Source organism: Diadema antillarum, unplaced genomic scaffold (genome assembly GCF_040938485.1).
Source record: "Diadema antillarum isolate AM-2024a unplaced genomic scaffold, OU_Dant_1.0 seq00001983_RagTag, whole genome shotgun sequence".
In the NCBI taxonomy this organism is placed as follows: domain Eukaryota; kingdom Metazoa; phylum Echinodermata; class Echinoidea; order Diadematoida; family Diadematidae; genus Diadema; species Diadema antillarum.
The window spans coordinates 587-144,765 of NW_027272641.1; the positions used below are offsets into that span (position 1 = coordinate 587).

The 144,179-nt window shown below is 38.5% G+C and overlaps 2 protein-coding genes across 2 annotated transcripts; one reads left to right on the forward strand and one right to left on the reverse strand.

The window, feature by feature from the left end:
* Positions 1 to 2,255: 2,255 nt before the first annotated feature.
* On the reverse strand, positions 2,256 to 67,170 carry LOC139713479 (uncharacterized; the record flags this gene model as incomplete). Its single annotated transcript, XM_071625207.1, has 4 exons — positions 66,993 to 67,170; positions 17,869 to 18,006; positions 4,289 to 4,449; positions 2,256 to 2,370 (listed from the first exon to the last, which is right to left on the reverse strand). Coding segments are annotated over exons 1-4 (436 nt in total), but the record flags the coding sequence as incomplete, so codon positions are not given.
* Positions 67,171 to 78,356: 11,186 nt separating this feature from the next.
* On the forward strand, positions 78,357 to 91,708 carry LOC139713480 (putative RNA polymerase II subunit B1 CTD phosphatase RPAP2). Its single transcript, XM_071625208.1, has 7 exons — positions 78,357 to 78,361; positions 80,094 to 80,208; positions 81,649 to 81,813; positions 82,930 to 83,018; positions 84,540 to 85,698; positions 89,130 to 89,233; positions 91,555 to 91,708. Exons 1-7 carry the CDS (start codon positions 78,357 to 78,359, stop codon positions 91,706 to 91,708), a joined length of 1,791 nt encoding a protein of 596 aa, XP_071481309.1.
* The last annotated feature ends 52,471 nt before the right edge of the window (positions 91,709 to 144,179 follow it).

Here is a 144,179-nt window from a genome sequence, read left to right on the forward strand (position 1 = left end):
TTTTTGTTTTCCTCCAGTGGCACTGGTATGGTTTTCCATACCACATTTCGGATAAAATCATGGGGATGAAATATCATCTTATAGGAATCAAGTACAGATATCTTACTGAAGCAACACAGTTGACTGGAATGCTGCCATCTTTTCATGTAATCACTATATTTTCACCAAGTAATATTCTTTCTTTACATTTGTGCAGTTATCTTGATCTCTGACCTTGCGCATGATGTATCATTACACATACACACACACATGCACACACACACACACGACAACATTTTTCCCAAATCAATTTTTGGCAACGTAATACAAAAACTAATAACTCTTTGAGTGTGGACACACAATACTACTATTTATCACAATCCACATTACGATGCAAATTATATCAGTCTATCTTTATCATTATTTTTCATCCCTCAAGATAATATACCTCAAGCAGTACTTGTACCAATGACATGCACAAACAAAACATTTTTTTTTTTCTACCTATCCATAACCCATCACCTTTATCAGTTGTCTATTTCTATCTTTCCTACCAATTATATTACTACTGCTGTAGTATACAACTCAAGAGCTAGAAATTACATCTTTAGCATAAATAGGCCTTAGCCATTATTCTTTACTCATATAACCTGTACCGAGCTTGCGGAATACCTTTATCTTCATTACCACTGACAGTACACTGCTATATCAAACTCAAAATTTCTACCCGACCACGTTATCCCTGGAACATGACATTATGCAGCTAGAGGTCAATGACATTTGATTTTGAGGCACTTTCCTAGAATCACATCAGCATAATCATTCTATAAATTGCGCAAATCATATGAAATTGGGGCATCAGGACACAACATAACAGACAACATTTTAACTCAGGCACCCTTTTTGAGCAAAGGGCATAACAATATGGGGGGGGGGGGGCTCTTCCCCTCCCCCCCCCCCCCCCCCCGAGAGCACCTGAATATTTTTGCTACCCGTACGTTCTAGTAGTTGTGTCTTGATTTTTCCACGAAATTAAAAACATGTGAAACTCATCTTACCAAGCCAAGCACAACAAATTACTCTTGCAAAAACGTCCACTTTTACAGAATGTCTTTTGTAATAGTACCCCTCCCCCCTCAAAAAAAAAAAAAAAAAAAATGGATATCTCGAGCAGGAAGGTATTCGGGCCTCTGTTAATAATAATTTTCTTCTTGTTCCTATAATCCTTAATGAAAAATAAATCTCTAAAAGTCCCCCCTCTCTCTCTCTCTGGGTATCCCAATTCTTAAAGACTTGTTAATGTGGGGTTAACATGGAGTAAAAAGGCGGACCTGGCTCGGATATACTTCAAAATCTCCACAACGACTTGTGTAGAGTTTTATGAACTGATATTCGTGTGTCATAGCACACATAGGGTTTAAAGAATCTCTACTGGAGTCACTCGTTATCGATCTAAGCATAATGCTTCAACACATATATTTGCTGAACGGTGCTATTTGTGATTTTCAAGTGTATCCCAGTGGGGCAGCGAATGACTTTGGCTACCCATGATTCTCCACTCTCATATTCACCAATACATACAAACAGACATGTGTAACAGACAGACAGACAATACAAAAAATATGAAGTCTACGGAACATTGATGGCAAATTTATACAAAAATTGGTTGAATGACAAGAGAACACTGCGAGGCAACGTAAAGAAAGGCTGAAAGTTTGATGATACAGTAGAAGCATTCAAACACACAAGTTATCAGTTTTTGCATCGCATTGCGAAAATCAATTTTATTTACCACTGTTCACAGACAGCAAAGTTCACACACAGCAAACGAAAAAGTCACTCGCCTGCAAATGAACTGCACCGATTCTGCGGGCTGTGCAGGATTAAAAAATGACCGGCACGTGAACCCGGCACACTAGTGTGCGGACTTATTGTGGCCAGTTACGTTGTAGGATTAAACGAATTGATGATTTCTTCACGTTCCATTCACACAAGCCATGCTGGGCAAATCATTGTGCGTTTTGAAAAAAAAGAAAAGGAAATCAAGCCGGTCCGATTTTTCATATCACAATATGTATCATGAAAGTTAAACATTTTTTTTTTTTTTTGCATCCACACACACAAATGAGCAGCTTTTGCATCACGTATCACGAGAATCGATTTTCAAAAAGCGTTCATTTCATGTATGTGCGAATGGCTTTAGAAGGACTGCTTCAAGAGCAACGGAAGGGGGTGGAGTGGAGGGAAAGGAAGAGGGGAAAAGCAGGGGCGCTCACCTGATGCTCTGTCCCCACATACCGCACAGACGCTCTTGTTGATTGACGTGCCGGGCATGGAGCCTGGACTGATAGAAGATTGTGCTGGCTGGGAGAAGGGGTTGTGTAAATGGCCCTGCACGTTGAGATGTAAAATGTCTCGTGGTAACTAAAGGGATCAAACAATGAGAAGCTGCTGACAAAGCCTGCATCTGTCGCCCTCCTGTGGCAAAATCGGTTTACTTTTACTCTCACTCAATTACTTTACTTATTCTCGATAAAAGACTTTATCTATTTTTCCCTCGTTCACTTTAAAAAGACTACTGACTACTGTATATGCCATATATTTCGCAAATCTACATTTTTGCCAATCAGAACTTCCCAACGATTTCGGAAGGGGTCAAATTCGTGATCGTGGAGTCTTATACCGAACGGAGAATAATGTATGTACACGTACTTCACATTCATAGCGTGATCAGAGTCAATATTTTTGTGAATAGCACCTGACTCGCAAAATTTACGAAAAATAAAAACCTCACAAAATATTTGGCATATACAGTATTTGGGGGATTACAACAATGCCTTCAAACCTTGCTAATGCTGGGTTTCCACTTTCATGCAATCCCCCTGCCCATGTCACAACTGGCAATTGGTGTTTGATCATGGAATTTTTGTTTATGTCTATCACAATCTGCTCTACTGTGGAAATCATGGTATGAATTGTGGAGTAATTTGCGGTTATCATATCAGATCTTGGGGTAAGTCGTTATGATCGTGATGATTATAGAAAAGTTTTGGACAGTTCAAAAATCGTCTACGATCAATGCCATGGCCACAAGTGACCTCAAGGTCTAATAAGATCTGATACGATCACACATGATTTAGACCAAGATTCAGACCACGACTTCCATAGTGGCACAATTGTGATGGACATGAACGAAGATTCCACGATCAGCTACAGATGATCAATCACGGTGTGCATAGCAGATTGCACGACAGTGGGAACCAAGCATCAATGGCTGATGGAATCAAATACAAGTTTGGCCATTACACGCAACATTTGCCGTATCACTTTTAAATGCTTCCTTTATGTCTTTTTATGACCCCATGTTAAAATTTCTCTGGCCAATGGCAGTTTGCCCCTGCTTCCGAATACTTTAATGGCTGTATTCCCACACGAATGATCTCCATATCTGAAATTGAATAAGAAAATGCTGGACAAGTACTCTACAATGGCAGCATTGGTCGGCAGTACGGCTGTAAACCAAAAGTGTAATTATACAGCAAGGGAGATACAAACATAGCAAATCATAACCATTTTACAAAGTCTGGAAATCGAACAACCACTCCCCAAAAAGTCATAATCAATTATCAGCATAAACACAGACAAATATTCTAGAATGGTAATAACAACGAATGATTACTCTCAGAGCTTTAATAAAGTGATACTCTTTTGCATTCATATAAAAGAGGGTACATTACATCAACAACACATCATAACCCTTTGAGGATTTTGCCATCATAAATTCCCTTCCACACAGCAGTACTGAGCTCACACCAGGGAATGAGGCGAGTACCTTTCTGTCATTTAGCTACGAGCTGTCCTTTTTGCAAATCTTTCAAATTTTCCATGGGAGCCATCTTAAATCTATCAAGCAATTTTGCCACTGTCTTTGGCATTATTACTATTATCTAGCTTTACTAACCATTTCTGTGTCAGAGATTTGGGACAGTATACATCACTACAGGGGTCTTCTGTGCCAATCAGCACTCAAAGCACATAAAATATTAAGGCTATCCCCATTTTGTGTTTGAAATCTCCTGTCTATCAGTTGTGGTTAGACTGCTATCATACACACCTGTACAAAATGCATGCTTTTTCACTGAACTCACTAACTCAATACCGCAGGCAATTCGTTTGTGTATAATGTCAATGTTATTTTGGTGTGGTTGGCCAAGAATAATGCAGATGGATAAAACATGATGCCATTGAGATGTCATAGCTTTAGTGGATAGGATGCTGGGAAGGGGTGGGGGGGGGGGGGGTGGCTTACCTGTACATTGATGTTCAGTGGGCCGTGCATGCCCGTCATGCTGGAGACAGCAGACTGTGATAACGGCATGGAGCCGGTTTGTGAGGTGATGATGGGTTTGATGTCCTCCATGGAGCCCTGGCTGCTGAGGGTGGGTGACTGCATCGGTGGTGAGTGGAGACCTGCTTGAGGTGGAGAGGAAGGAACACGACACCAAACGACTAGTGTGGGACTGAGTAAACAGACTCAACTCGAGGAAGCATACCAAGACTCAGCATACAATGTACTGTGTCAACGTTACATAATAATGCATCTGATGTCCACATTCTTATGAATCAGATATCTGGATCTGAACTTCATTCATGAATATGACCTTCAGGTGTCCTTCCAGTTGAAGAACGGTCGTCAGCGTGAAGTTGAGCAGGAAGTTCATGCACTGATAATTCATAAGAATTTGAAAGTAATAAACTTTGACGGGATGAATGTACATCAATGCATCTGATTATAAATACTACCACTACTCAGAATTAGGCATAAGACTGGAATTTCTTCCAATATTTTTCAATGTTTTTCTCAAAAGCTGTGAAAGAGTGAGCTTCAGTGCAATTTGGTAAAAAGTCCTTGTACAATCTCATGGCACTGTTTTCACATCAACTATCATTTCCAATATTCAATACTACCAAAAAAAAAAAAAAAATTCACAAAGCCACATGTTTCCATAAACATGAACACTCATGGTATGATCAAGTCCAAGAAAGTACAATTTGTATCTGTAGGTTGCTGTTCTATCTTTTTTTCACTATGATTTTCATCAATTCATGCATTTTATATAAGGATAAATAAAACTGTCCTTTCATGAGAGACAAATTCAACTCGAGTACCAATATTTTTTTTAGAATCATCAAAAACTACTATAAATTGCCAAATTCATATGATCCTCTGATTGGTAACACATCTCATAAGATTAATGCAAACGTTTAACTCTCTAAAACAGGCACATATTTGTGATTTATGGCTTTTCTACTTTGTGCAGATATAGTGACTATAAACATCCAGTTCAGAAAAATCTTTCTCGAATACAGTGTTTGTAGGATTCATAGTAAAAATCAAAGAGTTGCCACTCTAATGACAACATAGCAATTTTGTGTAGCAAAGATACTCACGACTTGAGAGAAAGAGAGAGGGAGAGGAAGCGTGTCCCCTAGCACTCACTTTATTACAAATACTATACTGGGAATTGCGAGGTAGTTTCCCTCATTTGGAAACACATCATGGACTTTTTAAAAAACAAACACAGTCCTATTCTGATTGGTTTTTTATCCCCATCCCCCAAGGGTGGATTTCTACTAGTTTGTTCAAAAATCACATTCCCTCCCCATCTTACCCCCCCCCCAAAAAAAAAAAAATAAATAAAATGAAATAAAACAAAACAAAATACACCTGTACAATATCTCCAGAAGAGTTCCTCTGTACAATTTACAATACACTCCAAACCTCTGGACAACAAGTTGTTGCATTAGCTACTTGCTGAAGTAGTAAAACCAAATTAAAAGACTATCTAGATTCTCATCTCAAGCTTTCACTGTACAGTAAATCGAACTGAGATTATGACACTAGCTGTCCTAATTCGTCCTAGATTACACGTACGACGTAAGAAAAAGCTCGAATACAAGGAAACAACATGGGAGTTTTCTTGTACCAATTCGAAAATTAACCCTGGGCTGAACACTGAGAATCGCAAGCTGAAAATTAAGGACCCATCATCAGAGAAAAGAAATAGGATGGCAAGTCACATAAAAAACCAGTACACCTCATCATCTTCAGTTGTGATGTGATGGTGCTTAGCCCTCTGGTTGTTGTTTTTGTTTTGTTTTTGTATTTGTTCCACTCCCCCCCCCCCAAAAAAAAAAAAAACAACAACAACAACAACAACAAAACAAAACAAAAACAAAAACAAAAACAAACAAAACAAAAAAAAAACTGACATAGTTCGAATTTCACCCAAAGGTTCTCAGGAGACCCAACACAATTTATTACCATTCCCTCCGCATCTTTTTTTTCCTCACAGATATTATGATGACCATATTGATAGCAAAAGCGCTAAACCAATTTTCATGTCTCTTTACTACCTAACCAATCAATACCAATCCCCCCTCCCCCTGAAAAAAAAAGACAGAAAAAACATTTGTAAATGCACAGTTCATAGACTATTCTATGACTGCCTTCCTCTTCCAGATTCTGTTTGTTTGTTTTTTTTAAGGGGGAGGACAAAAATCTTGAAATACCGCATACTTCTGTCCTGCTTGAGATTACACCAATCTCATGCATTGCTGGATCCAGGTAGGAATGAAAGATATCACACCATATATCAGATGGGTTTTTTCCCCTTTCTTTTCTTTCTTCTTTTGGGGCAGGGTGAAACATGCATTGTGGATACCTATGCTCTATAAAGTATTAGAAATGGGAAATCTCCCTTCAAGGCCCTATTTTCATATGGGCTTAAATGCACTTGACAAGGGACCATCAGACTCATAAATAATAATGAACCTTTCATCTACGACATGCTCCTTCACACATCAAAACATACAGTTTGCATGAGGCATAATTTAGTATTCACAGCAAGTAAATGCCAGATAGTGGAAGATGATTTTGAGAAGTTTTCAGGTCTGTCTGATGCCATGTAAGACATAATTTGGGAAGGAGAAAAAGGACTTAGAGAAGATGATGAATTGGAATGACAGCCCAGAAGGGAAGGGGAAAGCAAGCCCCCCGTGGCATAGCAGCGGGGCCCTGTTTCATAAAGCTGTTCGTAAAGTTACGAACAACTTACGAGCGACTGGTGATCAGTTCTGATGTGCTATACATATCAGAATTTCCACAATTCAGCACAAGAACTGATCACCAGTTGCTCGTAAGTTGTTCGTAACTTTACGAACAGCTTTATGAAACACCACCCAGGTCTATTATACAATGTATTTTACGTAATGGAAAATGCTCCCAACGAGACTCTTACAACGAGTCACTTTTTGGTAAGGAAGTAGAATGAAGTCATAATAATTCAATAGCATTTTTCTGTTGACAAAAGTCATCTAGCAAGCTCTATCCTACACAAACATTAGCATAAACACGCATACACAAAAGCACAAAGACACATCTTAAAGCCACAAGCACTTGAATAGTAAAGTGATGTATCAGAAAAATGGAATGCAACATCACTACCAACACTATTCGCGATGCTTTGACAGTGAAAACGCCGTCCTTACACCGTGATTTAGTCGTCCTATGGTTGTGCTTTCGTCGTGAAAAAGTCGTGGTTTTATTGTGATATCGCTGTGAAATCGATGAGGTAGATAATGAGGTAGCCCCTTTGTGATGTTAATAGATCTTTGTTCGCCCTCTTTAGAAAATGTAACAATCGGAACAAAAGCACAGTTCTGGCGAGGGTGTCTTGATCGGACTCTCGAAAGCTTTTGTTATAGCGCAGCAAGCCGTCCGCAAATTTCTATAGTCGCGTGGATTAGATTACTACCATGGCTTACCGTTAGATTACTACATTGTTTGAATTCCCTCAGTTCATCGCGCTTTGCCGCCCGGGCACACGATAATCGCTTCGACTGCGAAGTGCACACAGTGAGGACGGAAAAAAAAAAAAGATATAAACTTTAGCGAAAGTGCATGATCAGACTCTAGGTATATTCTGAAAACATGCATCTAATCGATCGCTTATTTTCCGTCGCAAATTACATGGTAAAATGTGCAACAAAATCATTTGTATTTTACGTAAAAACGTTTTATAAGACCTCCGTGAACGTAATGTCAACGTAAAGCGTGAACTCAGTAAAATCGGAGAAACAGTAAACACCCTGCCTCACTCAAAACATCTGTATACTCTCCCTTAATCTGCATCGATTTCCACTCCAAATTTCACTTCGATGGAGTTTGTAATCCGTTCCTGTCGCCGTAACGAAAATGTCTAGAACATCAATGGTACTGAAAATGACTTTCCGAATATTCCGATGTATCAAAGGCAGGGCTCGACACTAACGGTGGCCCGGTGGTCCAAAATTTCAGAAATGAAGATTTTGATGGCCCGATCGGGCCACCAAAAAAGGTCGGATGTTTGCCTTTACTTTTGGAAATGAACAGCGGTAACAATCGGCTCCGTAAGATGCTAAAATTAATGTCAGATGTTTGCTTTATTTTTGGCAATGATTAACGGTAATATTCGACTCCGTATGATACAATAATGAATGTCGGATCTTTGCTCATACATTGTACTTTTGGAAATGAATAACGGTAAGATTCAGCTCCGTACGGTGCTGAAATTAACGTCAGATACTAGTATTTGATTTTGCGTTCGGAAATGAATAAAGATAACATTCGGCTCCGGAAGATGCTGAAATAAAATAATGTTGAATATTTGCTTTGACTTTCGGAAATAAATAACAATAATTTTCAACTCCGTACGATGACAAAATAAATGCCGGATATTTGCTTTTACGTTCGAAAGTCAATAACAATAACATTCAGCTCCGGAAGATGCTGAAATAAATGTCAGATGTTTGCTTTCAATTTTGGCAATGAATAACGGTAATATTCGACTCCGTATGATACAAAAATGAATGTAGGATCTTTGCTCATACTTTTGAAAATGAATAACGGTAAGATTCAGCTCCGTACGGTGCTGAAATTAATGTCAGATACTAGTATTTGATTTTGCGTTCGGAAATGAATAAGGATAACATTCGGCTCCGGAAGATGCTGAAATAAAATAATGTCGAATGGTTGCTTTGACTTTCGGTAAGGGATAATGATAACTTTCAACTCCGTACGATGATAAAATAAATGCCGGATATAATATTTGCCTTTACGTTCGAAAGTAAATAACAATAACATTCAGCTCCTGATGATGCTAAAGTAAATGTCGAATGATTACTTTCCCGTTCGGAGATGAAAAACAATAATATTCAACTCCGTACGATGATTAAAATGTCGGATGCTTGCTTTTACTTTCGAAAGTAGATAGCAATAACATTCGGCTCCGGAAGATGTTAAAATAAAAATAATGTCATGATGATTGCTTTTACGTTGGAAAGTGAATAGCAGTAATATTCTGCTCCGTACGAAGCTAAGATAACTTTCGGATGTTTGCTTTTAAATTTCGAAATGAATAACAGTAACATTTAGATGCATTCGATGGTAATATTAACGTTTCATGTTTAATTGCTTTGACGTACGGAATGAATAACAATATAGTATTCAACTCCGTACGATGATGAAATATATGCCGGATGTTTGCTTTTCCGTTCGAAATTAAATAGCAATAACATTCAGCTCCGGAAGATGCTAAAAGAAATGTCGAATGATCCCTTTGACGTTTGGAAATGAATAACAATAATATTCAACTCCGTACGATGATTAAATAGATTACAGCTCGTTATCCCGAAGGTTCGTTGAAGGCTCTTCGGTACGAAGATTCGTTATTCCCAAGGTTCCCGGCGTTGTTCCGAATTTCATTTTCTGATTGACTATTCTTCGGAATAACGAACCTTCGGAATAACGCCACAATTAATGTCCAGATTAAAGAACCCGTTTTCATTTTTGGATTAACGAACCTCTAGGTATCATCCTAGGGAGACTTTGTGTGTTTTGGATTAACGAACCTTCGGAATAGCAAACCATCGGAATAACGAACAGCACCCATAAACTAAATGTCTGATGTTTGCTTTTATGTTCGAAAGTAAATTGCAATAACATTCATAATAATCTATAAGCCTATTTGCTAAATCTTAGAACTCAGAATAACAGTAAGATGATTGAATGTTCTATTCATTTATTTTCAACATGACGCACTTCAGTAATATTTGATATTTGTTTTTCTTTGTAGTAGGACCGATGTAGTTTTTCTTAAGTTTTTCTTGATTTTTTTTTTCGGGCCACCAGAAAGTTAGTGTGGAGCCCTGATCAAGGTCATTGGCATGTTAGCCCGATCGGACGCCGTGTTTTTTTTAAAGAGTATAGAAGCGCACGAATGTGATTTTTACTACGACTGGGCTGTGTATAGTTATGCCACTTGATAAATGTTGATGTACAGCGAGAGTTATCAACATTTAAATTATGTAGGAAGCGTGATCGTTCGTATTTTGTCATGAGGGTATTTAAAATTCAGATAAACATCTCATTTCTCCCATGCCGTGTGGCGGAATCCGAATGACTGTCACAAACTACATTCGAGTAAACCTCTATCAATGTACCTTATTACCACGCCACACTACATACATTGTAGCTAACACGAGTCCATGAGAGTAATGCGTTGCCATGCATCCACGTGTGCGTCCGCACTACCAGTGAGCGGTCAGTGCAGGTGCGCAGAGCACTTGTACAAAGTGATACGTGCACCTGATACTCTGGCGTGAACCATGCAGGGCCGTATAAAGAGAGTGGCCATCTCGCTTTTTGGCTTATGTGTTTTGAAGCCTGTGATTGGTCAAAAGCTGGTCCCATGATCTACAGGCGCCATGTCGTTACTAAAGTGCGCTCATAATGCAGTGCCCACTGTTTACGACCACAGAACTCTGTGTTTACGACCCCTTTGGCTTGGTTATTTTGTTACGTCTGAGCGTACACGCTAACCCTGTTACGTGTAATACACGCGGTAACGACATGGCGTCCAAAAATTAGCAGTTGGCCAGACTCTCTTTATATACGGCACTGGCGTGAACCTTAAACTCCTTCCACATGGATGAGAAGACCGGACAAGATCGACGCGACGGGTACAAGTGTCGATCACAAATCAATTAAAAGATGACTAGTATTCACACTGATTATGCCTGCATGGATAAGAATTTCAGCACAGCCTTTTTATTCACTTCCAATATGGGGTCTGTAGGCCTATATATTTCCGAAGTATACTTTCTCTCATGAGTCGATGGAATACTAGTACAAACTTACATGTATTCGTTTTTCTTGTCAGGCACAAAGAGAAAGAGGGAGAGAGAGGGGGTGGGAAACAAACAATCAGAATACTGTTAGCGTTCGTTTAATACATGTACATTATAGTTTAATGCATTCTTAACTTGAAGCTATAATTTCTCGAATATTAATTCATTGCCTTTCCCACGGCCCTCAGAAACTAAAGTTCATGAACTTGCGGTGTGTCTTGTTTATCATGTTTGGCACGTAAGGAATGCGCGCATACTACTAGACAGGGCGTGTATTCTGCCATTTCTTTCTTCGAAGTCTGAAATGTAATAACCGTCGAGTAGGTTTATTTCATGTGCTTCACATGTTAATCATGATGCATGCATGCCTGAGAGCGTTCGTTCGTCGTGAACCTTCGAACTTGCTCTATACTCAGACAATAATTTCGGGAATTTCCAAGGCAACTGAGTAATATTTCTTTTTTAAAACCATTAATAAGAACAAATGTAACCTGCTAATTGCTTATCGATAAATCGATAAAGTTAAAACTATCGTTCTTGTGCCTCACAGTGGTGTGGAGCGTATGCCGTTGAAACGTTCTTTTTAATGATGGAATAAAAAACAAGAACGCAGTTTGGTCGACCGTTCACAAGTTTAGAATGCTGTTCGCGCCAATATTTGTGTCTTGTGTCTTTCTTACGTGCGAAAAAGTTTGCTAGCGGATTACAAATCTCCCGAGTTTTGTAACCTGCTAATTTGTATGCGTGTATAAGAAGACATTGTAGGCTTCCTGCCAACCTCTTCAGGATATTAAACATCGTTAGAAAATATTTCAAATATTCCACCAAGTGTCTATACCAGATTGTTGTATTTCAGTTCTAAAAATGCAAAAGCTCCCCCGTGTGAGAGGGGGACACCCCCTTCTCCACACATTACTAGTATAGACTTCTCTTCACTCACATAAAGTTGGTTACAGTGAAAGACGCACACGTCCATCAGAAGATGGTTGTAGCCATTCTCATTGTTCCCCGATCGATCAGTACACATTTTCTTTTTCTTGTTTTTTTTTTGTTGAAAAAGAATAAAAATATTGTAACAAAGTGTGAATTAGATCGTTGAAATTCAGATCTCGATACAAACTTTCCTCGCACCTTTAATCATCATTTATAAAGTTCTTACACAGTGACAGACGCGCACGGGACTCACGAGGTGACAGAAAAATCACGATTTTATAGCCATGCCCACTGTCCCAGAGTATTAAATTTCTTACATTTTCTTTAAAAAAAGATGTACACATGATGAATTCCATAAAAATGGTGTTGAATATCATATCTAAAAATACAAATGCACCCGCGATGGTCTGTCACAAGCTCTGTGCTCTCTATTATGCTCCAGCTCTCCCTCGATTACATGCTCTTCCCCTCCCGCACACGTAAATATGGATATAGTGCCTATACCTGTTACATGTATCTTTGGACACTGTTCCATACGAGGGTATGATTAACCCCTCCCCCCCCCAAAAAAAAAAAAAAAAAAATGCAATCGTTACATGGAGTTTCCGCCAGATGTTGCTTACGCTATATGAATAAAAAACCGCGTAGATAAGTAACAATTACCATAGGTACTCTCTTAAATTAAGCTCTTACCATAGAGGTCACATCAGTCGGGTCACTAATAAAAAGAACTGTTCATAGATAATCATATAGGGGCCAACCCCGATTTGTAAAGCCTGATGTTCTTTTTTTCTATTTTGTTTGCATTTAATCTTACAAACGTATATACAAACTGTTTCTTGACATAAAAGCCAAGGTGCTCCCTGCCCCATCGTAGGTTGTTTAACAATGACCCGGATATTCATTAACTCCTTGCGGCTGGAAGCTTTTGTGCTTGATGATGATATCAAAAGGTTGAACGGCATTGAGTCGCTGAGCTGCGCATGCATGACAAACGATGACCGAGCTGTGCCGATATAATGGGTCGGTTTGGAGATGGATCTTTTCCACCTCCCTGGTTCGATGTAGAAGGTAACATGGACATTATAGTGCACTTCGTCGTCAGAAAACGACTAACAGTTATTTACTGTTGATCACCAAATCCTCGAAGTAGTATTCAGAGTAATTTCACAGTTCAAAATTTAACTCCCTTTAATCTCGTAAGCAGTTTATTACATGCAATTCGGTAAAACGTGAGATCGTATAGTGGGTTTTGCATTGTCATGATCATGTTGTTTATATTACTCGAAAATATCAATAAATGAAATTCTTGCCTCGTATTGTTTTCATTACAACCGATTGAAAATTTGTTTTATATCGACGTAAACTGTGAATTCGTGAATACAAATGAAAATTACTTGACTGGACATGCATGGGCACTTAAAATCTGATCTATCCACAAAGAATATACGTGAAGATTATCCCGTATTAATTCTATCAAATTTTGTTAAGGACAGAATTGCATTATTGTTGATAACGGAATTCATGATGCCGTAATTACGATAATTTACCTTGCACTGAATCGTAATATTGCTGTTAATGATACGGAATGTTGCTATAATCAGAATAACGAGTGCCGCTTAGTTATTTCCGCGTGCAGTATATGTCGTATATGTTGTTTGTAACAATACTCCGTCATATTTTGAACGGGCCAAGACACAATCACTCGCCCTGCGTATTATACTGTACATAATTATGACATAGTTCACGATATCCCGCTCGATAAAATGATTGGATGAAATGAGCGGCAACTTCTTAGCACTTCTGATTCTTGAGCAGATATATAATTTTCTTTAAGAGAATATCCATATCAGCGTTTTAAGCTTCATGATTTAAACTACGGAAATTTTTCTGTCTGTAGGCTGTGTTATCAACAAGGTTCTATATCTGAAAGAGAAACTGCAAGAGACTTTCAGTTTGCCACTGCTCTGCGTGGAAGTTTCGTCCGCATTTGCACGCTGTCAGGGGCCGAATATATCACTGTCATTATCGTAACACCTCGTCTTCATCATTATCACAAGCGCCCTCGATCCATCATTATCATCATCAAAAGCATTAAAAAAAAATTTCAACGTCATAGGGCTCGACACTAACGGTGGCCCGGGGCCACCAAAAAAACACGTCGGGCCCCTAAAATTTCAGAAATTAAGATTTTGGTGGCCCGATCGGGCCACTAAAAAAAGTCGGATGTTTGCCTATACTTTTGAAAATGAACAGCGGTAACAATCAGCTCCGTAAGATGCTAAAAAAAAAATGTCAGATGTTTGCTTTTAACTTTGGAAATGAATAACGGGAATATTCGACTCCGTATATGATACTAAAACAAATGTTGGATGTTTGCTTATACTTTTTGAAATGAATAACGGTAAGATTCGGCCCCGTACGGTGCTAACATTAATGTCAGATATTTGATTTTGCGTTCGGAAATGAAAAGGATTCTTAACATTCGGCTTCGGAAGATGCTGAAATAAATGTCGAATGTTTGCGTTGCCGTTCGGAAATAAATAAGAATGATATTCAACTCCGGATACGATGATGAAATAGATGCCGGATGTTTGCTTTTATACGTTCGAAAGTAAATAGCAATAACATTCAGCTCCGGAAGAAGCTAAAGTAAATGTCGAATGATCCCTTTGACGTTCGGAAATGAATAACAATAATATTAAACTCCGTATGATGATAAAATAAATGCCGGATGCTTGCTTCTACGTTCGAAAGTAAATAGCAATAACATTCAGCTCCGGAAGATGCTAGAATAGATATCGAAAGATCCCTTTAACGTTCGGAAATGCATACCAATAATATTCAACTCCGTACAATGATTAAATTAATGTCGGGTGTTTGCTTTTACTTTCGAAAGTAAAGAGCAATAACATTCGCTCCGGAAGATGCCAAAATAAATATCAGATGATTGCTTTTAGGCCTACATTCGTTTGGAAGTGAATAGCAGTAACATTCTGCAACATACGATGCTAAAATAAATGTCAGTATTTTGCTATAGCATTTCGAAATGAATAACAATAACATTCAGTTGCGTTGCATGGGAAAATAATGTCTGATGTCTGCTTTGACGTTCAAAAATGAAAACAGTAACATTCGGCTCCGTATATACGATGCTAAACAATTGTCAGATTATTCATTTCACTTTCGGAAGTGGACAGCAATAGCATTCGGCTCCATGCGATAATGAAATAAATGTTGGATGTTGAAATGAATAACGGTAATATTCTGCTCCGTACGATGCTAAAATAAATAACACATTGTTGTTTTTACATTTGGAAATGATTAACGGTATCTATCGGCTCAGTTAGGTGCTAACATAAATAGCGGATGTTTACTTTCACGTTCGGAAATGAATAGGGCCTAAGGATAATATTCAGCTCCGTAAGATGCTAAAATGAATGTCGGTTCTTTGCTTTTACATTTGAAAATGATTAACGGCAACATTCGGCTCCGTAAGGTGCTTAAATAATAGTAAAATTGGATGATTGCTTTTAATACAATTTTGTTTGTTTTAGGCTTTCAATACCGATGTAGAAATAAGGACGATACGATAAAATTAGAAGCTGAATGAATATTAAACGACATGTCTCACGTCCCGCTCAGGCATCTTGCACTTCTTTAATTTATGGTCTTGGTAAACACGACACGTGGTACGCGCCTGCCGCGATATAACGCATTGAAGAACCTGCATGGTAACGTACATAAACACGCATGCGATTTGTCGTAATTAATGTGGTAGCGAACGCAGGGATTTACGAAGACGAACACAGGGATTTACGAAGACGAATACACATGCTTCGTTGCATGTCTTTTCATGCTATTCTAGGTGCTCGCGTCGATCGACGAAACCATACTATACTGTTACAAACGACATGAACAATGCAAGTGGAGCTTCGTTTGTTGTATCGAAATGGATAAACAAGGTGCTGGAACCAAGATTATCAGCGGATTATCAAACTTTGCAACGCTCCAGAAGCACTGAAACAGCATGATTTGATCGTTCTTCGGCCGTGAACTAGTAGTGAAAAAGTCGTGGTTTTGGAGCCCAAGAGCTGCGGACAAAAGCCGATGTAACAATCGGCGGATTATCACCATGAATAGCATGTGTCTTTTGTTCGATTTTCACGCTGCATAACAAAAGAGTCACTCTAGCCGGCGAGGGGGCGAGGCAGGATGTCGGTGATTGTTCTGCCCGAAAAGCACGACTTTTTCACGACGTAACAACTACTAATCCACGGTAATATCACATCGATTCCAGCACATTTTCACAACTCGTTCACCACCTAATCACAACGCAATCACGGCAAAACCACGGGGACAATATGTAAGTGCAAAAGCACGACTTTTGCACGACTAAATCACAACGAAACCACAAGTAAAGGACGGCGTTTTCACTGTCAAAGCATCGCGAATAGTGTTGGTAGTGCATGCTTTCATGTCATCCACAACTTTTCCAGTCCTAGTATTGGTTATAGAATGACTCAATATACAAATTGGAAGCTGTGTGTGAGGATTAGGCAAAATGTCACCTTGAATCATAAAGCTTTATTAACTCACACGGCTATTTCCTAGGATCTCCTTTGCAACCTTCTTCCACTCACACTGACGACAAACTCTCACTGTAAGAGTGACTCAAAACAAGGCAAAAGCCAAGCGATGTCGTGCTTGCATATGGCAAATTTTCAAATACAGTGTTTTTCAATGTCAGTTGAGTAACCTTTTGACCTTTGACCATGTCGGACTTCACCAATATGTGAACTTGACAGGCATTTTTAGGTGATGTACCTGTGGTGAGAATTTTGTGGTCATACCTCAACGCTGTGGAAAGTGTAACATTGAGAGCACACCACAATATGCAGTGTTTATCATGGAAAGTCCATTGACATTCTGACCTTTGACCTTGTCATATTTCACCACTATTTGAACTTGACCGGCATCCTGAGGCTATGTTCCTAAGGTGTGAGTTTGGTGGTTATAGCTGAGTGTTATGGAAAGTACACCAAATTGTTGACAGCGACGACGCCGACAACAAGAGGACGCCGACAACAAGAACAATGTCGGAAAAGTGACGCCTATGTCTCACTTCCGCTATGCAAGAGAGACAAAAATAGCGATTCTCATATGGAGAGGAATACTACTGAAGAAGTTTTCATGCAAAAATAATCAGAAAATGAAACCTTTGTGGAATCTCCCTTGAGAGCTACGGACTTTTTTAATACTTGAGGATTTTAAAAGTGACAACAAGAAATGCTGCCTCAGGCTTGAAAGCATGATACCACTATTGTGGCAAGTGATTACATCCCCCACATGACTGTAACTTATAACAAACAAAAGGTCCTCATCCACCCCCCCCCCCAAAAAAAAATGAAATAAAATGGCATGAATGCACTCAAATCAATGAACTTATACATAATTAAGTATATAAGAAAAATAAAGGAGCAAATAAAAAACAAATAAAAAAAAATAAATGAAAGAATAAACAAAATGAATAAAAAATAAAATAAAGAAGCAAATAAAGATAGGTAGATAAATAAATAGATAAATAAATGAATAAATTAACAAACAAATGAATAAATAAATAAATAAATAAATAGATTACTAAATAAATTGATTAATAACTAAATAAATAAATAACTAAATCCAGATAAACGAACGAAGTAAAATCACATGATTTGGTTTGCTTACGGTATTCTCCTATGCTTCCTGTGTGTAGTAGGCCCGGTGAAGAGAGAGTAGGTGAGCTAAGACCTTGGCTGGACAGCGAGGGAGACCCCATGGTACTTGTGGGTAGCGGCATGCCGAGGGGCATGGACTTCATCGAGTCTGGAGGACGAGCCATGGGGGGGGGGGGGGGTAAGAAGAGAAGTGGAAAACAGACAAATAAACCAGTGAACAAACAAAGAACAACTATAAAAGAGGCAATTATCATACAAATTAGAATTTCACACCTAGGGAATCGCGTCAGTCGCGCCCCAGCGAGAATTTTTCCCGTGCTGGGTGGCGAGGATTGCTTGGCATAATCGAGGGATTTGACGATCTGTGGCGTTCCTGTGCCTTGACGTGTTCATTCTGAGAAATGAGTACAATCATTCAGTTCACAGCTTGTTTGTACACAGGTTTGACTGAAAGTAATTAGGCAATGCAAGCCAATTAAAGGAATACAACCCAATCCACGCTTAAGATGACTTTGACAGACGGGGATAAAATCAAACCAAATCAAATCAAACAGAAAATAGGGAATCAAATCAAACTCTGTTTTGCATGTTTTGTAATTTAAAAATCTTAAATATTCAACGTTCAATTCCCTTGACAATATTGCTTTAATAATGTTCCTTTTAAGGAAAATTCCATTATGACATTTACTACGCTGCTTTTATGAAAACAGAAAAATCAGAGCAGAAATAAGTGATAATTTTGGGGGAAAGAGATTTACAAAAAATTAAAAGTTTAGAGGGTAAAACAAATTGTCAAAATCAGTGGGATATAGGTGTTTCGATTTTTAAAATTTCCCTAATCTTCATTTTTTTTTCAAATATCTGAGCACAAACAAATTTTAATCTGAGGAGAAAACACACAAAAATGTCTAGTTGGTACTTCTATCATGTAGCAAAAACAGGTCTGAAGTATTCTTCTTTCTCAGGAGAAAAATGAAACATTTTCTTTCATCCCTCCCCCCCCCCAAAAAAAAAAGAAAAGAAAAATGGAGAGCCGCTTGATATCCACATCACACACAGTTGCCAATTTGTTTTAATCTCTAACTATATTTCACTGTTCACAACAGTATTTTTGTGTGTGTGTGTCTCATCAGTTTCCCTAGATTTTCACTGACCTACAAGTTCTTCTCTGATTTTTCTGTTTTCACACTTGTAGAAGGCAACATCACGTTTAAGTTCACACAACTTTTCTAAACTTCAAGATTTGCTTTAGAAGTTTCGATCATTGATGATTAGCTTGTAGTGTAGCCCCTGCATACAGGCACTTGAAAGTTAGCGATCTTAAAGATTAGTCGATGATTAGAAGCACAAGATATCTACAGATTGAATACACTCTATCTAAAAGCTGCTGCAGGTCCCCCTTTGTAACGTTGTGTGGACATGATCATCGACAAATTCAAAAGTTTGTGTGACCTTTCAGTGAACCCTATTCCCCTCAGCTTCCAAGCCAACCTCCAGTGCATGTTGCACACTACTATATCGTCACACATTATCAGGTTCATCGCTGGCACTGTTTGAATGTATTTCTTCCAGTTCTGTGGTTTAATCATCGAGTGCGACTCTCACTCGAAAATTCAATTTTCGATATATTAAAGGTATTGTGTGGGCGCACGTAATAGTTTAAAACAATGCTAACCATCGAAGTTTAAAACTTTGAAGATTACAAACGTCGTGTGAATATAACTTGTATCAGGATGGACATTCCCTTTGAGGTATCATCATTACCATAGATCACTACATCACTTCGTCGATTGGATCAAAGGATATAGCGTCTTTCAAACAAAGCAATTTCATGTTGACTCATTTGCGAGCCAGAGGGAAACTTGTAAAGCACAAATAAGTGCTGATATGAACTTTCTATGCACTAGAAATATGACCCAATATATCACAAATTATGCCATATAACCACAGCTAGAATACATATATCAGAATAGGCAAATGTAGTGGGCAATATAGATATTTTGAGCATCCATTGTAAAACATATGTCAGTATACACTCATGTGTGTAGGCTCAGACTCTTTATATGACTTTTTAAAGTTTGTGTTCTGTTGATACAATGAATTTGTGGTAAAGTGCATTTTTCTTTTTATACCATGGATGTGATATTGCTTGCAACAGCAAAATCGTATTACACCAGTTATCTCTGTCCCTACTTTGAATCTTGGAGCCACCTGGACAATAGCTACAACTTTGTGGAACATTTGAAAATCTTTTACATACATTTGATTTGATTCCAACTGGTTTACTGCTTGTGAATACATTGGATAGAATTACAGTCAATCACTTCAATGAAAACTCTTATTCAACAAATGCATATGACTACAGATTATGCTAGCATATCATTGTGTAAGCTAAGTCTACAGTTCAAGTATCTTTGTGCACAATTGGTCCTGAAGAATACCACTGATATTCTTGGCACATAATCCCTCCATCCCTCCCCCCCCCCCCCATAAAAAATAATACACATCCAAACAAGGAAGGAAAACACAGTCAATGCACTTTACATATATTGATACACTTTTTAAAAAGATATCTTTACATTTGTAAGTCCTGCTGCCTGCAGCAATATCTATATATTTCTGGAAAAAAATACTTTAATCAATCCTGCATATCTATTTCAAATTTTGCACACAGATGTTATAACACATCATGGGATATGGACACCTGACACACAACGTGGAGGTCAATATACATTTGTGATAGATCTGCACAGATGTCTGCAAACTCGCGTTCTAGAGATGAATACAGTATTTCTTGAATGAATGCATTTCACTTAAAATCTCACATCACTCTGTGGTTTAGGTTTATTTTTGTTCAAAGTTGAACTCATTAAAACCAATAATATAATATCACAGTGCCATTCTAACAATCCATGTAGAAATAAAATGGTTGAAGTATTGATAGCTGGAGAGGGGATAACAAAATTATACTCCAAAAGAAGGGAAGATGTCTTCAAAGTCATCTACCCATAATACAAATGACCAGTGTTGCTGATAGACATTTACTGATAGCGTTACAGCATCTTGACCACAGCAGTATGTTATTTGGAAACATTATGGTACAAGACATGAATGTCATTCTGTGCTAGACCAAACATACGCATACCCAGCCATTCTCAGCACAAACACACAATACACACACATACCCAGAAGAATCAGGGGGGTGAGACAACCTTTTTGTGCACTCAGCTCAAGGTCGTGGACACAGTGGCTAGGGCAGCTAAAACCTGCTCTGACATGACAAAATGGTTGACCTTTCTTCACCCTCAATTGACTGTGTTGTCAACATTCGAGGGTTTACGTGTCCGTGATATTGAATAGATCATTGGAGCTCATTCTACCCTTGCAAACACACACATACATACATATTTAGACTATTGCAAGGCGTCTTACCTATTCACAAAGTAACCATAAACTTTTATGAAGTCACTGCTGTATTTTTGCAATAAGAACACCATTACAGAAGAGAAGGTAGAGTACAAAGCTTTCCACATACAAGTAACATATAGTACTCATGGTTTTGTTACTTTTTCTTGCTGGTATTATTTAAACAATCCTATGATACTTCGAAAACATAAACTTGCATGAAATATGATGTGACCAAAAGTCTGTGAAGACCTGCCCTCTCAGAATACTGGTTCATCACAAACCAGCGTTTGGTTCTCGAGCCGAGTAAGAATTAGTGCATTCACCCACTGAAAGTACAGGTTTAGCAAACGATGGAAATGCTAAAGGCACTGAAAATAGCTCTTCTTACTGCCACTGTAATTAATTTCTCTTCTTCCAAAAAAATGGGGAAAAAGCTGGTTATACCATACTAAAACAATAACACCATTTCTCATCATATCCATACCAGGCACGTTTTAACTACATCCAGCCTGCAAAACAGAAACCAAAGAAAACAATGTGTGTTACTTTCATGACTTCCTGGAAATATACTACCATCACCTTTTACTTCTTTTTTATTTCACACTTTGCATGTGGAACTGTGTGTATAAATAATGTGTAAAGTCAATGTGTCACTATCTTGTGCAGCTACTGCATCTTTGGGCAAAGCTTTTACAGAAAGGCAGTATCATTAATCTCACCAAAGATAAACCACTCTAGACTTTACAGACTGTGCACATAAAATTTAAATCACAAGTTAAAGATTTGTGTGTGTGTGTGTGTGTGTGTGTGTGTGTGTGCATGTTTTAATTATCCCTTTTGAGGTAGGTTCTCATACAAAATGACGAGAATGCACAGGAACTTATCACTACTCAACTGTCAACGGCATATATTCCGCAGGTATGATACATTGCAAATTGGGACCAGTATAAAGACAATTACAAATTCATGATCAAGAACGCGCGATGGAATAAAAAATAAGTATTATCCATCTTCAGGCAAAACATTTGTGATTTTCCACGTTGATGACAAATAAAAATACTTCTGTGTCACGAGGGACAATGTTTTTTCAAGTTGCTAATTTTGCAAATTACAAAAATATCAGTCATTTCTCAAAATTCACAGAAATATCAAAGAACGCTGTGAAATATATAATGAAGGACATGATAATAAACTTTATTAAATGTAAAATTAAAGTTCAATCCCATCCAAAACAGGCTGTTCTGCAAAGCCATATGGATTCCTAAAGGCTTGCCCAGTCAAGTGATATACTTAACTTCTCTTTAATATGCAGTATCTATTAAAAAAAAAGAAGTAATTCTAAAATGCATTTTCATGATTCTATTACGCCTACACACATCTAATCTAGATAATAGCAGATACCAGTACTACACAGATCTATGACCTGTCAACCTTCCAAAACAAGCATAACAAGCATCTGGATAATAATATATAATATATAATAATATATATCTGGATAATAGTATAAAAGAAGCTTTAAGTTTTTATACATTTTCTTTAAAGTTAAAGAATCATCTAAAAACTTCGTACGCAGCATAATAATTCATTCTTCTTTTTTACTCTTAATTTTCAAAGTTGTGTTGCTTCGTTATTCTCACTACTCTTTCTTCATCAGCGAGCCCGTGCTTCTGTGCCTCCAGTGCCCTGGTTGTGACCCACCATTTCCCTCTCCTCTCCCCTCTTCCCCCCCCCCCTTGTCCACCTCGGACTTTACTACCTCTTCACTACTATATCTTTCTATCCTCTTATAATTTTTTCCTTACAAGAGAGCCGCCATGTGTTTCTTAATGTGCGTCCGTATGTGTGCATGTATGTGTGTATTACTCTGTCTGTCTTTTTTTTTTTTTTTTTTGCTACCACTTAGGGAATTTTGTTGTTGTTGTTGTTTTTTGCAATTATATTTTTTTTTCTCTACGAGGGGACTGCATTCTACAAGCTCTGCTTTTTAGCAGTCCCCTCCATTTCCAGCAATATTGTTTATGCATTTACCACAGTGACGTAACTGTTATTTGTATCTCTGTTGATAATTTACCTGTATCTCTTTTACAATGTTATTCTGTTCATCGCATTGTGGTATTTCATGACGTCTGTGTATATGAGAATTTCTTTGTATGAGCGTTTCTTTGTATATCTTATTATTGTTTGTTGGAAGTGAAATAAATCAACTGAACTGAAACAAGCAGACACACATACAAACACACATCCATAAACCGTATGCACACGTTCCAGTTGTCAAAACACCACACAGTGGCACCTGTAGCCATAACATCAATGTTGGGGTAGTTTGGCAGTATGACCCTCACACAGCATGAACCTCTGGCCTAGTGTGACCTTCTGATTCACAGTGTGGAAAGGTATGTCAATGTCAATCCCCATACATTCCTTCCCTGCACCTCTAAATCCCCTACTTGAACCTCCTTGCCAGTCCAAAATAACTCTCACAGCGACCTCGAGATGACCTTTGACCCCTACCCTTTCTCTCCCCTCTCCACTTTTTTCTTCTTTCTCTTCTCTATTCTATCTTCCTACCTACCTTTCATTTTCCTCAGTGAGCTCAATGCCATAACCACCTGTTCTCTGTTACTCTATGCTTACAGTTTGCTAATGCAATTTCTTATCATTTGAATTTCTCTCATTCAAAAATTAATGATTTGAAATAAAATAATTTGGAATTCCTGATTTGAGCCTAATTCTACAAAGAAAATAAGAGGTAGAAACATTCTGTCCCTCAGACACATGACATAAAATGGAGGTCTCGTGTGTGAGAGTCACAAATCGTGCACATGTATAGAAGATCCTGCTTCATTCATTTATCGCAAAGAGCATGGTGAAAGCCCGCTGAAGTGGCCACCACCTACCAACACAAAAAACAGTGCGTAAATCTTCAAGCATGAAGCCAGCACTCAAACGGAAGAAATAATATTACAAAAAGGCCCCCCCCCCCCACACACACAAAACACAGTCATGTCGTATGAAGGAAAAAACAAACTGCAGATAAAAGAAGAGAACTTTACGCTATGTACAATGTGAAGATGTTGGGCCAAAGTAGGCCCTCAACTATTTATTTTTGTATTACAATAATTATGATGCTTTATTGGTGATATTTATTGGCCAAGCAACATTTACCATGACATGCTAGTGAAAGATATAAATGCATGTACACAAGTTGTACCTGAAAATAACACTAGAAGCCTTCTACTACCAGCCCTTCCAATATAATACGATAAACAGATTTGGAATACCACGGCGCATATTGCATCTCAAACTGTGTTTGGCGTGAACAAGAACAAAAACAAAATATCCACACATTTTTGTCATTTTCCATAATTTGGTTGAATCGCTGAGTTGTTTTCCTGCTGTCATAATATCACTGTACTGTGACGTGTATGACACATTGTATTAACAAAACCATTTACCAGAGATGTTGTTTTGAACGGCACTGACTAATTTCGGGAGTCTGAATGTCTAGACTACTGCATTAGGCCGAGGCAGTGGTGTGCATGATTTAAAAAGCTCCAAAAGTTATTGCAATTAACGGTGATTTCTCCACATTTGGTAAAGACATCTTACTTCTTTCCGTCAATACCGCCTGAGGGAACAGACAGAAACTGACGGAGGATCCATCCTTTTTTTTCCCTTCCTTGTTCTTCTAATGAACTCAAATTGGCACATGTAAATTTATAATGCTTTCAGAGTGCTTTCACACGTACATAGTGCTGAATTTGAAACATGATTGGAATGACTCATCACCAGAATCATGATCAGAATTACGCATTTGTGCCGTGTGAATGCAAACTGAAATCGCAGAGGGTGATCTCAATCGTAATTCCAATCATGATTCAAATGACGGTCCGGTGGCGTTTTCCAATCATGATACAACAGAATCATGGAACAAAACAGTCCCATGTACGGATTGATCTTGAAATCGTGTTTTGGGAGCGAAGCTTACAAAGACCTTTTAACCACTTCAGAGAAAAACTGGACCCCTCAAATGCTCGCACTGCAGTCAAGGCGTGCTAGATACAGCACATGAGTGATTGATATGAACTCAAAAAGAAGCCACACCTCCCCTCCTTGCTCTGAAGTTCAAAATCATATTTCTGAATTATCGCAATAATCTGACGAATAGTGCAATAATCTGACGAATAGTGCAATAATTCACACCATGATGTGAATGTGAGCTCTGTAGCAATAAATCTTGAGATTTTTTTTTTTTTGTCCTGTCATTCAATTTACACATCACGACTGTGCACAAACAAAAAGGCAAGAGTCACCATTCTGGTAAATTTTGGGCATTACGATACGCAATTTGGTCCACAAATTATTGCAATTGGAAAATAGCAAAGTAGATCTGTCAATCTGAACAGACCTAAAAAATCTTGGTGCTCAGATTGCGATTGTTATCCCGCTGTGTTGTCTGTGTGAATGCAACTAGTTTTCTCTGCTTTCTGAAGAAATTCATAATGATAAAAGTGGCAAAGAATGACAGATGACTGTATTCCACATCTATTATACAGTAAATTGAAAAAAACAAACAAACAAGCAATGCATACACCAAGTGATGTCTCCCCCATATGCATAGCAATCTGTGAGTAAAGTGTTTTTCAAAATAAGTTCATTGACCTTTTGACCTTGGCTGACGTAACCAATATTCCAACTTGACCACTCCCCAGCATCTTTCTGTCAAGTACCTGTGGTGTAGATTTGGTCACAAAGCTGTGGAAAGTTTTTGAGATTACACTGCAATACTGTGTGTACAGTGCTTATCAGATATTTAAGTTCACTGACCATTTGACCTTTGACCTTTCCAACTTCACCCATATTCGAACTTGACTTGCATCTTTCGGTTATGTACCTGTGGCATTTAGTTTGGTGGACACTGCTTTATAAAGCTGTGGAAAGCTATAGAGAGAACACCAAAATGGTGACGATGCCGACGCTGCTGGCACCAAAAAAGTGATGCCTACGTTGTGCTTGCGCTACAAAGGCGAGACAAAAAAAAAAAAATCTTTTGTGTTTCATCTGCCATATAAGGAGGAAAATTCATGAATTCACCTGTTGCTTCTTTTTTAGACATTCAACTTCTGGAATGGGCTACCTGGGGCCCGTTTCATAAAACTTGTCATCAGTGACAAGTTGTCATAGATGTGACAAGCTACTGATATCCTTGCATCTGATTGGCTGAGAGCAAATTTTTCACAGAAATGTGGCAGTTGTCACTGATGATTGACAAGTTTTGTGAAACGGGCCCCAGGTTGTCTTGATTCTCAGATTACTTGTTCCATCACACAAGTACAATGAAAATATATTCAAATGCATGAACTATCAGAGCATCTTGTTACTGAAGTAGGGCATGATAGCTATTAGCTCAACATTATTTTTGCTTTCGCAAGGTTGTACAAATCAAGTAATATGTGTTTGATAGATGCAGGCAAGGCTGACATCATATCCACTTGGCTTCTTCGATATTCGATCATTTCTAATCATACAAATGCCATGACGACATGAAACTATAGATCGATCTAGATACACATACAGCTGTACACATGTAGTATCCTTTGATATGAATGCTAACAAACCAAGATGACAAGCAATACAGGAGCCTCTTTATGAAGTACATTTCTTTAAAACACATAAAAAAACAATCACAACAAATCAAAAAAATTGTACTGTAAACAGATCTAATAAGGTCGTTTTCTTTTATGAACCAATCAGAATTTGTTGCTGTTTTTCCCTACCTTCCATGTTACGCAAATTAGGGGTCGATATGTACCAAGTAATGTTGTACAGAGTCCACTTCATGATTACGTAATATGTGTTGACTACCTGCAGATTATTCTCAAGGTGGTATCAAGTGCTAAGACAGGCCTGCCAATATTCCCACATCAGAATCTCATCAATAGGTTCCAATGAACAATACGGGAGATACACAATATCGATCTCAGCGTGCAAAAATAATCCCTGTATAACCAGGGAGACTTTGACATTCTTTGTCACGGTATCAGGAGACATATTGACAGTTTTCAGGAGATCCTTCTGCTACTCTGCGGATCCTTAGCACGCTATGCGCAAGGCATCAAGTAAAATATTTGTAGGATATCAAGATTATATTGTTGTTGTTTTTTCTTCTGTAAATTATACATCTAAATTCATAGATTGGATTTTGTCAAACTTCAAAAAAAAATCCTATCTGGGTGAAAGATATGAAATTTACAATGTGCCATCAAACTTAAAAGTAAACGTGAATTTGACAGCACATTCATTTCTTTTGGAAACACAAAACATATTAATCAAAATGCTGCTTTTAATGTCACGATATGCCCTCTGGAAGATGGGCCCTCTGATACAAGATTTCACACTTGCATGGAATCCAGATCACCAAAGGTTAAAGTAAACCAAGGTTTAAAGGGGAAGGCTAGTAACTGATCAGTGGGAATCAGTGGAAATGCTGGGAGATGATTGTTCCAATCCTTATGGGATTCATTCAAGAGTTCATTGTATATCTATTGTTGTGTGAAAATGATTTGCTTCAGAAAGGTCTCATATTCAAGTAATGTGCAGATTAATGCTCCGTCACTGACCAGGGACGCTAACCTGGAAGCATTAAACTGCACATTACTTGAATATGAGACCATTCTGAAGAAAATCATTTTCACAGAACAATAGATATACAATTAGCTCTTGAATGAATCCCATAAGGCTTGGAACACTCATCTCCCGGCATTTCCACTGATTCCCACTGATCAGTTACTAGCCTTTCCAAACAAAATCCTTCTGTGAGAGAAAACTTTATAGGGGTTAGCGATGGACTTTAGACCTCTGAATGATCGGTCTCTCAAGATATGACTGCACTTTATTCACTGCATGTTTTCAATGAACATTCATATTAAAGGCCAAGCAGAATCATCCAGACATAATCAAGATGCAAGTGCCCACAAGTACCAACCAGTTGAGCTGTGCAACTCATGGCTGATGGTAGTAGTGACTGTAAACTCTTTGTGATAAAGCCTTCCATAATAAGGTTCCTCCAATCACAGATTAATCAATCCACCCATGAACTATTGCTGCATACAGCAAGCCATTAGATGACTCTTTTAATTGGTTTTATAACTGAGACATCAGTTACAGGACAGTCTGTATTCATTCACCTTCAAACTCAAGCATTGAGTTGTGCCGAGAGTCATACCTGTACTTGCTGGGAAGAAGTTGAACAGACCTACTACAGTATACTACAATGTGTACGGTGTAACAACAGAACTTGTAGTATGAATTGTTTCTCACAACATGGAGAATCCTACCATCAATCACAAATGCCAGCTAGTGAACACATCAAACCTGATTTCATGACTGCAGGTTCTACCTGCAAGGTAGGCTGCAACAAGTTCTGACATCTCCCACTGTCATGGTTCTGAACCAATGGTAAGGCGGCTCTGACACTTGATAAAAAAACAACTCTGGATCAAGATTGGCCGCACACACTTTGAGATCACGTGTACAAACGTGTAACTTTCAGAGAAATGTACGCTGTGAGTATTGTAGCTCTCAGCCAAAAATTTCAAAAATAATTTGAACGGCATGAAACATGTTTCTCACAATGTTTATAAATTAGTTTGGAAAGTCTCAAAACAAACCATGTTCAGTGCTACAATCGTACATTATCTGCTTCCTTGGCACACATAAATTGTAGGGTTGTATAGATACTTTCCTTGTGCATATGGTTTAAAAAAAAACAACAACAACAACACCAACAAACAAGCATGGCGGGGCAATTGTGAAGACGGAGTAAGAGCAAAACAAAGAGAAAATCCAACATTCAGTGTACCGAGCGATTGCTGATCTCAGCATATGAACAGACCAGTTATCTAAATGTCCATTGTTATGGATCTGAAAAGCAAGCATGTGTGACTGTGGTGTGGTCTGAGTGTATATTTTGCACAATTATGACAACCAAAATTTGATAAATGGCCACAGAGACTACAAATTACGCTCTGGCGATAGATTGCTACGAGAGAGAAGACCCCTGAGTAGAGATGACCCTGTCTCTTTTTGTACGGCCAAAATATTAAGTTTACAAGTTTAGATTGTGTAGATGTGCAAAGTGGTATCTGAATTATCAACATTTGCTCAAGATATTTTTCATAGGAACATGGAACAGCAGAGATAAGACTGGCATGATATGAAAAATAATCTGTGACTGACAAGACAAGAGTATCACTATCATGCTGAACACAGCTACTCTACAATCCAAACCTCACATTTCAATTTGTTTTCTTGTTTTTGTTCCAATTTTGATAACAATTTAGTAAATGAAAGGACACCTAATACAGTACTCTATTTTTCTGATCTCCTGATATGATACCTTGCTGGAGAGAAGAAAAATCAACAACAGGCAGAGGGGACAAACCTACGAAATCCTCATACAAACTCCACTACTGTGTTGCCACGAGTCCAAAGTTCAGGAACCAATCAAGGCGAAGACGAAGAAAGAAACAAGAAATACCGATCGGCCCTTCCAAAGACGGGAACGGGGAGAGCATGAATTTAATTAGGGGCCGTTGTGAGACAGGCCACTCGTAATTACTACTCATTAACACCTCCTTCACACTTACACCGGCAGGGAGGAGGATCGGGCAAACTCAGTGGAGGAAAGAGAAGGGCAATGTTCGGCGACTGGGGGGGGGGGGGGGGGGGGGGGGTGGGGGGGTGGGACAGTTCCAGGGTGATCTCGGGTCATTGAGGCGGGCAGTTTCTGACGAGCTCCGGTCCACTAACCCTGCTCCCCTTCAACACACAGTTTACACTTTACAGCAAATTGATGCCGACTGGGGAGGTAACCGACTTGTCTTGCTGCGTGTAGCTATCTCAAGTTAAAAGTCTGTAATACATTTATGTACATCGTACCTATCCATAGCCTTGCACAATCTGTAGCATTTTTGTTGGGTTTTTGGCTGTGCTTTGCTTTGTTTTGAATTTTGCGTATCCATACCAGCAAAAATGTATTGTACTCTGCGTAATCAAATTATTAACATTCTGTTTGTATGGTTGTTTGCGCATTGCTATTAATCTGCATTCATATCAAAACTGAACCACAGCTGCCCCATGGCTGGGATTGTGTGAGTGTGTTGGGAGGGGGGTCTTCAATGTTGCTCTGGGCTATTTGTCATGTTATGCTCAATAATGAGGTAAAACACATTGATTCCTCATCATTCATCCATGATAACTCTCATTCATCCATGATAACTCACACACAGCGTACAAGTTACTACAACACAAAGAAGATATCATTTTGTTCTCCAACCAAACAAAATATTGAGAATAATGTGGCGCAGAGTGAACTCTACCTTGACTCTGAAGTTAATACAATATTTTGTAAACACTTGTTACAAAAACATCAAAATGTTGTGCATACCATGGTACTCATTTTCTTTTAAAGGGCTGGCAATGTAAAGGGGACTCTACTTTGCTTGTGAACTTAAAAGCTCTCTGACCCATTCTGTTAAGAGAGCAAATGCACTAAAGTAAAGACAAAGCTCTTTTTAATGCTAAAAGAAGAGGAAAGTCTGATATTGGGATGAATCATGAGCAAGGGTCAAAGGTTGCTTCATTCATTATTTACTATGATGTCACAAATTGTTTACAGGCGGCTGCACGAGAGACACGAAAGCCCTTTTTACACTTGTGTTTCTTAACCCCGTACTTTCTCTGACCCAGGACTATCGTTAGTCCCATACCAATTTTTTCAGCTTTTTACACTCGCCAATTAGTCCCGTACTAAGCTCTTGTCCGGGGCTAAGGAGAAAATTGACCTTTTTTACACTCATATTTCTTAGTCCGGTACTTTCCAAACCACATGCATATTCATGATTACGCTGTGCACTGTACACGTACACACACGCACCGGCAGCACTTGATTATCTTGTTTCTGATTGGTCAGTGGGGGTCAGACTTCGTCTCCGTCGCCTAGCCCCGGATTATTTTTTCGTTCTGTTTACACTCGTTTGCTTGGCACCGCAATTGCGGTGCTAACCCTGCTATTTTGCAGGGCCAGATAGTACGGAACTATCGGTGGGGGCTAGCCCACTTTGGCAAAAAACTAGTGTAAACAGAAAGTGGGCTATTAAGGAAAGTCCACGGCCGTCAGATGGTAAAACGGTCTAACTCGAAAATTTGACTTTTTGAGGTAAATTCACTTTCCGGGACATGTGAGGGTGCTCTTTCCAATGGTGCTATCGAGAAAATCCCATCATGTCTTGTTTTAGAGATAATTTCTGCTATCTTGGTACTTTTTTGTATTTTTCCTTCAGATTTGATGGTAAAACAGTCTATCTTTGAGTTAACCCATTGTCGGTAATATCGTTTGGAGGTAAAACGAGCTATCTTTTACATAAACCATATAACTGAGATTTTTTAAATCATCGCTGTCAGATGGTAAAATGGTCTATCTTCGAGTTAGACCAGTTTACATAGTGTTTGTGGTCTATCTAGAAGATAGACCATTTTACCATCTTATGATGCAGAGACTCCAACCCCCAGCACCTTCTGATCTGGAGATTCTCCCGCCTGAAACCCCTAGCAAACGGGAGACTCCAAGTTGATGTGCGCGAAGCGCGAAATTCTTCGCGGCCGGGGGTCCAGGCTAGGGTTCTAGATGCTCTCTCGTGCTCAACATACAATATGGCAATAAGTAAGAAATTCTTTCCAACGGGAGACACAGAGCCAGGGCGGGAGAAATCAAATCTCAAGCGTGAGAACGGGAGATTTCGCAAAAATGGGCTTTCGGCGGTAGATCTCCCGTCGAAAGCGGGAGAGTTGGAGTCTCTGATGATGTGTAGCGGGAGTGTATACATGTGCTGTGGTTAAACAGTCTATCTGCACAAAAATCTCATTTATTTTATAATTAAAACCCCAAATAAGCACAAAATTCTTCAGTTATCAGTGTTTAATATGCTTCTTCTTGTCCCATTGCTAAAAATGCATTATACCCATCTCCTAAAAAAGCTCAAACCTCTAAACTTTAAAGTCATTTTTCTCAGAACAGCAATTTTCGAGATAGACCGTTTTACCATCTGACGTTTTACCATCTGACGGTGGGGCTAAGGCCCCCCCCCCCCTTAGCCCCACCGTTGGTACGGGACTAAGCAAAATTTTGCAAGTGTAAAAAGCCCTAAAGAAATTTAAAAATTTACAACTTTGGAACTGACTGTCCAAATTTCCTTAAACTTTCACTAAGAATTTCACTATCTTGCTTGTATCTGCTGGAAGCTCACCATTTGAGCCTTACTTTGGCATGAGGATTACAGGATATCACTTCAGTCCCCATCACAAAGTTTCTTGGCAATGGTCAACCGGGCGTTGGTGAGTAACCCTGTCTCAAATTTTGTGTTGCAATACTTCTGTTTCAGGGGGGTATCCTCTTTGTAAGTTTGCCTGCTTGTGAAGGTAAATTAAAAAAAATTGAACTTCTTTACAAAAATAAAGATAAGATAAGCACAGTGATTTTCAAACCAACATTTACACGATTTATAGACTGTATTACCAAACATACTACAATTGTAGTTTTCTTCTTGTTGTTGTTGTTGTTGTTTCTCTCTTTTTTAGCAGAGTGACAAGTAGTCACATGTGCCAATATATTTATAAAGAAATGAAGTAGACTATACCTTGGCTATATTATGCCGTAGAAAGAGACATACACTTTAATTACACAGGTTAATCAGTAATCAGGTATTCAAATGTTGAAGAAAAGCCTCTAAAACACAGCTTGTCAAGTAATTTCCTTTTTGATTTTTTTAAAATCTATTTTCACAATTAAGAGTTATTTCTCTTGCATTTCTTAGCCACACAGCGCTTGCTCATGGAGAATAAAGCGTTACAGGAGTACAACGTAATTATCCCTCCTTTTCTTCTTAATCTTTCTGCTTCATGACTAATTTGACTCTAATAGCAACCACATTTGAGCACGCACACACACGCACACACACACACACGCACACACACACACTGGCCACAGAGGGACCTCTGGAGTTACCCATGCGGCATGCTGATAAATTGGGCCAGCTATCATGAATCAAAAGTGCTGCAAGACAAGTCATCTTTGCAACACATGGATTGGCTACACTCAAAATGGGGAACACATGGCTGTACCCTCTGAGAACTCCTTCGTGTTGCCATGGCGACAATTAATCATTGCCTCATACTTCTGCTTTTCATGTGGAAAAAAAAAATCTTTTCGTCGCCACGCAAATACTTCACCATATGTTGCTAATATGAGATGCACACTGAAAATCAATATCGGCTCCTTAAATATGCACAGCTATGGTGTCTGTAAGAAGACAAAGCACATGGATCGAATGCCAGAGGGATGGCGCACTCATAGATATTGCACATTGATTGATACTTTCAGTTGCAGCCAGCACAATGTGCATTAACCATACATGCGCATATGAAACAGAACATTTATGTATAGATCTACGAAAGTTCTGTAGAGCTCAGAACCTGCAGCCTGATCAGGGCTCGGCGAAGGATCAGTATCCGAGGAATTCATTTCCAACGACGCTTTATTCATCGTGCTCTAGATTCAACCACTGCATCTGGACATCCTGACGGAGGAGAAGAAGAGAGACCTGGGCTATCGCATCCTCCACTCTGCATTTCTCATCTCTCACAGCGGGAGATAATGTGTCATCATTATGCAGAGCAAGAGCACTTGTTCTCCCAGCGAAAGGGGATCCCAAGAGAAGGGCGCATCGGCACATGTGTCAGCCGTAAGACATCGCAAGCAGACAAGCGACTTTTGCGTATGAGCAAATGTACTTGGCATTCCATTCAAGAATGCTTCAAACAGCCTTAGAAAAATATTACAGCAAAGAAGTAGTGTTTCTTCTCAGCCATTGGGTGGGAGAGAAATATATTCTTTTAAAGCAAAACATACACTGTATACATCTATCAGTGCTCTTTGCGAACATTTTCCAAATGCAGAGTATCACATTGCAAAAAATCCCTATTGTACCATTCTCGCAAACTGTATAGGACAGTGCAAAACCAATATTGTATACATATACAATGTATGTATTCTCCTGTCGTAAGCTCTACTCACTCATGTTCGCAATTCATGAAATTCATAAGGTTTTTCTTTTCTGCACAAGGATGGCACATTAAAGCCAAAGTTTTATACAAAGAGATGAGGAGATTGCTAAAATTGGATGGAAACGGCATCTTTATACTGCTGTCATGGAGTAGGCATTCCTTTGCACACAAATTATATATGTACTGGAGACCAAAGAGCATCTTCAATGAATAAAGGGGGGGGGGGGGAATCCCCACACACTCATTTCATTCAAATATTTTTGTGTGCTTAAAACATAACTTTTTTTTTGTTCTATAAAATATCAAAATCCTGCAAACTGCTGACTCAGCTATACTATATCTGACAGATCCCTGTTTCATGAGCAAATTTGGATAACACACACACACACACACACCAACACACAAACACACACATACAACCGGCATGAATATCTTAACCAACTGTGGCACATTACAATTTAGTCGTGAAGCTACAATATTGAGACATTATGGCATTAACATGTTCTACTGCATTCAATTCACAGGCTATATTAATACATCAATGCACATGGGATACTCTCGTACAGTGCGTGGGAGTTCTAACTCTCTCGCAAGTTCTGAAGAATCCATTTTGTTGCTCACATTGCGTCACAGTATTAAATTTTGTCTTCTCTGCTGACATTGTATGCAACATCATACTTCTCTTGTGCAAGCGGCATCATGAAGCCTTGTACAGTGTACATGTTTTATAGACTGCTACCAAATATTTTTTCTTCTATCTCTCTCTCTCTCTCACACACTCACTTTGTCCCAGTACTGTTCAACAAGCAATACACGCATCCACGCACATCCGCACACGCATGAACACCACAATATCCACCAAATTAACATTTTCAAATGTCAACTGTTGCAGGCACATTGTACATACGTCAGTAGCCGTGTGAATGTACACATCGAAGTATCCTACAGGCATTATTGATACAAAGTGTACATGTCTTTATATCTGTGTAATGTTGCAAATTTCATAAGATACAGAACAATGGCATTTGATAGGAGACCACAGCATGCTATGGAACACTCTATAAGAAACACATCCCACTTTATTATTACATGTAACTATTTGCCATAAAGAAATCATGGAGCAAGGTTTTAGCCCTTTCAATTTCTGCATAAACAAATACAGCTGTACTTCAGTTGTACTCATGTTGTGGAATATGCAGTGTTCTTATCTCATGATGCTACATTTATTTATTTTTTTTTTAAATACCAATATTATACTTTAATTGTATACAATGTATTTCAAACATTCTAATGCATTGTTATATCTCACCATAGTATAAAGTCAAGGGGAAAAAGAATCTAAGACTTCAAGTCTACTGTCCCATCACATGATTTTTGGAATATACATATGAAGCAGGTTTGTTTTGCATTGTATTTCTCCTGTGAAGATCTCATAAAAAAATTATCTGTATGCTAATGTGCAATAGGGTTGCACAGTAGGGGACTGAAACAGCATGCGTACTGAGAAGGATATTAAACACCTTGCCCCATGTTGTTTCGTAATTCATCGTTGGACATCTCATAGATGTTATTTATTCATACACACACACACACAACACACACACACACACACACACACACACACATATTAATACTACAAGCCATCACGGCAAGTATGCTCTGGGCAGCTGAACCTCCCTGAGGGGCAATTGAAAAGCAGGATTATCTGAATGGTTGGGCACCTGTATATTAATGAGTTGACGATGTGGCATATCATATCACATGAAAGGAAAGATGCACTTCTCACATTGAATGCACTGCACTGTTAGTATCAATGCAACAATCATAGGAGTATGCATTGAGCGTATGAAAACATTTTCTATTTCATTTTTTATTGTTGCTAATCTTCTTCGGAGCTGTTTGGCTATTTGTTGGTGGTTTTATTTTGATTCGTTTTGTTTTTGATGCATTGTTTTGTTGCTGTTGTTGTTTTGTTTTGTTTTGTTTTGTTTTTGTTTTGTTTTTTTTGTTTTTTTTTTGGTTTTTTTGTTTTTTTTAGGGGGGGGGGGGAGGAGAATATTAAAAAAATGTTTACTTCTGGGACCCAAACCCAAATAACATTAGAAACCAACCCCAGTGTATATTATGAGGGCAAAGTCATTTCTGCTGTAAATGTACTGTCAAAGGATTAGCCATAAACAAAGGTGTCAAGAAAAGAAACGCTATGAACACTCTGCATCTTCTCCTACTTTGCCAGATCTGACACAGACCTTTGGTGTTTTCCCTCTCCAAAAAAGGGCCGAAGTCTGCCAAGCACCATATCGCTTCTGTCTCGGGGGAAGATGACTGTCACCGATCAGCGGAGACACAAACTTTGTGCACCGATCGCAATGGTGACTAAACCTCCAAAAGGCCCCTTTGTTTACCCATTCGAGGCAATCTGTTTTTTAGTGGGGTTTTTTTTCAGACGAGCTACCATGCATTGTTATGAACATCACTTACTTTCTCTTCACAATACATAAGTTTAAGGAAAAAAGAAAAAACAGCACAGAGATGTTTTTCAGTAGGTTTGCTTTTCGCATACAAACTTTGGAAGACTTTTAACAAAATCAAATGCTTTGACCCGCGTACGTGGCTGTAGATAGTTAAAACAAGGCAAGTGCCAAAATGTGTCTCGCCCATTCGCGTAGAAGAATTAATGTTTTTCTAACTCCCGGAAGTTCATTGACCCCGCCTATGACCTTTGACCTTGTAGTGACCATCAACTCCCCAAGGGACATTTACCAGCCAAGTTTGGTCACAAACGGACATATGGATCAAAAGTTATGAGCCATAATTGAAACACACCGTAAAAACTTAACATTGGGCCCTAAAAGTTTGTTGACCCCTGTCTGTGACCTTTGACCTTGTGATGACCTTCAACTCCCCAAGTGACATCTACCATCCAAGTTTGGTCACAAACAGACATAGGGATCAAAAGTTATGAGCCATAGTTGAAATGTGCTGTAAAAACTTAACATTGGGCCCTAAAAGTTCGTTGACTCCTGTCTGTGATTTTGACCTTGTGGTGACCTTCAACTCCCCTCGTAAGGGACATTTACCATCCACGTTTGGTAACAAACGGACATATACATCAAAAGTTATGAGCCATAATCGAAACGCGCCGTAAAAACTTAACATTGGGCCCTTCAGTTCATTGACCCCTGCCTGTGACCTTTGACCTTGAGGTGACCTTCATGTTTGGTAAAATGTGTGACTTTGTATAACCACTCTTCCCTCCAAGTTTGATTGAAATTAAAGTCCTCAGTAGAGAGTTCTTCAAGTTTTTGTAGCGTTACGGACGGACGACGGACGGACGACGGACGGACGGACAACGGACGGACAGACACCGCAGGCGATCCCTTAGTCTTCCCGCACCTCTGGTGGGCTCGACAAAAAATGGAATTGAAAATGTACCTTACTTTGCACAACTGATTTAATAAATACTTTGAAGATCTATCAATGACATCACTTCTGCTGCAGTATTGGAAAGTTAAATTGGGCTGACCTCTCCATGAATGAGAGAAGAAAACTGTTACACTATATATTTAGTGAGTCTAATTTTTCGCAAATTGGGACTTCACCACAATTTCGCGAGTGGTTAAATTTGCGATCGTGGAATACAGCACCAATCAAAGAAATGCATGCATGCACATGTGTCAGGATCAGAGTTAACATTTTTGTGGGTTTTTTAATTTGCGAATAGCCCTTGGCTCGCAAAATTTGTGAAAATAAGAACCATGCAAAATTTTCGCTGTATACAGTAGATGGAAGATACAGTAGGTCCACTGACATCTCCCAAAGGTATAGGGGATGACATGGCCCTAGTTGTGGATGTGCCCACTATGGGAGAAATCTGATGTTTGTCAGGTTGAAGACTATTATGGGATTTACTGCATTTTTAAAGCTTTTTTCCTACCTCTATTTGTTTTTTCTTTTTTCTTTTTTTACCATTCCCATGCATTCCCACAGTTTCATTTCCTCGCCCGCGATAAAACAATCACTACAAGTGTGGAAAAGTGATCACTGAGGGGAAGCACGGGAAGCTTCTAGGAAGCAGGAGAGGAGAAGTTTACAGTTACTGGTCATCCCGGCCCAAGGTCGGCCCACTCTTGCTGGGGAGCCGTTCCCGGTGAGGTACTGCATAGCTGCCAGCTAGCAGCTCTGCTGGGACTTTCGCAATGCGGCCTCTCTGTCACAAAAATCATTACGTTCAAGGGTCTTTGAATGCCACAATCTCACGATAATGTAATTAACGATGCCCTCCTGATATGCTGTGTTGAGTTTGCATTTATTTCACACGGGCAACTATAGAAGCAATCAAATAATCATGGGACCCGTAACTTTACCCATCACTGCGAGAAAACAACCGGATAGTAAAAACGATGGGGTATTTTGCCCGAGTACACAGGGTACCACTGCTGCAGCTAGCAGACTTGATGTTGAACCAGGAACCTCCAGATTAAGGGTCTAGATGTTCTTGACCACTGAGCTACAGCAGCTCCTCTGTCTAGGGCACAACATACATGTAGTCAGCACAACTGCTACCATCAATTTTCCCTAGATATAAAGAGTTGATTTAATATTTTTCTGGTTTATGTCAGAATGTCAATGACTGTTTCATCTGCAAAGAAACTACAGAAACATACATTGTAGACTACACTGTACAGTATAGGTCCTAGATCAGTGAGTAGGTATACTAGAGTCTGACACACATTGCAGTTGTTCCATAAAATTAATATTACAAAGAACATTCAACTTTCTATCCTTGTAGTTGTAGAACACAACATTTACATTTACTGAAGCAATGTACGTTTATGCGAATAACTCTCATCATAAAATCCAGTGTCTGTAAAACCTGAAGGCATATTAAAGTGAATCATAAGTCATGTCTCACAGATATTCAGGCTATCCACCGTGGGCAAATGTCAGTGTAAATTGACAAGTTCTTGCACTCCAGAAAACCATCAAATGGAGTCATGATGTTACATAAAATGCACATGGGCAAATGACCAAGCACCAGCAAATGCACAAGATTTTCTACACTTGTACTCGGCCTCTTGACACACCTGGCTCTATGGGTCGAGCAAAGGTGAGAAAGAGAGCGAGACAGACAGAGAAGGAGCGGGAAGAGAGAAAAAAGAGAAGGAGGGAGCCATTCGGAAGAAAGCGGTTGCAGAACTTGACCTTTCCCTGCACAGGTCAACTCACAGCCAGGGCACAGGAACAACTATGGCACAATAATAGTACTGTGGCAGGCTTTTGCACTTCTATGGATATCACACAGGCATGCTTGGTGCACACATTGTGGGCCCCACTATTCAGCCCCCGCTTTCCTCCCTGTTGGGTTGTCTTGGGAGTCGCACTTGCTGCCAGCTCTCAACAAAAGAGAGGGAGAGAGCCCCCGGAAAAAAAAAAAACCCCTCCATCTCCAACATCTCACCTCGAACTACATAGACTTGTGTACAAGCATGTGGCACGCTGTGCACAAATACAGACCACATGTCTCGACATTTGGAACAACAGTCCTCATACACTGGGCGTACACATACCGTGTAGGAGCTGGGCTGCTTCAGTGCTTTTTACATTTGCATGCTTTACAAAAAGGAACACAACAGTAAAATGGCAGACCACGATGTCTTGCCCATGGTCAAAGCTACGTACAACGATATTGGGTGATTTCAAGTGTGGTGCTGGGGTTATCTCCCGAACAACTGCCTTTGCAGTTTGAGCTTCCACACCTACGGTCAAATTCATGCAAGTGATACCGATCGCAGCTATCGATTTCCAACACTACTGTTATATACTCACTCCACTGCAAAGTCATGCAGGAATAGCGCGATGAAAAAAGTGACTGTATTTGGTTCAAGTCAAATATGAAAAGGATGCAGCCATGAATACTCTGTAGTAGACAGGTGACGTGGAAGAAGCCACTGTTTTCTTCACATGATCTCCAAAAAAACAACAATCTTAATTTTGCTCCTGGGCATAGATTTGTGGCCATGTGTCTACAGCACAGGGAATAATTTTCAAACTCAAATTTGATTAGTAATTTCAGCTGATGAAAAATATCTTCAATGATATCCTGCACACTTTTATGTAAGAAAACTGCTACGCAAAAGTTAGTTTGTATAGCAGTGGTGTAAAAATGCATAGCAAATTGCAATGCGATACCAGGAAAATTATTCCCTGTAGCATTATGTACTTTCCACAGGTGACTTTTGAATTTAATACCATAGACTATGCACACGTATACTTGTGAGTAGGGACACGATGATGTGCAACCATACACTTTTATGGGTCCTGTACGAATACAGATAGCATCGCTAACACCAACCCCAAACTTGAAATTGCAAATTTGATAACCACTAGGGGCTGGTGTAAGCCAATTAGGGGAAAAGCATACATAACTACCAACAAGAACAGTGAGACTCGGTTCAGTACTGTACATGATATTCAGACCAGGCCCAACCTTGGCGGCAGAAACTATGACACAATTTTTAGGTCAATCTGTTAAAACCGACTGATTTCTAGTTTGGGATAATCATAGCTGGTGCTACAGTTGAAACGCCACTAACATCATCACTGGCAACAAATTTGAAATCACCCATTGGTTCAAATGTCTAGCTCGGTAAGCCTACAGTTCACACACAAAAACAAAAGGCAATACAATCTGAGAATATATTCCATTTGCAATTTTACTTTAAAATTTGAGGAGCTTTAACATTTGCATGGATATAGAGCACTGTTTATGTCTTGCGATGGCAAACCTCTTGCAGTAATATCTAAGCTAAATTGTGGTTTTGAGAAGGAAAAAAAAATCTAGAAATAAGAGCTGCTAATACATCACATTACTGTCAAATGTGAATGTAAGAAGACATAATTATGGCAAGCATGTAAGCAAGGAAATTTACACAAGTATAAATATCTCTTCAAAATGTATATTTTACAAACAAACATCTGCCTTGATTAGCATATAATGGTAATGTATGGGAAATAAAATTACTGCAATGTAATACCACACAGCCAGTACATGTTTGTGTTAATCAATTTTGTTGAACTCTTACACTATACCAATACTAAAACTTTAAAAAGTCGCCAAAACACATTTATGCCAACAAATTTCTATTCTTTAAACACCTCTTGAACCTCTTACCATGTCATGATAGTTTATCTGACAGTCATAACACAAAATTCCATGGATATGAACATTTCAAATAGCAGATGGCATTCTCCTACAAATAATATCAGAGCATGTTAAAACGAAATGTCAGAACCTACTGCCCACAGCTTACAAGTAAATGCAGCCTTATATCACTTGTGGGTCACTGGACGTTTTAGTGGGCCTACCCATCAGCTTTGATAGGAGACAACCAAGAAAAGAAAAAAAAAAGAAAAGAAAATCAGATTGATACTTCACCTTCTATAGTAGCCACTTTTTTCAAGACTTACAATCACAACTGTGAATTACAATAGCAACCAGCACAAACTGCAATTACTAGAAATCATGGCTTAGGGCATGCTTCCTTTGATTTTCAATTTAGGGGCTTTCACACGATATCCTTAAATGCCTAATATTTTGTGAGGTTTTTATTTTCGCAATCCCGATGTGAATGTGACGTACGCGTGTACACTTCTCCATTCAGTACAGGACTCCACGATCGCAAATTTAACCACTCATGAAATCTTTGGGAATTCTCGTTTCACAGAAATTAAGACTCGGGAAATATATGCCGTATACAGTATTATCCATTTAAACACCCAATCACTGTCATCCAGGGAAAAGTTCTGGGTAACATTTACCACCCAAATTTCCTAGTGGGAAATCACTTCATTTCTAACTCAATTTGTTTGCTCATTGGTCAGCTGTCATGCCAAAGGACCCTGGGCAAATTATCATTATACGCCAAGTAAAGACGGCACGTATTTTTCAGGATCACATCCAAAAATGGACAAAAGGAAACCCCTGAGAAAATTTATGCAAAGGAATCATTTTCATCCTGCAGATGGTAAAATTGGGCTGCATGTATTATCTTTCCCATGTTTGCAACATGTTTCAATACCCACTATCAAAACGCCTTTGCAAAGGCCTTTCCGATCGCGTTACTTAACCCGTTGAGGACAAGTCCCGAGTATACTCGAGCAGGCGTCTATGGGAAATGCGTGTTGTAGCAAAACCAGTCCATCCTTAACGGGTTAAGTCGTTGCGTTTATCATCTCCATTGTACAGTAAGTTGAAGGGAGGCCCTGTCACTGCACAACTACATTGCGCAGTTTGACCCGAAGTGCGGAGATGTGTTGTTGGCATGGTCCAAGCTATAAACATGTCTCTAACAACTTTGCGTTTATCATCTCCACAGAAACATATTTCTAGCTTTCACACGTCTGCAATCGCACTTTATTCCATGTTTCGGAAAGGTATTTCTAACCCTATAATCAAAACAGCGCTGCGTCTATCATCTGCCCAAATCTCCCTGAAAGTTGTCTGGAAACCTGAATTCTATGCCACAAGTGAATTGAAAAACATACTCCTGGAAATATCGCACATCACTGGGAAAGGCAACATTTAGACAAGGAAATCTCTAAAAGACCATATCTTTCAATCTCTCATGACTGATACTGATATTTCAATAGTTTCCGTTTCCTCCACACAAAATCGTGCTCCTTTTTTCATCCACAAGTGTGACGATACTAATGATAGACAGTTTGATAAGGAAATATTGATGAATTGTGGCTGAACCATGATTTGATTTTTGGTAGCATGCAGCTTCTGATGCTATGTAAAAGAAGAGCAAACACGCAAAGCCAATGGGTTATCATCAACATCATAAGAACATCAAACTCATCCAAACACATGCTCAGGAAAAGTTGAAGGGAGGGAAAGATGAAGGAAATGGGCATTCCCAGCCTAAAACCAGTCACGGATGCCACATTGTATTCAAGAAACATTTTGATTATTATGTTCACATTTTGTATATCTAACAATACTTAACATTAATTATACTAATTCAAATTTTAACATTGGTTGTTTCTACCCCTAACTCACATTTTAGAACAATTTTGAAGCAATAACAAGTTTCATCTGCAAATGGTAAATTATGCCTTTAATAAGAGCAGGGGTCTTTATACAGGAGGCGTCCTAATTATCAAGGCAGCGGCAGCTGTATTACAAACATGATTAATTTTGTGAGTTGCATCATGACTTCAGCGGAAGGATACTTTGACCAAAACCCAACCGTTAATATTTAACAATCACAGAAAACACAAACAAATAGAGAGAGAAGAACAGATTTCCGAACAACCAGACATTTCATGTCTACTCCAACCAGTGGTTTGTGACAAGCTCGTTTCCTCTGTGAATATTTTTTTTTTCTTCCAAGTCAAAAGTTGGAATTCATTTTGTACAGCTAGCAGTTTTTACCACACAAAGCCAGGCTCAAACTTCAGACATGCACACATTTAAAGGCTGCCATGTACAACCTTTAGAAGAGCATATCTCGACACACATGAATCTATATGTGATTATATGTACTCTGTATATTTGTCTATGTATTTTGTTATTGCCGGTACATGTATGCCTCAAGGAGTTCTCTCCCTCTATTTTGTTTGTGCAAGAGTTTGTGAGAACATGCGTGGATGCTACAAAGGTGTATGATACTGTACCAAAGTACTGCTCTTGTGTATGAGGTTCTTTTGTTCTTTCTCAGATTTGAATGTTGCATGCAAAATAAATCTCACTACATACTGTAAAACCACACACATTAATGGCATAAAACTTTTGTGAATTGCCACTGGCATTCAACGCTTTGTGTAGACAAAACCTTTCCCATGCATATTTATTTTGGGGAATCCTGACTCCTCACGAAATTCCCAAAGTTTCATGCACATGAAAATGTCTGGTTTTACAATACTGCTGCTTTAACATTCTTCTGTTTTTTGTTTGTTTGTTTTTTAAAGGGGGTGGGGCATCTAGTGATCTACAGCTCCATGCCAACTGGAGGGAATCTACATGCCCAGTTCTGGGTTGGGAAAGTGCAATCACCTGAAACTAATCTAGGCAAAAAAAGACAATAAACCTGAGCCCTGGATGAAACCTGTGAGTCTGGGCTACAGGGGTCTGCAGTCCACTGCATATTTGGCCTGGATTCAGTGGGCGTTATATGGCCACTGCTTTGCACTAGGGGCCCACCTTTTTCACCTCTGAGGTATAACACATGCGCACGCGTGGATATTTCAGAAAGAAAAAGAAAAGTTAGCAATAAACACACAAAAAGAAGGTATTAGAAGATTTTACAAGGAAATTACAAGTTACATTGAATTGGGAGAAAATACATGCAATATATGTGATAAGAAATACAATATCCTTCTTGTATTTTGCTTGCATATATATATAAAGTGTATGCAGGTACATACAATTTGTGTGTGTGTGTGTGTGTGTGTGTGTGTGTGTGTGTGTGTGTGTGTGTGTGTGTGTGTGTGTGTGTGTGTGTGTACTGTTGAATGCCTGCAGTACACTGTACTGCATGATATGTTGGTCTTTGCCAAAATGGATGTGAATGACCATGTTCGAAACTACTCACTGAATCTGAGATGGTCAGTGACCATTTCACAAGAGGCAGGATTACATTTCTTTTGTTGTTATTGGCTCAATAGCAGTGGATTATTGTTGCAGTTCTTCTATAAAGATCTACTCCTCCTTCATCATCTTGTGTACTATAGAAATGTTCTAAAAGTATATCTTCTGCAATCATCTCACTACATTATACATCTTTGTATAAACTTGAGACATATTGTTTGGTTTTATCTACATTATGTATTCCTGTGAAATGATTCCAAGTGTTCGGTGGAATAACAAAGGCAATGAAACAGAGAAGTCTCGGATTACTTCACAGAATTACAAATAATGAATCTTTAGGTAATGCTGCTTTGATCCTTTGTGTAGCATAACAGTGGTGGATCCAGAGGGGGGCGCAACTGGCGCACACCCCCTCCCTTTATTTCTCATTAAAAATTTTTTTTTTTAATGAAATGAAACCCGGAAGTGGCACCAGAAATATTAGCTGCGCCCCCTCCCCCCTTTACAGAATTCCTAGATCCGCCCTTGCATATTATAAATGATATTCAAATTTTCATAACTTGTTATGAACAGTCAAGGCCCCTAGAAAGGGTTTGGTGAAAAAAAAAAATGATGACAATTTTCATTGTCTCAGGAAAGTTGAGTTTCTTTCACATTTCCCCCTCTTTCTAGCTACTGTACTCATGAAAATCTAAAACTTTCCAAAGTGGTTCTTGAACTTCTTTCCATACTTCAGTAAGTCTACTAATATGTATCAATATGATAGAGTCCTACACATCTCAACCATCAACAATTTCTGTGAGATCTTAACTGGACAATCAAAGTACACATCAATGTACTTGAACTCTGTGTGTGAAATGCAGTCATTACAATTTCTCTTGTTTTTGCTGTTCAGTTCTAATGGTAATCCTCAAATCTGAAATGCAAGGGGCAGTTCTTTTTGTTTGGATTTGGCCATAGAGGTATTGTTACATATGTGGAAATATAATAGCATTACTTGGGGACCATTCTGACAATTCACTTAACAGATCAAACATACACACACACACAAACACACACGATAAATATTGGCGAGGGCACACCACAGAAGAAATATTTGTTTCCTAATCCGTGATGGTATAGGCCTACATTAAACTATTCTTGCAATGATGTATGCTGTTACTTTTAGTCCCAAATGAATGTTTGACAGTATAAAAAATGAATACGCAGAAAAATTTGTTCCATGCTCAAAACAGTTGCAGACTACTCATGTATCATCCAGACATGCTACTGAAGTATCACAAGCTGCCAAGATACCAGCGGTTACGAACTGCAAGTTGACCCAAATCACTCAGGCATGACTGAAAGCCAAGCAGCCATACTCTTGCAACACGAAGTCCATTTGCATTTGGGCCAAGTTTATTGGTTTTTTTAAACTTGTTTCACATGTAGTAGCGATGATCATTCTTGGCAAGGCTAAATTTCAGTGGCATCAACTTCCTCATTATGTACGCAGGTTGGTGCAAGTTGCCCATATTTGGCATTAGACTACCAGGGTCATCAGAGTATGGTACTAGGATACAAAAGGGGAATAACCTTTATCGAAAAATTATGGAGGTCAGAGTTTGATGAATGCTTGGATATTGCACCTTTTGGTACGTTATCAAACATTACTCATCCCAAACTGAGTGGTAAGTTCTACTTTTTTATCATCATCGTCCGTCATAACAAGATCACCGTGAGCTTCAAAATCATGCTAGTAGGCTAACAGTCAAATGCATTGTAGATTGGCACCAAGGCTAATCAATTCAATGGTCATTTCTATTATCGCTACTACAAACCACAGGCTTTTATTTGCTTATATGTTGGCAGTTTATGGGGGGGGGGGAAATGAGTATCATTGACCACACAAAAAAAAAGTCTATTGATTTACTGATCACAAAAAAGTATCTATTGATCACAAAAAAGTATCTACTGATCACAAAGGAATAATAAAATGTACAAGGTATGTTCACATGCAGTTGCCGAACTTGAAGTTTAGGTCAAAAACTGAACTGTCGACGATTAGCTCTACTCCTGAATTCAAATCACGGGTTCACAAGTGCACCTAAACTTTAAGATATGTACAGTATGTACAACTTAGGAGTGAATCCCGCTCGATGATTCCGGAAGTGCAGAGTCTTCGCTATGACCTTTACAATGCTCATACGAAATAGCACAGCCGGAGGTTGACCCAGAAGCGTACATGAAGCGTGGTTCACGCTAACTCACAAGCTCAATGATTATTGTGTCCACGCAGAGCAAAACTATCAATAGGACCCCCCCCCCCCACGAAGAGCAAAACTATCAGTAGAATCCTCCCCCCCCCCCCCCCCCCGCCTCATGGATATAGCGTAAACCCAGAGATGTCTTGTGGTTCTAATCATCGACTAAACTTTAAGATAGCTAACTTTTGAGTGCATCCACATGGCGCTACACTACAAGCTAATCATCAAGAGTAAAGTTTTCAACCTAAACTGAAAGTTTAGAAACAGCGTGTGAACGTAACTAATGTCAGTCACGCAGGACTGAAGTTAGTAAAGGAATTACTTTCAAAAAGTCAGTCAGAAGAAATACCCAGTCATTCCGGAGAACGAATCAGGTGTAATGAAAAGCAGACTTTGCTGCCTCCCTGTACTTTACTCACAATAGGTCTGGCCTCTTCAAGTTACTTTTATGACTCATGCTTCCTGTAATCCCGATTAGCATTACTTTGCCAGGCAAAAGTACAATACCAGCTAGATTGGAAGGGGTCATATCTAAGTCTATTTTTAAAATCAACAAAAAGAAGGAGTTTATGCAATGGAGCCAATTGGTCACATTCTTCAACTACATTTGTAACTTGGGTCTCAATGCACTGGAAAAAAAAAAAATATTGTTATCATATTGTGATCTGCAGTTTCCATTTTGTGTCTGCTTTTGATTACAATTGAGCTTTCACATTATATTTCTGTTGTTTTTCACCAAACACTCGGTTCTCTACTTGGTATCCTCTCTTATTGGAGAGACGCCAGTCAAAACATTCACATACCATCAACATTTAACATTAGAACAAGAGCAAAATTCAATGAAAAAGAAGATGTGAAACTATTACCCAATTAGATAAATCTCTTTTCTGTTCTCTTCTAGCATGAAAGTCTGAAGGAAGGTAGGAAAGATTGTGCACTGCAGATGGTTCAACTTTTAGAATCCTTTTCGATTTCGATTTTGATCGTTCAGGGTTTTTTTTTTTTTTTCCTTTCTGTTTTTTGAGTGAGCTTTGGTCAAAAGTTGAAGGGACAGACAGCGAAAGTTCAGCATTCCCGGTACGGACATCTTGATCTGCAATGTCATTTTCCTCCTCCCCCTTCCTCCCTGCCACAGATATCCCCGTCTGATTTGTGAGTCAAGTTTCCTCGCAGAAGAGTGAGAGGCTGTGTTCACACGGGCCAAGAAACGCGATTGCCATGCTGAATTACACTTACGACTCAAACAGTCCTCTGCAGGCACGAATGAGGAAGGGTTTGCGGGGATTCTGCGGTTTTCAATTTCAGAGTGAGGAGGGGGAGGTGTGGCCTCTTTCTGAGTTCCGATCAATCACTCTTGAGTGGCACGTAGCGTGCCCTTTGACAGAAGTGTAAGCATTTTAGGAGCGCATATTTTTTTTTCCTGCAGAAGGGGTTAAAAGGTCATTATATAACCTCTGCCCTAGAACATGATTTGGAGGTCAATCTGTACACACAAAGCTGTTTCATTCCATAATTCTGGAGGATCGTGATTGGACAACACCTCCGGACCATCACTCGTATTACAATTTGAACTTTGATTCCAACCACCCTCCACGATTCCAGTTTGCATACACACTGCCAAAATGGAAAAAAAAAATATTGGAAACATGATTCTAGTGATGCATCATTAGAATCGTGATTCAAATTATGCACTCACGGTACATGTGAAAACAGCCAGGGAGACAGCAACGCAAACTCGCCTAACTTCCTGTCATTGTAGCTCATGACAGTGCTTTTGAAACCGAGTCTGGGAGGGGGAAAGGAGAGAGAGGGGGGAGGAGGAGGGATTGATGTTTGAGAGACGAGCTTCAGGAAAGTTCATGTCTGCTCGTCCCTCTGAGAGGTCGGGGGATGCAAGCGCAATAAGCAATGGGGCACGGACAGGTCAAGTTAGCCTCACTACAAGTTCATATGGGGGGGGGGAAGAACAGATGCTTATTTTGCTTTACAACAACAATTTGTGATTTTTTTTTATAGCAACTGATTGAAAAACTGCCCTTCATCAATGTAAACAAGCACCGATTATTCAATATCTTTCATAGTAGCCATGATAATAAAAAAAATATCATGGGTAGTAATACTTGGGTTGGATATGAACCAACGATTCCTGCTTACCCGGCTGGTATTATATCTGTTACACAATCGAGCTGCAGCCTGACACAGCAACTGCTTCAGTCTCTGTAATGTTATATCTTCTGTTAATTCTAAATGAACTTTTGGAAATTTGCCAATGCCTCGTCGACTAAATAAAAGTAAAAAACATAACTGCAACCAACAATCTTAAAGCAAAATGACCTACACTGTATGTGTTTGTCTGTCGAGGGCACGACGTCTGTCGGTTTCTCAAACTGCAGTCTTCGTAATCACAAGTACCAATTAAGATTTACGATTAACTGCAAGTTGCAATTTGAGGGTAGCCAAATACTATTGTGGCAAACTTTGCTTGAAAGAACTAGTGGCAAAAGAAAGACGCTCGGATGAAAGAACACAGCATTGCCAGAAATGAGAGGGAAATGTGAAGTCATGACTGGTCACTGGGAAGCAAGATCCGGTATGACCTCGATTATCCGGCCATGTTGGGACCGGCGGGCCTCCGGATAATCGATTTGGAGGGATAAGAGAGAATCCGGATGATCGATGGTCAGATAATCGAGGTCCTACTGTACTTACAATCAGCCAGACAGATGAGCAACCAGGTACATACATTGTAGGACTAGGAGCATTTTGTCCTTGAGGAGTATGCACTGCCCAACACGCAACCAGTATGACAGAGGCATGAGGGTTGCCAAAAATCACATAAGAACGAGTCTGCTGTTTACTTTTTAATATTTGGTGTCAAAGCAGATGCCCAAGGGTATCGACATGCTACTGAAATGGTATCTCCACCTGATATTTTCACTGGTACTGCCATACACACAAAAACCACCAACTCCCCATAATCACTCAAGAGATCAGTGCTACACATGAAGAGTTCTGAATCCAGCCACTGCAAAATACCAGGTTCCAATTATCAGTTTACAATTATGTCATTGAGAAAAAAAACTTTCACAGCTATTGTCAGAAGGATCTGCAATCTCATGTACATTGTACACTGTAGGAAGCAGGTACACAAGTAGGAAGGCTAATACTTTGTTCCACACAATTAATTCAGTGTCCAAAAGTTGCGGCTCAGAATAACAGGCAGTCTGGCGACCTAAGGCCAAAAAAAAAAAAAATTGTTGCATTGGCGTAACCCGCCCGACCCTAAAAATTCCGCCGACCCCATGTTTTTTTATTATTTTTTTTTTGCTATCGATATCAAATATCTTGTTGATTGCGATCGCGATCGCACAAACCCGGAAGTGGAAACGGCTCTGGGGATATCGGATGTACGAGGGAGAGATCTAGCGCCTCGCATAAGCCTTCCTTGATCAGTACGTCATCTGTTTCCAACACGGTCACGTACTCTAACAAGATTTATTCAGTGTATACGTAGCATTCAGACTGCGATGTATTGTGCACAGTTTTGCCATAGGTTTCTTGTGTGGAGAACTTACACGAATCTGTATATGTGGGACTGTAATAGAGATCGCCGTGTGCGATGAAAAGATCGTACATATGGGTCAATTTGCATCTATCTTATCTAAGTCAAAATAGTAAAATATGAAGTGAAAACATTCAGGATAGGGATTTCAACATCTTTTAATTCTGTGAAGGGGTATAATTCCAGTAATATCGGCCTCATAAATGATTTGTAGAATAGATGAACACAGCACATTCGGTGCAGCAGTTGTAACTGTTTACTGAGCTGAGCACGAGTTTTACACGTAAAATGCAGGTAGCAAAAAAACAAACAAACAAACAAAAAATCCGCCCGACCGACCCTATTTGAAAATCTCATGTTACGCCAATGCAACAATTTTTTTTTTTTTGGCCTAATGTACACTACTAAACATGCAGCAAACATTAATTTGCCTGCATTTCCTTGCCCAGAAGGAAAACCTAGACTTCGAGCTGGCAATATGAGCAAAAAGATCCAAATAAAAAAAAAATCACTGCTACTCTGCTATCTAATTACAGGAAACTGATATACAGTACTTTGTCCAGAAAAAAAAAAAGACCAACACATTTAGCCAGAGTCATCGATCAGAGTAGATGTAGGCCCTACTATAAACAAACACAAAATATTTTGGAATGTGGACATTTCTGTGAGTTTCAAACTCAACTGAACTCTTACGAAAATAATAACACCTGGTAATTTTACAAGATATCAAATTCTATGCAAGGTACTCTGATTCAACTGTTTCAGTCATTTTTAAAGGTAATGGCGAAGTTTTCATTGACCAAGGCAGGCACATACAAGTGGTGCAAGTGGGTTTGAAGTAAACTAGAAATGTCGCTACAGCGACTGGTTATACCCCCGCCAAACAACATTTCATGAGCTTTGGTCAAAACAACATTTCATAAGCTTTGGTCAAAAAACTGAGGAAGTAGTTAAATCCGCAAGATCTTTCCTTGATCTTCTGCCATTAATATGCCGTTACCATGGCAACGTACTTTCGGGTACTGTCGAAAAATGCGTCTTGCACATCTACAACCAAAGGCACACATCTGTACCAAGTTTCATGGAAATTGGGCAAAAACTGAGGAAGTAGTTTGCAACACAAAATTTTCCATCATTTTGGCTCATAATATGTGAGCTGTTACCATGGCAACATACTTTTTGTCACTGTCAAGAAATGTGTCATGCTGACCTATATCCTAAGACAAACATTCAATATGAATTCCATGAGAATTGGAAGAACACTGATGAAGCAGTTTTGCCATGAAGCATTTTGCCCTATATTTTACCAATAACATGCCGTTACCATGGCAACGCACTTTTTACCACTGCGGAAATATGTGTCTTGCACATTAACATATTCAGATGAACATCTGTACCTAATTTCATAAAAATTGATCAAAAACTGTGGGAGGAGTTCGCGACGCAAGATTTGTACCCATTTTTGCCCATAATATGCCGTTACCATGGCAACGTACTTTTGGGTACTGTCAAAAAATACGTCTTGCACATCTACAACCCAAGGCACACATCTGTGCCAAGTTTTATGGGAATCGGTTGAAAACTGAGGAAGTAGTTCGCGACGCAAGATTTGCAACGGACCGACCGCCCGACCGACCGCCCGACCGCCCGACCGCCCGACCGCCCGACCGACCGCCCGACCGACCGCCCGACCGACCGTCCGCTGATTCCTATATACCCCCTTCAAACTTCGTTTGGCGGGGGTATAAAGATGTGCATTGTCGTACCGTACCCCTGGGCTGAACTGAGGAGTTCTAGAGAAGAAAAAAGGTAACACTGTGAGCATGGCATGGCAAAAATGACTGCTTGCCTACACTGTACATGTATGTGCAACAAGCAAATATCAATGGCTTCTGCTTTCAGCTAGTGGCTTTACTCTTTCCAACCACACCTCCCTGGTCCAGTGGTGCAGAGAGCGCATTCAGTAAAAACATTAGCAAACAAATGAACAAGCAACAGACAACAGGGGGCTCCACAATCTATACCAGTTGGCCTGAGAGATGGGCAGCTAGCCTGTCAATCACAGCCACTGGACATGGACAGAGGGGCAAGGAATTACAAAGTGCAATCCACAGACTGGCTGACCCTCCCGGGGGCCCTCGTTTGAATAAAAGGTCCTGTTTACCTTTGGGAGCAGTGATTAAAAAAAATCTTCGAGATATCACATTTGATGCATATATGCAGGTCTGTTGTATCACAAAACATCCTGCCATATAAAATTTTTGCAATAAAGCCTAAAATATATGGAGATATTAGTATTTTTCTCATTAAACCATAACTGTAGACGGTTTAGTCTGGGAAATAATTTATCATAACTATTGTTCACATTTTGTGTATTTAACAATACTTAACGTCAATAATACGGATTCAAATTTTTACAGTGGTTGTTTCTATTCCTAACACACATTTTAGAACTATTTCAATGCACTTTAATATGCTAGGTTTTTTTCCTCTGCAAATGGTTAATTATGCCTTTAAAATCTTCTTCACAACATTAACCATACAAGGATGGTCTGCCACTGGGGGGGGGGGGGGGGGGGTAACTTTTTGTTTTGCTTTGCTTTGTTTTGTTCTCATTTCTCATTTTCAGCTAATCTCCCCCCCCCCCATATCCTTGCTATTCAATTCGACCCTGTCATACATGTATCTTCACCGTCGAATCATGATGGCAATTCACTGTTCTTCCACCCACTTTTAAAAGAAGTCTATTGAGGGAAAAATGTTATGCCACTTCACCTGACTACATTGCTTGATTTGATGTCATACAACTTTTGATCCCAGTGTATCGATTCTGGAATTCTGACATTCAAGTCAGGGAAAGGATTGACAGAAGTACCAGCCAATTTGGCCACCCCAAGCATGCTTTTTAACCACTTCCATCACATGAGTAACAATTCACTGCTGCTATCTGAGTCTAGACATTATGTCAGTGAAATTCTCCCAATTTAGGCCTATATCTTACACAACAGTAGAAAGCAATAACATAGTGCACTGAACCCAAATAGTATTCTGAGTCAGTGTAAGTCCTGGCTAACAATCTGGTTTGAAGGACCACAAAATAATATTCATCTTCTTGAAAGTGTATCATTTATTTGGGGTATGACTTTTTCTTTTTTCAAAAAGGAAAAACATGCAGTAAAAGCTGTTTAATTGGTTGATAAATGATAAAAATCTCACAATATATTTTACCCTTCTGTACCAGGCTAGTAACATGAAGTCAGAAATTTCCTGCAAGCCCTATCGCAAGATGCTTTGCTAACACACATTACAAACCATGTCAATATTGCCTAATAACGTTTTCGCTGCTAAGAGCCTGGTCCTCATACATGTGTGTATCATGCGTCACAAGAGTTTTTCGGGAAAGCTGTGGATGGGTACCAGCGACCAGAGAGCTGTGTTCACATACATGTGCTGTTGACAACTACTTCATGTACTGTAGGCCTACAGGATGAAATGTTCAATGGTCCACAGGGTGCCGAACTGTTATCAAAGTGCATAACCTTTCTTCCTATTGTTAGCGACGTGCATGGCTTGAAATCTCCGCATACACATGCTGTAGAACTGGGCTTTTGGGGGTGAGAAAACAAAGACGCTTTATGAATGGAGCCCTTGTTTGAAAAGGTGAATGTTCTCTATCCTTGGCAGTGACGTCTGATTGCGAGAATGCTTTGTCCGCCATGAGGAGGAATGCCGGCATGCAGGGCTCCGTTTATTTTGAGGATCAGTCAGGGCTGTTCATTCTAAATATTCATGATTACATGGGCTGACCACAAGAAATGAATAGTTTCCTGGCAATTACCTCGCCAGCAGAATACTTCATCGGTGATGGTACTAAAATATCTTCAAATTTCATTTCCTATTTTGATTAAGCTCATACATTTTCCTTATTTAAATAGCAGTTGCTGATTTACCTGTGGAGTCGACAGTTTCTGTTGTTATGCTTGGTGTAAACAGAAGCTGCCTGAAACTTCAGCAAGAACTTGGTGTGAGAAACAGACAGGGGGCAGTCAGGTGACCTGTCAGTTTTGATTAGTAGCGATTCCTGAAAGGACGAAAAGCGACCGTTTTTTTCCTGGAGTTGTGCGGACACCACAAAGGTTACTCCAGCCTCCTAACCTTCCCACAGGCTTCCTGTCCTCTTGGTTGGTACTGACCTAATGAAGACAGCTAGCTCACTGCTGTAACCTCGCTGAAAGGGCCACGTTTCTGAGGGGAATCATCTGTTGCTACACGCACATGTACGTCGACTTGATCTAGCCTCTTTCTCTGAGATGCATTGTTTCTTCACAAGGATCATTCTATGTACAAATGTGCTTGTGGGGCTTTGTTGTATCATTTCATGGCACAAAAGGGCTTGGTGAAGACTTAACATCCTTTGTACAGTATTACAAAACTATCATTAAAGTCACTGCAGTGAGAATTTTGCTGGAACTTTAAATGGATCTTTATCATCCACTGTATCAGATTTCAATATAATGTCATGTCTAATCTAGCTGTCAATGACTCCTTTAATATTTCTGCATGTGTCAAATAAACTTCTCCCCATCCCCCACCCCCTGCAATTTAAGTATACTGCATTAATCACAAATGGCATATTGTTTGGATAACTTCCTCACTTTTCATCACCAAACTTGGACCCAAACATTGTGCTATTAATGTACAAAATACTGCAGGGATGCCAAGTTATGGTTTAAAGGGATGACATTGATGGAAATTAGGGAGGACGCATACACTTTTAATTATAGCTGCCTTTCACATGGCATCAGTGAAGGTCTACAGCCCAAGTTGTGGACAAAAACTAATTTAAGTGTTACTATTCTTAAGTTCCCTCCATGAGCAATTCAGCAAGCATAATACAGATGTACAATATAGGCCTACAAAATGTAGTGTATGAAATTGAACTCAATTTCATTTGTGTACAAACTAATTGTACAAATGACATAAACTGAACAATTAACCTAGAACAATTTGACTACAGCACATGCAGTCAATTCAGATGCCCATCCCCCCCCCCCCCCCCCCCCCCCGTCAATGTCATATTGGATTTCCTAGAGAAGTTACATTGTACATTTGTACATGTAATGGCAAGAAACTTACTTTTTTTCTTCTTTTTTTTGCTACATTTTAGTGACCTTTGAATGTAATCTCAATCCAACATTTCCGGCAACCGAACATAATTTCCATTATTCTTCATACAATCTAAATAATATTGTCAGTGAACACATCTATAAGTTAGGGGCAGACAAGCAATTTGGCGAGAGAATAGTGTAACCCAAGCACAGTGACCCTTGACCTTTGACCTATCACAATTATTATGTTTAGAGCAAATGATGCCCAATTCATTCTACCCTTTCAGCTAAAGTTCATTACCACTAGACATTCCTATGTGAAATTCCTATGGAAATGGAGGGGGGGTGGGGGGGGGGGTGTGCTAAAGTACACTGACCTCTGACCTTCACATTTCATTGCTGTTAGTGTTAAAATGTTGATTACTATTTGATCACATATTTCTAAAATACTGCCATATTATACAATTGCACATTCCTAGCTGAAGTTACATTGGAAATGTCATTCTCACTATAATGTTTACCCAAGTTCAGTGACCTTTGACCTCTGACCAAAATTGTATACAATGTAGGCATCTGTTTAAAATCTACTCAGAAAAGGAAAATCTACTGATAGGTACAGTGTACAATTTGTACAATTTCTTAAAATTCTGTGATCTGGGGTGTACAGACAGAAAACCCTTAAAAAATACATGTACCTCTGGCATCCTTTCGGGAGAGGAAATAAAATCTGTTGGAAATTAGACATAAAAACCTTCAATGCCTCACATTTCTGACAGCACCTGGACCACGACTGGTTGGATTCTAAGCATGGAAAGAAAAAATATGCTTTCGATTGGAAGAAAAATATTGATAACCTTCATCATCTTTCAATGTATATTAATGTCATATGTGCAGTGTGTGTTCCATGATTTCGAACACTACTCACAACAAACCATTTTTTCATCCATTTCGTTTCCTCAAATGTTAATAATGCAGCTTCAGTATAATAATCTACCTTTGCCTCATTTGTGCACGCAGCAGACGCAATTGTGGTAATGTCTGTCTGTTAGGAATTTAGTCAATATACAATATGACAGAAATGACCAATAACCAGTACCCTTTGGTGACACTGCACGGATAATACATGTACCACCATACACCACATGATATGATATGCTGCGGTATGTATGGCAGCTTCTCCACACGTACTTGTACAGTGGAAATATGTTTGACCCTTGATGTACTGTACAGACAATGTCATTGCCACAATGCCTGAAATGTGCTTCAATTAACATGAAACTGATATTTGACAACTTTAATGCAAAACTCGAAGCTTGTGATCTTTCACCTACTAATGAAGCATGAGGGATGTAACAAGCAAAACATTTGTGCACAGTCAACAAAACATATGGACATATCACTTCCTCTTGTTGTGCCTGGGATGAATTACATTTTTTTGTGTGTGTGAAAGATTCAGCAAAACAAAGTTGGTTCTTCTACTACTAATTTGATGAAAAATTATGATTTCGCCATTCTGCTGGCTTATTCCATCACACAAAGAGACAGAAATATTTGACCTTGTGCATCACACTGCCCAACAATCAAGAAAGTCTTTGAGATGGAGTGTGTCATGGCAATTCACATGCCAAATCAAAACCATTTGTTGTACATTGTATGTTGAGTTGTTGTTTTTTCCTACCTTGCAAATCAAATGAAATCTTAGAGGACATTAACATCTAACAAAGAGGTCAAAGCAAGACAAATGCTTTTTTTTTTATTGAATGTAGTGAAACATAAGACTCAAAAGCCGTAACCATACAACTATCTGTGTGATAGCATAGACAACATAGGCTGCCTGTAAATGTGGCTCTAAATTAGGTTCAGAGCGACGATTCATTTTGGCAATGTTTGTGGAATATTTCCAATCTACCATTTCCTTGGAATATTACTTACAGATCTGTAAATCAAGGTGCTACATAAGCACTAGTCCAATTGCCAGGGCAAGTGAAAATCAAAGTCAGCCAAGTGTTTTGGAATGAGAAAAAATGCTTGCCCGAAATGCGCTAGCAAAAAGTTTTGAAGCCATCTCCTTTCTTTTTTACTTTTCCCCTTTCTTTATGTCAACCATACACAAGCCCACAGATAATGATTGTTTTGTGACCATGCAATGCACTAAATTTCATTTCAACAACTTTCTAACACTTTTACGTGAAGAAGGTCCATTACAATGTGACATCAACATTTTTGATTGAACTAAGTTTGTTACTCCAATATGTGTTTAAGTGTGTGAATCAACCTGTACTGTTTATTCAAACATTGTGTTCTATCTAGCCTATGTAGGTAATATCTTGTATAAAAAGAGGCAAAACACTCTCGTCTCTCAGACAGGACATCAAGAGGGCCCATGTACTCTCAGAGTGTTACAAACCACACAATAAAAGAAGCAATAACATGAATGACTAGAAATGTCGCTATGGCGACTGGTATGCCTCCGCAATAATGCATGATTCTCCTAATAGGTCTAAATAGTACATGTGGACAAAGTGTGATTACATTTTCACATAATTGGCAAAATATTAAAATGACAAGTTTGTCACAAATGTGTTGAATGTTCACCTGCCTTGTCCTGGTTTAATTGGATGAATAGAGAGCATGTATTTGGGATTTAAGGACTTTACCTTGACTTTGACCCATTCATACATTTACGCATTGAGTAATTTTCAAGGTATGGAGAAAAAGTGCAATTTCTGTATTGAATAGTAAATTGTTACCATTTTCATCAGGCCTTTGACCCTGAAATTGATAAGATAATCACTGTCAGGCATAACATGCATACATATGTAGTAAGTTTCAAGATAACTTGAGCCACTTCCGAAATATGGAGGAAAAACTTAGTTCAGCACTTTCACTTATCTTTGACCTTTTGACCTTTGAGGCAAAAACAAAAGAAAAAAAATCTTTCCAGAGAATTTCTATTAGGTTATACATGTATACACCAAGTGTAAAAAAAAAAAAAATCCTGCCGGCATTGCATAAACATGAGGGAAATAGTAAAGTTTGAAGTGTTGCCCCTGACCTTTGACCCCTGACCTTTGACCCCATGAACCCATAACTCTAAATAATTACTGCCAGTCAGTACATGTATACCATACTATGTTCCATGAAGATACCTTGAACAATTTCCAAGGTACAGAGAAAAAAGGGGAAGTTTAATATATTTACTTGACCTTTTGACCTTTGACCTTTGACCTCATGACTCAAACTTTCCCCAGAGAATTTTAATTGGGTAATACATGTATACACTAAGTTTCAAGAAAATATCTTCAGGCATTGCATAGATATGGTGGAAATAGTGAAATTCTATGTATTTGACCTTGACCTTTTGACCTTTGACCTTGAGCATGTGCACCCAAAAGTTGATAGGCACAACTTCACCCCCTAATACACATACATGCCAAGTTTCATTAAGATACCTCAAAAGGTTTTGATAGTTACCCTGTCCACAAAATTCATTACGGACGGACGGAAGGACGGACGGAAGGACGGACGGACGGACGGACGGACGGACGGACGGAAGGACGGACGGACGGACGGACGGACGGACAACCCGAAAACATAATGCCTCCGGCACCACTTCGTGGCGGAGGCATAAAAAGGAATCACTTCTCACAAAGGGCAGGGTACTGTATTTACACCCACTGAAGTTGCCCAGCGGACATACAGCTGTAAACCAGAACTAGAAAACAGCCTAATGATGTCAGGTCCTTGGGTACTTCGCGGTTTCCATCGGTGGCGACTTTTTCGCGCGTGTTTAAATTCGCGGTCGGCAAAATCTGTGAATTCACAGTCGGCAAAAACTGCTTTATTTTGCACATGAAAACCCAAAACTATAATCCAATTATTCTCTTATTTATTCAATACAAATCAAAATTAAAGGCGGGCTTATCTGAAATTCCATCTCTCGAGTGCTTTATGACATGCTTGTACCTACATTGCGCGGTATCGCTGTGTGTATGTTGACCATCAATACACTCAATGCGCAGAATCTTCTTGTGTGCATGTGCGCAATAGCGTTGTAACAAGCGGCGAGTTCAAAACATTTTCGCGTGATGTTAAATTCGCGGTCCAACCTCAAAGCGCAAAAATAAAACCACCGCGAAAGAAACCACTTTTACAGTACATCACCAGAGGTGCCTAACAATAATCAGCTAGTATCAATGAAGCAACTCTGTGAACTACTCTACATGGTAATTCTGCACCTCACTGGCTAGTCATTTATCTGCCACTTTTCTGTGTTCTCAGTTAGTTTCTTCTACATGTATAATACAAGTAGTATGAAGGGCTGAATCATTGGCTTATATCCGGTCAAGTCTGGTCTTGAATGTGATCACCAATGGAGCACTGACCACATACTCAGACAGAGAATTCCAATCATTTATTATTTGTTAGATGAAGGTTTCCTCTCTTTGCTTGGTTTTGCATTGATCTGCTTTTGGTGAGCTTCAGGATATAAACCATTGTGTACTGGAAGTAGGCCTATGAAATTTTCTTTAAAATGTTATACTTGTGGATTTTTGCATTGAACATGTCATTCTATTTGTGGGTGATAATAGATCAATCTGTGGCTGGGTTGTTTAATACATCACAATATACTGGACTGTGCACAGGGTTGTACTGAATTTGAAAGGAAAATAATGGCAAATAGCTATGTATCTACAATATACACACACTGGCTTTAAATTGTTATTCAATATCTTTGCAAAAGTCTAGATCTTCCTAATGCAATCGATCCGACTTGGAATCGTGCCAAGGAGAAATGAGAGCATTTGAACATGCATCCTACAACAATTACACATTCCTAACCTGAACTCAGGCAAGCTACTGTGTTTGCTATTCTCAGTTGATTTCACAGAAGCAGTCAATATTAGTTTATGTTTAATTTTACTATAGTCAATGTATGTACTGTTTCTGATCTCTGTCTTCAAAAAAGGTAACTCAAAGAAAAATGTTCTAAGGTAAATTCACCCGTAGCTAATGTAAATGACCTCCCATGCCTAAATTAGACCACAAGCAATGGCATTGTAGGTTTCTATACACATACTACCAATAGTCGGCAGACAAATTTTTGGATGGTGTTATGGTCAAATTATGGGCAGCTTGCTTTATGACTGGATGTGCAATATACTTATGTACTGTCTGGGGTCTACAGAATTAGAAATCTAATCTAGCGCTGGACGGCTGGGAACTGTAGCACTTCCACTGAAGTGTAAATTCTTCAGCTGCTACGCTGAGCTAATCTCATTTTATGTATGCATTTTTGATAGACCAGTAGATTAAAATCACTAATGTTAGGACCTATGCTGATGATGGTGACAGAGAGAGACAGTGAGTGTGTACTGTATTCTGTAGCTCACCGGCCTGGCTGATTAGAAAAAGTTTCATACTCTCTGAAGAAGATACGAGTGGTTGCCGGTATAGTTGGGTATCCAATACATCAACACCCTAATACCTTTCTATCAATAGATACTTAAAATATCTCACAATTTGCCTGAAATTTTACTCACATGTAAAGAAAATACTCTGAATTCAAAAGCACACACTAAAAACGTGATTTGCGGTACACACTCCAAGACCAAGGTTTCACCTGCTTCTAACAGGTAGGCTCTTATTTTGACGCACTCAGTTGCGCCGTAATTTTGAAACCAACACCCCTACCCTCTATTGACCATACGTGTGAAATGCACGTAGATGGGGTGTAATGCTTTTCCAATAGTGTGCATTTATAATCTACGATATCATTGTTTTGCTGTTATTCTTGTTTATTGTTTTTTTCAGTAATATTTGGACATCTTCAAATCCCCACTGAAGAATGCAAAACCACTGCACGTGGTCTTGAGCGTGAAAGTTCGTTCTTTATGCGCAATACAAGTTGTGTATATAAAGAGCCAGAGGGGTGTCGGTTTCAATGTATGTGTACAGTGTCGATGTGTTGGACACCTACTATACGATACACTAGAAACCTACAACATATAAAAAGTTGTAAACAAATTTTGATTGATTGATTTGACTGATGTGCGCGCACCATTGCACTCTGCACTTTGTTAAATCTTCAGACCCTGAAGGGTATGCTATATGTAAATCATATTAAAGGGAAGCAGTCCCGAGATTTTCACTGTAGGGTCAATCCACGTCAAATCATCCAGTGCTTGTCACCCGACCCCCTCCGATTTTCTTTAAAATCGCACCAAATGTTCCCCAAAGTGTCTGACGGAAAATCCCAAAATATTTCGCCCCAAGGTCAATTGGTTGCTAAGATACAGCCTCACATAGCAACCAGTGCGCATTCCAAAATATTAGTTAAAAGAAAATTAGGCATTTTTGATTGATTGTGGTAGCATGGATATTTATGCAAAAGTGTTCATTATCTGGAAATTGAGAGAACTTTATAGTCTTTGCAAGAAAAAGTGACTGTGACGCGAAATTGACTTTTCGTTAACGTGCACGAGGTCACCGAAAATGGTGTTGAATGTTAATTTTGAAAATTTCAAAGCATATTTAGATGCTAATATCTTCCACATTTCATCACCTCAGGTTCTAAGATATTATGCTGTTGAAGGCTTTGACTTGCTCAGTAATTTTGAAAAAAATCAGCGGATTCGTGCTCACCGTTTTTACGGAGAGCGCCCTCAAAGTTGACAAAAATGAAAAATGTGTCAAATTCAAGGTCACGGATCACCCCTCGTCCCACCTAGGAATGGCATCAATTTTTGTGTATTGATAGACATTTACCTATATTATCTTGGGTTACCAAAGAAATTTTGCTACCGAAATGTTAAATGGTACATTTACCCCACTGAAAATGGTCGTAAACGGCCAAATTTCCATGTAATATCACATATAGAGTTTAGAGGACATTTCAAATGTCCATGCTTTCAAGATGAAAAGCCGTAGCCCTGTGATATTTGCTGTAGGGGTAGACTGTAATACATATTTTAGTAATATATACCACAAAACACTTTCATTACATAATAATGACCTTGAAATTTAATCCAAAATTTGATAAAAACAATAAGTCGCTCTATTTTCCTCATTGCACTGCATGTAATATGTGTTTTGAATGACTTTTCACAGAGCAATATTTCAAGAACTATGAAAGCTGACAGCCTACCATATTAAGGTTCTAAACTATTTGTGCTCTTCTTTCAGATTTAGTGTCAATTTGATCATGAATGTTATACCCTTGACCTTGAAGTGCTTCTAAAAATAGCTGTAAATTTGTTAACTACAAATTACACACACAACAGGTGTTTTATGGCATAACTATTACTAGTGATTCTTTCACAAACACAAAAGTTTTTATGGTGTAAATGTTATAAACTGGAATTAATCTATATGTGCTTGCAAGATATGTTACAATTAATTACTTTGTTCTGACAATGACCCTCAATTTCAATCACAAAAGGGTACAGTAATATTTTGTGATTTCGTGTGCATTTCCTATGGAAAACAGTGCTTTTTGGTAAAAGTCATAGAAAATTTACCATTTTTACTATCTATCACTTTGATTGATTAATTCTATTCAAATTATGGTAGAAAAAGTGGACTGTGACAATTTCCAATAAAAAAAAATGCTGTAGAAAATAAAAAACAAAGAAATACATAACACATTTACCAAAAACAAGAAAATATATAGGAATGGAAATGATTTTTGAATTGTCATAAGTTACAGAACAAATCCCTCCAAAAAAGAAGACACTCAGTGCTTTTAATGTGCTTTTCACAGGCTAGAATAAGAATCTTGTGTTGAGCACAATGTCCATATTATGTACTTACAGTGTAAATACAGGTCTTTATGGGTAGGAATAGACATTTCTCCTGATTTTGAAGGTCATAAATTCAGGGTCATTGTCAGAACAAAGTAATTAATCGGACATTATATCTTGCAAGAACCTATAGTTATTCCAGTATATAACATTTACACCATAAAAACTTTTGTGTTTGTGAAAGAATCACTAGTATGTTATGCCATAAAACACCTGTTGTGTGTGTAATTTGTAGTTAACAAATTTACAGCTATTTTTAGAAGCACTTCAAGGTCAAGGGTATAACATTCATGATCAAATTGACACTAAATCTGAAAGAAGAGCACAAATATTTTAGAACCATAATATGGCAGGCTGTCAGCTTTCATAATTCTTGAAATATTGCTCTGTGAAAAGTCATTCAAAACACATATTACATGCAGTGCAATGAGGAAAATAGAGCGACTTATTGTTTTTATCAAATTTTGGATTAAATTTCAAGGTCATTATTATATAATGAAAGTGTTTTGTGGTATATATTACTAAAATATGTATTACAGACTACCCCTACAGCAAATATCACAGGGCTACGGCTTTTCATCTTGAAAGCATGGACATTTGACATGTCCTCTAAACCCAATATGTGATATTACATGGAAATTTGGCCGTTTACGACCATTTTCAGTGGGGTAAATGTACCATTTAACATTTCGGTAGCAAAATTTCTTTGGTAACCCAAGATAATATAGGTAAATGTCTATCAATACACAAAAAATGATGCCATTCCTAGGTGGGACGAAAGGTGATCCGTGACCTTGAATTTGACACATTTTTCATTTTTGTCAACTTTGAGGGCGCTCTCCGTAAAAACGGTGAGCACGAATCCGCTGATTTTTTTCAAAATTACTGAGCAAGTCAAAGCCTTCAACAGCATAATATCTTAGAACCTGAGGTGATGAAATGTGGAAGATATTAGCATCTAAATATGCTTTGAAATTTTCAAAATTAACATTTAACACCATTTTCGGTGACCTCGTGCACGTTGACGAAAAGTCAATTACGCGTCGCAGTCATTTTTTCTTGCAAAGACTATAAAGTTCTCTCAATTTCCAGATAATGAACACTTTTGCATAAATATCCATGCTACCACAATCAATCAAAAATGCCTAATTTTCTTTTAACTGATATTTTGGAATGCGCATTGGTTGCTATGTGAGGCTGTATCTTAGCAACCAATTGACCTTGGGGCAAAATATTTTGGGATTTTCCGTCAGACACTTTGGGGAACATTTGGTGTGATTTTAAAGAAAATCGGAGGGGGTCGGGTGACAACTTTTCTGAAAATTGGATGATTTGACGTGGATTGACCCTGTACTGATCATTAAGAAGAGTAAAAAATATAACCTTTCACCAATTTATACGCGTGGACATCAAAAATTGTCTTCGTACGCGATTTTTAACCAATAATTCCTGCAAGCGATCGTGTAAGAGCCTGCCAAAAGGTGCAACGTCATTGATGCCCTACTCTCAAGTTGACAGCCGTGCCTCAGAAAACCAATTTAAGTGTTCAAAATGATCATATCTGATTTTTTCATAAAATGTGACAATATGTGATTTCATTATTTCAAACAAAATATTTCAAGCTTATCTATATATACAATCAATATGAAAATAAATAGTAAACATGTATTTATAAATAACTAGGGATGACGAGCAGAACACCGCTGGAAAGAGTTGTGCATCGATGACGTATGACTCTCCGCCAAGACTTGCTCATTTGCAGAGTCACACTTTTTTAACCGAAATGTACGAGCTTATTTGGTGACTTGAAAGTTTGTTTTTGATGAAAGTAGTTCATTGGAGGTACCAACAACAACATATTTTTTAAAATTTCATGAGGACTGCGTCCCTTTAAGTGGGTCTATGGAAGAAGCTGCTAATTGCTTTGACCAAAAGATCGGTCTGCATCTGTCCGTCGGGGAATGTTCCGCGGAGACTGCGTCTGGCTTCACAGATCCCCTCCGTATACAGACCGAAGTCAATGATTCCGGCTCCTGTGTGGAGCAGTCGCCCACAGATACGATAAACCAAATTTCAGACAGCTTTTTTACATTCAAACAAGTTTGACATGACATGACACATTATGCAGCAATATTTGGGGGAAATTTCTCACATTGTGCAATCGAAATACTCACAATAACTCGGTTATAATGCAGAAATTTTATCCATATCGCAACATCGTCGTTCGCTAGCTGTAAGTCACCATTTTGAATCTGTAAGCCAATCACATGCGAGGTACACGTACGTGTTTTAGTAAAAAAAACATGTAGAAACTACCTCGCATGTGATTGGCTAATAGATTCATACTGTATGTTTCTGCAGTTTGAATGTGACGACGCGACGGGCTGGTTGATGTGTGTTTTACGTTGAAAATTCTACCAAAATGTTGGATTATTCATTAATCTGGTGAGTGTAGTGTATTCTTGAAAAGTTGATTTCACTATACAAGCTTGAATTTGCCGACCTAGGGCCGTGAATTAGACGCAATCGAGAAGGGCGAGGTACCTCACCCAATTTTTCATAGAGACAGTGGTTAAGAACATCCATACAGCAATGGGTACTGATACCTTCCGTCTGTCTACGGAGGACAGCGTTAATGGCAAAATATAAAAGAGTCCTCCGGACAGACGGATCTTTCTGTCTACTAATTGCTATGCTATCACTAGTCAGCTATGATCGATGATTTATAGAGAGAAGTCTAGAACAAGTTCTAGCAAATGTTAGATCTATGAACATTTCGTAGAGCTTGTGGCCATACCTCCAAATATAGCAACGTACACAGTTATCGCTGGTCATAGGGGACCTACCCTAGTGATCCATTTTGATTGTTACACACAAGAAGACGTGGTGCAATTCGATGCCTTTCCAACACACACACACACCACATGCTTTCCTTATGGATGTGCAACTGTAACTCAACTGCTCTCTTCTTGGAACAAGATATGATGTTACCCATTACAAGAACAACCTGTATTGCACCTACCGTACCATTATTGACATAACTTGCAGGTTTTCTATGTGGAAATTCGATTGGCGACGGGCATAAGTTGGCACAGTCCTACATTGTACGTGCGTTGGATTGCAACTTTTATTAGCCGATCGTAGTCTGACATTTACCTCAAATGACCTTTTCCATTTCTCTGCGTATGGTATGCGTGTGTGCGTGTAGCAATCACCCAGCAAGATTAGAATATTGGCTTCGTTGTGACAGCCAAAACTTACGATTCACCTCCAAAATTGTGACTAGACTTACCCAGATCTGGCATATTATCCATCTTTATATCCCCTTGAATCCGTGCTTTAGAGTATATACCACTTCAGGCTCAAACTGTTGAATATTTACAACACTGCGATGATAACCGCCGGCTCAAAATTGTACAGTTCGGGGGCACTTCAAGTATTCGGTCATACATACAATACAGCGAGTGTGTGTATTCTTCACTCACGATACGCCACGAACTTTTACCGCCGCTGCTGGGGCCGCCACTTGCTTCACACTAGGCTAGCTGCTGCTCGGCGCGCATGGACGTCTTCGTACAATACACATGTACAAATAGCTTTTTTTATGGACATATATTACGTAGGCGATTGTTTGCATACATGAACGTACGTACGCGTACGACTCCCACACAGACTACTCGCAGTCCAAAAGGCAAATGCACTAAACGACATCCCATCCTGCACCGCGATGTATGAGGTCATTGTCTGTTTGGCCAATCGCATTTTGCTGTTTATACAGGATGGAGCAGGTACCATGTGATAAAAAATACACGAAGGGGGAAAATGAATAATAATTTCAGCGAGCATACCGCATATAATTTTGCGTTTATGTCGAAGTTATATTCGCAAGTAAATTTTGTTCCCAGAGGATGTCAGTTTGATGACAGAAACCTGTATAAAAGGGGAAAAAAGTGTTCGTTTGCATTCTTCCAATAGCAACGAGCAATGGACTCCATGTTCAACTTCCTCGCGGTTTCGTCAGTGGGAGTTAATCCCTTTCGAGTGGACTAATTACTCCCGTTATAATCAACCAAGCCACCTACCCCAATTAACTTTCCCAGCTCTCTAAAGAAAGAACTTGGTTACAGAAAGAACAGAGACCGAATTAAGCAGCTTCCTAGCTTTGTACGATGGCACCATTCAGAATCTATAGGAATGGGTGGTATCACCCCTCCCCCACCCCACCCCGTACACACACACACACACACACACACACACACACACACACACACACACAAACAAACAAACACTCACATGCACTCTTATTTCATTTTATTTTTTGAGGGGGATGGTGTTGACGTATACCCTGTATAGGCCTAATCACCCTTCAATTTTTGCACAAGTTATGAAAGTGAAAGAAAGAAAAACACAAAGCTATTTTCAATTTTGATAGCAACTAACATTACCAGTGATAATGATAGTGATAGTTGCAGAAGTAATAGTAATCATACACTTTACAAATAATAGAATAGAAATAGATTCAATTACATTAACAGTAATCATAATAGTGAAAATCATGATAACCATGATGATGAAAACGACATCACAACCATTAATTAAACATTCTGGTGATGGCTATTAAACCATTGCAATCATACAGTCATCATCATTGTCATTGTTATTATTATCATATATTATTTGAATTATTATTATTATCATTATCATTATTACCATTATTATTATTATTATTATCATTATCATTATTATTTTCATTATTATTATTATTGTTATTATCATTATTATCATCACTACTGATAGGCATGTATAGGCAGCCTATTTTTACCCGGTTGCTGTTCGTTATTCCGAAGGTTCGTTATTCCTAAGGTTCGTTATTCCGAAGGTTCGTTAATCCGAAACACACAAATTCCCAATACCTTGGAGGTTCGTTAATCCGAAAATGAAAAAGGATTCGTTAATCCGAACATTTGTGGCGTTATTCCGAAGGTTCGTTATTCCGGAGGTTCGTTAATCCGAAAATGAAATTCGGAATAACGAACCTTCGGAAAAACGAATCTTCGGACTAAAGAGCCTTCGGAATAACGAACCTTCGGAATAACGAACTGTAACCTTTTTACCCTAGCAGTGACATTTTTCCTACTAGGTCACTCGCTTCCTCGTATGGTGTAATTCCTGCATCTTTGAGCTTGATAGACCGCATTTCTCTCTCAAATCATTGGAAGGTGTAACCCAACTCCTCATCACCACAAATAACACTTGATGGGGGTGATCATCCTCCCCACCTCGCTCAACCACCACCACTCCCACCCCCGCCCTACTTCGACTAACGCAAGCACATCTTCGAATCGGGGGGCAAAAGTCATATGTTTTTACTCACGATAATATTCTATCAGTCATCCATGTTAAAACGGCTGTTTTATCTACTCTAGTAGATGTGCTATCCTTCTGAGGAGGTGGTTGAGGAGGCTCATGTTACTCATTCGTTCCAAAATAACCGCAAATATTCTAATAATGTTGGTTATATCGGTTATAAATAGATAGAAAAAGGATATGTCCTTGACAAGTCATATACACGTTCTATATATGTACAGTATATATATATATATATATATATATATATATATATAATATACCCAATTTGGGTATCACGTATATATATATATATATATATATATATATATATATATATATATATATATATATAAATTATATATATAACTGTTTTGATTGCGGCTGACATGTATTCAATTTGGGTATCGCGTTTCGAGATCTCTCACCACAGCCGCCTATGTCAAAACAAACAAATGAAGGTAAAGTGCTATAGTGATCATGGTGATTTCATTTTATATGCGTAAAGAGCTGAGTGATGGTACATCGGGTATCTATAGTATTTATCACAAAGTTTGACAAATAAGAAATTGCGTCAACAATTCTCTTTTGTGGTCGGGGCTAAATTTTCTTTTCATCTCGACCAGATCTGTCCCTGTGCCATATACTGTTTGCTTCATTTTTCCATTTGAAAAGATGGCTGGATATGGCCCATAATATTCAGCTGCGCTATCCCTGATGGGCCCCATTTCAATAAACGTTGATATGATAGCAACTCTTGCTAAAATGGCAATTGTCATAGTAACGAAAAGAATCCGGCTTCCTGATTGGCTGTTGCTGTGGGAAGTTGCCATTCCAGCAAGAGTTGCCATCCTATATAACTTCTTTTATAGTTTTACGAAACGGTCTTCCATGTTGGATGTGATAACTAACACATGGTAGTGGCCCAACTCTAAAATTCATCTCTAATAGCATGTTTATTGTTACTCGATTGAACCAAACTATATATCGCCATCGTTATCTTGATATGCCAAGTAGTAATGTCTGTCATTATCATTATCATTATCATTGTAATTAGTAGTACAGTGTAGTTAAAGTATAGCAGAAGCAGTAAAGTAGTAGTATAGTAGTAGATTGTTGCTGTTGTTGTAACTGTTATTTGTTGATTTTGTTGTTCTTGTATAAGTGGTTTGTTGTTGCTGTCGTTGTTGTCGTTGTTGTCGTTGTTGTCGTCGTCGTCGTCGTCGTCGTCGTTGTTGTTGTTGTTGTTGTTGTTGTTGTTGTTGTTGTTGTTGTTGTTGTTGTTGTTGTTTCTGGTGGTGGTGGTGGTGGTGGTGGTGGTAGTAGTAGTTGTGGAGGTGGTGGAGTGGTGGTGATAGTTGAGGTATAGCATCATCATTATTGACATCATAATCAACATCATTATCATTAATTACTTCCTCATATATAGTGACAGTCGTTTGTGTTTCTCTCTTGATTCTTCCTTCCCCTCTCTCCCTCGCTCTATACCCTCTTCCATTCCCCTTATCTCCCCCCTCGTCCTCCTTTATACCAAAGACAAATGCCTTCAACTACACCATATCCAGCACTCGATCCCATCCATTTCCAACAGCCGAAGTAAAACTGGAACATTCCCATACCCTCTGGAAGATGTATGATTTAAAACCCCGGGGGCAACATCTAAAAACGAGTGCATTCATATTTTCATTGTGACATTTGTAGCTTTTGTCACAAGTAAGAATTGGATAGCTTAACAATTATTGAAGTAAGGAATTAATACTTACATCATACAGGGAGAATGGTGAACAACAATTAAAAGAATGAACCTGCATTGCGTAATCTATTGAGAGGTAAAGCAAGCTGATACGCCTTTATAAAAAAAAGGGGGGGGGCTTGATTTGCACTGGGTATATTTTTTAAGCCTATTTTGATACGGGACAGCTATTTGTATTTTTCTCAGGGAAAAGTGGGAAATAATTTTGTTGGAAATACATTCATCTCGCCTGAGTGAAAGTATAATAACGACACAGTCATTTACCACAATCAATCATTTTCAGAGGGACGGGTGGGGGCGGGGCGGGGGAGGGGATGGAGACGGTATATAAACAAACAAACTTGCGAGCGCAAATACACTGGTAAGCACCTTTGTTTATAGTCTCTCTATAAACAGGGAGAGTGGTGATGTCCTTTGTGGTGTCCTATATAGCTACAATACAAAATCAATGGTGCAAAGGAATGGATTGTAGGAACAATAAAAATGCGTTTGGTTTGATAGGAGTGGAAGCGCACAACATACAGTGAATACAAAGTATATATAGCAATGTTTTGTTGTTGTTGTTTTTTTAAGAATGAATTGTAATAAAAGATTTCTTTCATATTTCCACTTTTTATGTATAACAGTATATCAATCATATCACTTGTTGCATTCCGTGTTGGGGGAATGCACCCTACAAGCAGTACTTATTCTTCCCCATATCAGCATTTCCGTAATCTTAAAAATATTCTGTAAAATTCTCTTTTATTATTCATTTCGATGTAAGTATTCAATTTCTGTAAAATGTTTATACGTTTCTGTTCGAAATGGGAAAAAAATGTATGAATGAGAGAAAGAATCTCAGAGCCAATCCGAGAATTTTGAATTTTCACCCAGAACCCAATCATGAAACACATCAGACTTGGATTTTACACAGTGTGATACAGTCATACATTGTATGTGAAAAGTCGAAATGCAAAAGCCGATGTATCCATTTGTATCAACTTCAGATAACTGAAATTGAAGCTGCTAAGAAACCCATATACACACAAGAAAATGATTAAACTGTATGGGATAATTTTAATGATATCGTTAAATATATATCTTATGTATCTTATGTATCTTACTTTTGTAAGTTTTGTGTATATAGGGCCTATTTACCCCAACTTACACTTTGTGATAAAGCACCATCCATCACTGCAGAAACAGAGAAAATAATGTTATGAAATCACAGCCGAACCTGCTGAGGCTAACCCTTTCTTTGGATTGTAAGTCATTGCTATGGGGTGTTCTGTGTCAATCTGCACTCAAAGCACACAGAAGGTTAAAGAGACATCCTGTGATCCTTTGTATTTTTGTATTTTTGTGTTATTGCTTTTTTATTCACGAGTGAACCAAGAGGAGAGGGAGGGGGGAAGGGAAGGAGTATAGAAATTAATTCAAATTTGACAAATGTAACGCCGGTCAAGGTCTTATCTTCACATCTTCAAATCCATGCAGAAACAATAAATGGAAAATGAACAAATGCAAATGAAAAATCAGATGAGGTGATGATATCAATACCTCAGGAGTAATATTGAACATCGAGTATAAAAAGTATCAAACTTTTGCAGTTTGTTGTTCCGAAGGTTCGTTATTCCGATGTTTCGTTAATCTGAGGAATGTTTTTTTTAAAGGTTGGCAAATTCCGGAGATTCGTTTTGTAGTATCCACTTTCCTTTCATTTGCGGATGAACGAACCTTCGGATCAACGCCATAGATCTTCAGATTTGGACGAACCCTCTTTCATTTTCGGATTAGCGAATATCTATAGGTATAGGGAATTAATGTGTGTGTTTCTGAATAATGAACTTTCGGAATGACGAACTTAATTTCATTTTCGGCTGAAGTCGAGTCTCTGATTAGATTAAGAATACCCATTCTTTTTAGTGGGTTAATAATGTATGCCTCGTCATCACGTCAGGGAGTCTGCACTTACGACAGAAGAGTTCTCTCTCTCCAGACGAGAAGCCAAAATCAAAGAGGTTTGGCATCATTACTGGTTTAATACAAGAGTCAACCCATCCGTGATATCCAAAACGATCATAACAGATACACACTGGTACATCGTCATACAACCATTACAACAGGGAACAACGGAATGATGTTCATGTATACTGACAAAAGAGGGCGCTAATTACCTTTATAAAGAAGCACTGGATTCAATGATAAAGAAATAAACAATAACATGTATATCACATCTTTGCAAGAGATACATGATTATAAACGTTTCGGTCTCATCGTTCCATGAATCTATACTCTATGATATTGGGTTGTCTATTTCTTAACTTCATCAAAGAAATAAAATCGGACAAAAAGGAAACACAGCAGGGAATGTTCCGTCATAAATTAGCAATGTTCAGCAAGACTGGATGTGGCGTTTTCTGGGAAGTTTTCAGATTTAGTTTTGTTTGTATAGAGAAGCACAAATTCATAATCAGGAGAAGGTACTCAGCTATGCCTATGACAACAAAAATAAGAAGATCATGGAACTTGAAATTCACGAAAATTAAGAATGATTAAATTGATTAATTATTGCATAAATAATTCACCGACTGACCAACAACATTCGTAAATTAGTTGAGACGACTACAGTATGACATCTCTTCATAGCTCTTCTATTAGTTTATTTACCAAAATGTTGTGGTTTTTTTTTAAATCATGCTTTGTTCAATATTTTAAAGAAACTATAACCTTATCCCCTAAAGGTCATCATTTTTGCTTATTGCAACACAATATTGATTTGAAACTTAAATCAAAACTGCAAAAAGCTTTGTTTTTATGTCTGATTTGGCTGGGCCGATGCCATTGTCTTCGTTTGATTTCATTCTATTTATCAACGCAGGTTATGTAGACTTCAACACGGCGTAGACTTGAACTTTAGTGCTTACACGAAGTGATCCAACCATTGAGATTAGTGTACTTGTTATATGCAACTGGTTTATTTGAGGAGTTGCTATTACACTTATCTCATGTTTGTTTGTTTGTTTGTTTCATTTCCATCTGAGAAGATGGGCTGTATGGCCCATATTCAGCTGCAGTACCTTGTTTTCCATGTGGCCCAGTTGGATGTAAGGTGGGACCACTTCACCAGGTTAAACCCCCTGCTCTTGGCGATGACTAAAATGAAGCGGGATCTTTTATGCGCACGAGCTTTGACTCTCTCACACAAGGAACCTCTCCATATATTTTTATGTCCTATCCAAGGGACAGATCGAGTGTTTTGCCTCCTACTAGAGGGGACGGCGTGATTACACACCACATAATGCGCTTAGAAACATCAGTATTAAGCGCTATATAAATGTTATTCATTATCATTATCATTACTCAGTGGGACCCGCCCGGGAATCGAACCGGGGTGCTTTGGATCGTGAGGCAGACCCGCTACCAACTGAGCTAACTTACCCTCGGCCTCACTAGAACTCGTCTGACAAATTTCGCGTTGTATACTTCTGTACATCTCTCGTAATAGGCCTACATTGTATCGAGCATGCATGTAGATTAGCATGCTGTACTCTGTCAGTTTGGTTTTTGAAACTTTAGAAAACAACAACATGAAATTACTGCAAATTTGCAATGAAAAGCATAATATGGTATATTTTCTCTCAGCATTACAATATTGACGTAATATCCTCCTTACTTTGATGCTGTTTTGTTGTTGTCTTTTCTCGTTTGTGTGTGTGTGTGTGTGTGTGTGTGTGTGTGTGTGTTTGTGCGTGGGTGCGTACAAGACTCCCCTGGGGCATACATATCCACATACCGCTACATATCAAACATGACGATGTAATACTCACGTGACTGGAGTATCACGTGCGTATGTATTACCTGTTGTTTGGTGGAAATAAAGTACAGATGAATTGAAACTTAAATTTGAATGTGGCTGTAAATGTGAGACATACGGTCACGAGTCGACATTCCTAACGATTTTCAGTCAAGGTGCACGATCGTTTCGTGACAAACGATCAAGCTCCGTTCGGAACAAAACAAAACATGAAGCAATTAAAATCAAACAAGAAAAATGTCGCATATTTTTTAGTATGTTCGGTTATAACTTATCTGGCCGCCCCCGTGAGAACATGAAACTTAAACATTCCGTAATAGTTCCAGAAGAGTTCACTAAAATTACATTAATGTGTTTACTCTCTTCCCATTTCATCGTGCGCTCTTCAGAGGAATACATACCGGCATCCCAACTCGTAAGGATGTGATGCGGTAGTTAGAATAAAAGTGCAGGTAGCGGCTCATTTTTGTAAGCTTTCAAATTGTTGTGACAGAATACAGAGAGGAAATGAATATTTCTATAAATAGGCACTTTATGTTCCAATTTTAGAAGGATCCTGCACGCTTAGCAGGGAATTGCTTCGTGTATGAGCGCTGCAAGGCAAATGTGATACGTTTAGATCGAAATTGGATATACCAATCGAAATTTCAGAAACCGTCGGTCAACGGTATATCTGAATGTTTGGGAGTCAAAGTGGTTGTAAGAGGCCAAGTTGAAAGGGAAATCTTTGAATTCACGTCACTTCCGGCATCAACATGGTAGCATTGTTGTTGTTGTTGATTGTTTGTTTGTTTGTTTGTTTTGTCTTTTGGGGTGTCATTTTACACAACGATAGTGTTCTTGATAAAGACACATATCTTTCACACTCTTTTAAAGATAACCATGTTCCGTAAAGGTTCTTAAACTGTTTGAATCAATTCCCTTTAAGAAAAGTCACGAAAAACATCTTTAATCCTTTTTTGTGCACTTGATTGGGTGAAAAATGATTACTGGTTTAGTCTGCGCCATTGTCTTTCTCCTCGCGAAATATGGATATAAACAAAGATAAATTATATTGACAGCAATACAAATGAAAAACCACTCTTAACAGGGTTAATTCCTTTACTTAATTGTAGACTGGCCGACTCCTTTAAAAAGAAAATGCAGACTGTGCAATATACTTTAATAGCGGAGTTTTAAAAACATAGTCTCGCTGCTTGGGTTCCATGTAATCTAAGGGCTTGAAGTATATCACAAATCGAGGCAGCCATGACGGCATGTGGTCGGCGTTTTTATGACTCGTGTTTATATCTTGATAAGTATGATTATCATGCGCCTTTTTTCTTGTGTGAAAGCGAATTCAGCTCACGATCACAAGGTGGGTACCTGTGGTCGGCGTTTTTATGACTCGTGTTTATATCTTGATAAATATGATTATCATACGCCTTTTTCTTGTGTGAAAGCAGATTCAGCTCACGATCACAAGGTGGGTACCTCACACTGACACCAACAAAGTTTTTTTTTTCGTTATTTCTGTTCATTCAATTCCAAAATAAACATAAATCATAATTCCTTTCAACTAATGTGTATGATTAGTGTCATTATACTATATGAGACGCACAAACCCCAAACAAACTGCCAAGCAATCTAAAACATGCATGGTAGATGCCTTCATGCATTATTAACTTTCTTCGACCGTGAAAAATCCTAATGTAGGTCGTTGATATTGACATTCATTCTGCGATTACAAGTCACGCCATCGTCTTTATAGTACTAGTAACATCAATGTTGGATTTATCTATAGTGCCGATTTTATTTTGTGATGCCAACGTTGGATCAGCGTGTAATTTGACATAGCGCCATCTACGGCTAATTACCAAACAACCACTGCCTCAGTGCATCCAGGTGATCATGTGCGTATTTACCTCTTTGACTATCTTCTAATCCCAAAACTAGATCAGTGGTCGAGCTATCCTTTCACTCACCTCAAGGGATCCTGGTAGGTCTTGTTCCATGTCTATGATAATTTTTAGAATCTTTAGAAGGGAAATGGTGAACAAGAAGAAACTTATCACACTACCACTATACTACTAGCGGCCTTGAAACAGCTTTTTATCGAATAGTCTAATGATGGAACGAGAAAAGTGTTTATGTTAGACATTTTATTGTAAAATACGAAATTACAGCCTTTTTGCTGATTTTTCTTTGTTGTCCGATCAGTAAGAAGGCCTACGGTGAATCATTCGTGGGTATGATTTGTGATTCTAGAGGTAGGACAAAACTGCGAAAGACGTCGATTATTCCATTACTAAAATCGTGTCCGGAATTTTGATGCGATTCAGTTGCACCGCGCTAAAAGGCAACTATTTGGAGAGGAGTATGCTTGAGTCTATTAAAAAAAAAAATCGGAGTGAATAATTTTCATAATTTTGCTGAAATCGTAGTTTTCAGGACTTTGTGAAAAACTGGTGCAGCAGCTATTCCGGCCAAAATGTCATCCTCTGAGTACCGAATACGGAGCCACGAAAAAAAAAAGAAAACCCCCCAAAAACAAAGCGTCCGGTGATACGATCCACTCTCCTACTACTACTACTACTACTACTACTTCTACTACTACTACTACTACTACTACTACTACTACTACTACTACTACTACTCCTATTACTGTACGACTGCTACTAAGATCAATCTTTAGCAAGATTAGATACCAATCAAGAAGTACAATGAGTATAACCTTTGATATTTTTCTTCTAAACTGCAAAATCTTTGTTGACTGTTCGAAATTTAGATTTTAAACACAACGCTGTGAAAACTATATCGCGTTCTGTACAAATAATGTGAAGATTATACTGGTATGGTATTACCAGACAGCATCGTAATATTCCTGACGCGCACATTTGCCTACTAATGACACTGTACGGGCGGGACTTCGTAAATTAGCCTCACAGATCTAGAGCGCTGTATGAACTGAAATCACAAAAAAAAAGCGACATAAAAATGTAAAAACACATTTCACCTCAAGTTTGACATTTTACCGTAAAATACGAAATTTGAGTCTCATTTGACGATTTTTTTTTTCTTTGTCGTCTGCTCGGTAGGAATGTGTACGGTGAATCATCGGTATGAATTGTGATTCTGGTGCAAGGACAAGGTGCGAAAGATTTCGATTATTCCATTACGAAAATCGTGTCCGGAATGCGATTTTACACCGCCCAAAAAGACAACTCTTTGGAGAGGGCTATATTTGAAGTCTATTTTCCAAAAATCGGAGTGAATAATTTTCATGATTTTGCAAATTCGTAATTTTTAAGACTCTGTGAATAACTGGTGCTTTTGTTGGCCGAAATTTTATCCTCTGACCCTGAGTACCGTAAGGAATGGTTATTCAGAGCCACGAATAAAAAGCGTCCGGTGATATCGAGATACGATCCACTCTCCAGAGACCTATAGTCGTAAAGTGGTCTAGCGCCAGCTTTTGTCATGTAATAAATCCAACATGTCTGCGCCCATTGAATTACTGCGTGCGCCCATTGAATTACTGCGTGCATGGTTAATATTTTGAATGTTTACTTCTCCACTGAGCTGAGATTGCTAATACGTAATGGCCACCGTAAAGAAAAGCAAACAAAGCTCTTCTAAAAGCATTGAATCGAAAGGGAACGAAAAGAGGTATGTTCTGTGTTATAACAATCATTTCACTTTCAATGGGGAATTCGTAATGCAAGAGTGTAAGAATTTCTAGAATTGAAAATGAAAGTGCACAGTCCCACGTGTTCGATATGACGTTAGTTAGTGTAACTGTGGTGTGGTGTAGACCTGTCCTGTCTATGCCATGGCCATATGGCTATTAGTATTGACTGTATTGTCATTATACTTTTGCTGAAGGTAGTGTAGCTGCTGTTTGTGTTAGTATGCACCTCGGAATATGTGAGATGTGAGATAATTTATATGGGATGAATATGTGAAATTGTGAGGGGAAACTTACATGGCTCGTATATGTGCAATAGTCTTCACAGTGACAGTGCGATAATCTTTAAAACTTGAAGCTGCACTCCACCTGGAAGAAAAAGAAGAAGAAGAAGTAATTTGATCATTTTTCCACACTCACTAGATCCATAGATATTGGTACTAAGTTAGACTATACTGTCACTGTCAGTGTCACTGCCACTGGCTTGGTATGGACTGTGGGTGGGTGGTGGTGGTGGTGGTTCTTGCAACAAGTCTGTACACCACACAGAGGAAGTGGATATCCTGGGTCATTTGTGGGTGATATTTGATGCAAAGCTTATCCAGTTGATCCCTGCTTTCATCTTCTATTTGTCTTCCTTCTTATCCCTTCTCAGTTGTCCTTGTCCTTCTGTTTCTATCATATATTTATCAACTTCTTCCGCACCCTTCCTTCCTACAATTTCCTCCAGCTCCATCATTCTTCCTCTCTTCTCAGCCTTCTCTGTTTTCCATTTCATGCTCTTCCTTCTCCCTCCTTCTGTCACTCCTTTCACCTTCCTTTCTCTCCCTAGCTTGTAGTGCTCCTTCAGCTCTCTTTCTTTCACCTGTCCACAGGCCACATCTCACACTTACCACCTTCTACCTTTTTCCCATTCCATTTATCGTTCCATTGCTCCCTCCTCTGTCTTCTCTTGATCTCTACATTTTTAAATTACAATCATAATGAACTTCACAGCCTTTAGTGAGGAGAAATTATGAACACATGTAATTAGGCAAAATCAAACAGGTATCTAGTATATTATAGTCAGTGGGATATTAATAAACCAGTTAACCTGAAAGGAAGGGTGGGGGGGGGGGGGGGGTCTGGGGGAGGAGATACATTGTAGAGGTGCCTTGGTTTTTAATGTCACTGCGATGCCATTAATTATCTCCGTCAAGGAAGGAGGTAAATGTTTTAATTGGGATTTGTTTGTTGGTTAGTTGATTTGTTTGTCTGTGTGCAAAATAACTCAACAAGTTGTGAACAGATTTGGATGAAACTTACAGGAAAGGTTAAGAATGACACAAGGAACAGATAGTTATAATTTGGTAGGGATTATTCAAAGAGAATGTGAGGACTGGGGATGTCAGATAACTTGTCATTGGTCTGGTGTATGATCAAAATTTTATTTCTGACTTTTCTTTCAAATGCTACTACCATTACTTAAAGAATATAAAGACCTCTGTCTTTAAGACAATAATAGATACCGCACTTCTTTAAGAATAGTGCATTATGTAGAATTTATTTATTCTGTGTCAGAAAGCTAAAATAATAACTAGAGGTCCCTGCAGTTTTGTTTTGAAGAAGAATTACAAAGCCCTGCGGCTACTGTAGGACTAGACTTTTCCTTTATACCTCTTTGATGTGATCGACTCTTAATCTTGTCCTTGCTTTGTATTCTATGACTGGAAGTCCAGCCAGTTCTAGAACTAATATTACATAAAGAATTTATATTATTTTTTCTTTTGTAAACAGGAGTGTATTTTGATGAAGGCTCAGGTATTTTTTTTTTTCCTCCCATTTTCAGGAAAGAAGAGGTCCTCGCAGCAGCCAGGAGAAAAGCAGAATCTGAAAAAACAGCTCTGAGAATTGTTGAGCGTCTTCTTGAGGAGTCCATTTCTGAGTCCTTCTTCGAAGACTGCGTGAGTTGAAGTGACTTTCTCCCTAGAAAAAACAATCAACAAACAAAATTTGTTACTGATTTTTATACTTGTTTGTTTACTTTTTTTTTCCCGCCAAAGACTTGTGACCTGTATTAGCTATCAAAGTCAAGTTGTATTGGGTGTCCTAACTTTCAACTCAGAAGCAAGAACATTGTCAGTCAGAAAATGTATTTCACCACCAAGTGAGTGTCATACTAGCCAAATTTTTACAATGAAATACTTGAACCGCCCTTATTGATACCCTCACAGCAATGCCATTGAAGGTATTGTAGGTTTTGAAACTATGGGAACATTATCTTTGTTTTGTAAGTTGGTGTGGGATATATGACCCCGTTTACAGTGCGGGGCTGGGCCGAGCCGCAGCCAAGCCCAGCCTCATGAGCCCCGCAATTTGTCCGTTTACACTGCCGGGCTCGGCCGCGCTTTTAATTCAAACCTTTCAATATTTTGTTGTAGTGGCGCTCTGCTTGTAAACAAACGCAATTTGGTATAGTCTGGTTTTCAGACCCTTTGCCAACTGGATTCCGTGGCGACAAAGTCGCCGTTCGAGCAAAGGCCTTTGCCGAAGGAAAAATCCTTTGCAGGACAAAACCACCTTAAACTATACTAGCTTTCGATGTTGAGGGGGTTAATATCCTAAATAGCGAAATAGTAGGGCAGAGGGTTTGGAAGCCAGACTAAAATTGGCCACGCATTTAGCCCTGTTTGCGTTTACATTGAGAAAAGGCCGGGCTCAGCTGCGGCTCGGCCGCGGCCGAGACCACCTCCAGAGCGAGGCCAAATGCGAGGCCAATTTTGGCCCCGCATTTGGCCTTTTGCGTGTTTACACTGAAGCGGGGCTGGGCCGAGCCGCAGCCGAGCCTCGCACTGTAAACGGGGTCTATGACTACAACTTATGTGTAGTCACATTTATCACTATCATTCATCACTATCATTTCATCACTATCATTTAAGCATTATCACAGAATGTCCTTATAGCAGGATGATAGTTTGTTTTTGTTTTGTTTTTTATCAATTAGGAGATGATTTTGACTTTGAATGATCTTGAATGATTCTAACTTGCCAATATATTCTGCCTGTCACAATAAATTTATGACTTACTCAATTAAGATTCTTAACAGCATGTTCGTGAAATCATTACCCAGTATGATATCTATGTCTGGGATACACATTAGTTGCATAGCTTGCCAGAATCATATCTTCAATATGAGGTTTGATAGTACAACAGTCTTACATGGGGTATATAATGCAAGGTAAACTGTTCATTATGAATAGTAATTGGCTATTTGATTCTGAAGATCTGTAAGTCTGTGGAGGGTTATGTAGTAAACGGCATATTAGGAAGATATGCAGAGGAAACTTTGCTCGTCCTCTGAAGAGAAGATCTCAAATCATGGCAAACTTCTTTCCCTCCGCCAGGGCAACTACATCACCAGGAAACAGTTTGAGGATGTCGCCGTGGAGAGGGCGATCGAGAAGATGTGCGGTTATCCCCTCTGCTCCCGGAAGCTCACGACCATTCCTCGCCAGCAGTACCACATCTCGCTAAAGAGCAAGAAAGTCTATGACATCTCGGAGAGGAAGGTATGGTTCAGTCATGCTTGTTTTTGTTTTTGTTTTTGTGCCACAATATGGACAACTAGAATTTAAGCACTCTGAGAGTGCAGACCTCCGCCAAGCAGCTACTTCATTTCCACCGAGGATATTGCTCTTCCACAGAGATCAGTGAATTCCACCCATATGTACTAGTATGCAATTTCCCAATATAGAAGCCTTTGTTACGTCATAAACCTAAGCTGTGCAGCGCGCCTTGCCCTAACAGAAACTAGAGAATGCACTTTAGTGTACGTATAAAAACCTCAAAAATGTGCAGCTTGAACTCCCACGTTCAGTGACCCTACCTACCAAAATATAAAAAATCCTTAATAAACTCCATAAAAATTTTCGGATCACTACCAAAACAAAGTCATCTGTTCCTTGTGCCATTCTCAACCTTTCCTGCAAGTTTCATCTAAATCTGTGCACAAATTTTTGAGTTATTTTGCGCACAGACAAACAAACAAACAAACAAACAAACGGTAATGAAAACATAACCTCCTCCCTTGGCAGAGGTAATTACAGCGTGCATGTAGATCAATCAATGTGACATATTGTCTGTATTGTGCTGCTGTGCATATCTTGACTTGGCACAAAATGATACAATCAGATTTTCCAGTTTCCTGCCGGCCTTACGTACAGCTTCAGAGATGGACACAATCAAAATATTTCAGTATCGAATTAGGTATAATTTCAGCAGTGCAGTCTGCTAGAATACCAAAAGTTGTTTTCTCCTTGTATTCTTTTGCATTAGCAATACCAGCATTTGCAGTTTTACTTTATAAGCTGTTATCTTTTGCAAGGGTTTAATTTTCGGAAATTTCACAAATCACTGTTGGACTGTGAATTTGACAACACATGAAAATGTTGCGATGCACTAGGGTAATAGTACACTTACGATAGCCTCGGTGTCAATTCCAGAAAACCGCATCTTGCGAAGATGTCAGTGATCACCTCATTTGCGAAAATAACAGGTTCCATACAGTCTTGGGAACTAACTTCATATTAAAAAAAAAACAACAACGACAGTATTATCTAAATGTATGTGTATAACAGTGCATTTCTCACCTGTTTTCTTGTTCTTTGGCTTTTTTTTTCTATCAGAATTTCTGTCGACAATTCTGTTACAAGGCATTCAAGTACTACCAGGAACAGCTCACTGATGAACCACTTTGGACAAGAGATCACAAAAGGTGATGAATATTAATACTTGGACTATTTACTGGGGACTGCTTGGTATAGCCTAGACAGACCTCTCAACCATTTGACTTTGGAGGAAAGAATCTGAATTTTGACCATTCCCAGCTCTTTTTTCAAAAAGGGGTTTCCTGTTTTTCTAGATGATTTTACTACACACTATATGGGAACAGCTCTTTCTTTCCTACTTTTGAGCCAAATCATCCATATTTTTCAGTCAGAAAGGTTAGGATGTCTGTACCACATATATGTCTGCATGAACAAACTGCTTTCTGATTCAGCACCACGGAGTGGTGAAGCTTTTTAAATTAGCCTATCTTATTTGAGTACAATGCCTGAAATGCACACATTCCTGTTGCTTTAGGAAGTATGCTTTTGGTTTCTGATTTGATCTGTCTAATTTGACCATGATATGGCAGCATGTGCAGAATGTGGAGAGAAAAGAAATGTTCATTTGATTGACATATTTGCTTTCCCTGGGGTCTCCTGCAGATGAAATGGCCGTGATCTGCAAATGAATGAAATACCTGATGGACTAAGAGCATAAGGGCAGGCATTCACCTGACACACTTAAAACTCAATCGTATGTGACTGAAGAAGTTGGTTGTTTTAATTGAGATTGTAGTCGTCGTCTCACTGGCAAAACAGCTTGAATTTTAACTTTGAGAAAACTTTGTGAAGTGTGCTTGTCAGTTAAAGGGATGGTACAGTATTGGTGGAGATGAGAATTGGACTTTTTAACTTTTTGCGAGATACCAACAAAACACTTATGATATAGTACAGAGCATACCATTTTAAGAGGAATTCAATGTTTATTTGATGAAAATCGGGTTTGGAATGACTGAAACATCCAAAAACAAAGTAAAACAAAGCAATCGTAATAAAGTGTTGGTCCCACACTTTATCAGAATTGCTCTTTTTTGGATATCTCAGCCATTCTAAAACCAATTTTCATCAAATAAACATTGAATTCCTCATAGAAGCACATGCCCTTTTATATTTCAGAAGAGGTTTCTCATTATCTCACCAAAAAATGTTAGAAACCTGAAATTAGGTCTCAACCAAAACTGTACGATCCCTTTAAATTGGTGGCCAAACTTCTTGAAGTTTCAGTTCTCAATAAGTTCTCAAAGTTATGGTCACTGGTGCGCATGCTCAGCATAAGAAGAAAGCGAGCCATCTGACAGCTAATGATTGCTATATACAACAAACAATGCACACACACATGTACATCATAATGAGCGCGCTCTTTGGAGGCACCGCAAATTGGAAATGGACTAGTCATGTGATAAAGTTTGCAAAGTTTTAGCTGTGAGCGGTCAGATTGCACAAACTTTGAAAAGATTTGCAAGGGGTTCGGGAAATTTCCCTAGTTTTGGTGGGAAGTTTAACAAAAGCTTTCATGAAGTTTGCATTCACACTGGTCAAACTTTGAGAACTTGAACTTTGAGAAGTTTTACCAGTGTGACCATGGCTTTGTGTATGATAAGCACTTTGAGTCCTTGTCGTTCTTGCAGCATGCCGCCAATCAAGTTCCTGAGAGAAGATGAGGAGAACTCGGTGGCTCCTTCCTCCCTCAGATCCCAGGATGAGGTGAAGATGAAGATCCAGATCAGGGAGGAAGAGGTGGAGCACGTCCCGGAGACACGGCCGCCCGACAATGGTAGTGATGAAGAGGATGAGATTGAGTCCATGGAGAACCCGGAGATGCCCGTGGAAGTGGAGATGTCTGCACTGAGTTTGACATCGCAGCATGAAAAGGATAGAGGAATGGGCCTGCAAGCGAAACTCGAGAAGATTGCTGCAGCAACTAGACAGGAGCAGGCTGCCGTTACCATGGCGAGCCAGTCATCCAGTGTTGGGTGTGGTGCTGCCGATGATGTGTCAGCAGCACCTGGCCATGGTGTTGTCGTCTCTGAGGATTCCTGTGTTGTTGCCAACAGGAATGAAGCACCGGCTCCATCCACTTCAAACCAGAGTGATGCAGTCCAATCCAGCATCAAACGGGACTGTCCAGCTGGTGATGCAAGTATTGGAAAGACAGATACTAACTCATCTCATTCTGCCAGTGCTGGAGGCACACAAGAGACAGAAACTAAGCGTAGTTCTGCTTGGGACGGGGCATCTTCAGAGGGCGGTGCTCAGTCGCCACCAGGACGTGAAAAGAAGAAGAAGGCGAAGAGGAAGAAGCAAAGGCCAGGGAGCAAAGTAAAGAGCAATGCAGGGATTAACCCGCATCTGGCAATCCTGAGGCACATTCAGCAGTGCCTGTCGGAGTGGAAGACTGCCGCAACGATGAAACACCTGTATGGTGAAAACATGGCAACACCGAAGAAAGAAGGCATCTCCGAAGACAGTAGCATTTTTGGGAGTGATAACCCCAGCAATACCATCCCTCAACAAGCTGCTCGATCGATTGGAGAGCGAGCTGAGGATGCTCTGAGGGATTTTGAAAATGAGGTGGAGAAGAGGATTGAGATGGAACATGAGGAGGAGGAGGAAGAGGAGGAGGAGTTTAAAGGAGAAAGTATGATGCCCGTTTCCAAGCCAGTGCCTGAAATAGAAAAGCTGCGACGAGAAACGGAACAGTTTTCAATCAAAGTGCGAGAGTTCTTCATGGGGCGGGAGGTAGCTGCTCCTTCTGCATCCAAGACGACGGACACTGATGTTAAAGAGGTACAGTGGAAAAGAACAATCCCATGTCAAGCTGTAGAGTGTTTGTTGTTGAAGGAATAATTTACCATTTGCAGATGAAACAAAAACCCAGCATTAGTGCTTTAAAATAGTTCCAAGATATGAGTTTGGGATAGAAACATCCACTGTAAAAATTTGAATCCATATAATCAATATCAAGTATTGTTAAATAGACAAAATATGAACAATACTTATGATAAAAATGTTGCCAGACTAAACTGTCTACAGTTATGTTTTAATAAGAAAAATACTGATATCTCCTTATATTTTAGGCTTTATTGTGTAAATGTTATATGGTAGGATGTTTTGCGATGCAACAGACCTACACATATGCATCAAACGTGATATCTTGACTACTTTTAAAATTACTGCTCCCAAAGGTAAACAGGACCTTTAAAGGAAACCAAAACCCAAATGTGGATTGAGTGAAAGAAGCAATATAAGTAGAACAGATCAGTGAAAATATGAGAAAATTCAGACAATTGACTGAAAAGTTATGAATTTTTAGCTCACCTGAGCCAAAGGCTCAAGTGAGCTATTGCGATCGCCCTTCGTCCGGCGTCCGTCGTGCGTCGTGCGTCGTGCGTCGTCCGTCGTCCGTCGTCCGTCGTCCGTCGTGCGTCGTGCGTAAACTTTTTACATTTTCATCTTCTTCTTGAAAACCCCATGACCGATTTTCATCAAACTTGGCAGGTAGCATCCCTAGGGGGTTAGGAACTCAATTTGTTAAAATGGGCACCATGCCCCACCCAGGGGGCCCCCAGGGGGGCCCAAACCCCCCAAAATTAAGGAATCTGTAAAAATCTTCTTCTCTAGAACCAGAAGTGATAGAGCTAAGTTAATACTATGAGTTAGTACATTGATGACTGTAGTTTCAAGTTTGTTCATGGCAGAATCAGGGGTGCCCCCCTTGGGACCCAGGGGAGGGGGGTGGGGAAGGGTTCTAATGGGGCCTAAATTGTACATTTTCATCTTCTTCTTGAGAACTCCATGACCCATTTTCACCAAACTTGGCAGGTAGCATCCCTAGGGGGTTATGAACTCCATTTGTTAAAATGGGCGCCATGACCCACCCAGGGGGCCCCCAGGGGGCCCAAACCCCCCAAAATTAAGGAATCCGCAAAAATCTTCTTCTCTAGAACCAGAAGTGATAGAGCTAGGTTAATACTATGAGTTAGCACATTGATGACTGTAGTTTCAAGTTTGTTCATGGCAGAATCAGGGGTGCCCCCCTTGGGACCCGGGGGGGGGGGGGGGGGGGGGGGGGGTGAGGAGGGGTCCTAATGGGGCCTAAATTGTACATTTTTATCTTCTTCTTGAGAACCCCATGACCCATTTTCACCAAACTTGGCAGGTAGCATCCCTAGGGGGTTAGGATCTCAATTTGTTAAAATGGGCACCATGCCCCGCCCAGGGGGCCCCCAGGGGGCCCAAACCCCCCAAATGAAGGAATCTTTAAAAATCTTCTCTAGAATCAGAAGTTATAGAGCTGAGATAATACTATGAGTGAGTACATTAATGACTGTAGTTTCAAGTTTGTTCATAGGAGATCCAGGGGTGCCCCTCTTGGGGGTAGGGGGGGGGGGGGGAGGTGGTTGGAAGGGTCCAAATGGGGGCCTGAATTGTACATTTTCATCTTCTTCCTGAAAACCTCATGATGGATTTTTGTCAAACTTGGCAGGTAGCATCCCTAGGTGGTCAGGATCTCAATTTATCAAACTGGGCACCATGCCCCACCCAGAGGGCCCCAGGGGGCCCCAATTCCCCCAAATTAAGGAATCTTGAAAAAATTGGGCCCTTATTGTACATTTTCATCTTCCACTTGAGAATGCCTCGTCAAATTTTGGTAGAGCTGTGAATAATTTAGATTAGTGACTGCGTGAAAGGTGAACTTGCGATACTCAGGTGAGCGCTAGACCCGCGGGTCTCTTGTTAAAGGTTTGGTGCCATTATTGCAGGATAAGGAGACTAACACTATTCATGATGGTATTACAGATAACAATATAAAGAAAATTTAAAGAAAATTCAACATATATTTACTTTTCTAGCATAATGAAAGGGCCCTTGAGTATACCGTTTTCAGAAAGCAAGGGGAATGATATTACCCTAAACATATGTCAGTAACAAGTTGATGAAATGTGCACTTTTCATGAAAAATTTAGTTTTGTGGAATTCTCCATGTTTTTTCTTTATGTTGGTGTCCATTATGATGTCATAAACTGTAGTAGTCTTCTTATCCCGTAATGACAGCACCAAAATTTTAATAATTCATAACTTTTGAATTGATTATCCAATTAATGTCAAACTTTCACCGATGTGTTTTACTAATATATTGCTGCATTTACCCAATCCACATCCATATTGGATTTTGGTTTCCTTTAAAGGCAGCCGATCGCCATCCCTAATGGTACGTAAACTCCGAACGACCGAAGTTTGTGCATGCAATTGCGCAATGCTACCACTGAGACAAGTGTGTGTGTGTGTGTGTGCGTGTGTGTACGCATCATACACAAACATTGTCACCGCGAGCTGCGGTGATTGGAGGAGAGAGGCCAGAAGACGCTGCGGCGTGTGTGTGTGTGCGTGTGTGTGTGTACGCATCATACACAAATATTGTCACCGCGAGCTGTGGTGATTGGAGGAGAGAGGCCAGAAGACGCGTGGCTCTTTCGGCCTCTCTTCATGTGCATGCGCACTGAGAGTGTGCATCCATTCGGAAGCTCTCGTGGCTCGCTGGGACAGCCATTTTGGGTTAGGAGATAAGCACAGGGAGCTCTCTTGTAGCCTACCGTATTTTCGCTGACCCACTGAGCCAGCGTTATTCTCATTCGGGGGTCACTACATTTGATACATAATGGGGGAGGCAGCGTGTTGCGTTCGTCTCCGTGCCGCACAAACCACTCGCCACGACTGAGTGTCTTTAATGTTGTAGCCAAACAGTAAGGTACATGAAGACATATTAGATGATAGTTTTGGTTTTGGGGCAGGTTAGCAAAAGGGACATTGGAAAGGAAAGCCCCCCCCCCCCCCTCGACATTCCGCGCAATGTATCGCCATGGCAAAAAGTTACTGCCATGATGTTTCATGACTTTTTTCTTTTAAGGCTCCCTGGCTCTATCATACTACCAAAATAGCCTGGCCTACATAGGGTTAAACAGGTACAACAAGTGGATATTTAAGTATCATGTATCCATTGCACGAAAAAAACACATAATGACTCAATGAATACTTTGGTCAACGATTTGTGGTATTTGAACTTTTATATAGCCCTTTTGTCCTGGAAAATAATGCTTCAAACTATTTTGGCTTTTCTACTCTGAAAAGATATTATTTGATTTCCTTATGCTCCTCTGGAATTGAACTTTCTTAACTTTAAACGCCACATGGATGTGGATATGGTCTTTTCCATCCAGCAAGCCCCAGAGCCGGTCAGTCGAACCCTTGGTCTTCCCCCGGTGGATTCCCATCAACAGATGAAAGTCAGACGCCGGATTTTCCTGGAAAGATTGGGGAAAGTGTAAGCATGATTTAATATGATTAGATTGATGAAGGTGTATTCAGGGGATGCAGAAAGATTAGTGAAACACTTAGTGAAAGTATAAAAAAAAAATCAGGTGATATGTGCAAAGCTAATTGATTTATAAATTTTTGGAGAAATTACATGTACTGCCTTCTCTACATTGCAACTCTACAACAAGTGCAATATGTCACAGTGGTGGAATGATATTGAAAGAAAAATATGGAAAGGAATTTCACACTAACTTTAGTTATATCACAAAATATAAGCATTCCCTTGACCTGTGACTGATATATGTCAGGCAAGTGTCATTTTCCATGCCCTTTTCGGGAGCCAGACCAAGTGCACTTTCATATGTCTTGGGAAATGAAACTTGTGCAAAATTCCTCTTACATGGTTTCTTCAAACTTTCACTGAGCGTTAGCGCTGACTCCACATGGTCTTCCTCGTAGAAAAATGCAAAACTGTCAAATGAAGAATGTTGAGGCTGTGGAGTTGTCAGTGGGTGCGTTCAAGCGCTCTCCTAAAGCGAACTGTACCTTACCGTCCCCACACCAGAGGAGCGCTCGAACGCTCCTAAAGTGTACCGTACCGTACTGTACCGAGCCAAAAGTGGACCACTTCCCGATGTGCTCCAAAAGCGTACCAAAGCGTACCAAAAGTTCGCTGTAAAACATGGGCGTATCATGCGCATACGTCACAATGCAAAGACATCTTTCTCTTTGTTCGGGACAGCTGTAAGTGGTTCAAGCGCCAGATGGATGACACTCTTGCTACAAAATGCGTGACCTTTTCTAGAATAACTCGTGAGGTACGCTTTCTCGACAGAGCGCTCGAACGCTTCAAATCTGGCACAGTTCGGTACGGTACGCTTTGGTTCAGTTCGCTTTGGTTCGCTTTAGAGTGCTCGAACGCACCCAATGACTAGTACTGAGTTCTCTTCCACCATAGACTTAACACTTTGGACATGCCATGCATTGACATTGCACCATTTGAAGCCACTATATCTTACCTTCCATGCCAGCTGGCATTGGCTGGGTTAAGACATCTTTATATAGGGCTCCCACACCCAAGATGATATCAAGCAAAATTTAGTAATCATCGGCTGTGAGGGCGTTGTTAGATTGTATCCATTGCCCGAGAAATAGGAGATGATTATTTGCTTTATATCCCACATTGATTAACAAACTTTAGATTTGATAAAAATGTAGGCCCTATTCCATCAACCACGCAGATTTTTATTTTACACACGTGCTGAATGTTTACAACACAGGTAGTTGTAGGCCTACCGTAAAACCACGGTCCGCGTCACGTCGGCAGTCAAATAAATGAGAGTAATGTTACAGCTATGAAAGCGATAATGGGTGATACTGATGAATCGATAATTGTGCGCTGTGCACGGATGTGTGCCACTAGAACTTGCTAGCTACCTGCGTGGCTGATACATGCGAGCGATACCTTTATCGATTCCAATCGCAGGTATGTAAAAGCGTGCTGACGAAAAAGACTATCACATATGTGATAGTCTCACAGCATGGATGTTGGGAGAAGATTATCTCTCGGTCACATGTTCCAAATTAAGTAATCCCATTGATCAAACATACTTATGTGGGATATAAATCCTTTTACTCCTGAGATGAAGGGAGCTATGTTGGTCACCATGACAATGCCTCATTAAACCAAACACTTCCACTTCCAGTCAGTAGCGATCATTTTTAGAATGTGCATTTTTCCGAAAGTGGAATCCTCTTTCTAAGTTTGAGGTTTTGATGGAAAATGAGAAAAAGATAGTGTGTTGTACACTTCTTCTGCACCCAGAGGTGTTAACATCAAGTTTTCTCTGTTTTTTGGTTCATGAGGTACATTAATGATTGCATGAAAAAACAAACAAAAACAAAACATATTTGATTAAATTTCCAGCAGTTGTGTGTAATACGTATTTCAGTCTCTGATATAATCCATGAATCACTTCATGGCAGTTGCTATTGAATTTTAAGCCCCTTTTTCTTTGATCTACTCACAGAGAGTTTATCAGTGAATATCTAGACACTTCTCAAAGTTCTTTAGGCTAGGGACATCATTTTAAAGCTGAGAACCTGCTCTCTCAAAAATCTGATCAAAATGAAAAGTTTTATCTGGCCATTTTGTTTTTGCAAACATTGTGCTATGGCATGATTGGGCCCCGAAGCAGGACCAGTGTGTTAAGTAGTCCAGAGATGGACATGGTGTCATGGTGCAAATTGTTCATGAAGTCAAGAAGCATTTATAGAGACGTCTGTTTCTATGGCACCCCTCTGGTTTCTGATTTGCACCCCACTCAGTCTTCCGGGTGTAGTGGTTCCGCTACAGTTGTCGTTGCGTGACGTCAACCCCACGGTGATCGACTTGGTGAGCACCTTCCATCTTGGCAGCGGCAACATCCTCTTCAAACCGGTCGGATGGACACTTCTGGCCCTGGTTCTTCTGCATCTGTGAGTACAAAAGAATAGAGAAAGAACAAAATCATATTTATTCAATGCTCAGAGGTCACTCACCACATGGCCGGCACCATGTTTTAAAAAGTTGGGGGGGGGGGCACTTCAGACTTCTGGTGCCAATTCCAGGTTTCATCAGTGAACAAGCTAAAAAAAAAAAGGTCTTCAGCGCAAAGACAAAGCCTTACCGTGCTCACACTTCAAGGTTTGAGGGGCCCAAAGTAGTGACACCTTATGTATTCCTTTGTCTGGTGCAAAAAAAGTGGGGTTGGGGGGTGGGGGGGCTCGAGCCCTCCCAGCCCCCCTGGTTCTGCCGGCCCTGCACCAAATGATCTTGATTCATTTATTTTTTATCTTTGAGTACAAAGTGTGGCCAGGCATTGTCATATGCGCCTGTAATCCAGCTACTTTGGGGGCAGAGGCGGTGATATGGCTCAGTGGGTATTGTGTCCACCTTCAGATTCAAGGGTACTGGGTACGATTCCCGTGTCTTCCTGAGCAATGTTGTATTTAAGCTTTCTGTCTTCTCTAGTCAAAGAGGGCAAAACACTTTGTCCCTCGGATAGGACATTAAATGGAGGTCCCGTGTGTGAGTTACCCACGAATCAGACTCATAAAAGATCCCACTTCATTCATTCAGTGCAAAGAGCAGGGTGCCAACCCGGTGAAGTGGTCCCCCTACCCACCCACACAAGAAAATGGATGAATGATGCCGACTCCTCAGGGTTCATCTTAGGTGACTAGCAATAGTCAGCAAATGATATCATCCAGGCACATTGCGCCAAATGCTGGAAGAAGAAGAAGAAGTAAAACATGTGATTAGAAGGCAAATATCAGTCTCCCCCCCCCCCACCCCATGTTCAGAGCATGCAAGCTGTATGTTGTGAATATTGTGTACGGTTCCATTTGAATCACCCTGGATTGTGTGTACTTTACTTTGTACCTGTCTTTTAGCCAGGAAAAAGGGGGGAGGGGGAGTGAGGAAGGGGAATGAAAATTGTCTGTCAAATATCAAATATGAACGTATGGACCCTCTTTGACCCACTTTGAGAGCATGTAAAAATAATTTCAAGGCTAGGATCTTTCCAATGGGGAGGAGAGGAGGTTTATTGCTGTAAAACCTGGAAATGTACCCGGCCATAACCAGGCTTTACCCGTGAAGCAATTAAGAAATTATCTATCCCGTGAGAATTCAACCCCTTGCTTCATCGAACACAGAGAGGCAGTAAGATACAATCATTTGTTACTGAAAAAGATAAAAAAAAGTAAACCTGTGTGCCTATTGAACCACAGTTTGTTTTACATGCCCAACATTTCATGCAACTGTAGTAAAAATTTTTAACATGTGGCCAAAAATCCTGTTAGTAGACCTAATCTCTTAGTATTTTTTTGGATGCTATATACACTGTATACAATATGAAACCAAAGTATGCTGCCATCCCAGGCAGGATTAAAATCAGTAGGTCAGTAGTAAATTTATATGGTACTATTTAAGGTGGCCTAGGGCCAATAGTTGTCCCCGCCGAACGAGTTCGAGCAGGGGACTATGAAACGGGCTCCGTACGTGTGTGTGTCCGTGTGTCCGTCCGTGTGTCCGTCCGTCCGTCCGTCCGTCCGTCCGTGTGTCCGTGTGTGCGTCCGTGTGTGATCAAAATCTTCAATTTGCTACTTCTCTGTCATTTATGAGCCAATTTTGATTCTGTTTGCTTTATATGATAGCACTACATGGGAGCTTTGAAACTTCTACACAGAATTTCAGTCGTGACCTTTGACCTTGACCTTTGACCTATATTGTACATTTTGCTACAAAAGGCTACTCCTTCGCCATTTCTAACCCGATTTCGATTCCGTTTGCTTTATGTGATGGCACTAGGTGAGGGCTTCAAAACTTCTACACAGAATTTTGACCTTTGACTTCTTTGACCTTTGACCTTGATTTTTTGACCTATATTGTACATTTTGCTACAAAATGCTACTCCTTCGCCATTTCTAACCCGATTTCGATTCCGTTTGCTTTATGTGATGGCACTATGTGAGGGCTTCAAAACTTCTACACAGAATTTTGACCTTTGACTTCTTTGACCTTTGACCTTGATTTTTGACCCATATTGTACATTTTGCTACGAAATGCTACTCCTTCGCCATTTTTAACCCGATTTCGATTCCGTTTGCTTTATATGATGGCACTAGTTGAGGGCTTCAAAACTTCTACACAGAATTTTGACCTTTGACCTCTTTGACCTTTGACCTTGATTTTCGACCTATATTGTGCATTTTGCTACAGAATGCTACTCCTTCGCCATTTCTAACCCGATTTCGATTCCGTTTGCTTTATGTGATAGCACTAGGTGAGGGCTTCAAAACTTCTGCACAGAATTTTGACCTTTGTCTTCTTTGACCTTTGACCTTGATTTTTGACCTATATTGTACATTGGCTACAAAATGCTACTCCTTCGCCATTTCTAACCCAATTTCGATTCCATTTGCTTTATGTGATGGCACTAGGTGAGGGCTTCAAAACTTCTACACAGAATTTTGACCTTTGACTTCTTTGACCTTTGACCTTGATTTTTTACCTATATTGCACATTTTGTTACAAAATGCTACTTCCGGCGGGGACATATGTTACGCACCGCGTAATTTCTACTTTTCCTTGTTTTATTTGGAATGTTTACTGCTGCTACAACTACAACCATGACTACTACTACTTCTACTGCTATTACTACTTCTTCTTCTTCTACTACTACTTCTACTTCTACTACTACTACTACTACTACTACTACTACTACTACTACTACTACAACTGCAGCTGCAACTACTACTGCTACTTCTGCTACTGCTACTGTAACTACTTGTACTACTTGTACCACTACTACTACAACAACTAGCTGTTACTACTACTACTACCAGTACTAGTACTACTACTACTACTACTACTAGCTGTTACTACTACTACTACTTCTACTACTACAACTACTAAAGTGTACTACTGCTACTTCTGCTAGTACTACTACTACTACTGCTAAGTTTATTCTACTATTACTGCTGCTACTACTACTACTGCTGCAACAACAACAACAACAACAACAACAACAACAACAACTACTACTACTACTACTACTACTACTTCTACTACAGTTTCTGCTGTTCCTACTGCTTGTAATATTTGTATTTCTTGTGCATAGATTTTTGTTGAAATGAAAGCTCCTTGTCTTTTCAATACTATGGCTATTAATACCCTTTTGTTAATTTCACGCCTGTGATATTTCACTCCGTGGTGAGCTTGCTTTCAAAAAAGCAATACACAAAAGCCCACCAAAAAATATTACCTTCAGAGCACGGCCTATCCTTGATTGCTGAGTGATTCAGAAACAATCATCATTATAACAGAATCATCAGGGCGCTTTAATCCCAATCAAAATAATGGAACGGGGAGCTAACGACGCCGAGTGATTACACGTGAGCACTGCCCTTTTACTTTGCCGTAATTGGTTTCATGATTTTTCCTCCTGCTTTGTTTTGCAACTTTTCTGATGCGTGCTCAAAAACCGTGACAAGGAGACAAGATAGTAAAGAGAGGTGGATAGAGAAATCGATAGAGATAGAGATAATAGAGAGAGAGAGCGTGTGTGTTATGCCCACACTCTTAATAGAGATTTAGATTTCATGGGCGATGATTGTAGCATCTGACCCGAAGGAAGGAATTCATTTATGTTTTATGCGTCACCAAAGTCATCTGGCATTTTATCCAATTACTGGACTCTGCGGGTCTGCCTTGAGAGACTGGAAGGTTGCACGGTTATTCAAAAAATGAAAGCAATTTCCTAATGACGAAAAGCGATCTCTAATGATGATGAGGAGCATTTCCTTTATTCCGTTCCCTGAGCCATGATTATGGTAGATACTCATGTTGAGCTCGCCCTTGATGTTCCTCTTCGGGCTGTCAGACATTGCCAGGCAGGAGAGAGAATGACAATGTCGCATCATTTAACATCAGCTGGCATCTTTAAGATCTCGTTAATCCCCTTCCACTCTCTGTCCCGTCAAATGCCGTACTCTGACCTTGAGTCCAAAGCTGTGATTTTATATTTCTTGGCTTTGTCTGTATACTGTACGTTTTTTTAAATTTTTTTTATTTAAAGCTACACTACAAGTCATCAATTTTAATCCCTTCGCATCCAGTCTTGAGTGTGTACCAAGTATTCTGAAAAGATATTTCTGTATATCTTGAAGTTTAATTAAAAGGGAAATTTGTCAAACTAGTAGCATTTTGCTGTCCGTCAAAATATAGCAATTGCCTATAAGAGCATTCAAAGTAGAAGAGGAAAAGTATGGTACCAAATCTGAAGAAATTATCATTTAAAAACTATCCCTTTAAAAAGTCAAAAATTGAAATGGAAAAAAAAAAACCCAGAGGAATTGGTAAAGGAAAAAATGGAGAGGATCAGGCATTCAACCCAGAATTAAATTTGAGTCGGCATAATGGTGTGGCCCAGTTGCAATGTTGAGGTCAGTCTTTTGTACTCGGTCATCAGGGTGAATATGGGTAATGGTTTCCGATTGATTGAAACAAATAATGAAATCAGCCATGCTTTAAGAGTGAGAAGTGTATCATAATAGTCATTTTGTCACTTATTGATATCATTGTGGTAGTCCAATCATCATTCTCAATGGCACTAAATTGCAGACGTATATATGGTAATCAAAACATGAGAGATTTTTTTTTTTTTAAAGTTTATTTTGGGCCACATTTATCAATGAGTTTGTTGGGAGAGTTACATTTCACTTTTCATACCTGATCAAGGTCTTAATCAGCTGGTGCTCCATCCGTACTGTAATGGGTTTGCACTGCTAATTGTTTTTGCTCGTGAATTGAGCCATCTTGTCATCAATAAAACAATGCAAACGTGTGCGAATCCCCACGTGGGGCCATGGCGCGATGGGGCTGGCATGCTTGTAGCCTTTGTCGTGTGGCTAATCGGCCAAATGAGCCCATTGTTTCGCCCCCTTGAGCCCAAAACAGTTTCATTTCACTAGATTAAACTATCTGGTAATTACCACCCGATTGTGATTCATTGTTTCATTACTGGCGGATGGCCATGATACGCGCCCGCACCCCCGGTAATGGTGGGGGAGGATTCTTTCGGTGCAATTAGGGAATGGAATGCTTGTGGATTTCCTTTTTTCTTTCTCATCTGCCTTGTCTGGCTAATGTATAACTTCCCTTTTCACCTGGTTTGGCAAATGCACTATGCAATCTTTGTCAGAATGGACAATAGATCTTCTCATCTCATCAAACTTTTCATTTTTTGTTTAATTTAGCATGGGACATATCCAGAGATTATTATCTTGGACAATTGCCAACTTGATTATGCAGTGGTAGATTTTATCCTTTCTGAGATTTCACCTGAAATCATTCACTTCTCAACAAAACTCGCACGGGTCATTAACGTAATTCCCAAGTCTATGGCACCGTGCAATGGTGGCCAATGCCGCGAAACTGTCATCATCATCGTGTTTTCTTTTCAAGTTGTAGAAATATGGCAACCAAGTTTACACAATCTCTTACACAAGTGCAAGGCTGATGGACTGTACTCGTGCCACTAAGTTGAACTTCATAAGACTAGAGGACAATATATACCGAGTTTGCCCCACATTATTGTCTGTTTTTACCACGTCACTTATTCATCCATAGTTAAAAATACAAACAGACCACTGTCAGAAATGAATGCTTGTCTTGAAGGTGGGTTGTGTTTTAAGTCAAGGCATGCAGATTACAAAATGAATATGGGTAAAGGCATGATAAAATGGTGCACAATCTAGAATGAAAGGCTGAGTAATGTTTTGTGTAATCATACTGTCCCGTCTAGCAAGAGGTAAAACACTCTGTCCCTCGGATAGGACATAAAATGGAGGTCCCGTGTGTGAGAGAGTCACAACTCATGCAAGGAAAAGATCCCATTTCATTCATTCATCGCAAAGAGCAGGGTGTTAAACCCGGTGAAGTGGTCCTGCCTCACATCGAACCAGACCCCAAGGAATACCAGCTTAGCATAGCTGAATATGGGCTATCCAGCCATCTTCTCCGATGGGAAATGAACAAACAAACAAACAAACAAACAAACAAACAAACAAACAAACAAACAAACAAACTTGTTTTGTTTTCTAGCTCTGCTATGTCTTCTTGTCCACAAATGTTCCTATCAAAACTTCTGTGTTTTGATCTTTTAATTCATGTTTAAATATCACATTTCAAGTAACAATTCTTAAAATTTTCTCTGTTCTTTTTTCCCTTTTAATAGTGCAAGTCAAACAGATGTACAACTGTATGGTATTTGTGTTGCTATATGTGAGATAATAAAAAAAAGGGGGAATTGAATTGATATAGTATTAGCAGGTTCGAAGTGCACAAGTTGATGTGAATCTACATACTAATGCTGATTACCCTCGTCAGTCAATGAGATATACTGACTATGGACAGCTGTGTCAAAATCTACAGTTTTAACTCCAAATTGATAGTGATCCCTCAAACGATTCTCTTGTTAACAAGCCACAAAGTGATCCTATGTTCATTCAAAGATACCCCATTCACTCACATCTTGTTAAACAGTGTCTATTCAAAACAAGAAATACTCTTTCTGCATCAGTGGCTTACACTGTTGACGGGGAAGCTTTTTCGTGACAGATCTTTAGCAATTTGCCGATTTCAGTCAAGTTCAGTATTAAATTTCATCAATTTTGTGGCTGTGAGAATTTCCAGCAAAATTTGACATCTCCCAATATATTTACACTTTGTTGTTTGTTCAGTCAAGTGTAGAATGTAGGAAAATTTCCACCCCACGAAATATTCCTTGTGTGCAGTATTTGCCCCAAAGCTGCCGTAGCAGACGATGAATGAAGGGAGTAGATGGTTACCGTGGTGATGAACACTCCTATTTCATTCCATTTGCGATACCAGGAACTTGAATATATACTTGCAACTTCAGAACATCCTTTCCCCGAAAATTGCATTTCATTATATTTGATTTTGCATCATTTTGATTTTGCAGGGTATGGACGGTCAACTTTGCAGTGTTGTAAATCGTTTTAAAGCTGAATAGTTTCCCTCCCAGAGTTTGATCGAAAGAAAGAAATATTTTTTCTTTCTTTTTTTCCTTGTGTCATTATTTTCCTTTTGGATACAAGATTCCAAATGCATACAAAGTCACATGTATGTGACATAGCAATAGTCCCTGATATGTTGTAGAATCCAATCAGTGTGAAAAGTCGATGTAAAGTGCCAACATTTTCAAGTTTTCCTTTATTTCCTCAATTTACCTGTCATTGGGGAATCATTAGCCACCATACTAATGATGTATCATTATAGAATGTCCCCCTGATTTAGAAAATTTTGCCCTCCCTATAAATGTCCTCATTAAGAGTCATAATGGTCAACCTTGAAAGTCAAGCGGATGCCTGTAGCAGGTGGCCGTAAATCACCCGGGGAAGCCAGGTGCCAATAGGGAGATTTCTCCTTTTAACCTCTCGCCATGTCCCAGCTGAAATGCTTTTTTTTTAGGGCCGATGTGGAGTCATCATTTATTGACTGCATGCCGATGTTCATCGCGACGACAATTTCCTGTGTTTTTACACCCACAATTAGCGTAATGGTTGCCACAAAGTGTGCAGCAGTGCGTTCGTCTCGCCGCATCAAAGTTGTGTCGATTTTCTTGGAAGTAGACTTCTATAATCGATGTATCCCTGGGTTTATTGAGGCTCCTAGGGCAGCAAATCTATCTTGCATATGCCCCTTTCATTCCTCACTAAAAAGACTCTGAGGTTGTATTGTTTTTTCATTCCACTGTTGTGTTGTTGTCATTGTTTATTGAATTTTTGTACCAATAGCCTGAATACTAGCATTCTGCACGCAAAAACTGATACAAGGGACTTCGCAATCACACGTCTGGAAAGATGCAAATGACGCATTTTGCACATACTGCCGTGTTATAATTTTGATTTTTTGGGGGGGTGATTTTTTTTTCCCATTTTCATTCATATTTTCAAGGTAATCATAGGATGAAACTTGGCATACAGTTTCTTCTATAGTTTCATTTGTGCGAAGACACGCATGTCGCATAATTGGATATATTTTGGTGATATTATGCTGGTTTTGACACTTCTAGGCTATGACTTAGAAATGAGTGAGTTAGAATATTCGTAGAAGATATTTCTCTTTGTCTTTTTATCATCAAGCATTGCTTACAATATTTCATTGTAAGTTCTTATCACAAAGGCAAACAAGGGGGAAAAGTGCATAGATTAAGCTGGCATTATTAACATAATGGGCAGTTCAAAACCTTTGCAAAGATTTGAAATGAAGAAGACCTGTAAAGTACTTCCACAATCATATTTGTATGTTTACCCTGGTAGTATACAAATGCTTATTAAAATGTTTAGGAAATGAAGGTCATCTGTTTCATCTTTTTTCTTGATAGTGAATGAAATGATTATTGACAACGTAATTACATTACTTTGCAAGCATTACCACGACTATTATTCTTTGTATGATGATAATTTTTATTGTTTTTATTATAGCTATCATTGTTATCAGTATTATTATCATTGTCATTGTTACTATGATTATTATCATTCTCCTTCTTCCCATGAATTATCATTATTATTATTATTAGTAGTAGTATTATGATGGCAGCTATGCAGCTGGAATGAGTGATCCAAATGTGACATGAAAGACAAGCTTTATTATTTTTTTTTTTGTGCCAGTCTTTAGGTGCGAGCTGCCTTTTTCTCGCGGAAAATAATTGGTTTTTCATTCGGCACTGAGTCTAATGGTCCGTAAGATTGTCAGTTCTGTTCCCACTGTGCTTGAACGACAAAGAAATTAATTTGCCCTTGAACAAGATAATTTAGATAAGTGAAATACTTCAATCAAGCTGATTTCATTGATGGGATATGTGTGTGTGTGTGTGTGGGTGTGTGTGTGTGTGTGTGTGTATGTGTGTGTCAAGGGTGCCATTTAATGGATATATTTTTAGAGTGTCTTATTGAGCTGTAAAATTCATGGCAGTCTTGTGCTTTGATTAGTGGCAAAATATCTGAAAAATGCCAGTTTTCATGTATAATTAAATCGTTTCTCTGTTTGAGTGCACGGGACTGGACAGAGTGTATTTTTAATGGAAACATACCTAAATTGATACCATTTATTACTTCCCTTTTTTCTCTGTTTAGTGTCCCAGGAGCAGTCTGTCAGAAGGAAATGTTTACATAACAGAGTTATAAACTTGAAAGTTGGGTTGCAGTAAATATATTAAAAGACCAACATTTCCATAATCATAGGTGGGCATTTCCACAGTAAAAGGGTATATTTCAGGGATGTCCCTTTATTTTCTGTTTCCAATGTGCATTACTCCATAATACAATACCATCTTTTAGGACCGTTTAACGAGAGATCACTTTACCCTAAAATTGTTTCAAAGAAGCAATCTATTAGAATTTTTGCCAAAATTAAAAAAAAAAATATTTGGGTAGCAAAAGCTGCATACTGGCACTGGTCTGATAGTCCAGGATGGGTAGAAATCTCTGTCGGACCAGTAACTTTTTCAGGAATGGACCAGAAAAAATCGAAAAACTTGGTACCTACTGGTCCGACAGACAGGTCTGACCAGTAGAAAAAGATGTGTTGGTGTGCAGCCGTGGGGTAACGTACATGTATGCTAAGCTAGACAGACATATGTACTAATATGTGAAGGTCAAATAGCGAATGCTCAATGAGACTTTCTTGTTTTTCAACTGAATGGCATAATATTGATTAGAAAAGATGATAACAACTCTTAAAAATTCTATTAAACATTGGGTTTTACACCATTTCTTGACTTAGTGTGTAATGTATGCAGCATGGACAAACAAAACTGCCTGCATCACAGCAGAAAAAAAAACAACTTTGTCCACATAGAGCGCTCTGCTGTGACGAAATATTGAACATTGTTGGTGTTAAGTCACAAATCGTGGGCCCCAAGTACCACAGTTGGGGCTAGCCTGGGCGGCACAACACCTGCTCAGCAGCGTAAATGGGGGCTAGGGTGAACATTTAAGTCAAAATATATACACAAGGAATGGAACATATGAATTTAACCTGTTGAAAACTAATCCCACTCGGGCAGGTGTCTGTGGGAAAATTGATTTGATTTGATTTGATTTGATTTGATTTGATTTGATTTGATTTGATTTGATTTGATTTGATTTGATTTGATTTGATTTGATTTGATTTGATTTGATTTGATTTGATTTGATTTGATTTGATTTGATTTGATTTGATTTGATTTGATTTGATTGTTCCACATCTCAAACACAAATAACATGATACAATCGATTCAACATAAGACTACAAATGTGTGTTAAAGCAAAATCAGTTTGTCCTCAATGGGTTAAATGATGAATTAAGTATGACGAGATAACAATTAACTGAATATAAATCAATGTATTTATATGATTAACTGCAAATAGGAACAGATGTGTAGTTTGTAATCGCCTGACTGGATATTTTTGTTCTTCTATACGTTAATGGAATGAAACCACAATCGCCATACCTCAAAAATGAGATATCAGTGCAAGGAAAGGGAAAAACAGCAAACAATACTGATCACATGCCTGTGCAGTGACAGAGTTTACCTGCTGTCCAAGTCCGCCACCGCAGACGGGAGTGAGCCACTCGCTTTCAAACCCCGCGTTGCGTCTCGCTCGCATGTTTTCGTCGTCTCTCAATTGGTCAAAACGGACGATTGCAAACTTGATGGAAGACATCAAAAATTCATGCCCGCTAAAAGGTCCCGTTTGTGGGTCAGAGACGAGATGGAGAGACAGAGTGGGAGAGAGGGAGGAAGAGGGGTAGAAAAAGAAAGGTAAAGGAGGGGGGAGGGATGGATGTTGTGGGTTTGAATGGGGGTGGACCAGGCTTGGGTGCCATGCAAATTGAGGGCAAATCACCAAGTGCAGTGGGTGAAATCCTCTGGTGATCTGGCCATTGATCCGGAAAGTGGTTGTGTGTCATGGGGTACTGGGCACTTTGTGTAAAGGGCAGGGGTGTTCCACTCTCAGCCAATGTACAGAGATGCAGCTGCCAGCTGAATGCACTGGACCACATTAAAAAAAAAACATTTTCATTTTTTTTTTAAAAACCAGTATCTCGGTTACATTAATGAATTTCAGATTTACGGGTGATTTTCCTCTGATAAAGCTCTTAATGATAATGAATGTTCTGTCTACATGTACGCGGTTTGATAGATTTTTAATACTTACCATCCGAGTTTGCATGCATTAGTTGTTGCTATGTCAGGCTACACTCAGGTGTGCCTTTGTGTTGTCGAGAATAACTTTGTTATTATTAATCGTGTGTGAAAAGTGTAAAGGGCCAGTCTAGGTTTGGTTGAGATGGGGGATTCAGATTTTGACTTTTTGCGAGATGATTAGAAACCACTGAACTATGAAATATTAACTCATTAAGGATGGGCTGATTTTTGCTACAGCATGCATTTCCCATGTACACCTGGCCGAGTATACTTGGGACTTGTCCTCAGCGGTTTAAGGAGCCTACATTTCTAAGAGGAATTCAGAGGTTATTTCATGAAAATCGGTTTTGAAATGTCTGAGATAACCAAAAACAAAGTAAAACAAAGTGGTCCTAGTGACAGGTAGGTCCCACCTTTTCTTCGGACCTCAAAGTTGTTTTTGGATATCTCAGCCATTTCAAAACCAATTTTCATCAAATAAACCTTGAAGTCCTCTTAGAATTGTATGCTCTTTCATATTTTGTAAGAGGTTTCTTATCATCTCACAAAGAAGTTGGAAGCCTGTAGCCCCATCTCACCAATACTAGTCATTCCCAATTTACATATGGTTAGATTTAGATTGCTTCTCAATTCTTCATTTCTTGAAAAGAACAGAGCTAAAACCAAATGATTCTGCAGTAATGATACAACACTCTAGTGGCTACTTGTACTTCAGTATGCGGAACCGTTATGGTCAAGTACCCATACCCTGGAGGGCTAATGACTATGTTTGACCAAACACGGCTTCGCTGGACATGAATTTGTCATGACGTTTTCACCCTGATGTGACCTCATTTGGCTTCACATGCCATCGTGTTCATTTAGGCTCACCGTGATGCAGTATGGAAGGTGCAGTAGATTTACATTGACACCATTATGGAATCAAATGCTATACAATGGCAAGTAAACAGTGATGCCCCTAATCCCGTGATCTCCGATGTATGAAATTATGTAGTAATAATTCTTTTTGTGTATGAATTATTACAAAAATGGTGCTATCAGGCCATCTGCGTACACTGCAGGCGTTGTGCGTTAGGACGACAGGAGTGAGATTTGGAACTTGATCTGAACCGCGATCCAAATCTCTATTTTTAGATCACCATTTAAACCAGGTACTGAATAATTACAATGAAAGCATCAAAGGTTTTTGTTTGTTTGTTGTTTAAGCCAGCGTTCACATGATGACCAAAATTTTACTATGGCACTAAAGCGGAAGCATGTTATAGCTTGTCCTCAGCAGGCTAAAAAAGCATTTGACATGTCTCCACCAGAAGGCATGGAGAATAACATGTGCCATGAATATATCACAGGAACAGTTCTAAGGAATACTGTATTTTTCATGAAAAATTTGAAAAATGATATCAAATCAAAGGACTGGTAAAGTGGGGGAAAAAGAAAAAAACCAAATACACATGAGTACATATAAATAGATTTATCGATAGATATGTATAGATATATACACATCTGTTAATGTAAAGACCCAAATGCATATTAACCTTCTCAGCAAATAAAGACAGATGATTTCTTTGTTAGGGAAAACTTGAACTCAGCCTCCACTCACAGCAAAACTCAACGAGAAAATGATTTGTGTATCGCAATTGCTGTGTAAATATGACAGAACTTGAAATGAAAAGAAAGGGGGAAAAAATGCCAGCCTTTGAAAACCTCTCACTTGTTATGATTGAAAGTGCTGGTCGGCATGACGACCTTTGTGGAAAAGACACCACTTTGAGGTTAAAGATCTTTGTGTCAGCCGCCGTGTTACCCTGTTGCTAAGAGTATCTTCCGCTTGGTTTCAATCCAGACTTCCAGTGAAGCGTCGGTTATTCAATTTGTTAAGTCCTTCATTTACCGACACCGGGGCAAGCCCCCCCCGGAAAACAAGGAAACTGACGGAGGAAATATGCAGCTATGTGTTTTTATTAACTCACAGCTTGGTGAACTGGATTTTGTTTTGCTGCTCGTAATTGTGTAATTTCATTTCAATTTTTTCCTTAATTTCTTGTTAAGGGACAAAGATGCGACTGCCATTTTTTAACCTCTCCGTCATTAGAAATATTTATTTTTAAACGGGCTGTTACTAGAATTTGATTTCATCTGTCCTTTTATTTTTATGTTCTTCTCATTTTTCTTTTTTTTTCCCCCCTGAAAAGGAGTAAGGTACTACTGTACTTTTTCATTGTATAAAGGTCGATGTCAATTATCTTCTGGGGGCAAAATTAAGAAACTGTCGAGAAACTGTCTCTGATGAGGTGAAAAATCAGTTAGGTATGATACTTGCGGTATCTGTTTTTGTGTGATTGTAATAACATGAACCTCTGTGAAAATTAATGGAGAGCGAGGAAAAACAGGTGAATGTAAGAGAACAGAAAGGCTATGCCGAATAGAAGAATATTCTAAAACATCAGAGTTAAAAGTAGTGTCCATGGTCCGTAAAACTAGAGCTGGCTGTAATTTTATAAGGCTGTACACGTGCGCTTGTGTGTGTGTGTGTGTGTGTATGTGTGTTGTATATGTGTGTGTGTGTGTGTGTGTTTGTGTGTATGCGTGTGTGTGTATGCGCGTGTGTGTGTGTGTGTGTGTGTGTGTGTGTGGAGAGAGAGGGGGATTAAAAAAACCCAAATGTAAGATATGGCGCACTTGCATGAAAAATGAATGATACATAAATGACAATGGGATGAGTGATAATAACTTTTTTTGGGGTATGAATGACAGAAGAATGAATAATGAAGGAATGGAAAGATACAAAATTATTAAGTAGTGAGTGAATGCACAAATAAATGACTAACTGAAGGAGGGAATGAATTCAAAACTTAATGATAACTGAATGAGAGAATGCGTGAATGAATAATTGCAAAATATTTGGACAAATGTATGACTGATTGAAAGCATAAATGAATGAATAGATAAAAAGAAATAATTGAACGAAGGAATGAATGAGTAGATGGATTTTTTTATTTATAGCAAATGGTATAACGATGCTAGGCAGGGGTAATGTTAGAAAGTTATTGTTAGGAAAAAGACAGATACATACCTCGTTGTCAGCAATTAAACTAAGCACTGGGCCCTTTTTTAAAATCAATCTGTCCTTGCTTTCACACGTACTGAGATTACTCATTTTGAATACTGAATTACAAATATGATTGCAAGTACAATTCAAATTGTTGTTTGTTCACACAATGAGAGAAGGCGTGGTGAATTCTGCGGTTTTGAATTTCAGAGTGAGGAGGGGAGGTTTGCCTTCTTTTCAAGTTCCAGTCAATCACTCTTTATAAGCCGTTAATAGCACGAGCTTTGGCAGCATTGCGAGGATTTGAGGAGCGCGGTCTTTCTGCGGAAGTGTTCGAAAGGTCACCGTAAGCTCCGTCCCCAAAAAACAGGATTGGAAGTCAATCCATTTACACGACTGTTTTGCTCTGTAATTCTTGCGAAACATGATTGGAAAACACCTCGGGACTGTCATTTGAAACACGACTGGAATTATGATTCAAATTTTGCATTTACAATTTGTACATGGCAAGAAGGCTCAATTTGATGCACATGGCAAGAAGGCTCAATTTGAAACACTATTCAAGTAATGCATCATTGTAATCGTATTTCAAATCAAGCACTCTCGTTACGTGTGAAAGCAAGATGTATCTTTGTTCTTGTTGTGCACCACAAACACTGAGAGTTAGTGGTCAGGAATACAGAGCCATTTTAATTAGATCTGATAAGAGCCTGTTTCCAGTAAATGAATTGTGTGTGACCAAGAGTGGTATGGAAGAATTGAACAGGGAAGTAGCCAACTCAGAGTAAAAATAATTATCCAACCAACACACAGCCTTGAATGTAAGAGAGAAAAAAAAAAAACGATCCCATAGTTTCAGAATCTGTGATGTCTACATGTATAATCAATTTTAAGGTAATTTTGATTTATTTTTCCACACCAAAGATGCACTTCTCCAAACTGTCCCTGCTGTTGAAATGAATCTTCTTTATTTTTTTCAGGTGTTGTCAGTGTGTACATAGAAGTCTACCTTCATATACAGTACATAGGGATTGAGTGAATGCAGCAATATTAGTAGAACACATCAGTGAAAGTTTGAGGAAAATTGGACAATCCATTCAAAATTTATGAATTTATAAAGTTTCTGCGTAGTCACTGCTGGATTAGAAAACTACTACTACAATGTATGATGTCACATGCATAGAACGATATAAGGAAAATATAAAGAGAATTCCACAAAATTCAATTTTTTGAAAAAAGTACACATTCCCTCAACTCGCTACTGACATTATATGTTAAGGGTAATATCATTCCCCCTGCCTTCTGAAAGAGGCAAGTCAAGTGCTCTATTTTTATTCGAGAAAAGTGAAAATACGTTCAATTTTCTTTATACTTTCCTCATATCGTTCTACACTTGTGACATCACAAGCTGTAGTAGCCTTCTCATCCAGTGCTGGCAGCACTGAAACTTCCAAAATTCATAATTTTTTAAAGGATTGTCCGATTTTCCTCAAGCTTTCACAGATGTCTTCTACTGATAGTGCTGCATTTTCTCAATCCTTAAATGTGCATTGTATATGAAGGTGGACTTGCCCTTTAACCCGTTGAGGACGAGTCCCGAGTATACTCGGGCAGGTGTCTGTGGGAAATGCGTGTTGTAGCAAAATCAGTCCGTCCTCAATGGGTTAAAAGTAAGATCAGAATGGCTCACAGCTGATGGGGGAGGAGAGTGGTTACGTCATGAGAATCATGGGTGGGATACTTAAGGTGCGGGTGCTTGCGATTTAATATGTGTTAAGGATGTGTCCACATGCTTTTGAATTAAGAGCCAAAATCCTAAATTTTGAATTTTGTGACTTGTACAAAACACTCCTGATGCCATAATTCTTTGGCAGTTTTGATTTCATCATCAGTGCGCCCATCAGTGAATACTGTATACGCCGAATATTTCACGAGGTTTTTATTTTCGCGAATTTCGCGAGTCAGCTGCTATTTGCAAAATCAAAAACATGCGAAAATATTGACTCTGATCCCGATATGAATGTGATGTACACGTGTACATTTCTCCGTTCAGTACAGGACTCCACGATTGCGAATATAACCATTCGCCAAATCGTCGGGAAGTCTTGATTCGCAAAAAAATTTAGACTCCCTAAAACATATGGCGTATACAGTATGTGCATCAAAGTGTATGCTCTTCAGTAACAGCCGACTCTATTTGAGACTCTCGGGCTGTGTGTTTACTCACAGAAAGATCAGCAATATAGCTGAACAAAAAGTTGTTACGGGGATTCTGGGATATCTTTGAGCGAGGTCAGCCTCCCACAGAGCCATGGTATCCCAGCCCTGCTGGGTCTTTAACCCGTTGAGGACGAGTCCCGAGTATACTCGGGCAGGGGTCTATGGGAAATGCATGTTGAAGCAAAATCAGCCCGTCCTCAATAGGTTAAAAGAAAATAATCCTAATTTCTCATTCCGCTGCTTTGGTTCTCAATCACGAATTTAAACACTCATGAAGTTGGTATTTACAAAATGCGTAAGTCTTGACCCGTTTACACAAGGATATCTGATGCAATATTTGGTACCCTGGGATACCGAACGAAAATTCGCCATTTTGTTTAATTATTATTTTTCTCAGCGCTGTACCCTGGGTTGCCAAAAATGTGTAAAAATAATTCTTAGTATTATTATGCACAAAAATGTTTTCTTGTTTGTGATTATGCAACAATTAATGCATGCAAATAGTAACTTTTTTCTCATTTACATGCTCTGTTGTACTCTTCGCTGTTTAAAAGTTGACATGGAAGGAAAATCGGCATTACGATCGTTATCGCCACGCCGATTTATGCCGGCGCTGATGATGAGAAAATAGTCGCCATGACAACATTGTAAAACTGTACGATAATGGACATGAGATGGCGCTACACAACGCCGTACCCCGGGTTACAACGGTACCCCGGTATACGGCATGACGAATCATTTGATTCATTATGTGAGTGTGTGTGTGTATGAGCGTGTGTGTGTGTGTGTGTGTGTGTGTGTGTGTGTGTGTGTGTGTGTGTGTGTGTGTCCATTGACTCTCTTATCTCCCTTGCTTTGAGAGATGGAGAAAATGCTTGTTTCACAGTGAACACCCGATTTAGGAACCGTCGGTGCCGTGTGCATTATTGATAACAATTATCATTACATGCTGATTATGAGGAATTTTTAACCATCTATGCATCATGGTCTGCTTGTTCTAAAGCGTGCTGTTTCATGTTGTCTAGATGACATTCATGTTAATACTGTTTTCTTAAAAGCATTCGCTAGCAAAAAAAAAAAAAATTGTCTGAGCGATGCACCTGTTTTGCTTGTCTCGTTTATTTGACTTCCATAAAGTTCCAAGAAGTGATCTGAGGAGAAGGGTATATTGGAAAGTAATCAATGAATTTGTGAAATGTGTTTTCATTTTCTCCAATTGTTGATCGCTGTAGTGCACATGAGTGCTTTGGGGGTAGATTTAGTTCATTGTTGTTGTTTTTTTTAAAGCAGTGTCATCATTTTTATTTCAAACCATGCCATTTCACTGTTATCACCAATCTCACTGCAGTAGACTGCTATTAGGTTGAATTATAAGGGATCAGTTGTTTAACGGGTTCCCTCCCAAGGGTGTGAATTCTCCATTTATATACAAAAGCATGGAACCTCTTGGGTTTATACTTTATATGCAATTGCTTTTAATGCCACATGCATCATTACAGAGTGGATATTTCACCCTAAATGCTAGGCTCAGAAATTGCCTTGCCCCAAAATATTTCCTTTCTTTTGTAGTAGCTTTGATTATGTAATAGGCTTTCCCTCATTAGTTTGTGCATGAAAATATCATCAAGACCAGTTTATGTCAATAATTAGGTGATACGCTATCAGCGTATCACCTATTGTGATTGTCAAAATTTCTCTTTTTTTTTATTCTTCTTTCTTTCTGCCACATTTTGTGTCGTCAATATCTCAACAATGACATTACGGAATAACATAACATTTTCAGTCAACATGTCTCATAACAATATCTAGCCACAATAAGGTTTTCATGACAGTAACATATCTATGACGTCATCTAGGCGCCATTTTGTGATTTTCGGACCTTGTCACATGATCGATCATAACTTCATAACTAGATATCATTTCTGTATCATTTTCGGTGGACATAAAGTTCAGGTCAGGCTCTATCTTACGTTTTAACGCTAGTTACCAAGGTCATCATTACGCGCGCGTTTGCGCGCGTCAAAATTTTAAAAGGCTCAAAACGACTTCCCAATGGGAAATCTCGAAGTTTCAGACAATCCTCAGCGTTTCAAACATTTTCTCGCGTGCGCGTCCGTCCGCGCAATTTCGCGCGCAGAGGGCGTAACCAACATGAAAATGCAATTTTTTTGACTGATTTGGATTTCTGATACTTTGAGTAACAATATCCATTGATTTCCGATCGATTTTGACCTATAACAAAGGAATGCACTGGCGTCAAAGTTGAAATTCCGCGCGCGCGTCTTTCTGCAAATATAGTGAAAAAACATGTTTTTGTTTATGTCGCCATAGCTCTTTAAATCGTCCATTGACCCTATATTTCTATTGCATTAACAAAAGCATATGAATTGGAAATAACGTTTCAAGTACCAATATTGCCAGGAAAACTCATGACGTCATTATATCATCATCTGAAATCAAAAAAGTGGAATTAATTTTTTTGAGGTACTCTTTCTGACATTCATTTACTCGTATCTCTATTGTTTAAGCTTAATATCACCCCAAATTCAGATATGTTTTACTTTGAACATTTGCCTTTCAATTCCATGTCATGGTTTTGAAATTTGATCACGTCATCATACTTTAAATTGTGATTAAAGGTAAAGACGCAAAATCGGACAAGTTTACGTGTTATGTCTATGGGAGGTGATTTTTTTAAAAACCATACATTGACTTGACAACGTTTAAGCACCTTTATCTCAGATGATTTTGCTTCATTTCCTCTGAAAATTAAGTATGTTGTAGCTGTGACAATAAGCTGCAGTAATCATGCATTTTATTCTTTGAAATCTCCTCATCAGGTTGACAATTTTGCAATTTAAAACTGAAAATGAGAATGGAATGCGGACGAAACGATTCCTGATTCATCTTTCACGTACATAAGTTTACGTTCCTCTAATTTTCTCGTCGAGACGTATGGCCGAGTGGTTAGAGGTGTCGTCACAGAAACGTGAGGTTGCACACGTACGGGTTCGAACCTCACAAGAGCACGAAAGAAAATAATAATTTTTTTTTTACTTTTTTTCTTCAATGGAGTACTACACCTTCGTCCATGTAGAAGTCACGTTCGCATGTAAACACACCTATACGCACACACTCACACAGTATCCCTTTGTTTATCGTTGGAGACTGCATTGCTTCGACTGCTGGAAAATATTGCAGGCTGGGCTTTTCAAGCTGATCATGGTATATTGTAACAAAATGAAATTTGTTCATATCAATTCAGTAACACAATGTAGTCGTGGTTACTTTGTGCTGATTTTATACACGTAAGAAGCTATACATTGTAAAAAAAGGTATTTGAATTGTTCCTTTAAGTCAGTCTTCTGTATTGATGATTATTTGTCAATTAGTGGTTTTTGTGGAGTTTCAGATAATGATAAAAAGTATGTATGATAAGTACAGCGATACTTTCTACAGTTAGTTCAAAGTTGTGTTACAGAGGTTTGATACATACATTTAGCATTGTGTTTGTGTGTCCACGTGTGTATACAGGTTGGCCATATGGCACATTCTAGACAATAAATCTTAATTAATTAGCAAACGCGATCAGCTATGGAACTGAATATGGTACTAATGTATGATGTTCATGATTCTCATTAAACTGTGACGAGTTTAAAGAGATAGCTTAACTGTGTGTAAAAATAAAGCAATAATAAGGAAATTTTAAGGGAATTTGATAACCATGCCTATAATAATTTCATACAGGTACTAATAGCTGCCTCATATTTGTGTGATTAATCGTCATGTCAATAGCAAACTGACAACGTACGATTAATATATTATACATTAAACAACTGTCTTTCAAATCCATATTGATGTTTTCTAGTTTGATGACGTCATCATACTTTAAATTGTGATAAAAGTAAAGACACAAAATCGGACAAGTTTACGTGTTATGTCTATGGGAGGTGATTTTTTTTAAAACCATGCATTGACTTGACAACGTTTAAGCACCTCTATCTCAGCTGATTTTGCTTCATTTCCTCTGAAACTTTAGTATGTTGTAGCTGAGACAATAAGCTGCAGTAATCATGCATTTTATTCTTTGAAATCTCCTCATCAGATTGACAATTTTGCAGTTTAAAACTGAAAATGAAAATGGAATGTGGACAAAACGATTCCTCATGTATCTTTCACATACATAAGTTTACGTTCCCCATATTTTCTCGTCGAGACGTATGGCCGAGTGGCTAAAGGCGACGTCTCAGAGACGTAAGGTTGCGGGTTGGAACCCCACAAGATCACGAAACAAAATACTTAGCTATTTTACTTTTTTTTCTTCAATTTTGTATTACATATTCGTCCATGTAGAAATCATGTACGTATATAAATGCACCTATACACACACACAGACACACACACACACGCCATATCCCTCTTTTTTGTGTGTTGGAGACCACATTGCTTCGACTGCAGCACAATTTTGCAGGTTGACTTTGTCAAACCGATCATAGTATGTAATGACGACGACTGAGGTGTTGTACTTTGAACAATTGTCTTTCAAGACGATGTCATTGTTTTGTAATTTGATGACGTCATTACACTGAAAATTGTGATTAAAGGCAAGGTATCAAAACCAGCCGATTATAGGTTTTATGTCTGCGGGACGTATTTTTCGCAAGTTGCCAGAAATGGCATAGCGACCTCAGTCGTTACAAGGCCGCTTTTCCGTCTAGCAATGCAATAGATGTTCACACGGCCACGTTGGTTGAGTGGGCATTGACTTTCCCCCTGTTATATCTATACATTGTTTTTTTTTTTTGTCTTACCATTTCCGTGGATGACCCGTGGCCGAGTGGTTACAGAAACGGTTTCGCATGTACGCTCAATATAACTTCAAGGTGCCTATATCACATTCTTTTCTTTGTCGATCACAGATGACCGTCATCTGATGACCACAAGCGTATCACCTAACTCGTCCTCAATGTGACGAGTTTTCATGTCTCATGTAATAGTTGTATCTTATCCCCACATAAAGAGTCATTGTCACTTAATCACTTTTCTATGATAAAGTGATACCTGGAATTTCTTCTTTCTGAATTCATTTGAATGCAGAAAATTGTGTGAAGATGTGTGTACATATCAGATGGATATCATTATAATAATCAATAATGACATAATTGCTTCAGATTGTTTGCACATATGTGCACAATTGTGACACACTATAATGTCACTGTATATTACTCTGAGACTTATATATGACATGGTAGACTTGTTTCCTGTCCAATTTCAATGAAATTTTTTGCCATTCCACTTCTCTGACTTTGCTCATATTGTATTGAAGTCAGTGTGATGCGAAAAAGGAGTTTCTCCTTAGTATTACGTCAAGCATCAATCACCCACCCCTCTAGATCTTATGGAGAGCCGTCCCCTACGCCACAAAAGTTTCCCAAATGACGGTTTGCAGCCACTGACATTCCATGCTGCCTCAAACTAGCACACCTAACTTTCAGAAGAGGCGACAAGAGGGATAATATGATTGTCATCTGTGTTCTCGCCAACAAACAAAACAAAACCAAAAATCAAAGGTTGGGAACGAGGGATACGCTCCCTTTGTCGGCCGCGCCGTGACGTCGTCGGAGCCGAGAAAAGTCGAGACCCGATTCCGCCCCCACGGAGTGGATCGCCAGCTCTGATTTGGGGGAGAGATAAACGTTATCGATCGCATCATGTGGGTCAGATGAGCAACAAACAGCACTCTGCTCGCAAAAATGATTGACGTCCCTCTAGAGTTGTGATGTTGTTGTTTTGCTTTTCTTTTCATTTCCCTTTGCCCCACTCTATCGCAAAGACACACTTTGATTGCCAGTATATTATGCCCTGGCTTTGAGTATTATACTTTTTTTATTTGGTTCACGATGGCAATAAAAAATGGAAATAAAAATGTAAACATGGAGTCATCAGACTGCCATTATAGCAGGCAAAAATCCAAAGTTGAAAAAGAAACAACAAAATCTATTTGACGACACTGAAGACGTCTATTCTGTGTGTGTGAGTCTGCAATTTGTATGTTTGTATGTGTATGTTTGTGTAACGGTTGTGTATGTTTGAGTTGTGCAGGAATGTCCAGTGTTAATATGACTTGGTATAACAAGATTGATAATCAATAACTTACCTGGAATGACTGGGGTATTTCCTGGGGTGAATGGTCGAAGGCCAAAGGTCAAAACCTATCAAAATGAAATTACAATACTATTTTCTACCCTCAAATTCCATGTGATAAGTTTAGTAATAATGCTGTTTGGTATAGTGGATTGAAATGAATTTGAATATATTTCCTTGCTGCAGAGAGGGTTGAAGGTTTATCTGTGGTCAGTGGTCAAGATCATTGAACTTCATCAAAATGTAAATGAAGAACCATGCGCTTGTCCAGCACATTAGAGATTACTTGTGAGGTGGGGACATCCCAGGTGACTGTTGAAGCAGATGAGTTGTTAATTTCTTTACCAAACAGACTGGTAAGGGTACTGTACGTGATTTCAAGTTGGAACCAAAAAGGTAATTAGTGTTGTACAGCGTCGATGGAGTTACAACCCTCTACATCTAAAGTGCAGAGCCATTCTCTTGGAATAATCTGGCTGTGGCAATTTGGGATGATTTTGCACCATGCGTGACAAGTGCCATTATATGGGTGACACAACATTTGCTCCTGCGATAATTGCTCCGGTTATTTTTTTTTCCTCCAAGGACTTAGGATTGGGGTTAGGGTGTGATAAAGTTTTAGGATTAGTTTGATGTGAGGATTAGGATTAGGTTTACGGTTATGTTCATGGGTAGAATTTATGTTTGGCTTAGTGTTCAGATATTCCATGGGAGCAATTGTCGCAGGAGCAAATGTCATGGAACCGTTATATGAACATGCAAAGATTTTATTTACCGAGCTGTACATATGAATTGTAAATATTTTCTGTACTAATAGTTCGACAGTCTGTGAAATTATCAACGTGCAACACTCACCCTACTTGAATGAGTGTAAAAAAATCACACAGCACAGATCCCAATTTTTATAATACATAATACAAATTCTATAATATATACATTTATGTTTAATACAAAAAACAGTCAACTATTGCTGCTGGATGCAATTTCGTGAAAATTTTACAGAAGCCTGGTAAATTCACAAGTGGCTGCCACTCATGCAGCAAACCACTTTGTTGTAGAGAAAATTATCATTGCAAACATGTTTGGATATTCAATTCAATTCAATTCAATTTTATTCCACATGCTAAAAAGTATAAAAAACACAAATACATGTACACGGACATAACATATATTGCACATTAGGTTTACATAAGAAACAAAAGGAATGATGCAAACAGCTATAATTAGCATGTGTGGGAATCAGAAAAAGACCATATAGGACTTATCAAGGTCGATTAAATCCCTTACAAATGAGGCTACAAATTGCAATCAAAGATATACATTTTTAGAATGAATCTATACCATTAGAAATTATACACAAAATTGCAAAAAATGACAAAATACACACAAAAGACAAAAACAAAACAAAACAAAAAGGCAAATATCCCAATAATTATTCAGCTGCACTTTGGATTAAAATCATTCTGGATTAAAAACACGTAATATCTTACATAGTCTGATTTTTTTTTTTTTTTTTTGGGGGGGGGAGGAAAAAAATGTGCCTGTACCTTGAAGACTTTTATGAAATCAATTAGACTAGATTCACCTTGCTCTATTAATAGAACATTACTTCTCTTCATGACATTTTCGCTAAGTGTGTCATATTGGTTAACATGGTCGTAAACAGCTCCTTGCATTGAGGGTGATTGCAAAAGACAGCATATTTAATATCAGTACTGCAATTTAGCTGATCAAGAGTAGAGAAAATAACATATATGTGACCGTGCATCACAAAACCGACAAAATGTCGCACCCCTTGATTTTACGTGAGGACTCAAAAAAAAAAATGAAACCGGTCCACCAAGTCAGTCTTGTGTTTTTCATATAATCTGAAAGAGGTATTCTTCTTCTGCATTGTTCTTAAGTATGGGGTCATAAAATATATGGTAAAGTGTGATTTCAGCAGTTTTTTGTAAAACCCTTTTTTGTAGAGTAGTGAGATCAGGTAGAGGGCCCTTCAGTTTTGGAAAATCGTTTGCACACCCTTCACTTTCAATTAGGTAATAACTTTTTAAAAAGGAAAGGGCTACTGCCTTGAAAGTTGGCATTAATTATGGACAGAATGTGTTAATAGAGCATGGTTGATTTCAGCTGAATCTGATAATCCTGTCATTGTCATTGCTACAGTGGTTTACATCCTGTGTTTTGTCCCGTTTATAGCACAGCCAGCACGGTTTGGTATTAACCTGTTGAGGACGGAATGATTTTGCTACAACACGCATTTCCTATAGACACCTCAACAGGTTAAGATTAAACACTTGAATAGACCCTGTACTACAAAGCCTCTTTTCTCGGTTCACACTTTCCCAGAGTGCATGCTCTCTTTCCAATATTTCAAAAGGTTAGGAGAGTCCATATGAATTGAGTTATACATCATTTTAAAGCTTAGAGTCTGCTCTTTCAGAATCTGCCCTTCACTAAAATTCCACATCTTGCGACTTTTTGTTGGTTTTGTGATGCAGGGTCACATATATTATATAGTTTTCTTTGTTCTTGTTTGTTTTTACATAGTCAACTACCAGTGATTCAACTGTAAATTCAGCCATAAGGTATAAAGAGCTCCTGGTGAGTTAGGATTATTTTTTGAACAGTTTTGGAGAATCTGGGCTTTTCAACATATGCTAGTCTTCTTCTTCTTCTTCTTTTTTATTTACTTATTTTTTTTTTTTGGGGGGGGGGAAGGGGAGAGGAGTTCTTCATGATTTCTTTTAATCTATTCGGGTAAATCTCTTTGGTCCCTGTCAGTGACAAAGTTACATTGCACACTTGTCAAAGATTCATCACTTGCATAAGATGGCCGTATCTTTTGGGATAGATAATGATGATGATGATGATGATGATACATACAGGGTTCCTCTTTCCACGAACTGATGCGCAACTGAAACCATTACCCTACATTACACCATTACTCCGTGGCTTATCAATGCTCGCTATCACCGTCACTGCCAGTGGTTTAAGCGATTTTTTTGAGGGGCAGTTTCGTTTTAGTGGGTCCGAGGCAAGGAAGGGGAGTGATGACCCTCCAGCTATTGTCAGTGAATGAGATGAGGGCTGGGGGTGGGGGAGAGATATGGCGGGCCTTTCAGATTGGACAAGAACTCGTCAGTAACCCGTTACTTCTGCAATTCTCAGAGAACCTTCAATGCCCCCAAACGAGAGTCTTCGACGAAGAATAGCAAAGAATAGACAGGTTTGTAATCCGCTTGTCCAAAAGCAGTGAAGTGGTACATGTTTCACCTTTTCACAGTCAACTGCATGTGCCATCGAACAACGCAAAATATCGATCAGACTTGACATGTAAATGAGTGCGCGCTGATGGGCTCACCATTTTTTTGTTATACACTATCAAGGGCATCTGAATGGGGACAGTGAAAGTCAATATCTAGTGAGCCTCGATTGCTGTATATATGTACATCTTCATACAACTTATACTGCAAAACAAGCACACCACGATGTTGCAAAAGGTAAATTACACATTAAAAGATGTAATTCTGAAACAGAAAAAGGACAGATATTCAAATTTTGTCAAAAGTTGTTTTCAATTTGTCAGTGTAGCAGTAGAGGAGGGTACTACAGTTCTGTGTCTAAACACGATCATGGTATTTCTCGGAACACATTTGTACCTTTCACAAGTACATGCCCTTATTATCTGCACAAGAGCAATGTAGACAATTCATTAAAAAGAATTGCACACACGAGCAATCTTATCAATGCACTCAAAGCATCCATGAAAAAAAAAAAAACAAGACTGGAAAATACAAGTAATTGTCATGGTAACTGCACACGCCCCTCTGATGATGCCTGTTGGGGAAAAAGGGTGACCTTTTGACCTTACCTTAGAAATAATGATACACATTATTTAAGAACTCCCAGTCTGGTTTTGATGTGGATAATAGCAGTGTTGAAATTGTGCGAACTACTCTGGTCCCACTCCAATTTTCCGACCAAATAATATGGAAATTATCTGCATAAATAAGTTTTTTGAAAGGGGTATTATTTGTTAAAGTGATTGACACATCCCCAGGAGTGCTTCCTTCACCAATTGGCACAGATGTCTGGAAACTATTAATCATCAATGAAAAGAGATTAGCTAATCCCCCTAATCCCTATGGTGTCACCATGGCCTTCCTGTTGGACTAAGGCACAGTGTCATGTCTGAATACGTCGACAAACTTTGACACATTACCTCATGTCCCAAAAAAACATTACAATGGAACCCTCCTCGACAATAACTTTAAAAATTGTGAATCAATCCAAATACAATTTCAGGGTATGAACTTATAACTCATTGCCCACATCTTACAGAAAACCCTGTTCGATTTGCTTCAGTTGTCAGTATTAAAGAGAAATGAGGAATTTTGTAGAGCATCTCAGGAATCTCTTCCCTCCAAGTTCTGTCTATTGTGTTCACACATTCATTTGTATTTCCAAGAGCATCCGAGTGCTAAACTTGGAAGAATCGGACTCATGACATGCTTTACAAAATAGAGCTAAGATATTATATTTTAAGACCCTGAAGTTGCATTTAGATGGTTTAATCAAATTGGGTTTATCAATGCGAAAATCTGATTGTAACATTTTTTGGGGATATACTGTACAATTCACTTTGGAAGAATTGACTGGAGGCTTATGGCATAACATGGGAAGATACAAAAGAGTGCCTGGACAGGTAAAAGGATGAATTTGCATCAATCTGTGGCTTTAGCATCTGATTTGAGCAATTTTTTCTTCTCCCCCCCCCCTTCCCTCCTTTTCTTTTCTTTTTATTTTTTGTTCAAACATTGACATTGTGCCATGTTAGTTAAAAAAAAGAAAAAGAAAGAAAAAAGAACTATTGATAGTGATAAAAAATGTGTCTTTGAATTTCATTATGGTCATCAACAGATACAGAGCTTAATTAGATTGATATTTGATGCCATTCTGTTCACAGTGACAGATTGCATGTGGCGTTTAAATGTATTAAACTTAATGAGGGGATGTGACAATAGATCTCCCCCAGTATCGGATTTGTCCTTTTATGCCTGTCTCATGACCGCGATAGCATGAACTTCAATGGCCTGATTTTAATGATTATTGATGAATGCCATGAATTCTACATTTGCTCTGAATCATAATTGTTTTTTTATTGGAGATGTTGTGCATTCACTTGGGAAATGATGATTGTGTCTTGAAAATGCAATTACAAGCAAAATTGGAATGTGTTCTCATAATTCTCATCGTAACTTCCCTGGAATCCACATGTTTTTTGGGGGGGATTTCATTGAATGTCCATCGCATTATTTGATTCTCGACAGGATACCAGCTGACTCTGTGATGGGTAAACTCTTGTCATTCTCTACGCCTCTGCCACAAAGTGTCGCCGGGGGCAATATCTCTTTCTCTCTTGTTTTCTTTTGTCGTTGTCACTATCATTCTTATCACATAATCAGTCTCATTTTGCTTTAGACATGCCCAAAACTTTTCAAGTCGAAATAATCATAATCTAATATTAGTGATGATCATCTCCAGGCCATTCCCATGTCATGTCATAGTTTAGAGGGCGCTTCTCTCGTAGCCCACTTATTCGCACCAGCACACGCCTAAAAGATATTTTCAGCAGACCTGCAGCTGTCATCCTTGGACCGCCCACTGGAGCAGCATGGCACCGTGCAATCTGGGGGAGGCATGGACTACTACCCAAACCAAGGACAATAAGCACACACAATTGGCTTCTTACACATAAAATGTGAGGGCTCAGCTCAAAACCCAGAAAAAGTTGCAGATTAGGATAATTCTCTGTAATGGACCAGATAATTATGTCATTTGGAATGAGTGACTCAAATCTTTAACTCTTTATGTGCCATGGTATAAACCCCCTATGTGCCACATTATTCTGAGACACCAATGTAGACATGCTTTGGAGAAACAATCCGCTTTTCAAATTTTTTTAAGTTAAAGCAGATCTTTGTTACCCTGGAAATGTAATGAGCAAAGTTGTTGAGAAAATACCAAACTTTGCTTTGATGTAAATTATATGACAAATCTACGATCGTTTTTCTTCCAAATGACCAGGAGCCATATCATTGTAGAGGCATTACTTTTGTACGCAAAACAGTGCCAGAAACTTAGAATTTACTCGCAAATCCAGTAGGGAACACCACTTGATAGCCAATCACCACATAAAATCAAGCTACCTGTGGCAGGAATGGAATCACGAGAAACACTTTCATCGTACTGTGGCATTTGGCAATTTATCAGTCCGTTTGGGCGGCTTTGTACTTTTGAGCAGAATATGCGAAGTTGGCACGCCGTCGACTGAGTTGGAGGTGCAAACGTGGCACATAAAGAGTTAAAGATTACATTCTCAGTGAGTGTGATCTTTTCTCTTATTTTTTCTCTACTCCTGCTGTCAAAATTGGGCAGCTTTAAAACAAAACGGAAATCAAGATATTGACAATTTTTTTTAAACCATATTTTTGTTTTTCGGACAGTTACTGTTTTTTACTGGGAAATAGAATATATTCTCATTGATATTTCTGCAAAGCACACCTAAGTGACCATAATCTCTAAAGAACAAGTGTACCTTCACATACATGTATTTGTAGATTGAATAAATGCAATAATATTTGTAGGACACATCAGTAAAAGTTTGGGGAAAATCGGACAATTCATTCAAAAGTTGTGAATTTTTAAAGTATCTGTGCAGTCACTGCTTGATGAGAAGACTACTACAGTGTATGATGCCACACGCATAGAATGATAGAAGGAAAATGTATTAAAGAGAATTTCACAAAATGGTATTTTTTGTAAAGAGTATAATTTCCTTGACTTGTTACTGACATGTATGTTAAGGGTAATGTTATTCCCCCTGCCTTCTTAAAGAGGCAAGTCAAATGTTCTTTTATCATTTAAAAAGGTTGAAATCTTAAATTTTCATTATATTTTCTTTATATCATTCTACACATGTGACATCACATGCTGTAGTAGTCTTCTCATCCAGCAGTCACTGAGCAGAAACTGTAAAAATTCATAACTTTTGAATGTCTTGTCCAATTTTCAACAAACACTCACTGATGTGTTCTACTAAATATTGCTGCATTCACTCAATTCACATGTCTTTGAAAGCGAACTTGTCCTCTAAATCCTCTTTTCTCCCTTTTGTATGAAACTGCACCTCTTTATAACTCTCTCTGTAACAGTACAATCACTTATTGAATGGATTAGGGTGGTCTAAATTTTAACATGTTCTATATCACTTATGTAGAAATTAATTTTTGCCTACTTTTCGTGGATTTTGAAGTGGGCAGTCATAAATACATGTACATCTATACACTTGACTTGAATATTCATCATCCATCATGCGGCAAACTTTGTTGTATAACCCTTTTAGTGGCAGGGACTTTGGACGGGGTGTGCGATGCTGTGAGGTTTTCTGTCCCATTCAGCACTCAAAGGACACAAGGGATTTAAAGAAGAATTGTGATTCCTCTTTATAGAAACTTAAGTAATAAGCGCTCTTTAAATGATATTCATTATCATTATTCTTCCTGCCACTGAGGGCATATTCCAAACCCTGCTAGTTTCAGTGGGATCCATTTAAATATTATGCAAATTGCATGGTATGCCTTAGGATCTTAAAATATAAAATCTCAGCTACATTATGCAGAAAACCTCATTCAATTTGGTCAAGTGGTCACAGAGAAATGTGAATCATTGTAAAGCATGCATGTTGTGGGTCTGATTCTTCCACGTTACGCACTGGGATGCTCTTGGAACTGCATAATGTGTGAACACTTTGGACAGAACTTGGAGGGAAGGGGTTCCTGACATACTCTACAAAACTCCTCATTTCTCTTTGACCACTGAAGCAAATTGAATGGGGTGTTCTGTAAAGATGTGGGTACTAAGTTATAGTTTCATGCCGTGATATTGTGTTTGGGTTGATTTAGTATTCTTAAAGTTATTATTGCGGGGAGTCCCATCATTTTTTATTTATTTATTTTGTTTTGGGGGGGGGGGATATATTATGGTAAAGCTTCAGTATCTTATAAAGGATAGGTTTCCTCCAATATTTTCTCCAGTCTGCATGTTTGGAGGTGTACAAACAATCAAGTGATTGAAGTGAAACAAAAGAACAGGTGGGTTGAAATCAAGAAGACAAGGATCAAATATCCAGATGTGATATGTGGCATGCTCATAATGCAATGATAAATAATGAGAAGTGAAAACAATAAAAATCCAGAAATAGTCCAACCTAATTTCAATCTATAAAAATGGGCAGCTCTTAATGATGTCATTAAACATGCAACTTGTGCTAATTTCTGTGGCAGCATTTATGAGCTTTGTCTCTATGGCTGTGTAATGAACCATAGAGTCAATGTACTGTAAACTGGATCTGCACTTTCATCTGCATGTTGTCATGTGACATGGCCAGGGTTGCTGACCGACCACCTGATAGTTTAAGCTCAGCTGATAATGGGATCTGTGTGCAAGGCTTGTATTGTTAGTATTCGTAAATGCATTCAAACCTGATTTGCACAATGTTAGCAGACAAAGGCTGCACATGTGCTCCCCCCTCTGACATCTGATGTCATTTTGAGATTTTTCAGTTGAACAGTTTAACAGTTTTCTGCCTATTATTGTGCTTGTAAGGGGACCGTGTCTTTGTGTTTGTTTTGAAAAATGCTCTCGTAGGTACTGGCTTTGTCTGGCAACATACTAATAAAAGACTTCAGCATATTCAGTGCAGTGATCGCCATATCTTTCTGTTAAACAAATGAATTAAAACAGCAAATTCTTTCTGGAATCCTGCAAAGACAAACATATTATTCCTCCCCCAATTATTTTTTTAACTTCATCACATTTCCGTGACATACACTGCAGAGAGACGACTTCTTATGTGCATTTTTGGCTTCTTTGGTGCAAAAGGGCTGTACACTTGTATGTGTAGAACATCTTCAGCTAGGTGTGTCCAATTATCATGCCTGTCAATATAGTGCTTTGATATAAAGAGATTATCAGTGCAGAGGGGTGAAGATGTCTGATTTCTTTTTCTTTTCCTCTTTATCGATTGTAACCCTCTGTACAAATGTATTTGTGTGATTGCAACTGCTGATCTACTCGACAACAAACGTGCTGGAAAACAGAGCCAGTCGGATTCAAACCTGTCGGAGTCTGGGTGTTTGTTCCAAGTTCATCGCATCACTGCCAGCATCCAAGGAAAGCCTGGTGGTAGTGTCACTGCGCCGAAAGCAGTAGATGACAGGTTCAAATCCTACTGGCTCCTTACTCCAGCATGTTTGTGAAAAGGTAGATCAGAAGTTGTGAACTTGCATGTTCAGAAGGAGGCAATTGCTAAAAGAAGACCACAGAAAAACTCAGCCAATATTGTGCCTTGTTGAAGTATATATAAACTGCCTTCCTGTATCATATTTAGCAGTGCTTCCAAACACGGGCTGGCATTTAATTCATGCATCCAAACAATAGACGAAAAAAATCTAAAGTAATCAAACTGCTAGTGTGTTACAATACTTAGAGAGTCTAGCGAGTTCAGTGCAGGAATCGGGCCATCCGTGGGACCCGTAGGCAAAAATTGTACTTATAATGAGTGGTTCTCGATTGTGTTACTAAGCTGACAAATTGTGCTATTGTCATCAGATTTTTCATGTTTTGTTTTCGTCAGTTGTTCCTATAGTGTGACTTGGGCGAAAAACTTTGCACACATCAGACATGCTTTTGCTGTTTGAGAGATGAACTGAAAGTGAAATGTTATTTCTGTTTCTTGACCCTTCATACTTTTTTTTTTTGTCGTTGTAGTTACAGAACTGCAGTGATGGTATGTGACTGCAGTTTTCGACTGAATTTGAATGCCACCGCTCGCAGTACTCTTCTACATTTATCTGGGAGTACAAAGGATGCATTGTTATGCAGATTAAATGTTTTAACTGTCCAGGGTTTCAGATTCCTTCCCAACTCCGCGCTGGAAAGTCGATCCTCCCCAGTTCTATTCATCGTGCAAAATTGTTGTTGTTCATCGTTTTCTTCCCCTTTTCCTTTCTTTCTCTTCTTTTCTTTTTCCCGTTTTTTTTTTAATTCTCGTCACAACTGTAAAGATTTCTTGTATCTTGAGTTTGAATTCTACACCCTCTTTCTCGTCGCACTCCCTCTCAATTTGATGCCCCAAACGATACACTGATACTTTCATCATTTTGCCATCAATAAAATTACAGCCAGTGTAATGGGAATTTTCTGCCTCCCGGCAGTTTTCCCTTCTTTTCTCAACTGTCATCTCGGTTTGCTGATGGGGAAAGTAGGGTGCGAATGGAGAAAAAGAGAGGTTTTTTTTTTTTCCAAGAAGGACCAGGATTTCCTACACTCCTTTATCAATTTACTGTGATGAAATTCTGGCAGTCCGCACAAAAAGAAGAAGAAGAAGAAGAAAAAAAAACCCTCCTCCTATCGGGAAGTCTCCCGAGAGACGAAGAACTGTAGAGATTTCTATCGTGGTTTCTAAGTGATGTCCCAAATGCCTCCTGTGGGTAGAGTCCTTCCCCCCTTTTTTCCCCGTACTCCTTTAGATTTTTCCCTGCAGCCACGCCGTGCTGTGGAGATGCACACCCCGAAACAAAACCAATTTCTCTCTTTCCTTTGTGTCCGCGTCTCGACCCTCCTCGGCGACGGAGACGGTGGGGGGGGGGGGAGGGATGTTGTAGGAGAGTCATCTCACCGCCCGCCCGGATGGGGAGGGCGAGAGATGTCACAGGAAAGTCAGGAAGGAGGAAATGGCCAAAGACAGAGAAAAAGAAACAAAGACAGACAGACAAACAGACAGATAAGACAGACAGAAGCAGGAGGGAGGGATGGTATAAAAACAGGGAGAGATGGACTCTCCTTGAGAAATGGAAGAGGGAGGAGGAAGAGGAGGAAAAGAGGAAGATCCAAAGAAGACGGAATGAAGGAATCAAAAGAGATTAGAAAGAGGGAAAAAACAAGATTAAGAATAAGAGGAAGAAGGAACAGATGAAAAAAAAGCATTGGAAGCAGGAGAAGAGGGGAAAGAAAAAGAAAACCTGAATTGGACAGAGACATACACAGGATACAAGCAGAAGGAGTAACGGAATGTTTAGTGGCAGAGTCGAAGGAGGAAGTTGTGTTGTTGGAATCAGAGAGATTTTGAACACAGAATGAAAGAAAGAGAAAAAAAAAACAGTAACAACAGACACTGGCAGACAGAAATTGACTGGATAATCAGATAAGACTGAAAATGAAAGATGACAGAGTATTGAACTTGAAGAACAAGGGAATAGATAAGCAGAGAAGAGAAAGAGAGGGAGTGATGAAAATGCATAACTACAAAAAATACCCATTTCTGATGTGATGAATCAAAGACATTTTACAAACTACCCCCCCCCCCCTAAAAAAAAAAGAAGGAAGAACACATCACCAGTTGAAAGCAAAACAGGCTTTGGTGCTGTATAGTAGTTGTAGGGAGATCAGCCCTTCTGCTAGTCATCCTTTAACGACTCTGAGTAGGTTTTTGAGCAGTGCGTGAGCTGGAAGGTTGATGGACTCAATGGAGGCGGGGGGAAAGAGATGGCAAAATGCAGTGGATGAGTGGAGGGGAGGAGACACTCGGGGGTGTCTCTCTGGGTCAGGGTAGGCTACGGTACCACCGCCATGAACAGATTGATAGATTTCGGGTAGGATACGGGGTTTGTGTGCGGGACGAGCGAGGCAGTGTGTGACTCCGGGCACTGTGCGGACTCGCAACAGCCGTGTGGCTGATGAAGCGCTAGCGTTAAATGGGCCAAATCTATGTCTGCCTGGATTACAAAGGAACAGCTACCTGCCACAAATGAGGATGTGTATGGGGTGGAGGGGGGGGGGGGCGGGGGGTTAGGGTGAAGAGGGGGTGGGAGAGAGGGGCTGTCGAGGAAGATGAAGTGGTAGGCATTTTTTTTTTCTCTACCCATCAGGAGCTGTCAAATTGATTCTGATGCCTGATGATCGTCTCGTGGCCAGATGCTATGAATGTATTGCATTTCATATTGCCATGTCAAATATTGTTTTATAGTTAGGTCTTTAAAGGACAAGTCCACCTTTGTATGCACGTGGATTGAGTAAATGCAGCAATACTAGTAGAACCCATCAGTATAAGTTTGGGAGAAATTGGACAATCTATTCAAAAGTTATTAATTTTTAAAGCATCTGCGCAGCACTGTTGGATGAGAAGACTGCTACAGTGTATGATGTCACATGCATAGGACAATTATAAAGAAAATGCGAAGAGAATTTCACAAAATTTTACTTTTTAAAAAATGTGCACATTTTCTCGACTTGTCACTGACGTATGTTAAAGGTAATATTATTTCCCCTGTCTTCTGAAAGAGGCAAATCAGGCATTCTTTCATCATGCGAGAAAAGTGAAAGTAAGTTGAATTTTTAAAAATATTTCTTTATATCGTTATACACATGTGATATCCCAAGCTGTAGTAGTCTTCTCATCCAGGAGTGACTGAGCAGCAACTTCAAAAATTCATAACTTTGGAACGGATTGTCCGATTTTCCCCAAACTTTCACTCATGTGTTCTACTAATATTGCTACATTCTCTCAATCCACATGTCTATGAAGCTGTACTTGTCCTTTACTCATTATGTATCTTCAAAATATACTTCATATATTATCATCCTTACACAAAATTGTACATGTTATGGGATATTATTTGATATAACGATTTCATATGTACATGACATGACAGAACTTAATCTTGGCATTCAGACATCATGGTTACCTATATTGTCATATAATTCTGCAAAGTCTCAAAGCTGTAAGAATCTTATAGAGTCTAATTCATTGGTCATAAAGGTGATACTAAGTACTTATGTTTGATATATTATATTCATATAAACTGGCATAAACATTACAAGCCCATACTTTGCAGTAACTCCCTTTGAGCAAGAAAAAAAAAATCAATCAGTAATATATGAGCATATTAATGAAATAGGACTTACACTGCAACAATACTCTAGCTAATTGTGTGACGGGGATATTTATAATCTTGCTACATGATGATTTTGTACCTTTACTGTCGGTATATACAATTGTATATCTGAATGTGTGAAGGTATTGTTTACCATTGGGAGCAGTGATTTAAAAAATTTTTCTAGATATCACATTTGATGCATATGTGTAGGTCAGTTGTATCACAAAACATCATACCATACAAAAATGTTGCAATAAAGCCTAAAATATAAGGAAATATCACTATTTTTCTCAATAAATGATAACTGTAGATGATTTTAGTCTAGGAATTTTTTATTATAACTATTGTTCACATGTTGTGTATCTAGCAATACTTAACATTGATTACACTGTTTACATTGGCTGTTTCTATCCCTAACTCACATTTTAGAACTATTTTAAAGCACTAAAGCTGGGTTTTTGTTTCATCTGCAAATGGTAAATAATGCCTTTGAATGAAATATTAATGTATCCAAACAAAGCTTGTTGCAATCACTTGTGGCAGAGAAAAATAAGTCTTAGCACAATATAATTTACAGGATGGGCTCAGACAATATCTGGTTTTGAACAAATGAGTAACAAATTCCAGCTTTTTAAAATTTTCTTTGTACCCGGTACGTGTTTGTGCCTGTCTGTGTGTGTGATATAGATGTTGAGAATTCTAATGCAGAGTTGTTATAGAGAATCCAGCAAAAACTCATAGCTTTCACTACTTTGAGGCACCAGAAATTTTGACATAGCTGCAAAATGTTGCTACATTAGAATTAAACACTATTACCCCTTTCTGTGTCAGGGACTTTGGACAGTGTGTACAATGCTATGGGTTGGGTTTTCTGTGCAGCGCTCAAAGCACACAATATTTAGCTCTTAATGTCATTCCTGCAAATTATGCATTGTTTCTTCCTATACCTTACCAGTACATTTATTTGTACATACATTTTTCACAATACTTTATAGTTTCCACTTCTTTAATTCTTTACTTGTATGCTTTGTATTGTTATTATTATTTTTTTTTGCCCAATAGTATAGCAATCTCATTTCATTTCAAAGTCATAAGTACTAGGTTATTGCATGAGTACTGTGTTGGACATGGAAGATGCAACTTTTTCTTGTTTATTTTATGAAAACAACAACAATTCACTGAAGATTTTGTAGTGACCATAGATGAGACTAGTTGGGTGATGACATCGTCACCTTAAATTTGCACTGCTGGTGATATCATTTTACCAGAAAATATGTGAAAATTTCAAATTCTGTAGCTCTCTCGTTTTTGGAGGGATTTTGATGATACCTCTTCTGTTCACCTGCTTGATTTTGCTGTGTCTGTCAAAGCTAATTTGACCTTGTTTAGGAATCCAATAATAATAATAATAATAATAATAATAATAATAATAATAATAATAATGATGATAATAATAATAATAATAATAATAATAATAATAATAATAATAATAATAATAATAATAATTATAATAATAATGATAAAAGTATTAATGATAATGATAATAATAATAATATTAAAAGTGTTAATGATAATAGTATTAATAATAATAATAATGATAATAATAATAATGATAATAATAATAATAAAAGTATTACTGATAATAATAATAAGAAGAAGAAAAGTATTAATGATAATGATAATAATAATAATAATAATAATAATAAAAGTATTAATGATAATGATAATGATAATAATAATAATAACAACAACAACATCAGTTTTAATACAGTGTACTCCCCTTAATAAGGAACACGGTTATAACAAAATTTCAGATACAATCAAGTAGAATTCAGGGCCCAAATTTGTCGGTTAGATATCTTTAAATACACTTTATTTGTTCAGACATAACAAATTTCATGATAATGACAGAAAACTGCCAGCTGTAAAGACTTCATTACAACTAGAGTTGCCTGTTTATAACATCTATTAAAAGCACTTAATATCACATTTCTGAGTGCTAAGAAATTGAATGTAAAGAGAAAGAGAGGGGAAATAGAAAACAAAATCAACAAGTACCATGTATAAAAAATGGTACAGAATATACCATCTATCTGTGAGTGTGAGAACCAACATATAGTCTCTTCTTTACTCTTTTCCTTAACAAATATTCTCTTCAACAAGTACTGCGTATATGCCATATATTTCTTGATATTTTGGTGCCTGCCAATTCTGCTAGTCAACTGCTAAGTGCAAGAATTAAAAACTCACAAATATATCATTGCTTCTTGTAGGATGAATGCAACCGACATTGTCTCCAAGTTTTCTCTGAAATAGGGATAGCAGTTATCATGTAATTCTCATTTTAGTCACTGTGGTTCCTAATTGCAAATTCAGCCATGTGTGAAATTGTCTACAAGTCCCTATTTGTGAGAAATCATGCTTTGTGAAATATAATGGTGTATATATTTGTTTTCAGCCTGACGGCTGGTAAAAGGAAACACGTAATACTAAGCTGCTTTAATACCAGTATTCTCTTTTTACCAAATTACTTACTTTGTCTTCATCAACAATAAGAAAACTCATGTATGAGATAAACATTCTTTTTAAGGAAATTTAATTTGGTATGCTTGATATTTTAATATTGTTTGTTTTCTTCTTTCTTTTTATCCAAAATATGATTTGTGCCTTCAAAATATGTTTTCATACTGTGCATTAGTAGGTTTGTTTGTTTTTAATCTGCAAAAGTTAGCAGTCCTTCAGTTTGATGACTTTGAGCCATCAGATGATGGTGAACTGCAAATTAAATGAGGTTGTATCACTCAAAAAGATGTGCTATTTCATATCTCTATGTATTTTTGATTATCAATCTTCTTTTCTCTTTTTTTTCTGTGTGTGATATACCTTTTATTGTTCTTGTGTAGGTGTCATATTGGAAGCTCGGTCGTCTGACCAAACGACCATCAACATCATTTTCATCTCGTCATTGTCCAATGACAGTGTAAAGTGCATTAATTTGATGCCCAAGCGGTAGATGGTAATCGGAAACGGGACTTGGGGGCATCGCCGAGCGAAAGCCGATAGTGGGGCAGATCGCGGCTTTCAATCTCACTTGCCCCAAACTGCTATGATGAGGAGAGAAAGAGAGGGATAGAGTGTGCGAGTGAGAGTTAGAAAGAGGAAAAACATAGAGATAGAGTTGGAGAGAAATGGGGGCTTGTTTTTTAATCTTTTTTTTTTGTGGGGGGGGGGAAGAATATTCCAAAAGTCATCTGCTAACAATTTCTGTCTGTGTCTAACTTCTGAACTTTTTGGCACTCTATTACATCACTTCATTCCAGTTCTTGCTGAAATTTTTTCAAAAGCTTTGTCTGATACCAATTTGATGTATTTTTTTTTTATTGATTGCCTACCATTCATATCCAAATATTAGCACATTCCATGAAATATGATTCTTCCAGCACTGAAATTATTTTCTTTTTCTTTTCAGCAACAGTCCATTGCAGATCTTTCCTAATTTTAGGTCCTTTTGTGTGCTTTATTCGTAGAATAAAAGCATGCCAATCAGCACATCTATAAGCAAAATATCCAGTACTTTACTCTGTAACTTTGACAATTAAGCTTGGAATATTTTGTCCTATTAGTCAAATCAGTATCTAACTTAAAAGTGTCAGATAGTGCTTTAAAAGAGGTTGACACTTCCTTCTTTCAAAATGAAATATAAGTTACTTGGAAGCTCCTGACTATCACATAGTGTAATCAATCATATTAATAATTTTTGCTTATCACATCATGCTTTATTGTAGTCACTTTTACCCTAATCATCATGGCAATATAAACAAAAATTCCTGTACTTGCTAATCATGTAAGAATACAAAGCTTCATAGAAAAGAAAGTGTGATGTGTTAATCAAATCTGAGCTGTGGCACTTTTTAAGTTTATAAGTTTATTATTTCCAATATATTTTCACCCTTTGGAAAAGTCAAAATGTCATAATGTAATGGAATGTTCCATTCATTTCATAAAGTAAATTGAATATAAATAAGCCCTTACAAGAAATAAAAGAGTATTATGCCAGTTGTGGAAATCCGTGGTTTGAAAAGAATATGTTCTCTGCAAATATTTGAAATAGCAAGTTTTACATTTCTCAAAACTTGGAATCAGTCTCAATTTACCAACTTCCCATGAAATTCCAATTTTCTAGTAGACTTTGTACAGGATGTGCTCATTTTCAAAAGGCAATGGGTGAATAAGAGTTGAGACAAGAAATGAAGAGCTTGAATTCAAAACTGGTTTAGCACAATTTGCAAACATCTTAATCCTTTATCAGATAGAGAGAAATTAGACCTTTCCTGTGATACCTCACATGTTACATAACAATGAATATTTTAGAACTTATGAATAAAAAATCACATATTTTCTTATCAGTTTCTATGTTATTTTAGCAGCTTTAATCACAGATATTAATTTCAAATTAACATGAATGGAGTTAGCTTGCTTTTGCAATCAAACATTTCAAATACAATGGGAGATTGTAATTCAATCCAGATCATTTCATTTTTTTTTTTAAATAATGAGAGGTTTTTAGCATCTCATTCAAATTATCCTCTCTTAGGACTGCACTGAATAGAGAGGATAGTTATTATAGTGACCGAAATGTGTAATCGCATGCTTGAATATTTCAGTATACATGAAATACTTGGCAATTGCTTACTTCAAAAGATGATCAATTTTAGAATAGAATGCCTAAATATTTGACCCCAAATGCCTCTTTATTACAGAATGACAGTAGGCAAGATTTTCCTTCTTCTGCATGAAATTTTAGAAATGCAGGGTTATTTTGATTTAGATAGGATTTATATTGATGCTGGACAGTGGCATTACTGCACCACTTTTTCGTTTTCTCTTTGATAGGCAATTTTTACTGTGTTCATAGTGTTTCTGTGGCATTGACACGCAAGAGTTAAAATTTCCTTTTACTCTTTATGTGCCATGGGGGAAACCCCATGTGTGCCACACTATTCTGAGACAACCAAACATTCTGTTTTTCAAATCTTTGTAAATATTATAGATTTCTGTTAAGCTGGACATGTACTGAGCAAAGTTGTAGAGAAAATGCCAAGTTTTGCTTTGAAGTAAATTGTATGTCAAATCTGTAACTGTTTTTCTTTCAAATGACTAGTTGCTACATCACTGCAAAGGCATTACTTTTGCACACAAAACAGTGACAGAAACTCAGAATCTATACGCAAATCCAGTAGGGAACACCGCTTACTAGTCAGTCACAACATAAAATGCAAGCTAAACATGAGAGGAACAGAAAAGCATGAAACGCTTTCACTGTATTGTGGCATATGGCGATTTATCGATTGGTTTGGGCAGGTTTGTGCGTTTGAGGAAAATATGCGAAGTTGGCATGCCGTCAACTCAGACGGATGTGCGAAAGGTGGCACGTGAAGAGATAACCAGTTTCAAAGCAGAAAAGCTCTTGGTTTGGGGTAAGGCCCATTGATAAATGCTCCACGGTGAGCTATCGTGTCAATGTAGTTGGTGTCAAGTTTCACATGAACATTTCTGGACATACTGAGGGATGCAGGTACCTGTAAAAAAATGTGAAGGATGAAATCTTTGACCAGTCTGAGCTTGCACAATCCCTGCTTGCTGTCGTGTTGCCAATTTTGAGTCCGTCATGATGCACATCCATATATGGACACTATAGAGGAGACTTGTCAACTTTTGCTCTGTGAGGAACACGCCGTTACAGAATGCCATTGAAGTAGTCCTGATGTTGTCCACACCACTACCCTCAATGCCATAGCAACCTCCACCAATGTTGTCCTCCTCATCTTGTTCACTGTCATCCTTTTATTGTCTCATGCATGTCTATTATCAAATGTAGATCTCACGTTGTGATGTGAGACAGAAAAATGATTGCTTGAGAGAATGCATGGAAAAGCTAGTAGCCATGAGGTGAAGGATTTAGCCCCCATTGTCGATTGTTTACACCTATTTTTATATTTGAAATATTTATTGCAATCTGACAATCCATGACATAAACCTCGACATGGGCCTTGTATTACAGAGAGTTTGCCATCTGGCATTGTTGAGGTTGAATTCACGGTTAAATTGAGTCATGATTTTCATCAATCTTGAAATCCATTGAAGTGCCAACAGTAAAAGACTTTGTCAGGGGTATAATGTGCTCTTTGAGAATTCCATTTTTTAAAAATCTTGTTATTGTCATAGCTGTTTCTTTTTTATGAGTTCTTTGACCCTGTATCATAATTGATTATGAAGTTGTTGAAGGCATTATTTGTCATTGAGTGATGGCATACAGATGAGTCAATGATATAATATAAGGTTTGAGTCAGGTGTACCCACCTTGAATGCTGAGGATCTGTTTGGGTCTCATTTCTTAATATTCACAAATTTGAATGCATCGGTGTCATTCCTGATCTTTACAAGATTTTCTCTCCAACCTGCCTCACCAGTAATATTGAGCTTTTAGAAATCATAGTATTTCATATGATCTTTCAGAAGGTTTTTATGATTTTGTGTACAATCTCTTTTTAAGACTATGTGAAATGAAGAGAAAGCGGGTACTCCTCATTCATAATTTTGCATTTCTAATGTGATTTCAGTCATAGCCGCATCATTAGTGATATTAGATATGAAAGTATCCACCAAAGGGAATTTATTAGATTTATTTGAGGGAAAAGGAGTAGAACAACGGAACAGACTGTTCTAAAAAAAAAAAGAGAAGATAAAAAGACAGAAGGACAAACACAGGCTTTAAACAGCACACAAAATTTAGATTGTTATAACTTTGCATGGAACCTGTGCTCCCCAAAGAATGATTTTATGAATTTGATGATGTCACATTTCGACTCCGTACTTCACATTTGTTTTATGCACTTACACAAAAGGGTGAAAACGTGGCTTACATTAGTTTCACTATAGTGTTGTTGATATCTTTTTTTTCTATGAGCAAAGTCAGGAAAAAATCATGTCCATGATAATTAGAGACACAATTCGGATGTACCTGGGTACTAGTTTTTATAAGAAAGTATTACTGAAAGACACGATATTTTCGCGGCATGAAATTTTTCGCGAATTGGAGCCGACGGCCTTTTTCGCGGCATGAAATTTTCACAAGTTGCCTCCAACATTCAATGTGCATAGCGTAGGCAAGAACTTTCATGTGCATTTTATTTTCACGAATCTTGGCTCGTGAAATTAAATTGCACACGAACATTTCTCGTTTTACAGTATGTCTGGTACCAATGCATAAAACAGATAAGGAACTCTCCACAAGTGACACAATGGCAAGCAACAATTGTAAGAGTACCCTTGATGTCTATGTGATCACGTACAAAGATTTAAGTGATCATAGCTGTACCTATATTTGTCCAATCAAACACAAAATTATGTCGTCTTCTGTTGTCACAACTTTTCCCTGAGAAATATTATTCCCTCTTATACTTTTCAAGACCTCCCATTGCAATATGTATTTTGTCCATAAATTGTACATTTCAAATCAATTGGAATGAATGTGCTCCTTGCTTACATGTACTTCACATCTCAGGGCACAGATGGGAAGCCTTATGTATGTTACACAGTCAAACGAACGTCAAAGAGTTACCAGCTGCGCTTTATTAGCTGAGGGGTATGTGCCCTGAAGCAGACTGCTGCCCTCTATTGTCAGAGTATGGGAAATGCAGGGATGAGGTCCTTCCTTTGATTGTAATTGTTGTGTAGCCTAATACGAGAGATAGAGATGATAGATAGATATATGGATAATTAGATGGGGGGGGGGGGGCATAGAGAGATGGAGAGAGTTTAAATAGAGGTATCCTTTTTGCCTTCACTCACACAAAAGGATTGTCTACAAAAAGCACTGCAGTGCATTATCAGCCAAAACTATCAGATCTTCTATAGATGTAACCATTGTTTTGTACTAATATGACTTTGATACAGTGAATGGGATAGTGCATTACACACAAAAGTATAACCTCACGTATATTAAGCTTGAATTGCGGATCTGAATATAATTTCTGTTCTTTTCTCTTTTTTTGCACACTTAATTTCTCATCACAAACATAAAACATAATTGTCTTCTGTAATAGAGCTGTGAAAAAAATATCAGTCTCAAAAAAATACCCCAAATTTGAGTATGCATTGAAGACTGTTGGTAATTTGTTAAAGTGAGACAACTTGCAACTTCACGAACAATGATTCTTAGAATTATTTGTGTGCTCATGTCTTGATTCTTTGTATCATTCTTTTTTTTCAGAGTAAAATGATGACATTTATAATGATGGCAATGATTATGATCAGAATTTTACTGTAATAATGATATCGTTAGAATGATGACAATTCTTGTTACCATTATAATCATTATGTGATATGTCCTTGTAATCTTTATCATCACGGTTCTTTTTGTTATTATTTCTATTTTCATTACTATGTATTCTTATTATTAGTATTATTATATAGGTTATAGCCAGAGTAGTAATATTATAACTGGTATATACGTAGTATTAAAACTTAAATATTATGGTCATTGGCCGTGATATTTTCTTTATGGGTAGTATATTATTTTCGTATAGCATTGTAGTAATAAGCATGTTTTCTTTCAAAAGCGTATGAGGGAATGCCATCTCGTTTTCTTTGTAAACAACTCACTACCAGCAACCTTGCCAATAGGACAACTTTGATTCACTCGAGGGTAATTAAAAGTGTTTATTGTAAATGGGCACTAAATCTCTTTCCATAGCTTCACTGTGAACTACATGTAACCAATGTGAAACAACAAGATTCTGATTGTATGAGCTTGCTTCCCAGTAGTAGCTAGTGTAAAATATCATGTATGAAGTGTGTTCATAGATATTTTAGATCTTACTTCTCAATGAAAGGTGGGGGGGGGGGGGGAAGTGAGGGATGGAATCATAATGCTTTTGATGCAAACAATTTTTCCCCAAAGTAATGAGAAACCTCTTATGAAGTATGAAAGAGCATGTGATTCTATTAAAAGGAATGCGTGGTTTATTTGATGAAAATTGGTTTTGAAATGTCTGAGATATCCAAAACAGAACAATCCTGATAAATGATGGGACCCACCTTTATTAGGATTGCTTTGCTTTTCTTTGTTTTTGGATTTCTCAGCCATTTCAAAACTGATTTTTTTTTTCAAATAAACTTGAATTCCTCTTAGAATTATATGCCCTTTAACATTTCATAAAGTTGCTTCTAAGTATTTCCCAAAAACTGAGAGCCGAATCGTCACCTCAACCGATACTATACTACTATAAAGTATGGTACTAAAGCCATAATTCTAGTGTTCATCTAAACCAAAAACATCCCACAAGACTGACACCTATGAGGTCTATGAGCAGTACAGCCCACGAGTCATACAGACCAAGAGTTTGACACTAGGCAAATAGGACCCATGAGTTCAAAATTAGGTAAAATCAGTCCACAAGTTCAACATCACAACACAGGGCTTAATGTGTCAGTCTTGTGGGCCTTATTTGCATAGTGTCTATTAAACTCATGGGCTTTATGGCTTGTGGGCTGTATACTGTACGAGCTGAAATTTTCGCAGGATTTTCATTTTTGCGAATTTCGCGAATCGCCTTTGAACCACGAAGATAACAACGTGCGAATAAGAAAGTTCAGTTAGACCCTCGCAACCGCGAAATTAACGACACGCGAAAATGTCCTCCAAGTAGCAATTCGTGAAAATATCTGTACGCGAAAATTTCAGCTCATACAGTAACTCATGTAGGCTGTATGACTCATGGGTGTCGGTCAGATAACATTAACCCGCATTTTTGTATCTTGCTGTGTCCTTAACCATTAAATGTTCTGGAAACTCATTCTTACTAAATGCCAAGTTTTGAGGAATTGTCTGAATTCTAATGAAAAAAAGAAATGATGAGTTGGGCCAAGTGCCTAAGAAATTAAGAAAATAAAAGAAACCTCATCCATGAAATTTGAGATTATTTGCTGTATTTAGGCATTTCCACAGAAGTGTACATTTCACAGATGTCGCTTTATTTTTTTTTTCCATCATGCTTACCCCTATTACAATTTCATCTTTTATAACACTTTAATGAGAGATAACTTTGCTCCAAAACTGCTTCAAAGAAGCAATCTATTCGAATTTTTGACAAAACAAACAATTTTAGGGTAACATTTGTAATGCTGAACAGACATTTATGTACTGACATTATGAAGGTCAAATAATAAATGCTCAATGAAACTGTGTTGCTTTTTACTTAGTGTGTAATGTACACAACATTGACAGACAAAAATGCAAGTTTTCTTTGTCTCTGCATACATTACACACTATTAAAAAGTCTAGAAATGGTATGGAACAGAATGTTCAATAGAATTCTAAAGCTGCTATTATCTTTTCCAATCAATATTAGGCCATTCAGTTGAAAACCAATGACAAAGTTTCAATGAGCATTCATTATTTGACCTTCATACAAATGTTAGTACATTAAATACTGTAGATGTCTGTCCTGTGTTGCATACACAGTACATTACTCCCCAAATTTTTCATTTTGTAAAAGGTCTAACAGATTACTTTTTGAAGCAATTTTGGAGCAAAGTTATCTCTCATTAAAGTGTTTTAAACGATGACCTTGCATTGGGGGTGATGCATTATATTGGAAACAGAAAAGGCAACATCCATGAAATGTATCCTTTTACTGCAGAAATGCCCATATCATGTGATCCTTCCTGTGATGTCATTTTAGGCATTGCTCCCTGCTGTTTCTAACACTCATGAATGAAAAGTCACGCACAATATATTCCAAAGATAAGTAGAAATTCCTAGAAGCACCTTTAAATACAGCCGGCATTTTTTTCTTTCTCCTTTGAAAAGTTAAGGAAATCAAACTTTACGTCTTCATGGAACCTTTAATTTTTGTATATCAAATTTTGTTGATATTGCCATTGTGGCCCATTGCCATTGTGGCCTCGTATGAATTGTATGTACGTGTTGGCAAAGTGTGCACTGTAGCATCCTTGTCCTGGTAGAGAGTGCATGCATCATCCTTACCCAACTTTTATTTTTATGTACTTCTTATATAACTGGCGAATGAGCATGAATGTGATCTTATGACATAACCTACATCTTGGGACTAGCAGAAGTGTCATCAAAATTTGATATGAATTGCGAAGGATACTGACAGCATTTATGTTTTACATGCTTTCACTGAAAAGCAATATCATTCATGAGCACAAAGTAGAAGATACCATGATGTCATGCCTCACATCATTCCAATTTGTTTGTATTGAATTGATCTAGATATGATGAAATTTATGTCTTTGCTTGATAATTTAGCAAGTGCAACCACGTTTCCCCCTATAAGACATCATTGCTTAGGTTGTTTTAAGATGAAGGATATAATTTATTTCCATTCATTTCATGTCAAAAATAAGAGAATTCATTGACGGTGAAAGCACTTTGGGTTGGTAGGAGATGAGTGAGAAAATGACATAATTGTCTCTTTGTGTTTCTACATGTGATTGCAATTAATATTAGCTCAGTGAAAACATGTAATACTTCAAGATTTCATAACTTTCCTCCTTACATTGTCAGCCCAGTTATGATGAAACCTCTTTCAGATTTACTCTTTTCCCTGAAGCCAACTTGACTTTTCATACGTGCATGGAAATACACCGTGAAAGTTTCCACCAATTTTCCCTTGCAACCTTCCATAAGGTATGTGTCTAATCGAATTGCTGAAATATGTTCCAGATTCATCGCATCACGCCGGCAAGTTACCCGATGGAAGCTTGATCGTTAGAACCCCTCACCGCATTGTGAGCACTGTGCTGGACCTGTCACCGTGCAAAGAGCGATGGGCAATAGTTGGGATGACATTAATCAAGCAATAACAATTACCAAACAGATTACAATACATCACAGGTATGCTATTGGCATACTTCGATTTCTAGGTTGAGCCAATATTTGCAGCAGGTCAGTTCACATGACAAATAATAATAATGATAATAATAATGATGATAATGATAATAATGATGATGATGATGATGATGATGATAATAATAATAATAATAATAATAATAATAATAATAATAATAATAATAATAATAATGATAATAATAATGATGATGATAATAATAATGATATTAATGATGACAATAATGATGATGATGATGATAATAATAATAACAACAACAAAAGATGCAAAAACTTTCTTTTCTAGTTGTTTAGAATCAATGTATTGAAGTAACTTTGGATACCACTCTTTTGGATTGCATGTTGCTATACATGTAATGAAAGTTTAAAGGCCATTTGCCACATCAACTATGTCAATAGTTTTAAGATTCCATTTCTGATGTTCTCATGTAATATAAGTTATACTGACTCATTAGCAGTCTTGCATGGCTAATTGAATGAAAGGAGTACCTTTTGTGTTTTAAATGTTGCTACCTAGGGAAGGGGGCAGATTTAGATGTACATTTGTATTTGTCTTTTGACGTTAGGATAGTTACAACTATGTATGGGTAGATAGTTTCTTGATAATGTCAGTAATGTGATTTTAATGAAAAATTTCAGCTGTCTCCAAATTAGCAGACCAATCAGAATTGAATATTTATGCATCACGAGAAATTATAATGTTCAGATGTCTTATCGATATATGTTGAAAGCTACTATTTGATAAGGTTTCATCACTATCCAAACAACGTTATCATATTTGTTTTATGGATATTTAACAATCTCCAAAGCATTGTGTGACCCTGGTTCTATATCAATATGTAGACGTATTAACATTTACTGAATTGAACTGGAGAAATAGCCACACTTCCGGCGATAATCTTATTCACCCAACCAACTAACCTTTCGGTTATGAACAGGTCCTATATTACAGGATATTTGTATTCCCGAACTGTGTACATGTTTCCAGTATTTACATAAAAGTCACATCTATTAATTGTGCCCATGAAAGCTCTTCACAGATGAATTTATTCCAAATATTGTTTGCTTTGTGAAGCGTGTCTCGCACCTCTTTGTGTGAATGTCACTACAATTTCAAGTCCATATATTGCATTTATTGCTTGTAATTCGTACCCTCGATGCCCTCTTAATTCTCCCTGAGCAATTGCTGTGAAATTGTTCCATTGAATTCCATCACAAATTTATTTGCATACTATCAGAATTTGTAAAGAAGTGCATTGTATGGATCTGAGAAGATTTATGAAGAGTACGCTTGATACTAAAGTTGCTTTACGAGCGGAAAGAAAGGGCGGTATTTATGCATTCTTTCTCGTTTGAGGTGACAGACATTTTTGATGAACGCGATTGCTAATTAATTTCCGGGTGTAGATTGAATGGAGCAGAGTCATAGATACTGGCTTGATATTTAGCTTGTGACATGGAAAAAACAGACCTATTTCCGTGTCCCTTACCTGATATGCCCTTGGGAAGGTGCCGCATTACGAGTGACACCCCAATTCTGTGGCCTAGAAAGTGAGAAATACAGCACTATTTTTTTTTATAGTCAACTGTCACAAGGCATATTTGAGTTTTCTAGTTTTTCTTCTGGAAAATATGCCATACAGAGAATTTCTACAGCCCAGAAACTTAGAAACACTGTCCTCACCTGTTGCCGTGTGAAAGTTTATCACCTCAGAGGTGATAACATACCAGAATTTTGCAAAATTTATCATTTTCTTTAAATGCCTTTTGAACAAAAAGCTTAGAAGAATAACTTATCAGTCATTTACTGGTCTTATGTATACATATCTGCAAATACTCAAACAAGCGTGATAAAAGTACGTAAAGATATTCAGTCGCAGTTTCACTTTATTTTAGATTTGCACACAAACCCTGCTTCAACCAAAGGCTGTTCTTAAATGAATCTGTGCTGGAAATACCTTCAAGTAATCTCAATCAAATACTGTAAAACATGATGTATTCGCGGCATGAAATTTTCGCAAATTGGAGTCGATGGCCTTTTTCGTGGCATGAAATTTTCGCGAATTGCCGCTGGCATTCAATGCATGTAGTGTAGACAAAAACTTTCTTGTGCATTTTAATTTTGCGAATCTTGGCGCTCACAAAATTCGTGAAAATTAAAATGCATGCGAAGCGAACATTCCTCGTTTTACAGTACATGATCTGAACATAATTATTGATATGTATCAGAAGACAAGCCAACATAATTTCAAAAAATACATAATGATAAACTTTTACCCATAAATCATGTGTCTATTGCTGGCTCTATATAGCACTGTTCCCCCACATTGTGGTGCTTAATGTGCTATACAGCTGAGCTACAAAATTTCTTTATTTTTTTATTTAATGTCAGACTTTAATGAAACCTATACCATTCTTTTTGCTTATCAATTGTGTTCATGTAGACATTTTCCAAGCAATATATGATACAATATTTAGTGATTTGATATTCAAAAGATATTTGTAATTGTTGAATATATGGGCATACATTCTTGACAATTATTATATCAATAGCACAAATGACCAATCTGTGTTTCATGCAACTTTGTTATGTTTGGATAGCTGGTGTTTTCTCCCCAAAGTTGCAGGCATTACAACAGTCCAATTATACAAATTAATCCACTTGTAAAATCCACTCGTTTACAGCTCATAAAGAAGGCAAAATTGCCCACATGGTTTTCTACCATGTCATCGCTGGGGTGACAAGACCTCGTATCTCAAAAATGTCAAATGTTCAGGAGGGCAAAAAAACATGGCGGCCAAAGCACTGTAGTGAATGGGAAAGCCTTTCCTTTGACATTGGCTTCATTTTTGGAGTAAGACAGTTGGGATTTGGCCAAGACATCACTTGACCCATTATTTGACCATTAAGCCAAAAAAAGAAAAATTGACATTTTTGAGATACGAGGTCTTGTCACCCCAGCGACGATATGTTAAATTGCTTAGTAGAAATTGCTCGATATCTGTTCGCTGTTAGAACTAAAGTGCAGATCAAGTAAGAATATACAGTATGTCCCCAACAAAAATTACAATCAGATTTTCGCATTCATAACACCCAATATGATTAAACTGCCTGAATGCTACTTCAGGGTCTTAAAATGTAACATCTTAGCTCTGTTTTGCAGAAAACCCCATTCATTTTGGTTAAGTGGTCACAGAGAAATGTGGATTGTTGCAAAGCATGTCAGGAGTCAGGTTCTTCTGAGTTTAGCACTTTGAAGCCCTTGGAACTGCATATTAACGTGTGAACACAATAGACAGAACTTGGAGGGAAGAGATTCCTGACATGTTCTACGAAAATTCCTCATTTCTCTTTGACCACTGAAGCAAATTAAATGGGGTTTTCTGTAAGATGTGGGCAATGAGTTATAGTTTCATACCCTGAAATTGTATTTGGATTGATTCACTATTTTTAAAGTTATCATTGCAGAGGGTACCGTTGTAATTTTTTTTTTTTTTTTTTTTGGGGGGGGGGACATACGGTACTTCAGCCATGACTTCATTTTACAGCATTTGTATATTTAAGCACTCTGCTTTTGGAGTGATAGTTTGATTTAAAAAAAAAAAACAATACTCATTGGCACTTTCCTATCTCAATGATTGTTTTCTGATTTGAATGGTTGGGTCTCTTTTTGTTTTGTTTTAATTGTATTAAGTTGGTTGAGTCATAGAGAGTGCTTTTGAGATGATTGTATTCACGATGTGTGAGCTAGATCTGAAGGTAAAACATGGATTTTCTTTTTATAAGCTCCTATGAGGGCACGAATACAGAGAAAATTCAGTGCTCATTTCATAGCAGAAACCAAATTGGATTCATTGCTTATCAAATGCAGAAATTTCCAGATATAAATGTAATGTGATTGTCCCTTGAACTATAATATACAGTGGCGGATCCGGGGGGGGGGGGGGGGGGGGGGGGGGACACCAGGCTTGTTCCCCCTCTTTATTAAAGAAAAAATTTTATAAAGGCGTCTCCCCTTTACGGAATTCCTGGATCCACCCCTGATATATATCATTCTTGTGAAATGGGATCGATTATGGTAGTTTGCTTTGACTGGAATAGTTATGAAAACCATTTGCAGAGTAGGTCTGTGGCTGTTACAAGAATAATATTGTGCTAGTAGATTCCAAAATTATAGTAATACTATGATTATTCAGGTAATTGTAATGAGTTCAAAACTGGGATATAGATAAGAAGAGGGATGGTATTTCATGGCAAAGATTGTTGATGGGCTGAGAGATATCTGCGAGTGTCCTTATTTTTTGGTTTTTTTTTTTTGGGGGGGGGGGGGCTTCTTTTCTCCTTTTGTTTATATCATGTAATGTTATATGTAGAGTTTGCAAACTTTGTTTCCTTTGATGTCGTTACACATGGTAGGAGCTTTGTAACTGGAGAGACACGCTCAGAATGCAAGCCTTTTGTTCTCATCGACTGGTGGTACGAAGTTGGGGGGCTGATCAAAGCTAAAATAAAGGGAAAAGGCCCGACAGGTTGTTCTATTGTCCGGCGCTTGAAAGGGACCAGTTGTGAAAATAAAACAAGATCAATAATCTGTGAATGTACATCTCTCTCAAGGCCTCCTATGGTATCGCAACTTTCATCTGGCCCTTTAATCCGAATTGATTGACTCCCAAGTGGGGGGGGGGGGGGGGGGGGGGGGCTGGTTTTTTGTGTAATCCACATATTTGGAGATGTTTGGCTGCAAAGCATGCTGGGAAGAATAATCAGGCACTGACATGGTGTCACTGATAATTGATGATATTTGATTTAGTTTTTGAAAAGTTTGAGCATTCACTTTAAT

Excerpts from the sequence above, each read along its gene's own strand:
- LOC139713480 (XM_071625208.1), top strand. Across the intron at positions 80,209-81,648 it reads AGTCCTTCTTCGAAGACTGC|GGCAACTACATCACCAGGAA; the intron begins GTGAGTTGAAGT and ends TCCCTCCGCCAG. Across the intron at positions 83,019-84,539 it reads TGGACAAGAGATCACAAAAG|CATGCCGCCAATCAAGTTCC; the intron begins GTGATGAATATT and ends TCGTTCTTGCAG.